At 45.1% G+C, this 127,406-nt stretch overlaps 3 protein-coding genes across 3 annotated transcripts; all 3 read right to left on the reverse strand.

The window, feature by feature from the left end:
- Window positions 1–12,124: 12,124 nt before the first annotated feature.
- adra2b (adrenoceptor alpha 2B) lies at window positions 12,125–13,765 on the reverse strand. The gene has a single exon (XM_072266397.1). The coding sequence runs from the start codon at window positions 13,409–13,411 to the stop codon at window positions 12,152–12,154; it is 1,260 nt and encodes a 419-aa protein (XP_072122498.1). The 5' UTR covers window positions 13,412–13,765; the 3' UTR covers window positions 12,125–12,151.
- Window positions 13,766–25,612: 11,847 nt separating this feature from the next.
- On the reverse strand, window positions 25,613–63,572 carry LOC140202327 (lysoplasmalogenase TMEM86A-like). Its single transcript, XM_072267234.1, has 3 exons — window positions 63,238–63,572; window positions 35,908–36,169; window positions 25,613–26,204 (listed from the first exon to the last, which is right to left on the reverse strand). The coding sequence occupies exons 1-3, from the start codon at window positions 63,238–63,240 to the stop codon at window positions 25,774–25,776; spliced, it is 696 nt and encodes a 231-aa protein (XP_072123335.1). The 5' UTR covers window positions 63,241–63,572; the 3' UTR covers window positions 25,613–25,773.
- An 11,180-nt stretch (window positions 63,573–74,752) lies between these two features.
- On the reverse strand, window positions 74,753–96,533 carry LOC140201777 (lysoplasmalogenase TMEM86A-like). Its single transcript, XM_072266424.1, has 3 exons — window positions 96,268–96,533; window positions 84,360–84,624; window positions 74,753–77,653 (listed from the first exon to the last, which is right to left on the reverse strand). The coding sequence occupies exons 1-3, from the start codon at window positions 96,280–96,282 to the stop codon at window positions 77,241–77,243; spliced, it is 693 nt and encodes a 230-aa protein (XP_072122525.1). The 5' UTR covers window positions 96,283–96,533; the 3' UTR covers window positions 74,753–77,240.
- Between the last annotated feature and the right edge of the window lie 30,873 nt (window positions 96,534–127,406).

The following is a 127,406-nucleotide window of genomic DNA, read 5'->3' on the forward strand; positions in this document are numbered from 1 at the left end:
GTACACAGTTGGGGCCTGACACCTTTGGCCTTTGAGACAGATATCACAGGATCAGCAGGTGCTGCAGGGATTGGCACAGGGATAATTTTATTCTTCCTTTCAAAGCGTGCATAAAAGGTGTTGAGCTCATCAGGGAGTAAAGCATCACAGCTATTCATGATGTTAGGTTTCACCTGGTAGGAAGTAATGGCCTGCAAACCCTATCAGAGCTGATATCTAATCTCAATCGGAATTGTTTTATCACTCTTAAAATAGCCGTCCATCGGCTTCTTGTATAGTTCTGGATCACTGGCCTTGAATGCCACAGATCTAACCCTCAGCAGACTACAAATCTCCTGGTTCATCCATGGCTTTTGATCTGGGTTTGTCCAGTTTGTTCTTGAAGGCACACACTCATCCACATGGGTCTTGATGAAGTCTGTAACTGTGGTGTATTCACTCAGACTCAAAAATAAATCCCTGGATATTGTCCAGTCCACCAGCTCAAAGCAGTCCTGTAAGTGTTTCTCCACCTCCCCTGACCTTCATGGTCCTCATCACTGGGCTGTGGTCTTGAATCTCTGCCAGGGCGCTGGGAGTAGAAATACAGCCAGATGATAGGACTTACCAAAGTGTTCTTGATGGTGATGTAACAGTGGTCAAGTGTGCTGGCTCTTCTGGTTCCACAGGTGATATGTTAGTGGTAGATGTCAGAGACTTCTTCAAGCTGGCCTGGTTGAAATCCCCCACAATGAAAAGGGGGGCATCAGGGAGCACTGTTTTGTGACTAGTGGTCACAGTGCCTGCCTGTTGTTGGCCAGAGGTGGAAGGTACATTGCTACCAGAAGGACAATGGAAAACTGCTTCAGCAGATGCAATAGATAACACTTGACCACAGGATGCTACAGGTCGGGTAAGCAGGATGAGACAACCACTAAGTCTCTGCACATAATTCATTAATCATAAAGCACACTACGCCTCCTCTACCTCTAAAGTACTCAGCTATCCTGTCTTTGCAGTGGATGGTGAAGCTTTCGGACTGCAGTGCTGTGTCCAAAATGGTAGGACTGAGCCATATTTCTGTGGAGCAAAGTACATGGCAGTCCTTGATGTCCTTCCGGTACTGTAATCTTGCTCTGACTTTATTTTCCAGAGGCTACACATTCCCTAGTAGGATAGTTGGGAGTGGAATTCTAAGGGCTCTGTGTTTCTATTGTACTTACAGCCAGCACACCATCCTCGCTCCCTTTATCTTAAAGAAAAATTGCACTGGCAACCCAAGTCTGCAGTCTGGCGTCCACCAATTTTGAGGAGCGGTAGATTTTTTAAACATCTTAGAACAATGTTGCTTACTTAAGTACTGTACCCATGTCTGCGACTGCAGATTTCAGCTGTAGTAGGAATATTGGACGATTCCCTTCGGAGCAGCAAGCGGAGTTGCCACTTATTGGTGCCATCTTTAACTTTAAGGGTGGTGGGTGTATGGAGTGAGCTGTCAAAGGGAATAATGGAATTGGATACAATTCCAACATTTAATTATTATTTGGATAGATAAATAAGTAGGAAAAATTTAGTGGGATATGGGACAACTGCAGGTAAATGTGAAGTTATCATACGAGGAATGTTTGATAGCTCTGGGTCTGTACTCGCTGGAATTTAGAAGGATGAGGAGGGATCTCATTGAAACCCCTCGAATGTTGAAAGGTCTAAATGGAGTAGATGTGGAAAGGATGCTCCCCATGGTCGGGGAGTCCAGGGCACGAGGGCACAGCCTCCGGATAGAGGGGCAGCCATTTAAAACAGAGATGTGGAGAAATTTCTTTAACCAGAGGGTGATGAATTTGTGGAATTTGTTACCATAGGCAGCTGTGGAGGCCAGGTCATTAGGTGTACTTAAGCCAGAGATTGATAGGTTCTCGATTGGACACAGCATCAAAGGTTACGGGGAGAAGGCCGGGGACTGAGGCTGAGAAGGGGAAAGAAAGGTCAGCCATGATTGAATGGCAGAGCAGACTCGATGGGCCAAATGGTCTAATTCTGCTCCCATGTCTTATGGTTTTATAGTCTAAATGGGTCTAGTTTGGGCAGACATGGTGGTTAGTATGGGCAAGCTGGGCTGAAGGGCCTGTTTCCATGCAGTAAAAAAACCCTCTGACTCTCTGACCCTATTTTGAAGGAATATGAGTCAGCTATGAGTCAGGAATATGAGTCAGTAAATGAGCAACAGGCAACAACACACTGGAGGAACTCAGCAGGTCGGACAGCATCCATCGAAACAATCAGTCAACGTTTCCGGCCGGAACCCTTCGTCAGGACTGAAGAGGGAAGGGGCAGAGGCCCTATAAAGAAGGTGGGGGGAAGGTGGGAAGGAGAAGGCTGGTAGGTTCCAAGTGAAAAACTAGTAAGGGGAAAGGTAAAAGGGTAGGGGAGGGGAAGCAGGGAGGGGATAGGCAGGAAAGGTGAAGAAGGAATAGGGGAAAGCACAATGGGTAGTAGAAGGAGACGGAACCATGAGGGAGGTGATAGGCAGCTGGGGGAGGGGGCAGAGTGAAACTGGGATAGGGGAAGGGAAGGGGAGGGAATTACCGGAAGTTGGAGAATTCAATGTTCATACCAAGCGGCTGGAGACTACCTAGACGGTATATGAGGTATTGCTCCTCCAACCTGAGTTTGGCCTCATCATGGCAGTAGAGGAGGCCACGTATGGACATATCCGCATGGGAATGTGAAGCAGAGTTGAAGTGGGTGGCAACCGGGAGATATCCGAATGGGAATGTGTAAATGAGACTAGTCCAGATAGCCATCTTGGTCAGATGGATGAGTTGGGGCAAATGATGTTGTTCCATTCTGTATGGCTCTATGACTCTACGTCAACACAATGGCAAAGATTCAGAGAGAGAGAGAGAGGGTTGAGTTTGTGGATACTTTATGGTGCAAACTGATGGATTGGCTTCAGTCATCTCACCATTTAAATGGAGGAAATTTCAATTCACTTGATAATGTTAGGTAAGTAATTAATTTATTCTGAGATTCAGTTGAGTTTATCAGCAGTCCTTTATTAGTGGGTGCAAGGTAACATGATCTGACCAAGTTGTGGTTCTGTGTTGAAGAGCATGCTCAAACTAGCTATCCAACCCTGAAGTGAAGAGTAGACCCTATGTGAATCGCAGTGGCCACCGCACGCACAGTGCTGGAGCAACTCTGCAAGCCGGGCAGTACCTATGGAGGGGAACAAGCAGTCAGTGTTTCAGGCCGAGACCCTTCATCAGGACTGGAAAGGAAGGGGGCAGAAGTCAGAATGAGAAGGTGGGGGAAGCCCTTCAGACCTTATCCTTTTCCACTTATCACCTTCCAGCTTCTTACTTCATCCTGTCACCCAGCCCACCCACCCACCCTCATCCAAACTGGGTCTCACCTCTCACCAGCCAGCTTGTGCTCCTTCCCTTCCCCACCTTCTTATTCTGGCTTCTGCCCCCTTCTTTTCCAGTCCTGATGAAGGGTCTCGGCACAAAACGTCGGCTGTTCATTCCCCTCTACGGGTGCTGAGTTCCTCCAGCATTTTTGCATTTTCCCTGTTTAGTGTAGTTCACTTTAATGTGATGTTTAGAATAAAAAGCAAGACTTCCATGCTGCGAGATTATCAGAGGTTCAGCCCTTCCAGGTAAGGGACAAGAATGCCTTCAAAGGATTCCCCTCCCCATTCTCATATCATAGTCATCATAGTTTCACTCAACAGTTGAGACGTTTCAGCTGTCCTCTCACCTGCTCAGCTGTGAAGCCCACCGTGGTGGTTTCATGTGGGGAAGGGGTATAGTCATGAGAGCAGGGTGGGGGATTGTGAGGAGGGGTAGGAGGGGAGAGTGGAATATGTGTTGGCTGGGGGCCGACAACAGATGAATCATGGGGGATGGGCAGGGGCCACAATGTCAAATCTGTTAAAGAACAGGTTAAGTTCGTTGGCCCTGTCCACACTGCCTTCAGCTCCTCTGCTAGTTTGCCAGAACCCAGTGATGGTCCTCATCCCACTCCAGACCTCTCTCATGTTGTTCTGCTGGAGTTTCCACTCAAGCTTCCTCCTGTACCTGTCTTTAGCCTCTCTGATCCTGGCTTTCAGGTCCCTCTGTATTGCCCTCAGCTCCTCCCTATTTTCATCTCTAAACACCCTCTTTTTAGCATTCAGGATGTCCTTTGTTACCCATGGCTTGTTATTTAAATAACAAAGGACAGTTCTTGCCAGAACATTGCAGTCCACACAGAAGTTGATGTAACCAGTGATGCACTCTGTGAGCCCATCAATATCCTCTCCATGTGGCTCCTATCGTGACAGTCCTAGCTCTAAGTCACATCATTGTAGATCAGACCCATGCAGACTTGAGTGAAGATATCCAGACTGACAGTCCAATGTAATACTGAGGGTCTGCTGCATTGCTGGCAACCCTGACTTTGTTGCAATATTAAATCACCCGCTCTCCTAGCTGGCCTGCAAAGATGTCATTATGTTATTTTGAAGAGGGTTGGGGAGTTACTCCTGGCAGTGTGGCCAGTCTTAATAGCCTTTACTCAACATTAGCAGGACAAATAACCTGGTGATATCACACTGCTCTTTGCGGGGAGATGCTGTGCAAGACTGGTCATTGAATCCTTACATAATCAGGAATGAAAAGTGTGTCATTAACTGTGAAGTGCTTTGCTACAATGGAAAGTCTTCCCTTAAACCACCCCTGCTGAAGTGAGTACTTGTGGATGTCTGGGGTAGTCTACAGCTTGGCCATGGTGCCCATTCACCATCAGATGGCCCGGTGATACGCACATATACAGTACCTAGCTTCTTTTGTGAGGAACTGAAGAATGGCCAATTAAATCATATCTCAGTGAAGAATGAACGTCTGCCGAAACAAGGAAATGACAAAGGGAACAAGGGGACAGAGGCATAAGATAGAAACAGATGAGCATTTGCTGGGGCTAGAGGCACAACGATTGGGTTATTTTCTCATTATATCCAACCAGGCTTTTAATGTGAACCTTCATGCTCAGTTAGCAATTTGTCAACTGTCACAATTTAACATAAATTACCCACGCATTCCACAAAGTATGTTCAGTTGTGTGTCTGCCAAATGTACTATGGTAATGTAGCAGAGAGCGAATAAGCACTGTGCAAAGTATTGCAGGAACAGGGCTGGCAATCCCTCCGGATGGTTGGAGTGGACTTCAGGCACGTTGTGGACACAGGAGATTTATAGATGCTGGAAATTGGGAGCGGCACGCACAAAATGCTGGAGGAACTTAGCAGGTCAGGCAGCATGCAAGGAGCTGAATAAATGGTCAGCTTTTGGGACTGGGAGGGAAGGCGTAAAAAGCCAGAATAAGAGGTTGGAATGAGGGAAAGGAGTACAAGCTAGAAGGAGATAGGTGAAGCCGGGGGAGTGGGGGAGTGCGGGGTGATGAAGTGAGAAGCTGGGAGGTGATAGGTGGAAGATGTAAAGGGCTGAATAAGAAGGAATTTGATAGGAGGGGAGAATGGGCCATGGGAGAAAAGGAAGGAGGAGGGGCACCATGGGAAGTGATGGGCAGGAGAGGAGAAGGGGTAAGAGGGGGTCCAAAGTGGGGAAATGAAGAAGGGGGGGAAAAAGAATGACTGGAAGTTGGAGAAATCAGAGTTCAAGCCATCAGATAGGAGGCTACCCAGATGGGAATAATGTTGCTGCAGTGTAATCAAGTCTGCATCCCTTTCAATGAGATGGTTGCTCTGTGAAAATATAGGTCTATGAATCAACAATCGGGGAGAGTGATCTGATATATGTCAGGCAATCGTATGATCTGCTTGTTCCAAAATGGCTAAATAATGGCAGAACACAGTACAGCCATGACCCCTATCTACCTTACCTGTCTTGGGGCTAACACCAGTACTACAGGATCATAGACTGTAGATGGACACATTGACACATCATCAGAAAAATATGAAATTAACTTTTAATCAGATTGCAGTTATTTACAGAGTTCCATGAGCTTCTCATTTCTACACAGCCCGTTGTCAAATGCCTTTTGGAAATCTAAATATACCACATGTACAGGCTCCCCTCTATCAAGGTTCCCTGTGACATCCTCAAAAAAAGTTTGAGAAAACTTGTCTCACATGATTTACATTTCATAAGGCAATGTTGCTAAGGATCACCTACATGAATGATTATCTGTTTCTGTGGCAGGAGAGAGGGATTCATGAACCAGCGGAATCTCCCCTGAGGAAGAGAAGACCTCTACAAGAATGAATACTTCTCAACTGCGGAGGAGGTCTTGGTAGCGAAGGAACTCACGGCAAAGAACAGTGATGCCCTGAAAAGTATCCACGTTATAAAAGAGCCGGTGCTTGTCACCTTAAAGCACATAAAGTGCGATCAATCCCTGAAGTCTGACCAAGTGCACCCTGGAACATTGTGGGAAGCAAGGGAAGAAGTAGCTGGGACCCAGGGAGAGACATTTCTTTATTTTTAGTCATGGGAAGGAACTGAAAGACTGAGGGGTGGAGGGTAGCTAATGTCATGCTTTATTTAAGAAAGCAGTAAGTACAAGCCAGGGAACAATAAACCCGTGAGCCTAACATCAGTGGTGGGGATATTGAGAGACAGGGTCCACCTGCATGTAAGAAGGCAAAAACCGATTATGAATACCCTGCGTAGCTTTTTGCAGGGTAAATTATGCTTCACAAAGTTGACTGAGTCTTTTCAGGAAGTGATCAAGTGGATTGTTGAGGAGAGGGCTATAGACATTCTGTACATGGACTTTAGCTAGATGCTTGACTACATCGCACATGACAGGCTGGTTTGGAAGGCTGGATCACACAAGACACCAGCACAGTTGTGTAGCAGTTGGCATAACAATATTACGGTGCCGAAGACCCAGGTTCAGTTCCACCGTTGTTTGTAAGCAGCTTTCTCTCCCCGTGACATTGTGGGTTTCCTGTAGATGCTCTGTTTTCTTCCCAAGTTCCAAACACGTACAGGTTATTAAGTTAATTGATTGCATGGTTGTAATTGGGCGCTGTAGGCTCAATGGGCCGAAAGGGCCTGTTACTGTACCTCTAAATATATATAAAAAGGATCCAGGGTGAGCTAGCCAGTTGGATCCAAAATTGGTTTGGTGGAGGGAGTCAGAAGGTGATAGTGGAGGGCGGCAGTCAACAGGTTAGAGGTATATAAGCAGAGGTGTGGCCAAGTGACAAGGTGATTGAAGGTGATAGTCAGAGGGTGGCACACTGGAGGCCTGTGACCAGTGGCATGCCCAGGGTCTGGTTTCTCTGTGGTTTGTCATGTGTCTCAGGTGACTTGGATGAGAATGCAATTGGCATGGTTTGTAACTTTGCAGATGAGACCAAAGTTGTGCAGTACAGTTAACTGTGAAAAGATATCTAATATTATAACAGGATCTAAATCAGCATGCAGAATGAACAAAGAAATGGCAGCCGGAACTTAACTTGAACAAAAGTGAGGCCTTACATTTTGGGAAGTTAAAATCTGACACAGTACTGTGCGAGGACTTAACGCAGTCAACAGCAGAGCCTTGGGGAGGGTTGTACAACAAAAAGACCTAGCAGTACAGGTACAATGTTCCCTTTAAGACAACAAGCATCTGCTCTTTTATAATGTGGATACATTTCAGTACATCACTGTTCTTTGCCCTGAGGTCCTTAGCAACCAAGACCTTCTCCGCAGGTGGAAAGACGGTGGTGGAGAAAGCATTGGGTACACTTGCTTCCGTTAGTGTTCAGTGCAAGAGTTGAAATGTCATGTTACAGCTGTACAAGACTGCACTTGGTGTATTTAGTGCAGTTCTGGCTACCCAGCTAGAGAAAAGATGTCCATGTGTTGGTTAAAATGCAGAAAAGATTCACAAGGTTGTTAGTAGGATGGGAGCACTTGCGTAATAAGGAAAGACGATTGTCTCTGGCTTTTTTCCCTGGAGCACAGGAGGCACAGGAGTAATTTTGTAGAGGATTTTAAATTCATGAAGGGCATAGATAAGGTGAATGGTTACAGTCATTTTTCTTCCAAGGTAGGGGAGTGTAGATGCCATGGGTGTACAATGAGAGGGGAAGAGTTAAAAGGAGCCTGAGGGGACAACATTTTCACACAGCAGGTGGTTGGTATATGGAACAAGCTTCCAGAGAAAGGAGTAGAGACAGATTCACTGACAATATTTGAGATAGTTATAAAGATACATGAATAGGAAAGGTTTAGAGCAAGGGTGCCAGCCATTTTTATACCGGACCCCTGGTTGGGAACCCATGGTTTAGAGGGATGTGGGGTAATTGCAGGGTGATGAGGCTAGCTGAGGTATCATTCTTGGCCAACATGGACAAGTTTGGCCAATCAGCCTAATTCCATGCTTTATGACTCCATGACTCTGTCTCCAACTTCTCTTTGATTATTGACTGCAGCATTTGCCAGCAATGGCTAATAAACTATATGGCCTGTAGTTTCCTGCCTTCTGACTTCCTTCGTTTTGAACAAGAGAGTCGCACTGGCTGTTTCACAATCTCACGCTCTCTTCCCAGAGTTTAATGAGATATGAAAACTTTCAGCCAATGGGTCCATTATCTCAGCCACTATTTTCTTTAAACACTCAATTCCTGGTGACTTCAGCCCTTGACTTTACTCCCTGCAATTGGGATGTTTTGTAAACCCTGCCATGTAACTTGAAATTCACCCACCTAGTATCCTAGGATATTAGCAATGTCTTTCATGGTGCAAAGTATTTATTTAACATATCTGCCATTTGTTTGCTTGCTGTTATTAATTCACTAGCCTCATTCACTAGTGGACTGACCCTTATCTTAGCTGCCCTCGTCCACAGGAACCTTCTCTGTTTATTTTTATACCACAGGCCAGTTTGCTCTCAAAATTCACTTTATCCTTTGTGAGATTTTTGTCTTCTGCTGCTGGATCCCAAAAACTTCCCACTCCTCTGGTTCACCACCAGCCTTGGCTAGTTTGTAGAAACTAGTTTTCAATTTAGTATTACCGTTTACATCCTTTATTAAGCACTGATTGTGTCTTTCTCATGGAATTCCTCTTTTTGATTGGAATAAACTCTTGCTTCATACTTGAAAACAGCTGTCTTCTATCCATCATTCTTCTACTGACTAGTATCTGAGATTTTTCATTCAGTCTACAGTAGACATTTCCACTCCCAGACCATTATAATTGTGCCTATATAAACCACTGATTATGGACCTATGGTATCATTCCTGAAACTACATTTGGAATTCTATCATACTGCGATCACGACTCCCAAGGGGATCTTTAACCACAAGATCACTTATCAATTCTTCCTCATTACGCAAGACCAGATCTAAAATAGCCTGATCTTGGGTAGATTCCACAATGTGCTGCTCCAAACATAAATGCCTGATGCACTCCACAAATTCTTTCTCTACAATACCCATTGTCAGTTTGGTTGCTCCAATCAACATGAGAGTCAAACTCTTCTGAGATCATTACAGTTGCCTTTAAACATGCCCTTGACATTCCCCCAAGTACGCTCTGACCTACTGGAATCTTGGCAGCAAAGTTTCAGATGAAAGTAAACATCATTCAGGAGAACTTTGTGACGCAGAAAATGTCGTAAGGTGATTATTTCTTATTCTAAAAGTAACTCTGTGATCTTCCTTTGACCAGGATAGTTTTTCGGTGTAACCCTCACTTGGTAACCCATAGAGTGATACAGCACTGGGCCTTCCAGACCTTCAAATCTACACTGACCCATTTTCACAAATCTCACTTTAACCCATTATTTTCTCTCCACATTCCTAGCTCCCTGACACCCTCCTCTCTCCCCCACCCCACCAGATCCTACCCCTCACTTGCAGATTAGGGACAAGTCATGGTGGCCTACTAACCAGCACCTCTTTTTGATATGGTTGTAAACCAGAGCTGGAAGAGGAAACCTGCAGCCAAAGGGAGAATGGATAAACCCCACACAGATTACACCCGGTCGGGATGAATCCTAGGTCACTGGTGCAGCTCATTGCAGCTACACCTCCCCAAGTCTCAGATTTGCTTTGTGGAGAAAGAGACCAAGTTTGTTCCTTCTATCAGCTTGAGAATAAACCATACCACATTCTCACCATGGTACCTTATCGAACTTACCTAATGATGACAGTAGACAGCAAAAATTATTTCCTTAGCTCTGCGGGACAGTTTATATCATGAACAAAAGCTCTAAATAGAAGATAATGAGAACATTTTCATTCAGGATTACGTAGATCTGAAAATTTGTGACTGACCAGGCATCAGGAACTACTTTTATCAATAACTATACAAAATAAGGTTACCAATAACCTTACCATCAATACCATGGACTAAATAACGTAGACCTGAGCCGTACTGCACACTGCCCTCCTTCCCTACTGTTTCAATTGTTTTACATTAAAGTCAGCGTCTCTCTCTCTGCTCCAGGATAAAATCAAAAGAAATGCAGACTTGTGGAAGGGGGACATTTAGTTCCAAGGCTGGGAATGAAGTGTGTGTGTGTGTGTGTGTGTGCGCCTATTGTCTCAAGTTTACTGCTTTCATCCCAGTCGCAGAAAAACAGTGCAACTTCAGATTTATAGTGTCGCAGGGCAATACAACTCGGACACAGGCCCTATTGTCCCATCAGTCCACGACATCACAGTGTCCACATGGTCTATTTTCCTGCGTTTGGTCCATATCCCCTAATCCCTCCCCTCCATGTTCAAGCGCTTCTTGAAGGATAATATTGTACCTGCCTCAGTCACTAGCGGCTCATTTCATATACTCCCGCCCCCGCCCCCCGTGTGTGGAGAAAGCTGCCCTTCAGCCTCCCTTAAAATCTTTCTGCTCTCGCCCCAAGCCTATGCCCCCTGGCCTTGGACACCCCACCCTGGTTCGGAGATTAAAATCTAGTAAACTGCACCATGTATCTGGTCCATTGCTTTTGAAGAATTGTGGCCCTGGGGCTGGCCTGACTGCTCCGCGCTGCTGAAACTTGCCGCTTTATGAACTGTTCAGAATTCCTCGAGATTTTATTTCAGCTTCACAGTCGCAGCTGCATCACAACCTTTAAATCTAGTTAATAGATTTAAACCTAGTTAATAGGTCTACCGGGGTTGCAAGGCTGGGGCTGAAACTAAATGGCAATTCCTATTTATTTTGCCTTTTGAACAGCTTCGGGCGCAATGGCAACCCTGCAGTAGCTAATCATGCTGCAAATTCTATAAGAGTGTGGCTTTAACGGCGGTGGGTGTGAGCCTTCCTCACTCCCTTCTCTACTCACCACCGTCAGGTTTCTGAATGGACAATGAGCCCATGTTCATTACCTCAGATTTTATCTCCCTTTTGCACTATTCATTTAACATTTTTTAAATATACTTCTTACTGTAATTTATAGATGATATTATTTATTCCAATGCACTACTGCCCTAAAATTAACAAATTTCACGACGTACGCCGGAGATATTAAACCTGATTCAGAATTCTAATATGGAATTTTATTCGTCTGTTTTTCCTAATATCTCTCCTGCACTGAAGGGGGTAAAGATAATACTCACAACACGCTGGAGACGTGACGAAGGGTTCCGGCCCGAAACGTTGACTGATCGTTTCCACGGATGCTGGCCGACCTGCTGAGTTCCTCCAGCGTGTTGCGAGTGTTGCTTTGACCCCAGCATCTGCAGAGTATTTTGCGGTAAAACAAATACGCTTGAGCCGATGGAGGTGTTGAAAAGTCAGGGTCAGTAATTTTACTACGAGGTCTCGGTCCACCTGCGAGAGGCCGGGCCACAACTCACTCCTCCTGCATCCTCGGAAGTCCTAGGCGTGTTTCGAGCTCGCGTCTCTCCGAGGACCGCGGGGTTTTGCTCTCCGGATTCACCATCGGGTCCGGCTCTTCAGCCAGAGCGGACGGTGCAATCCCGTTATCAACCAAATGGCGTTTTACTCGATGCCGCCTCTTTTCCTCAGAAGCCCGTTTATTTGAAAAGAACATCAGCTTACTAAGATATCAGTATAGTCACATGCCGTTCATTTATTTGGAAAACTTTGGTTTGTATTTGCGCTCTCGTTTGCCGTGCGGCTTTCCCCCCCCCACCCCACCACCCCCACTCTGACCCCAACCAACCCCACTCTGATCCCCTCACCCCCACTCTGACCCCTGCTGTCTAGACTCTGTAGGGAGACCTTTTCTGTTCTCGACAAAGGATCTTCCTGAACGCCCTCCTGAAGTCCTGGTTGAAGATAGTGTAGATGACGGGGTTAAGGGAACTATTGCAATATCCAATCCAGAAGAAGAACTTGAAGACGACGGGCGGAATGGAGCAGGTCTTCGGGCAGATGGCCGTCAGACTATAGGAGAAGAAGAAAGGGAACCAGCAGAAAACGAACGCGCCAATGACGACGGATAGGACAAAGGTAAATCTTTTCTCCCGGTTCTGGACTGCTTTCTTCCTGAGAGCGTTGGGCGTTAAGAGACTCTGCCGCTTTACGGAGTGACCCTGGCTTTGGAAATTCCAGTTCTCCGCACCCTGCCCGGGGTTATGACGCTCCTGCGGCTCAGTCCTTCTTCGCGGCTTCTCCTTGACTGAGCACTCCTCGGGCTCCGAGGATGAGGAATCTTCCTTGCCCTTGTTCTTGAGCTGAGCGCTCTTCTCCTGCCCATTGGACGCGGAAGGCGCGGTTGGCTCGGCGGGCTTCTTGGAGCTGTTAGGGTTGACTCCCTCGTCTTTCCTGCTGCCCGGCGACTGCCTCGCCCTCTGCTTGGCCACCTGGTAGATCCTCACGTACACCAGAATCATGATAACACACGGGGCAAAGAAAGAGCCAATGCAGGAGGATAAGATGTACCATTTCTCCTCGTTCAATCGGCACACGGGGATCTCCTCTTCACTCAGGTTCTTGTTCATGGAGAGGAGAGGTGGGAAGGAGATGACCGCAGCGATGAGCCAGACGGTCAGGATCACACAGCGGATTCTCCTCGGTGTCCTCTTGGAGTTGTACTGAATGGCCTGGGTCACTGACCAGTATCTGTCCAGACTTATAGCACAGAGGTGCACGATGGAGGAAGTGCAGAACAAAACGTCCAAGGCCAGGTAAATTTCGCACCAAACCCTCTTAAAGTACCAATAGCCCATCAGCTCGTTGGCCAGAGAGAAGGGCATCACCAAAGTAGCCACCAAGATGTCCGCGGCGGCGAGGGAGACGAGGAAGAGGTTCTGGGGAGCTTGCAGTGACCTGCTGGTCAGGACGGCAATGATGACCAGCACGTTCCCGATGATGGTGAAGACGATGATGAAGGTGATGACCGTGGCGATACCCGCGGTGCTTCTGGGCGTGTACGGCACCGCCAGTCGCTCCCCCCAAAGGACCTGCTGGCTGCCGTTGCACAGCGAGCTGGCGTTGCCGCGGAGCATCGGGCACTCCATCGCCGCCCGTCCAGCCGACTGGCTCAGTCAGTCAGAGAGTTCCAACGAAGCCGTTGACAGTTCCCCGGCAACACGGTTCGGAGCGGAGCTCATCGCCAAGTGCAGTCCTCCTTGTTCCGTTCCAACAGAGTGTCTACTCAGATCGACAGCTTACGGGAGCCAACTTTATTACAGAGCAGCTGGAGTTGGCTGCTGTGAGTAACAGCCTTTATCAGCTGAAGATAGTGTGGACTGACTGATGACAAACTCCATTTGCATTTAAATCTTTGCCTCCACTGCCCGGACACTCCGCATTTAAAGGGGAGCGTCGCCGCACGCACACACACACACACACACACACACACACACACACACACACACACAAACACACAGCCCCCCACACAGACGTAAGAGATCACGTTGCCTTCATCATCACCTCCCCACCGTTACCTAATTATTTTGTCCCCCCATGCAGTCCAGCGCGACCCTTTCAAAACTATCAGCGACTTGAAGAGAGATTTCAGATCTGCGCACACCGTTTGCCCTAACGCTCTTTGGCTGCGCAAAACGGTAACGGACCTGTATCAATGAGCCCGATTAATGTGAGGTTCCTGGAGGTGCGGAGGGAAGGGAGGGAGCCGGGACCACTTCCATGGCTTTTACACACATTAAAAGTTCCAAATGTAACATTTCAGGATGCGACATTATCCACAATGTTCGATATGAAAGGATAGTGGCTGTAGATTTTTTTTTAATTCACTAATTTTAAGAAGCAGAGCCGCATAATTAATGATTTATATCAGGAGTTTTATCAAAGAAGTAAGTAAAACATTTGATTGAATCTTTCACTGAAGTCTGATAGTCATTAATAAACGCAACAATATTATTTCAGTGTTTTGAGTCTAAATGTTCTGAAAATACTACCGGGAAACTTGGGATTAAGGAGCGGGTATAAGTGAGACTGGGTATGTGTACATATTGCCTATTGGACGTAACATTTAGCAGCGCGGATCCTCGAAATTGCAGCAGAGGTTCACATTATCGCTTTCTCGGTAGGGCAAGTAGCGGAGGCAATAGCGACATATGCAAAAGGAAATATAACCCTCTCTCTGTGGAGGCAGGCTTGCCTGTATACACGGGACCATTTCTTTGTAAATGCCGGACAAAGCACCCTCCATGCCACCGAACGTTTCCATCCGCTTTTCCTTGCTGTTTTTTTTTACATGGATTCACGTCTGCATTAATATCGTCCGCTGAGGAACATTCCAAAAAAAAAACCTTTTTATCAAACTTAACGGAATGAAGTTTGAAAAGTGGTGGCAGATGCTGCCATCAGTACCCTGGAGAGAGGCAGGGAAAACTGGGAACACAGTGACTCCTGTCGTTGGTTGCCAACTCAGCAAATAGATCTTTATTACACAACATGATTCCTTGAACCATTGTTACAGATTTCTGACTGCGGTGCTATGATGTTAAGCGACGGGATGTGTTGAAGTCCTGATGAGGGGTCGACTGCTTATTAATTTCCGCTGCCTGGCTTGCCGAGTTCCTCCAGCATTTTGTGTGTGTTGAAGTCTTATAAAACTCATTTGTGGGAGGTAGATGAAGATAGCCGATTGTTTCCCATTGCAATCATCCCTTGAAGACCCTGTTTTGCTAGGCTGCTCCACAGCCTAGATAGTTAAGAGATAACCCCATTGCTGTGGGTTTGCAATCGTCGATAAGGCTGTCTGGAGGAAATTGGTGAACTAGATTGTGACAATCACTGCAATTGTTATTTTTTTTAAATTTCAGATTTAAAGCAATTAACTAAATTTAAATTCTCCAGCTGGTGTGGTGGGACCTGAATTTGTCCCACTGTCTCATTAATTCTGACCTCAGGATTGCTGCTTCAGTAATTAAGCCATCATTTTGTTATTGCTACTATCTACATGAATAGTAACAAATTATTATCATGAATTGGTAAGGTATGGACCAAACTACCTTGGGTGAACATCCTGGTTGATACAGTATGTCTTGGTTGGTATCCAAGGACAATGGGTGACAATGATCACCATCGCAAGCCTGGGTGGAAGGTATGGAGATCCTGAGATGCCCAGTCATCAAGATCCTCTTCTCGGCCTCACCAGTGTAGTCCAAAGGAAACCTTATGAAGCAATATGTTTGACACCAGCTTGGCTGCAGGAGCTGCTGGAAGGACGTTCAATGACGTCCAGCCATCTTAGGGGCTCCACTCCTAAGGAACCTTCGTCTCTCCCAAGGCTGCCCACAAGGCGGTTGGGCTACTTACCCATAACTGGGGATCTGGTTCACAAGCACTAGGGCGTGTCCACACACTGGTGGGCCTGCGTGCTACGTGTGCAGGGGCCAGACCTCCTCCCCGTCCTCCATAGTTCAGCCCGAGTCCGAAAAGAGTTCAGTTTCCGTGTGTCACCAGTGAGGAGGCACCACATGAGGCTTGCTGTTGGAGAAGCTATGTACTGGCGGAGAGAGACTCACACATTCAGCTCTCCTTTTCACTAGACTGCTGGCCAATGGAAGTGTGAGTGCTTATCACACCACACACTACACGACCACACGAGACACGTCATAACAACCATATAACTGACCTTATAGATTGTAGGTATATTTTTCAAATCCCAATATGATATAAACCTAAAAATTAGAAATCAAAATTTCTGGAAATTCCTGATTATACACAAGCTGCAACTACTTGTTAATGTTTGCCTTATAGATTGACATACAGAACTTTGTATAACATTAATGTACAGAAGGATCTTAAGTTAGATGACATGCTTGCCTTCATCACTAAGGGAAGAGAGCATCAGGGTCAGGAAGTCATGATGCAATCGTACAAAACTTTAGGCTACAACTGAAGTATGGCATATAGTTTTAGTTGCTCCATTATTATTCAAGAATCAAGATTGTTTAATGTCATTTCTGGTATGCAAGTGTAAAGGAGAATGAAATAATTCTTGAATAAACTCTTCCCGGGCTTCCAACCAGGTACAGGTATCAATTATTAGATTAGATTATGAGGACACTCAGTCCTCGTTTATTGTCAGTTAGAAATGCATGCATTAAAAAATGATACGATGTTCCTCCAGAAAGATATCACAGAAACATGGGACAAACCAAGACTAACTGACAAAACACATAATTATAACATATAGTTACAACAGTGCAAAGCAAAACCGTAATTTGATAAAGAGCGGACCATGGGCACTGTAAAAAAAAATCTCAAGTCCCGATAGCCCCATCATCTCACACAGATGGTAGAAGGGAGAAACTCTCCCCACCATGAACCTCCAAGCACCGCAAACTTGCCGATGCATTGGAGCACCCGACCGCAGCAGACTCTGAGTCCGTCCGAAAACTTCGAGCCTCCGACCAGCCCTCTGACACCGAGCACCGAGCACCATCTCTGCCGAGCGCTTCGACCCCGCCCCGGCCGCCGAGCAACAAGCAAAGCCGAGGACTCAGGGCCTTTCCCTCCGGAGATTCTGGATCACACAGTAGCAGCAGCAGCGAAGCAGGAATTTCAGAAGTTTCACCAGATGTTCCTCCGTGCTCTCACGTCTGTCTCCATCAAATCAGGATTGTGCACGGTCCCCTACTTGACAAATAACAGACATCACCACAGGAGTGGCCGCTGCGAGCTGCGTCGCGCCGCCATCTTCTCCTCCCTTCTCATTGAAACATTATAACCAATGTTTCAATGACAAATTCTGCCATCTTCTTCAGGGATGATGCCTGGGCATGTCTAGTCCAGTGGTATTTTTACCCCTGTATTCTGACCCTCCCGATTGGTTAGTCCTCATCCAATCAGGTTTCTGCTCTCCCACCTTGTTTGCAATCGAATTCCAGTTCTTACTTGGAAAGGGCCCTTCGTCTTTGTTAAAATTCTACCGGACTAGACATGCTCTGGCAACATCCTTGAAAAAGATAGCAGAGTTCGCCATCGAAACAATCGGTAATCATTGATATCTGTACCCAGCTGGAAGCCCGAGAAGAGTTTATTCATCATATACACCGTGAAAGCACTAGAAGTAATTGTTACTTCAGATTCAATGCAGCACAAAAAAACATAATTAGACAAAGATCACAATAATATTTTAGAAAAGCACAATAAATATATACATAAGATAGCCTACATACATAGATTGATCCTACATCCATAAAGTGACACAAGGCACAGGAGTGTCTGTACTTAATGTGACTCTGACAAGAAATGACAAAGTGGTGGTATCCCCCACATGAAGGATGTGGAGGTTATGGGGAGAGTGCAGAAGAGGTTCACCAGGACTATGTCTCAATTAGAGGGTATGAGCTTTAAGGAGAAGTTGGACAAACTTGGATTGTTTTCTGTGGAGTGTCAAAGACTGACAAGGTTATAAAATTATGAGAGGCGTAGAGATGGGAGACAGTCAGAATCATTTTCCCAAGGTAGAAATGTTGCCAGCTAGAGAGCATAGATTTGTTTAAAAGGGATATTCAGGGCAAGTACTTTTTTTAACACAGATATAGCAGGTGCTTGGAAAGTGGGTTTATAGTGGAGTTCGATATGCTAATGGTGTTCAAGAGGATTTAAGAGAGCCACGTGGATATGTAGGGAGTGGAGGGATTTGGACCATGTGCAGCCAAAAGGGATTAGCTTACTTGGTGTCAAGGTCAGCACAGAGGTCATAGGCCAAAGGGCTTGTTCCTGTGCTTCACTATGTTCCATGTTCTGTGTTCTTTATTAATCTTGCTAAAATGCGTAGAATAACTTGTTCCTTCCTCATTTATTTCCTGAACATTCAACCATTTTGTTCTTTTTTAATTTACTAAGATTCTGTTTATCAGCAATGTGTCAGATACTGATTCACATAAACCTACAATGTCGATTCAGAAACAGCTTCTTCCTCTCTGCCATCCGATTCCTGAATGGACATGGGCGCTTTGGACACTACCTCACTTTTTTGAAATATACTCTATTTCTGTTTTTTGCACATCTTTTATTAATCTATTCAATATATGTAATTGATTTACTTGTTTATTTATTATTAGTTAACAAATTTCACGTCGCATGCCGGTGATAATAAAGATTCTGATTCTGATTCCTCAACATTAAATTCCCAAAAATAACTTCTATTGATACATGAATATCTTAATGCAGGGCGTAGTTTACTGTAATTCCTGCTGATTATGTACACAAAAAAAAATCTATATTAATTCATTGTGTTTAGATTATAGTATCTCTAAACTATTTAAACCCTGAGACCTGCTGGTACACCAGTAAAATAGGACGGCTCTGGCAACCTATTTTTCAATTCCTTGTTTATAACATAACTAACTCCCTGTGAGTTGACAGCAAACCACCTCGACATTTTGGTCTGGAGAATGGAAATATCATAAAGTACCCAGTCATATTCAGTTTCCAGTCATTTTTATTGACAAGTTCACATTAGTTATCAGTGGAGGGCGGAATCAGGCACAAATTCAACTGTTCCACCCCACTGTCAAATTTATCAAACAAAGTAAAAGTCTCAGATTATATTTGCGAATAGGCACTTTGTGCAGAGGCAATAACCTTTGCCCAGTGAGTCACAGTTGTTCTCATTATGTGATACAACACAGAAGCACACCCTTCAGCCCATCATGCCCCATACTAGCCATTAAATACCCATTCATATGCAGCCTACTAAGCTCTGCTGATCCAAGTGCTGCTAATCCTGAGGTTTCCTAAGTACTGTGAATTCTTCTGTCTCCACCACCTCCCCGGGCAGTGCATTCAGCCTCCATCCACTCTCTAGGCGGAAGAAAGATCCCTTCTAAATCTTTCACTCCTCCCCTTACAGCCGTGACCTCCAGACTTACACAGTTCAGCCATGGGAAGCAATTTTTTTGCTAACTATTCTATCTATGACTCTCATAAGTTTGTTTGCCACTATCAGGTGCAACTCCCCACCCCACCACATTTCCCCACCCCAGTCTCCTCAAACAAGGCCAGTTGATCCAGTCTCTCATCATTTTGATCCTGGCGGATCTCCTCTGCATCCACTCCACTGCCTCACAGCCCTCGTGTAGCAAGTCTTTCCCAATGTGTGGGGGCCAGAGCCACACATCATGTTCTAGAGTTTTATTGAGTCGATAAAATTGTTTCAGTAGACAGCATCCAAATGCTTTCTTTATCATAGCTTCATAGAAAAGTACAGCAAAGAACAAGCCCTTCGGCCCATCTAGTCCATGAAGAAAGAACCATTTAAACTGCCTATTCCCATCGACCTGCACCGGAACCATAGCCATCCACATCCTTACCATCCATGTACATATCCAATGTTGAAACCGGGCTTGTGTGTGCCACTTGTGTTGGCAGCTTGTCTCACAGTCACACAAATGTCTGAGTGAAGACGCTTCCTCTCATGTTCCTCTTAAACTTTTCACATTTCATCCTTAGCCCATCATCTCTAGTTGTACCCCCATCCAACCTCAGTGGAAAAAGCCTGCTTGCATTTACCCTGTCTATACCCCTCATAATATTGTACACCTCCATCAAATCTCCCCTCAATCTTCTACATTCCAAAGAGTAAAGTCTTAACTTATTCAATCTTTCTTGTGCTTTCTCCTGAATTTCTACAAAGAAGAAATGGACCTGAGTTACTTGCAGTCCTAAACTTTGTTTTGTGACTGTGGTTATCACCATGATAACCATAAGACCATAAGGCATAGGCCATTCGGCCCATTGAGTCTACTCTGCCACCTTATCATGGCCGATCCTTTTCCCTCTAAATTCCAGTCCTCTGCCTTCTCCCTGTAATCTTTCATGCCCTGACTAATCAAGAACCCCCTCCTCGCTGACAATTAACACAGGCACACCTCATGGATGCGTGCTTAGCCCTACTCTCTGCACACCCATGACTGTGTGGCCAAGTACAGCACAAACACCATCTATAAATTCGCCAGTGGCATAACCGTTCTTAGCAGAGCCTCAGATGTGACGAGTAGGTGTACAGGAGTGAGGCAAATCAGCTGGTTGAGTGCTGTTGCAACAACAACCTTGCACTGAACGTCAATTGTGGAGTACAGGAAGGGAAGGTCGAGGGAAAGCATATCAGTTCTCATGGAGGGATCTGCAGTGGAAAGGGTGAGCAGTTTCAAGTTCCTGGGTGTCAACATGTCTGAAGATCTATCCTGGGCCCAACATATTGACGCAATTACAAATAAAACATGTCAGTGGCTTTCTTTACGAATTTGAGGGGATTTTTAGCATATGTCACCAAAGACTCTTGCAGATTTCTACAGTTGTACCTTGGAGTTATACCTTGGTTCTCGTTTGTGATTCATACCACCAGCAGCTGACTCTAATCAAGCACTTGAGATACTGCATGATACCATCTCCAAACAAGAAACATGCATTTCAAATCATAGTCAAGGATCCCTGCCAAATGACTGTCAGAATATAACCTGTAGCACCAGAGGTCCTAAAACACAAGAGCACTGTTATACTAAGATAAGGAATGCCTACCATTCCTTGGCCAGACCACATTTTGGGAAATCTGATTACAGTACTTGTCTGTCCTCCTAACTGCATGCAGGTGGAGGCTAAAGAGCGAGGCTCCAGACATTAGGACAACACAGAGGTGGTTGCAGGAGGCAGAGGAGCAGCTACACAATTGCTTTGAGCTGGTGGACTGGGCCGTGTTCAAGGACTCATCAGTGGATCTGAATGAATACACCACAGTTGTCACAGACTTCATTAAAACAGTTGTAGACAAGAGTATCCCCACAAAATCATTCAGGCTCTCCCCCAACCAGAAGCCCTGGATGAACAATGAGATCTGCAATCTGCTGAGGGCCAGATCAGAGGCGTTCAGGTCTGGTGACCAAGGAAGTTACAGAGTGTCCAGGTATGATCTCCAGAAAGCCACTTCACAGACAAAGTGGCAATTCCATAAGACCATAAGATATGGTCACCACATTCTAGCTAACGAAATTCCTCCTCATCTCCGTTCTAAAAGGATGCCCCTCTATTCTGAGGTTGTGTCCTCCGGTCTTAGAATCTCCCACCATAGGAAATATCCTCTCCACATCCACTGTTTCACCATTCAATAGGTTTCAAAGAGGTCATCCCTTATTCTTCAGAATTCTAGTGAATACAGACCCAGAGCCATCAAACACTCTTCATATGACAAGCCACTCAATCCTGGGATCATTTTCGTGAACCTCTTTTGAAACCTCTCCAGTTTCAACACACCCTTTCTAAGATAAGGAGCCCAAAACAGCTCACAATATTCCATGTGAGATCTTACCAGTGCTTTATAAAGTCTCATTAGATCCTTGCTTTTCTATTCTAGTGCTCTTGAAATAAATGCTAACATTGCATTTGCCTTCCTCACCATAGACTCAACCTGCAAATTAACCTTTAACGAGTCCTGCACAAGTTCTTCTGTAGCCTCTCTACTTCTTCAAAACTATCTGCCCCTCCACCTTTCTTCACATTGTCCACAAACTTTGCAACAAATCTATCAATTCCATCATCTAAGTCATTGACATATAATGTAAAAAGAATCGATCCCAACACAGACCCCTGTGGAACACCACTAGTCGCCAGCAGCTGGTCAGAAAAGGCTCCTTTTATTCCCATTCTTTGCCTCCTGCCAATCAGCCACTGCTTTATCCATGCTACAATCTTTCTTGTAACACCATGGGCTTGTAGCTTGTTAAGCAATCTCATGTGTGGCACCTTGTCAAAGGCAATCTGAAAATCCAAGTACTCAATATCCATAGATTCTCCTTTATCTACCCTGCTTGTTATTTCTTCAAGGAATTCTAACAAGTTTGTCCGGCAAGAATTTCCCTTGAGGAAACCATGCTGACCACAGCCTATTTTATCATGTGCCTCCAAGTACCCTGAGACCTTATCCTTAATAATCAATTCCAACATCTTCCCAACCACTGAGGTCAGACTAACTGACCTATAGTTTCCTTTCTTCTATCTCTCTCCCTTCTTGAAGAGTGGAGTGATATTTGCAATTTTCCAATTTTCCAGAACCATTCCAGAATCCAATGATTCTTGAAAGATCATTACTAATGCTTCTATAATCTTTTCAGGCACTACTTTTAGAACCCAGGATGTATACCATCTGGTCAAGGTTAATTATCTACCTTCAGACCTTTCAATTTCCCAAGGACCTTCTCTCTAGTTATGGTAACTTCACACACTTCATGAGCCTTGACACCTGGAACCCCCAGCATACTGCTAGTGTCTTCCACAGTGAAGACTGATGCAAAATACTTGTTCAGTTCATCCATCATTTCCTTGTCTCCCCATTACTACCTCTCCAGCAGTCCAATATCCACTGTCGCCTCTCTGTTGCACTTCATATATCTGAAGAATCTTTTGGTATTCTTCGGACTAAACTTGAATCAACTTGACAGTTGTGAAAGGGCTTGAATGCTGTCACCTCTTAAATGTAAAATCAGCTGGCATAGGTGACCACAGGGCTTTGCTTCCAGATGAGCTCTCTGCTCGCTTTGGCCATCAAAACATGGAGGAACCATCACGAACTGTCACAACCCCCGACGGTCCTGTGGTATCAGTTTCCAAGGTTGACGTGTGAGCATCCTTCAGGAGGATGTACCCATGCGCCCAAGAAGAACGTGGTGACCTGCCTCAATGACTAGCATCCCGAAACACTTACATCCACAGTGATGAAGTGCTTTGAGAGGTTGGTGATGAAAGATACCAACTCCTGCCTGAGAAGCGACTTGGTTCCCCTCCAATTTACCCACTAGAGTAACAAGTCCACAGCAGATGCCATCCCATTGGCTCTTCACTCAACCCTGGAACATCTGGACACCAAAGATGCATACATCAGGATGCTCTTTATTGACTACAGCTCAGCATTCAATACCATCACCTCCTCAAAACTAATCAATAAGCTTCAAAAGCTTGGCCTCAGTACCTCCCTGTGCAATTGGATCATCAATTTCCTCAATTGCAGACCCACATCAGTCTGGAATGGCAAAAGACATCTCTTCCACCATCTCCATCAGCACAGGTGTACCACAAGACTGGGTGCTTCGCCCCCTGCTCTACTCGCTCTACACTTATGACTGTGTGGCTAAGCACAGCTCCAATGCCGTTTTCAAGTTTGCTGACAACACCACTGTCATAGGCCAGGTCAAAGGTGGTGACAAATCAGCATATAGGAGGGAGATTGAGAATCTGGCTGAGTTGTGCCACGACAGCAGCCTCTCACTCATTGTCAGCAAGACCAAAGAGCTGATTATTGACTTCAGGAGGAGGAAACCAGAGGTCCGTGAGCCAGTCCTCATTAGAGAATCAGAGGTGAAGAAGGTCAGCAACTTTAAATTCTACGGTGTTATCATTTCAGAGGACCTGTCCTGGGTCCAACAATAAAGTGTAATTGCAGAGAAAGCACAGCAATGCCTCTACTTCCTTAAGGGTTTGCAAATATTCAGCATGACTTCTAAAACTTTAACAAACTTCTATTGATGCGCAGTGGAGAGTAAATTGACTGGCTGCATCAAAGACTGGTCTGGAAACACCAATACCTTTGAACAGCTTATCCTACAAAAGAAGTAGATATGGCCCAGTCTATCACAGGTAAAGCCCTCCCAGCATTCTCACAGGAAAGCAGCATCCATCACCAGAGACCCCCACCACCCAGGTCATTCTCTCTTCTCGCTACTACCATCAGGGAGAAGGTACAGGAGCCTCAGGACTCGCACCACCAGGGGTTCGTGAACTGTTACTACCCCTCAGCCATCAGGCTCTTGAACCAAAGGGGATAATTTCACTCAACCTCATTTGCCCCGTTATTGAAACATTTCCACAACCCATGGACTCACTTTCAAGGACTCTTCATCTCACGTTCTCAATATTTTATTATTTACTTATTTACAATTATTATTTCTTTCTTTTTGTATTTGTACAGTTGTTGTCTTTTGCAAACTGGTTGGGCGCCCAGTTGGCGCGGTCTTCCATCGATTCTATTATGTTTCTTAGACTTACTGAGTGGGCCCGCAAGAAAATAAATCTTAGAATTGTATATGGTGGCATATGTGTACTGTGACAATAAATTTACTTTGAAAGTTGGAGAACATTCCAACTGGTTGTGTCACCATCTGGTGTGGAGGGTCCAATGCACAGGATGGGAAAACGCTGCAGAGGGCTGTAAGCTCAGCCAGCTCCATGGTGGGCATTATCCTCCCCGCCACTAAGGTCGCCTTCAAAAGAAGATTCCTGAAGAAGGGGGCTGCCACCCAGAATATGTTTTCTTCTGAATACTTCCGTAAGAGAGGAGGTCCAGGAGCCTGATGACCAGCACTCAATGATTTAAGAACAACTTCTTCCCCTCGGCCATCAGATTTTTGAATGGTCCATGAACCCATGAACACTACTTCACTATTTTTGCTCTCTTTTTGCACGACTCATATGTATTTGTTTTCTTATTCTAACAGTATTATTTATGTATTGCACAGCACTGCTGCCATAAAACAACAAATTTCATGGTATATGTCAGTAATTCTGAACTTGATTCTTGCATTACCTATTGAAATGAGATCCTACTGCAGATGTGGAGAGGATGTTTCCTTTGGTGGGGAACCCTAAGACCAGAGGACAAAGCCTCAGAATAGAGGGACGTCCATTTAGAACGGAGATGAGGAGGAATTTCTTGAGCCAGAGAGTGGTGAATCTGTGGAATTCGTTGCCACAGATGGCTGTGGAGACCAAGTCATTGGATATACTTAAGGCAGAGGTTGATAGATTCTTAATTGGTTAGGGCTTGAAGTGATATGGGGAGAATGCAGGAGATTGGGCCTGAGAGAGAAATGGATCAGCCATAGTGAAATGGTGGAGCAGACTCGATGGGCCAAATGGCCTAATTCTGCTCCTATATCTTATGGTCATATGGTTGTCATGGTGAGTCCAAAACAAAAGATCATGCATATGGTAGAGGAACAAATAGAAGAGGGCTAGTTAACAGAGAGATCTAAAATAAGGAGAAGACCCACACAAAGCAAACACTTGTATAGATTATTTGGGTCAAACAGCCCGATTCTATGTTATTAATACTCCATAATCCTGAAAGTCCAGTGCAAACTCCTCCTGTGCACACAGGAACTCCATTAAAAGATGATGAGATATAGACATGGAATGAATAAGTATAAACAACTTTTATTAGGAAAATATTTATTTGTTTTATAGATTTGATTCGAGGCAAGAGAAGACACAAGGAGAAGAGTGATTGTGTCTTTGCATCAATGAAAAAAAATAACAGGATTTGTTTCCATTCTACTGTTACCTCAATATAGCATCAGCTGCAGAGTGACATCCTCAGCTGCCTTACAGTGTGACACGACGGTAAGATGCTTTATTTTCTGTTTTTAACAACTGTATTCCCAGAGTTTACAGCTGAGACTGTGATGAGCATCTGGGCCACATAATAAGTGGCTACAATCATTTCCGAATTATACACAGGAAAGCAGAATGCACTGACAGCATAGGTGAAATCAGAAACGAGAAGAAGCATTCCTCCGATAGTGGCAAACAGCTTGACCCAGGACCAGTGCTGATTGAAGAGTGTCTCGGCACTGGCACGCCAGGCCACCGTGCTTATTAGACTGATGTGGATGTAGGCTGCCCACTGAAGGGGCTCGGGGTTTTCATCCCAGAGACACCTGCTAAGGAACAGCAAATACATGGTGCCTATAATCACCAGAAAATAGGCTGCCAGCAAGTTGAAAGGCTTCAAACCAAACATCCAGATGTAACAGACGTGTGCAAGGCCAAACAAGGAGTCACCTGAAACAACAGCAGAGTTAACAATCTTTTCAGTTTCTTCATTGTCAGTCTGATTTGTGCTTTTCACATGATACCTTAGCATATTACCTTTTCCTGATACTCCTACTGAACAACAGCTTTTAGATAAAATTATGATTAATATGCAGTACCGTGCAAAAGTCTTAGGCAGGGCTGGCTGGTGGCGTAATGACATCGGCGCCAGACCCGGGAGTGGGTGTTCCCAGGTTCGAAACCAGTCAGGTCCGCTCCCGCTTACGCTTTCCTTCCATGCTGGGTTGAGTGTCGAGATCGCAACTCAACCTCGTAAAATAAAGGGAAGATACTGCAAAAATGTCTGTGTGAGGAGAGGCGCGCCGCACAGTCTCTCTCTCTCTCGTTTCATGCCTTGTAAAAGCCGTGAAATCATCGCAGACTCACATGCACAGACGCACACGCACAGGCTCACATGCACGCAGGCACACGCCAAAAAAGAATCAAAAGTCTTAGGCACATATACATAGCTAGGGCGCCTAAAGCTATTGCACGGTACTGTATTTGTTGACGTGGAGCGGGGAGCGAGTTTGTAAATCTGGCAGGAGCAAAGGATTCTGGGAATGGAGAGGGCGGGGGGTGGCAGAGAAGGAGTGTCAGGGACAGGGTGGGGGTGGGGAAGGAGAGTCAGGGATGGGGTGGGGGGGTAGATGCATACTCTCCCATCCCTGAGGCATCATTTGATTCCAAGCAATTGGTTTATTGATCATTACAGAATGTCTCCCTGGTGCTTCCCGCTCCCTCCTTTCTCCCTTCCCTTTTTCCCACCATGATATTCCTCTCCCTGCCCCTTTCCCACTCTCAGTCCACAATAGAGACCCACATCAGAATCAGGTTTATCATCTCTCACATATGTTATGAAATTTGTTTTTATTTAAGTAGCAGCAGTACAGTGCAATACATAAATTTACTACAGTGCTGAGCAAGTCTCAGGCTTTCACGCTACATATATGTGCCTAAAACTTCTGTATAGTACTGTATCATTTTATACTGGAGACACAACAGGCTGCATGCTGGATTCTGGAGCAAAAACAAAAGGGCTGTTGCATCATGCAGCGTCTGTGGAGGGAAATGGACTCGACATTCATCTGGACTGAAAGAGTAGTGGGGAGACAGCCAGTGTAAAGAAGTAAGGGGAAGGGATGGGGTAGGACCTTTCCCTTTCATCCCTTTATACTGGCTATTCCTACTTTATTTTTTCAGTCCAGATGTAAAGTCTCGACCTAAAACATCAGCTGTCCATTTCCCTCTACAGATGCTGCCGGACCTGCAGAGTTTCGCTAGCAGCTGGCTTCTTTGCAATACAGTTTGATATTTTCTGCCATTTTCTATTTATTTTGCTTTTTCAGCTGAAGGTACTAGTGACTTTGAAACTTGATTTGTGGCTGTTCTTCAAGAGAAGTCACGTGGTGAATGCTATCACAGCAGAACCTAACACCTTTCTCTCTGAGCATACTCACTTCATGTTTAGTGATCAGAATTGGAAATTCTTGATATCTAGATCCGACATTTCTTACTTTGTGCAATTTGTTGCAGCCAATTAATCTCACGTTTAAGATCAGCACAGAGTGTCCACCAATCACCAGACGTACCAGCATAGGAAACAAGTCCTTACTCATTGGAGAAATCTTTTATTTGTAATATATTTTTGTGCTCCCAAAAGTTACCCGATTCAGGCTACTTCACAGAAATATTAAAGCATACAAAATTCAACACACGTTGGTCAGAACCGAGAAGCCCAATTGATTTTTCTGCCTGGGAAGATGCTGAGATCGTCCATATTATTGATGCTGCCTAATCTGCCGAATATTCTCAGTGGTTCTGCTATTATTAAGTATGACCTATAGTTTACTGAGAAAGGCTTAATGAACAACTTCAAGGAGATGTGGGGAGAAGGAAGTGATTCCGTCTGGTGGGCTGGAGGCACAACATCAATGGGTTATTTTTCATTTATTCTTTTTTCCAGCCGTGGACACTGCAAGGAAAATCACGATTAATATTCGATCCCGAATGGCTCCTATTGTGATGAATGGGGCTGTTCCAGGATTCAAACCCAGTGGCAGCAGAAGAATGCTGATATAATTCCAGTCCGAATGGTGTGTGAGCTGGAGGGAAGCTACACGTGGTGGTCTTCTTCTACACCTCTTCTCGGGGAAGAGCAGTGCCATGTTTGATAGATTGGACCAGTAACTGCCTTGAGTTTCGTGGTGGGTAAATTTAGCAGTGCCAATCAAATGGCTGCTTTATCCTGTTGAGTTTCTTTTAGTGTTTAGTTAGCCTGCTTTTGCAAAGCTCAGGTTTGAAGAAGATGTTTCTTACTCATTTAGAGATACAACCCAGTGACACTCCCTTCGGCCCAACGAGCTCACGGCGCCCAGTTACACCCATGTGACCAATTAACCATGTGACCCATGTGGGAGGAAACTGAAACACCCGGAGGAAACCCTTGTGGTCATGGGGAGAATGTACACACTCTTTACAGACAGTGACAGGACCTGAACCTGAGTCGTTGGCCCTGTAAAGCACTATGCTGACCGCTACACTACCATGGTGTCAAAATGGCTGTTGTGATGCATCTAGTGTGGTGGTGTAGTGGGTAGTGCTTGTCCCTCTCGCTTTCAGCTTCCGCCGCTGGCTAGCAGTCTGGCGGAAAGGAGAGCTCTCCCTGCCAGTACATAGCCTCTCCAACAGCAAGCCTCACGTAGTGACTCATTGCTGGCCACCCACGGAAGCTGAGCTCCTTTCAGACTCAGGATGCGACGGGGAGGAGGTCTGGCCCCTGCACGGCGTAGCACACAGGCCCACTGGCATCTGGACACGCCCTGGTGCTCATGAACCAGATCCCCGGCTATGGGTAAGTAGTCCCACTGCCTTGCAGGCAGCCTCAGGAGAGACAAATGCCTCAGGAGTAAACCCAGACGGCAAATCCAGAGTAGAGCCCCTCAGGCACCTGGGCGTCATTGAACGTCCTGGCAACTCCTGCAGCCAAGCTGGTGCCAAACATACTGCTTCATAAACTTTCCTTTGGACTACACTGGTGAGGCCGGAAGGGGAATCTTGATGACTGGGCATCTCAGGATCCCCTTACCTTCCACCCAGGCTTGTGTTAGTGATCATCATCACCCACTGTCCTGCAAGACAGACGGATGCCAACCAACCAATTACACTCATGAAGCCTGTGTCATTAAATGTTAATTATGTAGTTTATGTTTATACTGTGCTGCTTTAAGTATCAAATTTTCATGCCACTTGTGCCCTGGGTGTGTATGGCGATGACAGTAAACTTGAACTTGGTGCCGGAGCAGCGTTGAAGTAGGAATTATATATGTTTTTGGGTGGGTGAGGGGTGGAGGGGTGGAGGGGCCGGTCTGAGGGTGAAAGAAAAGAATTGTCAGAGGGGCTTGTCTGCCGAGATGAAACTTTCATCAGGGTATTACAGTCTGGGCAAAATCAGGGTCGGTCAGCAGAAAGCAGACGTGCAAGTTAGGATGTAGCCAGCGTGGTTTTGGATAAGTTCATGGAGTGCGTTATTTAGAAACAGGGTGCAGTAAAAGGCACTTCCGGTTCAACGAGCCCACGCAGCCTAAGTAGACCAGTGTGACCAATTAACTTGCATCTTTGGAATGTGGAAGAAACCCACGCAGTCACGGAGAAGATGTAGAAACTCCTCACGGGCATGGCAAGGGTTAGGTAGGAGGCTGGTTGACAACACAGTGGCTGGGAGAGCTCAGGGGTAATGTTGGCATGAAGGAGGATTCCGGTAAACGGCAGACGGAGGCTAACCTTATGCAAGAGGAAGTAAGAAATCGAGAGAAAATAATGACAGAATTGCAACTTGGGCAGCATGGTAGCTTAGAGGTTAGTGTAGTGCTTCACCGTGCCAGCGGGTTTCCTCCGGGCGCTCCGGTGTCCTCCCACATTCCAAAGACGTACTGTTAGGCCTCGTATCTGTGGGCATGCTAGGTTGGCACTGGAAGCATGGCAAAGCTTGTGGGCTGGCCCCCACAGAGTATTCTCAGTGGAAAAGAGGCCTGTCAGTGTACGTTTCAACGTTTTGATATACATGAGACAAATAAGACTCATCTTTCAGTCGTTCAGTCTGAGGTTTAAATAGAGTCCTAAGGTAGCAACTGATCTTTCCGTGGCCCAGGCCATTGGCAGGGCAGAGCAGTAGTGAATGGCTAGGGTGCAGAGGTGATGTGGTGGGGCCAGTGACATTGACTGCAGAAGCCTGAAGGCACACACTCAACGATTCAGCAACAGCTTCTTCCCCTCTCTCGTCCGATTTCTAAATGGACATTGAACCCTTGAATGCTGCCTCACTACTTTTTTATCTACTTCTGTTTCTGCACTGCTTACTTCAACTTAACTCTTTTAATATGCATATACATTTACTGTAATTCAGTTTTCTTTTCTATATTTATCCTGCATTCTACTGCTGCCGCAAAGACAACAAATTTCACACATATGCCAGTGATATTAAACCCAATTCTAATTCTACCGCCCTTGTGATCAATTAGTACGGTTTACCTTTTATAATAATAATCAATCCACTATTACAGATAGGATAATCCATAATAACTGTCCGGATATAATAATATAGGATAAACAAGCAAGAACAACTTATTTAATAGATATAGCCATTCCAAACACACATAACATACAGAAATCTATAAGTGAAAACACCAGAAGTATTCTGAATTAAAAGAGAAATCCAGGATGAGCTCCAACTTTATGTGCACATTTGGACTGGTTTAACAATAATGGGTCCTTTTAGTTCATTTTTTTTTCTTTTTCCTACTAACTGCTCAATAAAGCTGAAATTTGTAAATATACTTCCTTTATAATTCACGCAGTGTACAATCTGTAATTTCTTGCCAAAGGACAATTGTGTACGGGCGGTATTTACTTTGCATTCGCTCAAGTCGAAGTTCCTGTTTGGTTGAACCACAAATCATACTGACCCTAGATGTATATTGTTTATGAAAGGTGGCCTTCCCACTGCTAAGTCCCGTGGCTGTTAGCAGGGCTGGCTACCGGGGCCAAGTTTGCATGCAAGCTCAGTGAGGGGGTTACATTTGTGGGGGCCATTATCCGGGGATTCGCTGAATGCTGTGTAATTGCTGTTAAGAATTGATAAGCGGTTCGTACATTTAAACCTGTGTTTAATCACAGAACGTGACTAAGGTACTTTATTATGGATGCCATAGGGATTAAGGTTTGATGCGCATCAAAGTGATTATCCACAAATAATGCTTGTGTTTTGTGTAAGGTTTGATGTCCGAATTCCCGATGAACTGTTATTCAGAGTTCCAAGCTCTGTAAAAGTTTTGGGGAAAATCATACTGATTAAAGGGTGTTTTGACCAATTGGCTGGTAAATATGTTGTGTCAGTTGAGAAGGGGAGCACGTAGCTGAGGGTGAAGACTTCAAAGACGAGTTGATCTCGTCGCTGTGAAGTAAGGGAAAAGAGTTGTCTGGTGTGAAAGTTCTAATGGTTCCTTCAGCAGCTGATTTAAATTCCGAGCTGGTTTTGGCTGTTACATCACTGGTTGATAAATGCAGAAGTGTACCTGCGGAGAGCCAAAGTTATTGTAGGCTCGGAGTATTCTCTGGGGTCAAGTCCACACCCGATGATGAAGAAGAATACGAGGCTTGGACTGAGCAGACACCTCAGTTACTGGATGAACAGCAGTGCTCAGATAATAAGAAAAGACAGAGACTGATAGAGAGTTTAAAGGCTCTGGCAGCTGATATAGTGAGGTTCCTAAAGGCAGAAACTCTATTAGCCACATCTGCTATTTACCCGCAGGCTCTGGAAGATGCTTTTGGCGCTGTGAAACTGCAGTCGATCTGATGATGAAGTTTAAGCACACATTCCAGGAGGAAGGAGGGAAGCCGTCTGCCTGCTTTTTCAGGCTGGAGAAACTGCCGCACAGACGTGGGTGCTGATCGCCCCTCTTCTCGCTGTGACGGTAGTGTCTAGTTTTCTGGGGGAAACGGAAGAGGAACGGTCCCCCGGACCAAGGAAGTCAGTGTCGAGGTCCTGCAACTTTGGTGACTCACCGATGCTTGAGCAATGGAAAAGGGAATTAACTGGGAAGGTGATGGAACACGGAGATGCCATTTCCACTGAGTTGCTCCAAAAGTACTTGGTGTGCTATTAGAGTGACCGAGGACACCCCTTTCTGAGAGAGGTCTCGCCGGTTAGCTCCAGCAACGGTTGAAGATGTTCAGCACTACCTGCTTAATCTGAGGGAAACTAAGTTCGGTCATGGACCAGGGTGACCCGAGCTGCCGGAAAGTATGAGTGATAGACAGGGTTGGGGGGGGGGTGGGGAGGATCCTCTGCTAGACAGGAAGGTTCACATGGGGTAGTTGAAGCTGGAGAAGCTGAAGATGAGATAAGGAGGAATTAGAGAGCCAGGAAACCCCCTAGTCAGACTGGCAGAGGATGCACATGGGGATGGTTACATCCTGCCCCATGACTTCCGTTTACAAATGGATTGGAGGCCCTGAAATCATGAAATTCATTTGAATATGGTGTTGCATGGGTATGTGATTGTATGGGCAGCATTTACACAGCATTCGCTCAAATCAAGGTTTCTTTAATCGGAACGTCGCGACTTTTCTGTTTGGTTGAACGCCGAATCATATCAATCCTAGACGTATATTGCTTATGAAAGCTGGCCTTCTCACTGCAGAGTCCCGTGGCTGTTAGCAGAGACGGCTCACACAAACAATGTAGCTCTAACTGCTATTCAGTGGGATAAAGTGCAAAATGAAAATAAAACACAAAAGTATGTCAGTAGAGGCCAGGTTAAATAAATGGGCTTTGAGCTGGTGTTAACAATGGTCACCTGAGTCTGCATCCCTTACAGTTTTAGGTATTGAATTCCACAGTTTGGGAGCATAATTAAAAAAGAAAGGACCTGCCAATTATTTTTCTTATGTGAAGAATCCCATTATAAATCCTCCTTTGCAAAGTAAGTTTTAGATTTTTAAATTGTTTGAATTGCTATATTCATGTCCTACTGCTTCCATTTTGACCAACTCTCAGCTAACCCAGTCTTTCAGTCTTAAAGGCGGCACTCGCCAAGGTTGCCCTTTAAGTCCCTTTAAGAGTAACTTCGATTTGGCTGTAGAGCGACTTGCCGTTGCGTTTCATAGCTGTGCTGAATTAATGGGGATTTGAAGGGGAGGTGTTTCCCTTTATGCTGACAATCTTTTACTTTTTATATCAAACCCAACTACCTCTTTACCCTCAATGTTTTCACTTCTTAATATATTTAGTCAACTCTCTGGTTTAAACTTAATTTACATAAGAGTGAACTCTTTCCAATCAACAGAGAAGCACAAACTTTAGTATTTCAGGACCTTCCTTTTAAAGTTGTTAATAATCAATTCACTTATCTTGGCATTACAGTAACAAGGAACTTTAAGAACCTTTTTCAAGAAAATTTTACCAATCTCCTAAACTCTACAAAACAGAGTTTGACTTTTCTTGAAAAAGATTCAGGTTTGGTCACCCTTGTCTATGTCTCTTGTAGGTCGTATTAGTGTTATTAAAATGTATATCCTTCCTAAATGTTTGTATTTATTTCAGTCTCTACCAATTTTTATTTCTAAAGCTTTTTTCGATGGGTTAGATTCTATTATTTCCCCTTATCTATGGCAGGGGAAACGCCCTAGACTTAATAAAGCTCATCTTCAAAAATCGAAAAAGGAAGGTGGTACGGCCTTGCCTAATTTTCGTTTATATTATTGGGCAGCCAATATTCGTTGTCTTATTTTTTGGTCTTTCTTCCATAATAAGTCTGACTGCCTAAAATGGGTGGCAATGGAGTTGAACTCTACTAAGGATCTTCCAATTCCTGCACTCCTTGGTTCTGCACTTCCTTGTCATTTACCTAGACTTATTGTTAATCCTCTTATTAGACATACTTTAAGAATCTGGGCTCAGTTCAGAAAATTTGATGGTCTTCATCGTTTTTCTCTTTCTAGCCCTATTTTATCTTTTCCTACCTTCTATGCGGGATTCAACATTTTACGATTGGCATAGAAAGGGTATTAGGCACTTTGAAGATCTTTTTACAGATAACCGTTTTGCAACGTTTCAACAACTGTCTGTAAAGTTTAATCTACCTTATACCCATTTCTTTAGATATCTTCAAATTCGACATTTCATTAACCCTTTGATATCAAACTTTCCTGAGATGTCTGAGAGAAATGTTCTGGATTTGTTTCTTTGTACCAACTCATTGGGTAAAGGTTTAATATCGGCCATTCAGGATATGTTAGTGATTTTGAGGCGTGCCCCTTTTGATAAAATCAGAACTGCCTGGGAACAAGATCTAAATATCTCCTTATCCGTTGCGGTTTAGGATTTAATTCTTAAGTCAGTCAACTCAACCTCTCTATGTGCTTGCCACTGCCTTTTGCAGTTTAAGGTTGTACACAGGGCTCATATGTCTAAAACAAAATTATCGCGGTTTTATCCAGACATTAGTCCTGTTTGTGGTAAGTATAAAGGGGCTGAGGCTTCCCTTATTCATATGTATTGGACCTGTCCTAGTCTTGAGAAATTCTGGAGAAAGAAGTTTTTTTAACCCTATCTTATATTCTTAAGTGTCATTTAGAACCTAACCCTCTGGTTGCTCTTTTTGGCACCTTGGGTGAAGTAACTATGCAATTGAGTCTGACTAAATGACGAACATTATCTTTTGCTTCTCTTTTGGCTAGACGGTTGGTTCTTCTTAGATGGAAAGATGCTGCCCCACCCCCTCATGCTCAATGGCTTAGTGATATTATGGCCTGTTTAGACCTTGAAAAGATTAATTATTCACTTCTTAATTCAGACATAAAGTTTCATAAGGTGTGGGGATCTTTTCTTGAATAATTTCATAACTCTTCTTTAGGATAAGTTTATCCGTTTTTTTCAGTATGCTACAATCCCCTACTTTCAGCTTTTTTTTCTTGAAAGTTATATAGTTTTTTGTTATGAATTATATTATACTTTTGGTAGTCAGCATTATATTTTTTTTCCTACATATATTTACGGTTCTCTGGGGTTGAATGTTCTGATTGATTTTTTTTATATATGTAAAGTGGTTGGCCTGGTTTCCTTTTTCAGTGGGAGGTTGGGGTGGATATTAACTTTACATAATTCTCTTTTGGGTGCTTTTTTTTCTTACTGTTATGAATTATATTGGATTTGTTTGTTTTGCACTGTATAAATCTCCATTTTGTTGTTGGGTTCTTCTTTGTAGCTTCACTGTAGAATTCTTTTAAAAAAAGAAATTTTAAAAAATCAATAAAATAAAATCGTACAATTGCTGTCATTGTTTTCAGCACCTCATACCATCAGTTCACATTTGTAGATGAAGAGTTGTTTATGTGGGTTTCCTATGAGAATGATGTTATTTGCCTCTTGTCCTGCTGCAACTTTTCCATTGTGCCTGTGGGTACGTGTACTTAGGCATATGACAAATCCCTTGACCTTGGCTCTGACTATCAAAGCTGACTTCTTCCATCCCTGTTACTAGCAAGGCCAGCTGACACTTTACTTACCCTCTTTGGAGATCTGGTATCAAAAGCAACGGCGTTGCAAACGCTTAAATATCTATCAGTATTCTTTACATCCACAGGCCTTTCGGCAGCTTGCCACACTTACCGTGAACGTGGTACTGGTGTGCAGACAGTGTGCGGAAAATATCTCCAGCTGCTGAAAGCAGGAGGCCAGCAAGGAGCTTTGGAGCCTTGGAGTGTGTGGACACATGTTTTCCAAGGGTCAATATATACATGCACAGGAACAGGATTGGTAAGCATTTCAGAAAAGCTTTCAGCCATATCGGACAGGACGATTGTGGCACCAGCACGAAGTAAATGCAGACACTCAGCAAGAAGGGCACCAACTTGAATAACTCCTTTAGGACCTTCAGTGAGGAAAAGGAATTGTTAGATTTAGAGGTAATTATTTTGTCAGTTTCTGATATTTTGATACATGGGTCCAAATAGTCATAGAGTTACAGAGCCACCCAGCACTGAAACTGGGATCTTTGTCCATCTAGTCCATGTCAATCTATAGCTATTATTCTATACAATAGCTATTGCTTTGCCTAGTCCCATTGACCCACTCCAGGACTCTCCATATCCCTCTGTCCATGTACTTATCCAAACTTCTCTTCAATGTTATAATTGAGCGTGCATCCACCATTAGTGCTGGCAGCTCGCTCCACACTCTCATCACCCTCTGAGTGAAGAGATTCCCCCTCGGGTGCCCCTTAAATGTTTCACCTTTTACCCTTAACCTATGACCTCTAGTTGTAGTCTCACCCAACCTAAGTGGAAAAAGACTGCTTGCATTAGCCCTATCCACACCCCTCATAATTATGTAAACATCTATCAAAACTCCCCCTCATTCTCTTACACAACAGGGAATAAACAGATTAGGACCCATTCAAGCTTTCCCTATAACTCACGTCCTCAAGACCCGGCATATTGTATAAACAACATTCGCATTCTGAGATTTACTGAAGAATAGAACTGTTGGATGTTACAATCGTCCATTTGCTTTAATACCAATAATGCCAATGGTTCTTCATCTTTCCATTGTTCACCACTTTAGTTCATCTTGTTGTGACTAAGCTTCACTCCTACTCCTTTCCACTTTAGTGCTCAGTTCGTGATAGACAAGCTTAGCATAGCGCCATCTTGTTGATCCAGCTCAGGGGCCTGGCTGCCCATGATCCAGCCCACTCTCACATATTTGTTTCATTTAGAGAAACAGCGTGGAGCTGGCTCTTCACGAGCCTCGCCATGCAGCAGCCCACCTATTTAGCGCTAGCCTAATCACAAGCCAAATTACAACGACCAATTAACAGACAGCGCGTCTTTGGACTGTAGGAGGAAACCAGAGCTCCCAGAGGAAACCCACGCGGTCTCGGAGAGAATGGACAAGCTCCTTACAGAACGGTGCTGTAATCGAACCATGAATTCTGGACCACCCCAAGCTGTAATTGCATCACGATAACCGCTACACCTCCATGGCATTGTTTCATTACTAAGTTGGAGTTACTGAGATCAAACCAGGACCAATGATCTGTGTCTCACTAAGATACTTACTCCAGGATACTGGAATTTATTACATTTGAAACAGCGAGAGTGAGTTTAGCTGTTCAAAGCAACAAACTAGGACCTAATTTTGAGCTAAGGTACAAAATGGGATTTGTGATGGACCCCATATCACCATTTAAAGTGTACAGTGAGCATCCAGCTGGTGCAGAACAACTTAAAGGTCGCAGGGCCAACCAAGTGAATCTGTAGAGCTCCTTGGGAAACATCAGTGAACAGTTTGAGGCATTTCATAATCTCTCAGGGAACAACTCTGTCAAACCTCACAGTCGTTCTGCCAGTGATTCATCCAAATCATTGTTATCATCATCCGTGATTTTGTCACCGGCATCAAGCTGCTGCTCGACGCTCAGCTCTGATGCAATCAGACTGCCATCATACTCCCTGACTATGTTATGCCTGCAGTGAACATTGAATTGACTTTATTACTTATATCCTTCATATACATGACGAGTAAAAATCTTTCCGTTACGTCTCCGTCTAAATGTGCAATTATAGTAATTTATAATAAATAGTATGTACAACAGGACAGTCAATATAACATAGAAATACAGTTGTGTCAGCGTGAGTTAATCAGTCTGATGGCCTGGTGGAAGAAGCTGGTCCTGGCTTTTATGCTGTGGTACCATTTCCCAGATGATAGCAGCTGGAACAGTTTGCGGTTGGGGTGACTTGGGTCCCCAATGATCGTATGGGCCCTTTTTACACACCTGTCTCTGTAAATGTCCTGAATAGTGGGAAGTTCACATGTACAGATGCGCTGGGCTGTCCACACCACTCTCTGCAGAGTCCTGCGATTGAGGGAAGTACAGTTCCCATACCAGGCAGTGATGCAGCCAGTCAGGATGCTCTCAATTGTGCCCCTGTAGAAAGTTCTTAGGATTTGGGGGCCCCATACCAAACTTCCTCAACTGTCTGAGGTGAAAGAGGTGCTGTTGTGCCTTTTTCACCACACAGCTGGTATGTACAGACCACGTGAGGTCCTCGGTGATGTGTATGCAGAGGAACTTAAAGCCGTAACTACACAGTGCCAAATGCCAGGTAGAGTGTGGTACAGGTTTGATGCCTAGACTCCATCTCCAAGTTCAACTCAACCTGCCCTTAAGCTGCACATGACTGAGCACACATTTAGCGCAAAAGTGACCCCAGTCTGCCCTATTTGAAGGAATAAGAAGAAAGCACACAGCATCTCCTCCACCTCAGGTGACTGAAGAAGTTCGACATGGGCCCCCAAATCCTCAAGACCTTCTACAGGGGCACCATTGAGAGAATCCTGACTGTCTGTATCACCGCCTGGTACGGGAGCTGCACCAACCTTGATCACTGGGCACTGCAGAGAGTGGTACGGACAGCCCAGAGCATCCGTGGATGTGAACTTCCCTCCGCTGAGGACATTTACAGCAGCAGGTGCAGAAAGAAGGCCCGGAAGATCACCGGGGACACCAGTCACCCTAACCAGGAACTGTTTCAGCTGCTTCCGTCTGGCCAACACTACCGCAGCACTAAAGCCAGGACCAACAGGCTACAGACGGCTTCTTTCTACAAGCCATTAGACTTTTAAATTCACACGCCTGTACGTCGCAACAGTCATAACGCAAAGATTTTTACTCCCTCACGTTGTGGGACGGACAGATTCTCAACTCTAATTGTCAACTGAGGAGGGGAAGAGAAAAAGAAATGGTGCATATATGGACCCCTCAACTCAAGCACATGGGATTTCCCCATTCATCAGAATTACCACAGGTTCCCTCTTCCATCGACCTTCGCTCTGTCACTAATCATCACCGCATCGGCAAAATACATTAACCATCACAACCGTGTGATGGGAGTCCTGTAAACGGAGTGGTGTCTGTGGCTAGAGGTGCAGCCGGTAGAACATGAAAATTGAAGACCCCTCTCCTTGACCACCCACAGGTCAGCAAAAGGACCTCATGCAGATATGGGAGATCTCTCCCCCCTTTTCAGCTTTCCCATCAAAGCTTCAGTGTAGTTATTCAGCAGATACTGAGCCTACTTCCTGAAGGATCACTCGTTACAGATCCCCATGTGTGGTCCACTTCCTGCACAAATTCCCGGTAATTACTTCTGCTTCTTAATCAACTCCTTGGGCTGCTGGCTGCTGCTCACCCCTTTTGGAATATCTGAAACCAAGTGCTGCCCACGCGACCTGCCACGGGAGTTCGCTGGCACTATCCTGACAGCAGTTCACATCCCACCTCAAATGGACATGAAGCGGATTATATCCTGTGGTCACTGCCTTGAAGCAGGATAGCCAGAGGACATGATCATCAACCAGACCAACTTCAAGAGTGTGTTACCAAAACACCACCAGCGTGATCCCTGTCCCACCAGGGGCCTAAACACCCTCAATTGCTATAAAACCATCAAAGATGCCTACCGAGCCATCCTCCATCCACACTTTGGTAAATCAGACCACCATGTTGTGCTCCTTCTCCCTGCAAACAGAAACTGAAGTGGGAGAACCCAGTACTGAAGGTCATTACAGTGCTGGTCTGGGGACACGGGTGAACTTCTGCGTGACTGCTTAGAGCCAACAGACTAGTCATAGACTTGGCGGCCAGGCTAGATCACCGCCATCACAGACTTTATTAGCGAGTGCATCCCAAAGAAGGCCGGGTGTTCCCAAACCAAATATCATGGATGAATGGAGGGAATCCACCCCCAACTGCAGCACTCAAATCAGGTGTCCTTGACCTCTACACAAAATCAAGGTATGACGTGCATAAGGCTCTCAGAGATGCCAAGGGAGAGGACTGGTCATTGGCTGCTTGGCTGAACAGAGGAGCACTTTTAGTAACAGACGAGGTGGCATGCAGAGGGTGAGAAACATTGTCCAGAATTGCCAGTAGAGTCCTCTGTTCTGCCACAGTCTCCGGTGTGGCCAGTTTGACTCCTATAACAGACAACCTTTCTAATCAGTTTATTGAGCCTGTTGGCATTACCCATGTGGATGCCATTGCCCCAGCACACCACCACATAAAAGATTGTACTGGTAATAATAGACGGGTAAAACATGTGAAGGAGAGGCCTCTATACTCCAAATGGCCCTTCTTGTACACAGCCACTGTGTTGGTGCTCCACTCAAGTCTGTCATCCAGGTGTACCCTCACACTACATCTATGTCCTCACCATCAATAGTAACAGGGAACAGTGCAGGCTTCGTCTTCCTGAAGTCCATCACCGTCTCCTTTGTCTTACTGATGCTGAGCTGCAGATGATTCAGCTTGCACCATTTGACAAAGTCCTCCGCCAGGGCCCTGTATTCATCCTCCCGTCCTCCCTTTATACACCCAACTGTTGCTGAGTCATCAGAGAATGTCTGTAGATGACGTGACTCAGTGCTGTATTTAAAGTAAAGTCAACATTAAGAACCCTCACCATCTGGGACATGCCCTGTTCTCGTTACTACCATCAGGGAAGTACAGGACCCACACTCAGCATTTCAGGAACAGCTTCTTCCCCCTCCACTGTTAGATTTCTGAGCAGTCTCTGAACCCATAGAATCTCAGGTAGTGACGAGCGGGTGTACAGGAGTGAGATATGCCAACTAGCAGAATGGTGCCGCAGCAACAACCTGGCACTCAACATCAGTGAGACGAAAGAGCTGATTGTGGACTTCAGGAAGGGCAAGACGAGGGAACACATACCAATCCTCATAGAGGGATCAGAAGTGGAGAGAGTGAGCAGCTTCAAGTCCCTGGGTGTCAAAATCTCTGAAGATCTAACCTGGTCCCAACATATCAATGTAGTTATAAAGAAGGCAAGACAGCGGCTATTCTTCATTAGGAGTTTGAAGAGATCTGGCATGTCAACAAATACACTCAAAAATATCTATAGTTGTACTGTGGAGAGCATTCTGACAGGCTGCATCACTGTCTGGTATGGAGGGGCTACTGCACAGGACCGAATGAAGCTGCAGAGGGTTGTAAATCTAGTCAGCTCCATCTTGGGCACTAGCCTACAAAGTACCCAGGACATCTTCAGGGAGTGGTGTCTCAGAAAGACAGCATCCATTACTAAGGACCTCCAGCACCCAGGGCATGCCCTTTTCTCACTGTTACCATCAGGTAGGAGGTACAGAAGACTGAAGGCACACACTCAGTGATTCAGGAACAGCTTCTTCCCCTCTGCCATCCGATTCCTAAATGGACATTGAACCCATGAACACTACCTCACTTTTTTAATATACAGTATTTCTGTTTTTTGCATTTTTAAAAAATCTATTCAATATACATATACTGTAATTGACTTATTTATTAAATATTATTTTTATTTTGTTTATTATTTTTTTCTCATCTGTGTTACGTATTGTATTGAACTGCTGCTGCTAAGCTAACAAATTTCATGTCACATGCCGGTGATAATAAACCTGATTCTGAACTATCTCGTTATCCCCCTTTTAAAACATTTATTTATCTTGATTTTTGTTGCAACTTACAGTAATTGTTTTGGTGTTGCACAAACAAATTTCACAGCATATATCACTGATAAGAAGCCAGCACTTGGCTCTGGTGCGGAGCCTGACAGCGGGTGCCTCCAGGCTCTAGGAAGGACTGCTCTTCCTCATTGTTACAAGCCCCCAGTATGATAAGGGGGGCTCTTGACATCACAATTTATTGATTTGCTTAGTGATACAGCGCGGAGTCGGCCTTCCTAGTCCTGTGAGCTGCATCGCTCCAGCAACCCCGCAGCCCTGATTAACCCTAACCTACAATGACCAGTTAAGAACGTCTTTGGACTGCGGTAGGAAACTGGAGTGCCCGGGGAAAACTCACGCATCCCACGGGCAGGATGGACAAAGACTCCTTACGGACGGCGCTGGAGTTGAACTCTGAACTCCAGAACCACTACGCTACCCTGGCGCCCTATGTATCTCAACGTAACCTACCTCATTTGTGATCTTGCGCTTTCTTGTCTACCTGCACTGCACTTTCCCTGCAGCTGTTACACGTTTTTCTGCATTTTGTGGCGGTTTCACCTCCTTGTACATCAACTCATTGCGCATGATTTGATCTAAACGGTATGCAAGGCAAGCTTTTCACTGCGCCTTGGTACGTGACGATATTCAACCAATTCCGATTGCCATAGCATGGTGCACCTCCCCTTTAAGAGACGAGGCAAACTTCAAGCTGTGAAGTCGGCTGGTGGTCATTCATAATTTTTGACAATGCCGAAGTGCCGAGCCAATGAGCAGTCCGGTCGGTAATGACCTAACAGAGAAATCACTCAAATGCAAAGATGTCACCCTGCCTGCTTCACAGCCTGCTGTCACAATTCCTGTGCTCATTTCGATTCCCCCTCTCTGTTCTAGCCCTTATTGATCATGTGCCGTGCCCCGCAGTTATCAGACGTTGTCACCCTTCACTTGACAGGACTAAATTGAACAAGACAAAGCAGCTTCAGGGAGATCATCAGACAAGGGGACGAAAAGTATGTGTCAAGCTGTGTTGTTCAAGAATCTCATGAATAAAGGCTTGGAATGGTTCAGATAGAACATATAAAGAATAATGAACTGGGAAAATAATCCCATCTATCCAGTCCAATTTCTTCTTTTGTATTTTGGGTCTGTATTTTTAGGACACAGAGGTGGCTACAAAAGCTAAAAAACTAAAGGTGGGACACCACAGTAGCATAGTGGTTAGCACGTCATTATTACAGCTCGATGCATTGGAGTTCAGCCTTCAATCCTGATGTCATAAGAACATAAGAAATAGGAGCAGGAGTCGGCCATCTGGCCCGTCGAGCCTGCCCCACCATTCAATAAGATCATGGCTGATCTGACCATGGACTCATTTCCACCTACCTGCCTTTTCCCCATAACCCTTTAATTCCCTCACTATGCAAAAAATCTATCCAAACTTGCCCTAAGTATATTTACTGAGGTAGCCTCCACTGCTTCATTGAGCAGAGAATTCCACAAATTCACCACTCCCTGGGAAAAGCAGTTCCTCCTCATCTCCATCCCAAATCTACTCCCCGGAAGCCTGAGGCTATGTCCTTTAGTTCTAGTCTCACCTACTTTCCTGCCTCTGTAAGGAGTTTTTTTTTAAGCATGTTGTACCAGACATTCAGCCATTCTTGTCTGGCACGTGGTGTCAGGATTAACCGGGTCACGATCTGAACGTTCCTGACTCGACCCTTGTACTTTTTACGAGGCTGAGCGGCTAGTTCGACACTCTACCCGGCACGGATGGAAAGCGTGCTCGGGGGTGGCCCAACCTGGATTCGAACTCGGGAACCTTCACTCCGGAGTCCGGCGCTGATCTCACTGCGCCACCAGCCAGCGGTGTTACTCTTCGTCTTCCCCGTGGGTTTCTTCCAGGTGCTCCGCTATCCCCCCCCCACAGTCCAAAGGCATACCGGGCAAGTTAAATGGTCATCGTAAAATTGTCCCGTGATTGGGTTAGGATTAAATCAGGGTTGTCAAGGGTTGCTGGACGGCATAGCCCAAAGGGCCAGAAGGGCCTGTTCCTTGCTGTATCTCTAAATAAATAAAATGCAAAAGATCTGAAATAAAAGCAAAAATAAAAATCCAGAATGTACCCAGTAGGTCCGCTAGCCTCTGTGGGGAGAGAGAGTTAACAATGCCCTGCCATCAGAACTCAGCTGCAAAGAGGAGGGAAAGGTGAAGAGAACAGAATGCAAGGTGTGGAGACCATGATTACCCAGGTGAAACTACTGCCACCTGGTTCATCCGAGCTCACCTGCCGGGACAGGTGTGAACTGAGGGCGTTCGGAAGGGAATCAAATTGGGCCGGAACGTTAGCGTAGCGGTTAGTGTAACGCTGTAGAGCGCCAGCGACCCGGGTTCAATTCCCACCATTGTCTGTAAAGGGCTTGTACGTCTCCCCAGTTTACTCCAGGTTCTCCAGTTTCCTCAGTTTCCTGCCATGTCACAAGGATTTACGGGTCAGTAACTTAATTGGTCGGGGTGTAACTGGGTGGCACCAATTCGTTGGACCAGAAGGTCCTGTTGTTGTGCTGTATCAACAAAATAAGTACAAAATAAACAAAGGACGTGTGTAACCATGAGAGAGAGCTGCTGGAAACCTAGGTAAAAAGGGGATGCTGGAATGATTTAGCAGATCACACAACATCTGTGGAGAGAGAAAGAGTGGGTTACGTTTACAGGATGATGACCCCCACATCAGATCCAGCCACTTCTGACACACAGAGTCAAGGCTGGAACTTTCCAATTCAGCATTGAGTCTCCGGAGCTATAACACATCTAAACAGAAATCGACATGCCTCACTGCTTCAAGCAAAACTCAAACTACTGGAGGAACAGTGGGCTAGGCAGCATCTGGAGATGGAAACGAACAGTCAGGATTTCCAGTCAGGACCCTCCATCTGGTTCATTTCAAACTCAATGCCATTCAGCCACACACTGTTAACTGAAACTTTGTTCCTCTGGGGCCAGGATGAAAAACACAATACACAGAGTCACACGCAGCACAAAGAGTTACGATCACAGAATAATATCGGCACGAGTCCCCAAATGGCACAGCCTGGAGATCGACAGGTTGATGTAAAGAGCGAGGTGCATGTTTGTGAGAGACAGTATAATGTTACTGGCACTATTATAATAAGAGCAGGAATCATATTATGTGTGAGACAGCAGCAATAAAAGATGAAAAAGTGACAGAGTGTGTCTGTGATTTGGGAAGTGGAGTTGGGGGTGGTGGTGGCAGCAGGTTGCTAAGAAATCTAACGGCCTGAGGGAAGGAGCTGCTACCCAGCCTGCAAGTTCTGGTTCATGTGCAATGGTGTCTCCTGCCCGGTGGCAGGAGGCCAAAGAGCTCGTGGGAAGGATGGAGGCACTGCGTATGAAGTGCTTCTGATATACGTCCTGAACAGTGGGGAGGGGAAGGGAGACCCCAGTGATGTTTTCAGCGGTCCTCACTATCTTGCGATCTGATGCGCTGCAATTCCCGTACCAGGCAGTGACGCTCTTGATGATGCATCAGTAGAATGTGGCGAGAGAGGGGGGATGCTCACCTGCCACAGTTTCCTCTGGAAGTGGACATGCTGCTGTTCTCTCCGGGCTAAAGAGGTTGTGTAGAGAGACCAGGTAAGACTGTCAGTACTGTGCATGCCTGACTCACTGATTCCCTCCATGGAGAAGCCATTGATATGCAGTAGGGAGTGGTCAGCCTGTGCGTCTTCCTGAAGTCCGCAGCCATCTCTTTCGTCCTGACCACATTAAGACTCGTGTCGTTGTGCTTACACCAGTCCACAAGCTGCTCTACCTCCTCCCTGGAAGCTGTTTCGTCATTGCTGCTGATGAGGCCAACCACTGTTCTGTTGTCTGCAAACTTAATGATGTGGTTAGGATTGTACAGTTCTGCACTAGTAATGTCAAAAGCAGGGGGCTGAACATCCAGCCCTAGGGGGCACCAGTGCTTAGCGTGATCTGCCTGCTGGGCTGCACAGTCTCTGAGCTCACGCCAGGTCCTGCAGCTTTGCGTGGGTTAACCCTGGCTTCCGCCTTCCTCACCTCAGCAGTTCACAGTGCCTGCTCCTCGGGGGAGGAGGGGCCTTTCTCTCCAGCGCATCATTTAGTGCATCAAAACGTGCACAGAAGACATTCAGCCCGTCAGGAAGAAAGGCATCACTGTCATTGACTTTCAGGGTAATCTAGCAGTCCGTCATGGCCTGAATTCCCTACCACATGCACCATATGTCCCTGGGGTCACAGAAGTAGCTATAGATTTTCTGGGTGTGGTCCCGTTTTGTCAGAGTGGCTTCTGATTGGCCTGAATAGTAATGGATTTAATGACATTGATGTCATCAATGTCTTTCACCATGCAACAGATCACAGATCCTGTGTGTTCTTCAATGGCGATATGATGACCATAGGTAGCTGCTTCCACGAGTCAGTGTGTTCAAAACAGCCCTGTAATGCCAAGGTGGCTCCTTCTGGCCGAAGGGGTCAGATCTCATTGCAAACTGGTGTGGCACGTTTTAGCAGAGATGAGCATAACAGATATGTGTTGCCATTTATTTCAAGGGGAATAGAATACAAAAACAAGGAGATAATGCTGAGGCTTTATAAGACACTATCAGACTGCACCTGGCGTATTGTGGGCCCTTTATCTCTGAAAGGATGTGTTGTCATTGGAGAGGGTCCAGAGGAGTTTCATGAGGATGATTCTGGGAATGAAGGGGTTAACATACAAGGAGCATTTGGCAGTTTTGAGCCTGTACTCATAGGAACTTAGAAGAATGTGTGCGGCTCTCATTGAAACCTACCGAATGTTGAAAGGACTAGATAAGGTGAATGTGGAGAGGATAGGGGTATCCAAAACTAGAGGGCACAGCCTCAAAAATTGAGGGATGACCTTTTAGAACAGAGGTAAGGAGGATTTTTTTTTTTAGCCAGAGAGTAGTGAATTTATGGAATACTCTGCCACTGACTGCTCCGGAGGCCAAGACTGCGGGTATATTTAAAGCAAAAATTGATACTTTCCTGATTGGTCAGGGCACCGAAGGTTATGGAGAGAAGGCAGGTGTATGGGGTTGAGTGGGATCTGGGATTAGCCATGACAGAATGGCAGAGCAAACTCGATGGGCTGAATGGCCTAATTCTGCTCCAATGTATTATGGACTTATGGTGATCGGCGTATCCAGGCTGGGGGAGGGGTCTAGTCTTGTATGCCTCATGGATGTTGGTATATGCTAAGTCCAATGTGTTTTCTCCTCTAGTACCAAAGTCAACACATTGATAGAATTTGCTGTAAGTCCAATGTGTTTTCTCCTCTGGTACCAAAGTCAACGCATTGATAGGGTTTACTGTAAGTGGAACTGTTTTTAGGTTTGTGTGGTTAAAATCCTCGGTAACAACTGAAAAAAGCTTGTTAGGCTGTGAAGTTTGAAGGCCGATGATGGCGGCAGGCATTTGAGCTTACTTTGGGTTCAGAAAGCTGCAGGTGGTTGTAGACTCAACCAGCTCCATCACCAGTATTAACCCCCACCACTGAGGACATCTTCAAAAGGCAATGTCCATCAATGAGGACCCCCACCACCCAGGACATACCCTCTTCCTATGACTATCATCAGGGAAGAGGTACAGGAGCCTGAAGAAGCACACTCAGTGCTTCAGGAACAATTTGACATCAGATTTATGAATGGTCCGTGAACATTACCTCATTATTTAGCTCTCTTTTTGCATAATTAATTTCTAACATATTTCTTAATGTAACAGGGTAATTTTCTATATACTGCACTACACAGCTGCCATGAAACAACAAATTTCATAACGTATCTCGGTGATCATAAACCTGATTCTGGATCTGATTTCAATTCATTGGGAAAGTGCAGGAGGTCAAAGGTCGAGAAGTCAACGTGTTGAGTGAACTGGAGAACTAAAGTGACAAGAAGCCCCAGATTAACCTTGATGGAATGGGGGTGATCTGCAGGTACCGGACCTACTCAATATAATTTGTAAAGAAGATCACATTGTGACCAGCAGGTGCAGGTCCACTCATTTGAAAGAGGATGCCTGGGTGGAGGGAAAGGAAGAGTTGAAAAGATGGTATTGAATCTCCTGTAGTTTTGGGGAAACTACATAGTTAGGTGAGATAGAAGAAGGAATGATCACCAAGCAAAGCACTGGAGGAACTCAGCGGATCAGGCAGAACTTTGGAGGGAAATGGGATGTCAACATTTTGGGTCGAGACCCTTCATCTGGAAAAATAGACAATAAGACCAAAAGACATAGGAACAGAAGGAGGCTATTCAGCCCATCTAATCTGCTCCACCATTCCCTCATGGCTAATTTATTATCACTCTCAACCCCATTCTCCTGACTTCTCGCCATAACCTTAGATGCCCTGACTACTCAAGAACATATCAACCTCCGCTTTAAATATACTCAATGACTTAGCCTCCACAGCTATCTGTAACATTGAATTCCACAGATTCACCACCCTCTGCTTAAGGAAATTCCTCCTCAGCTACGTTCTAAAGTGACATCCTTGACAGAGGCTTCTGGTCATAGACTCTCCCACAATAGGAAGCATCGTCTCCATGTCCATGAGGTGCTTATGGAGTTTAAAAAATGCAAGAGAATACTAAGAAGGAAACCAGGAAGGCTAAAAGAAGGCATGAGGTTGCCCTAGCGGACAAGGTGAGGGAGAATCCTAAGGGATTCTACAGATATGTTAAGACTAAGATTATTGCAAGGAACAAAATTGGTCCTCTGGAAGATCAGAATTGTTAACTATGGTGGAGCCAAAAGAGGTTAGGGAGATTTTAAATGGATTTTTTTGCATCTGTATTCACTCAGGAGATGGACATGGAATGGAGGCAAAGCAGCAGTAAGGTCACGGGCCTTATATAGATTACAGAGAAGGAGGAATTTTCAGTCTTGAAGCAAATTAGAGTGGATAAACCCCAGCGCCTGTCAAAATGTCCCTTGGACCCTGTGGGAGGCAAGTGCTGAATGTGCAGGGACTCTAGCAGAGATTTCATAGAGTTTTGCAAGGAAGTTAACTAGAAGGCAAGGCAGTGGATGTTGCCTACGTGGACTTCAGCAAGGCATTTGACAAGGTCCTTGTGGGAAGTTAGTCAAGAAGGTTTAGTCACTTGGCATTCAAGATAAGGTAGTAATTTGGATTGGACGTTGTTTTTGTGGGAGAAGTCAGAGAGTGGTGGTAGGTGGTTGTCCCTCTGATTTGAGGTCTGTGATTAGAGGGGTGCTGCAGGGATCGCTGCTGGGTCCATTTATGTTTGTCATCCATATCAATGATCTGAATGATAATGTGGTAAGAAGTTTGAGAATTCAATGCTCATGCCATCAGATTGGAGACTGCCCATGTGGAATATAAGGCGCTGTTTCTGTAATTTTCATTTAATCTCGACTTGACAGTGGAGGAGTTTGAGGACAGTCATGTGACAGTGGGAATGGGAAGTTGAATTAAAATGCCTGGAAACTGGGAAGTCCTGGTGGGGCACAGCATATGGAGCTTGGCAAAGTGGTTCCCTTTGCAGAGCCATTTGGAATGTCGAAAGGAGAGGTGAGGATATGTCTGGCAGAGAAATCTCCTCAAGGGTGGCAAAAAGGGCAGAGGATAACCTATCAAATGTAGAGACTGGGGGAAGAGCAGAAGATGAGGACAAGAAAATCCATCCTTGATCTGGGTGGGAGCAGAAATGAAAGAATCAGAGAAGACATTGTTAGAGACAATGGTGATGGAATGGGTCAGCACATGCAAGCTGCTGGAAGAACTCAGAGTGTCAGGCAACATCTATAGAGGAGAATAAACAGTCCCTACTTTGGGCTGAGACCTTTCATCGTGACTCCAATAGAAAGGAAGCAGGAAGATACGGCAGAAGTGCTGGTGTGGAAAATCTTATCATCAGAATGAATATAATGGAGACCGAGAAACTGGGAAAACTGAGGGGAAATGAGTCCTTAGCTGAAGTTGGGTGGGAGGACTCTCGATGAGACAGCTGTGGGATGGCGTTCACTGATAAGGGACATAGGTCTCTGATGGAAGTCAGGAAAGAGAAGAGGCTGGTACAGATCACATGACAGTGAGTTCAGGGTGGACGCAGGTAGCAAAGGTCATGAAAAGTTCAAATTTCAAATTATGTACCAGTGCAGAAACCAGCAACAGTAAATTGGAATGAGTAAGGGTGTTGACATAGAGCTGAAACAAAGATGCTTTCCTTGTTTTACAAGAATGTTGCCTGGTTTGGGGAGCATGCCTTATGAGAATAGGTTGAGTGAACTTGGCCTTTTCTCCTTGGAGTGACGGAGGATGAGAGGCGACCTGATAGAGGTGTACAAGATGATGAGAGGCATTGATCGTGTGGATAGTCAGAGGCTTTTTCCCAGGGCTGAAATGGCTAACATGAGGGGACATAGTTTTAAGGTGCTTGGAAGTAGGTACAGATGGGATGTCAGGGCTAAGTCTTTCACACAGAGAGTGGTGGCTGCGTGGAATGCACTGCCAGCAACTGTGGTTGAAGTGGATATGATAGGGTCTTTTAAGAGACTTTTAGATAGGTACATGGAGCTTAGAAAAATAGAGGGCTGTGCGGTAGGGTAATTCTAGACAGTTTCTAGAGTAGGTTACATGGTCAGCACAACATTGTGGGCCAAAGGGCCTGTAGTGTGCTGTAGATTTCTACGGTCTATGTTCTTTCATTTACCCCACAAAAAGGCAGTCATAGTCTGGGCTCCTTTAGATACACCCTTGACTTGGAGAGTCATAGAGCAATACAATGTAACTACAGGCCCTTCGGCCCAACCAGACCATGCCAACCACTGTGTCCGCTCAGCTCATCTCCAATCCCTTCCGCTCCATGCTTCTATTTAATCTGCCTCAACCACTTCCTCTCCTCCTTACCCTCCAAGGGAAAATCTTGTCCCTCAAGTCCCCTTTAAATCATTCCATTCTCACCATAACCCTATGACCCCTAGTTTTTGACTTCCCTACCCTCGGGAGAAGACTATTACTTTCCACCTTATCTATGTCTCTTGTGGTTTTAAACACCTCTCTAACTCTGAACTGGCAACTGAAGCTGCCTAGAACGGCTGGAAGACCAAGATTTTCCATGTAGAAGTGGGATTCAGGGGATTCGTTGTTACATCTACGACCAGTCTATTGAAGAAGATGGGGGTGAGGGGTCACTCCCTTCAACAAGCAATCAAGTCCTTGTCAAATGCAGTAGAAGAAAGCAGCAATTGGACTTGAATTAAAAGGAAAGACAACAACTGGGCTGCAAGATGAAGACAGGAGGGTATGGAACTGAGGGGGGTGTATCTGGGACACCAGGTAGCACCATTGAACCCTCTGGAGATGTCGTGGGCTTATCAACGAAGCGTCAAAGAAGGAGGGTGCCCACCTGATGACCCCGATGACATACCTACCCTCCCTCCTTGTCACCACTCCAAACCTGCTGCCAACATTGAGAGTGCCGACTTACCATAGGGATCGAAACATCAAGTCCTAGTAGCTCTACTGATCCACTAAGGTCAGCCCTCAGTCTCCTCTGTTCCAAGGAATAAAAAAAACTAGCCTGGCCAAGCTCTCCCTATAACTCATGCCCTCTAGACCTGGCAACATTCTCATAAATCTTTTCTGCACTCTTTCCAGTTTAACCATGTCTTTCCTGTAACAAAGTAATCAAAACCCTGCATGGTTCTGCAAGTGTGACCTCAGCAACATCATATAAACCTGCCCTAGCTCCTCTGCTCAGTTTGCTGATGGATGAAGGCCAGCTGGAGGAACTCAGCAGGTAAGGTATCATCTCTGGGGAGGAATAAACAATTGGCAGTTCAGGCGGTGACCCCTCACCAGGACTGGAAAGGAAGGGGGAAGAAGCTGGAATAAGAAGGAGGGGGAAAGTGTGAAGTGAGAAGCTGGGAGTGATAGGTGGAAAAGATAAAGGCTCAGGAAGAAGGAATATTTTAGAAGAGAGTGGACCGTAGGAGAAAGGGAAGGAGGACGGGCACCAGTGGGAGGTGATAGGCAGGTGAGAAAAAGAGAAGGGCCAAGAGGGGAGCCAAAATGAGGAATGGGAAATGAGAGAAGGGCTGGGGGGGAATAAATTGATGTTCATGCCATCATGTTGGAGACTACCCAGGCAGAATATGAGGTGTCGCTCCTCCAACCTGAGAGTGGCCTCATCGTGGCGGACGAGGAGGCCATGGGCTAACATGTTGGAATGGGAATGGGGAGTAGAATTAAATTGCTGGGCAATGGGAAATCCTCCCTGTTACAGATGGGGTGAAGGTCCCCTACAATCCGGACCCCCAATCTATGTTGGGTTTCACCTGTGTACAGGAGGCCCCACTAGTAGATGAATTCGAAATATTGCCTCACCTGGAGGAACTGTTTGGGGCGCTGAATGGTGGTCAGGGGAGGAAGTGAACGGGCAGGTGTAGCATTTGTGTCGCTTGCAGAGATCACTGGGAGGTCAGTGGGGAGGGACAAAGGGAAAAGGGAATCGTGGAGAGAGCAATCCCGACAGAAAACAGGCAGTGGTGGGGAGGGAGGGAAAGGTGTGTTTAGTGGTGAGATCTGATTAAGGATGGTGGAGCTTGCGGAGAATGATGTGCCAGATGCGGAGGCTCAAGTGGTAGACGGTAAGGTCAAGGGGAGCTGGATCCCTGTTACAGCGCAAGAAGACATGGTAAGCGCAGATGTCTGGGGAATGGAGGGGATGCAGGCGAGGTCAGCACCCTGTTCTCTGAGAAAGGAGGGCATCTCAGATATTCTGGAAAGGGAAGATTCATCACCAGAACAGATACAGGTGGAGGAGGTGGAGGAACTGAGAAGGGGGAATAGCATTTTTACAAGAGACTATGTGTGAAAAGGTATTGTCAAGATCGTTGTGGGAGTTTATAAAAGATATCAGTAAACAGTCCCTCTCCAAAGATGGAGACCAAGATCAAGAAAGGGGAGAGAGACGTCAGAAATGGACCGAGTGAATTTAAGGACAGGTTGGAAACCGGATATCCCCTTTATTATTTACACTATCCTCCCTCTCTGTAACTGAAAGCACACTTGTGTTGTCACTTTTCCAGTTCCAATGAAAGACTATTGATCTGGAAAGTTAACTTTGTTTCTCATTCCACAGGTGCTGACTTACCTACGAAGCAGCCCCAGCAAGCTCTTCTGTACAAACTCTGTGCCTCACATGGAAGCTGTTATTGCACAAAGGGCCACAAATCCAAGAATATCGGGTGACAGAAACGCTCTCTGACCTGTAAACTTGTCCAGGACACCAGAAAAATTCCATGTAATGTTATACAGTATCTGCCTTGTGTATTGGATGATTTGTACCCAGCCAGTGAGTGCCTGAAGGAACCTGGTAAATCAACATTCCCCGTGCCAGCATCCTGGGATGAAAAATTACTTCCATTCAGCCTTATATAGATGGAGATTGTGACCTGCTGGTACTTCCTACTGCACTCTGATCAGGTAAAGATGTGAACAGCCTGCCTCAGGTTGTACTCTGTAGACTTCTCATTTCCAACCGTTAGCTAAATATAGAAAATAAGTCACAGATGTTGCAATTCTAAAACATAAACAGGAAATGCACAGCAGGTCAGGCAGCTTCTGTGAAAAGAGAAACAGAATTAATGAGTCCGGTTTCGGGTTGAAGACTGTCAGAGATGAGGAAGAGAGTCAAAAGATCAGTTTTAAACTGTGGACTGGGAGAGAGGGGGTACAGATAGGACAAAAGGAATTGCTTTGGTAGGGTCAGATGATAAGACCATAAGACGTTAAGGTATAGAAACAGAAATAAACCATTAGGTCTGCTACGCCATTTCATCATGGTTGATCCATTTTCCTCCCAGCCCTAATCTCCTGCACCCCCCATCCCTTCATGCTCTGACAAATCAAGAAACTATCAACCTCTGCCTTAAATATACATAAACTCTTGGCTTCCACAGCTGCCTGTGACAACGAATTCCACAGATTCACCACTCTCTGGCTAAAGAAATCCCTTCTCATCTCCATTCTAAAAGGACGCCCCTCTATCCTGAGGCTGTGTCCCCTGGTCTTAGACTCTCCCATCATAGGAAACATCCTCTCCACATCCACTCCATCAAGGCCTTTGATCGTTCGATAGATTTCAATTAGGTCACCCCTCATTCTTCTGAATCGTAGTGAAGACAGCCCCAGAGCCATCAAATGCTCTGCATATGACAAGCCATTTAATCCCGGAATCATTTTTGTGAACCTCCTCCAAACCCTTTCCAGTTTCAGTTCATCCTTTCTACGATAACGGACCCAAAACTGCTCACAATACTCCAAGTGAGGCTTCACCAGTGCTTTATAAAGTCTCAACATTACATCCTTGTTTTTATATTCTAGTCCTCTGGAAATGAATGCTAACATTGCATTTGCCTTCCTCACCACAGACTCAATCTACAAATTAACATTTAGGGATTCCTGCACAAGGACTCCCAAGTTCCTTTGTACCTCAGATTTTAGTACTTTCTCTTCATTTAGAAAATAACCTTTCCATTTCTTCTACTAAAGTGCATGACTATGGACTTCCCAACACTGTATTCCATCTGCCACTTATTTGTCTATTTTGCTAATCTGTCTAATTCCTTCTGTACTCTCTACTTCCTCAAAACTACCTATCCACCTATCCCCTCCACCTATCGTTGAATCGCCTGCAAACTTTGCAACAAAGCCATCAATTCCGTCATTCAGTCATTGACATACAGTATAATGTAAAAAGAATCAGACCCAACACAGACCCCCAATGAACACCATTAGTTACCGGCAGCCAACCAGAAAAGGCTCTCTTTATTCCCACTCTTTGCCTCCTGCCAATCAGCCATTGCTTTATCCATGCTAGAATCTTTCCTGTAATACCATGGGTTCATAGCTTGTTAAGCAGCCTCATGTGTGGCACCTTGTCAAAGGCCTTTTGAAAATTCAAGAACACATCAACCAATTATCTTTTATCTATCCTGCTTGTTATTTCTTCAAAGAATTCTAACAGATTTGTCAGGCAAGATTTTCCCTTGAGGAAACCATGCTGACAATGGCTTATTTTATCATGTGCCTCCAAGTACCCCAAAACAACATCCTTAACAATCGACTCCAACATCTTCCCGATCACTGAGGTCAGACTAAGAGGCCTTTAATTTCCTTTCTTCTGCCTTTCTCCCTTCTTGAATAGTGGAGAGACATTTACAGTTTTCCAGTCTTCTGGAACCATTCCAGAATCCAGTGATTCTTGAAAGATAATTACTAATGCCTCCACAATCTCTTCAGCCGCCTCTTTTAGAACCCTTGGGTGTAGTCCATCTGGTCTAGGTGACTTATCTAACTTTAGACATTTCAGTTTCCCAAGAACCTTCTCCCTAGTAATGGTAGCTTCATATACTTCATGACCACTGACATCTGGAACTTCCACCATACTGCTAGTGTCTTCCACAGCGAAGACTGATGCAAAGTACTTACCAGTTTATCTTCCATTTCCTTGTCCCCCATTACTACCTCTCCAGTATTGTTTTCCTGTGGTCTAATATCCACTCTTGCCTTTCTTTTACACTTTATGTATCTGAAGAAACTTTTGGTATCCTCTTTAATATTATTGGCTAGCTTACTTTTGTATTCCATCTTTACCTTAATTATTTTTTTTATTTGGTATTTAAAAGTTTTCCAATCCACTAACTTTCCACTAATTTTTGCTCTATTGTATGCCCTCTCTTTGATTTCTCTTGTTACCCGCGGTTGTGTCATCTTGTCTTTAGAATACTCCTTCCTCTTTGGGATTATATATATCCTGTGCCTCCCAAATTGCTTACAGAAATTCCAGCCATTGCTGCTCTGCCATCATCCTTGCCAGTGTCCTTTTCCAATCAATTCGGACCAACTCTTTTCTCATGCCTCTGTAATTCCCTGTACTCTACTGTAATACTGATACATCTGACTTTAGCTTCTCCTTCTCAAACTTCAGGGTAAATTCAATCCTGTTATGATCTCTTTCCCCTAAGGGTTCTTTTACCTTAAGCTCTCTAACCAATTCCAGTTTATTGTACAACTCCCAATTCAGAATAGCTGATCCCTTAGTGGACTCAACCACAAGCTGTTCTAAAAAGCCATCTTGTAGGCATTCTAGAAATTCCCCCTCAAGGAATCCTGCACCAGCCTGATTTTCCACATCTACCTGCATATTGAAATCCCCTATGGCTATTTTAACATTGCCATTTTGGCATGCATTTTCTATCTCCCAATGTAATTTGTAGGCCACATCCTTACTACTGCTTGGCAGTCTGTATACAACTCCCATTAGGGTCTTTTTACAATTGCAGTTCCTTAGCTCTATCCACAATGATTCAACATCTTTTGACCCTATGTCACCTCTTCCTAATGATTTGATTTCATTTTTTTACTAACAGAGCCACGCCACCCCATCTGCCTTCCTGCCTGTCCTTTCAATACAAGTGTATCATTGGATGTTAAGCTCCCAGCACAATCTTCTTTCGGCCATGATTCAGTGATGCCTACAACACCATGCATGCCAATTTGTAACTGTGCTTCAAGTTCATCGACCTATTTCCGTATTGGGTGCACATTCAAATATAACACCTTCAGTCCTGTATTCAGCTTCTTTGATTTTGTCCATCTTTTACATTGCAACTCATCCTGTTGACTGCAATTTTGCCCTATCATCAGCCTCTCCTTGCTAAGAGTCTCACCACACATTGCCTCTGTTTGTAAACCAACTACCTCATCTTCCGCACTATCACTCTGGTTCCCATCATCCTGCAAAATTAGTTTAAACCCACCCGAACAACTCTAGCCAACCTGCCCTCAAGGATATTGGACGCCCTTGGGCTCAGGTGTAACCTGTCCCTTTTGTACAGGTCATACCTTCCCCAGAAGAGATCCCAATGATCCATAAATCTGAACCCCTTCCCCCTGCACCAATCCCTCAGCCATACATTCACCTGCCAAAAACAAAAAAAAAAGGCATCCTTTAGTCTTGCGAGACCATGGATCTGCACCTGGAAAGTCTTCACTCTCCAGGGCGCAGGCCTAGGCAAGGTTGTATGGAAGACAGGCAGTTGCCCATGCTGCAAGTCTCCCCTCTCCACGACACCGATGTTGTCCAAGGGAAGGGCAAGGGCTGATATAGCTTGGCACCGGTGTCGTCGCAGAGCACTGTGTGGTTAAGTGCCTTGCTCAAGGACACAACACACTGCCTTGTCTGGGGCTTGAACACACAACCTTCAGGTCGCTAGTCCAGTGCCTTAACCACTTGGCCACGTACCCACATCACATGCCAAATCATCCTATTCTTACCCTCACTGGCACATGGCACAGGCATCAATGCAGAGATTACTACCCTGAGGTCCTGTTTCTCAGCTTTCTACCCAGCTCCCTAAAATCTCTCTTCAGGACCTCCTCACCTTGTCTACCTATGTCATTGGTGCCAATATGCCAAGACTTCTGGCTGCTCACCCTCCCCATTGAAAATGCCATGGACACAATCCGAGATATCCCTGATCCTGGCATCAGGGAGGCAAGATACCATCCAGGTGTCTCTATTGCACCCACAGAACCTCGTCTCTGTTCCTCTGACTAAGGAGTCTCCTATCAACACTGCAGTCCTCTTCACCTCTCTGGTCTTCTGAGCCACAGCACCAGGCTCAGTGCCAGAGATCCGGTCGCTGTGTTGCTCTCCCATGGTCGGTCACCCCCTCAATAGTATCTAAAGTTGTGTACTTATGATTGAGGGAAATGGCCACAGTTGCATTCTGCACTGGCTGTGCATTTTCCTTTCTTCTCCTGACAGTCACCCAGTTACCTGTCTCCTGCAACCTAGGGGCGACTACTCCCCTGTAGCTCCAGTCTATCCCATACGAGTCGAGGGCCATCGAGCCACAGCTCCAGTTCCTTAAGCGCGCTCTCAGGAGCTGCAACTCAGTGCACCGGGTGCTGATGTGTTTATCTGGGAGTCTGGAAGTCTCCCAGGCTTCCCACATCCCACATACAGTACACAACACTGCTCCAAGAGCCACTCTCACTAATCTACTTTCCCCTATAGATGAGGAGCGAACAAAAAGAGCAGAGAAGGAGAGAGTAACTTACAAGAGAATTTACCTCACCCAAGCTTGATGAGCCATATCCACTCTAAGAGCTAGCATACTCCCAACAGAATGGCCGCCTGCTTGCCTTTGAATTATTGGTCCTTTCTAATGAATCCCTCTTGCTGATTGGTCGCTCCTTAACTCAGAGAAATTGCCACAAACTTGTGCCTGTAAAATCTCGACTGCCATCCCGATGATGAGGCCTGTACTTGGGCTGGATAGCCAAATGAATCTCAGTGGCTTTCAGACACATGCAGCCACAACGACCCAGGATTCTTGTTCCTGATCGGCCGGCAGCACGCACATCAGCTGGGAGCAAGACTGGGTTTGGGTTTCAGGGCCTAGGCGAGGATTGCAACTAAGCTCATTCGGCAAAGATTTCCCGGCACTGTACCTAGCAAGGACTTGATGCCGTGAGGACAAAGAATAGGAATAAAAGTCAAGGTGAAAGCTCAGCTGGGAATCGTTCAAAGAGAAAACAGCTCTCCTCATCCTGGCAGTAACATGGTACGGACGGATGTTTTAAACAAATTCCTTACCCGGAGCCAGACTCTATTTCTAACCTTGCATTGTTTGATCATCTCCCTGAATTGGAAAGAATACTGGAAGGATAGGGAGAACCTGCTGATGCCCATCGATCGAACAGTCCCGTCTTCAGCAACTTCAGACGAACAATGCAGAATAACCAGAGTTCCTCTCGACTGAGTTAGAAGCAGAATTGAATTCATATTGACAATATCATCCTAGCTTCAGGCAGGCTTGTACTTGTACAGCGACTGCTTTCAGTGGGTGGACACTACTGAAGCAAGGGGAATGATTCCTACCGAGGTTGCACCTCCACGAGGCTGGGCTTGTTAGAACAGCTTGGACTGGCGGCAAATGTTTGATATGGATGTGAGAGAAGTCAGAGATCAGACGTAGTGGTTTAAAATCACAAATGTAGCAAATCAGTCTTGGGAATGCATTCCACACCATCTGATGAATAACGTTTTTAGCAGGACTCTGGATTCAGCAGGTTGCCCCATGTCTGTGTGTGCGTGTCTGTGTGTTTGTGCCTGTGTGTGTGTGTCTGTGTCTGTGTGTCTGTCTGTGTGTCTGTGTCTGTATGCGTGTGTGTGTGTCTGTGTGTTTGTGTGCGTGTGTGTCTGTGTCTGTGTGCACATGTCTGTGTGTGCATGTCTGTGTGTTTGTGCCTGTGTGTGTGTGCCTGTGTGTGTGTGTCTGTACGCGTGTGTGTCTGTGTGCGTGTGTGTCTGTGTGCGTGTGTGTGTGTGTGTGTGTGTGTGTGTGTGTCTCTGTGTGTGTGTGTGTATGTGTGTGTGTGTGTGTGTGTGTAGCTTAAGATATTTAAGCATCTGCTGAATCACCTGTGTCTTTAATTTGCTGGTTCTTTTGCTCTCATCTTAGCTTAACCAGAAGCGGGCATTTTACTTGCTGCCAATGTAATCAGGGGAACACATATTTTCCTCATTTTAATCAGTTTTCTATTGAGGATTTTAAAATTCATTCTTGAGATCTCAGAAACATTAGCGAGCATTTATTCCCCATCCCGGTCTTATATAAACAAAATGATCCTATTCATAAAATATACACCCTGTGGCCACTTTATTAAGTAGAGGAATAAAAGTGTAGACTGATTTCTAAACAGGGAAAAAATTCAAAAATCCAAGGTGCAAAGGGACTTGGGAGTTCTCGCGCAGGATTCCCTAACGTGCAGGTTGTGAGGAAGGCAAATGCAATGTTAGCGTTCATTTTGAGAGGACTAAAATATGCTGAAGGATGTAATGCTGAGGCTTTATGAAGCACTGGTGAGGCCTCAGAGTATTGTGAGCAGTTTTGGGCCATTAACTAAGGAAGGATGTGCTGACATTAGAGACAGTTCAAAGGAGGTTCACGAAAAAGGGGAGGGAGGAGAAGATGGTGGCGCGACGCAGTGTGCGCGGCCTCTCCAGTGAAATGATATCATATTGGTTAAATAGGGGCCATGCACAATCCTGATTTGATGGAGACGGACGTGAGAGTACGGAGGAACATCTGGAGAAACTTCTGAAATGCCCGGTTCACTGCCGCTGCTACTGTGGGATCGAGGATCTCCGGAGGGAAGGCTCCAAATCCTCGGCTTTGCCTGTTGCTGGCAGCTGGGGTTGGGGTCGAAGCACTTGGCAGAGATGGTGCTCGGTGTTCAGTGTCGGAGGGCTGGTCGGAGGCTCGACGTTTTTGGACAGACTCAGAGTCGGGCTGTGGTCAGGTGCTTCCAGGATGCTGCATCGGCAAGTTTGCAGCACTGGAAGCTCATGGCAGGGAGAGTTTTCTTCCTTCTACCATCTGCGTGAGATGTTGGAACTTTCGAGAGACTTTGAGACTTTTTTTTTACCGTGCCCATGGTCTGTTCTTTATCAAATTACGGTATTGCTTTGCACTGTTGTAACTATATGTTATAATTATGTGGTTTTTGTCAGTTTTTCAGTCTTGGTCTGTCCTGTGTTTCTGATGTCACACCGGAGGAACATTGTATCATTTCTTAATGCATGCATTACTAAATGACAATAAAAGAGGACTACGTGTCCTCATAATCCAATCTAAAATGATTCTGGGAATGAAAGGATTATCATATGAGGAGCGTTTGATGGCCCTGGGCCTGTACTCACTGGAATTTAGAAGAATGAGGAGGAATCTCATTGAAACCAATCGAATGTTCAAAGGCCTAGATAGACTGGATTTGGAAAGGATGTTTCCTACAGTGGAGAAATCTAGGACAAGAGGGCACAACCTCAGATAGAGGGATGTACATTTAGAACAGAGATGATGAGGGATTTCTTCAACCAGAGGGTAGAGAATCTGTTACCACAGGTGGCTGAGAAGGCCAGGTCATTAGGTGTATTTAAGCAGAGATTGATAGGATCTTGATTAGTCAGGCATGAGAGGTTACCGGGAGGAGGCAAGCGAATGGGGTTGAAAGGAAAATAGATCAGTGATGATCAAATGGAGGAGCAGACCCGATGGGCCAAATGGCCTAATTCTGCACCTATGTCTTAAGGTCTTAGGCATGGAACCCAATGAAACAGCCTGGCTATTCTCCTTTGATCTCTCTCATTAACAATATATTTTCACCCAAAGAACTGCCACTCACTGGATGTTTTTTGTTTTTTTGCCCAATTCTCTGTAAACTCTAGAGATCTTTGTGCATGAAAATCCCAGCAGATCAGCAGTTTCTGAGATACTCCAATCCCCCAGTACGGCACCAACAATCATTCCCCATTCAGAGCCACTTACATCACATTTCTTCCCCATTCTGATGTTTGGTCTGAACAACAACTGAACCTCTTGACCATATCTGCATGCTCCTGTGCATTGAGTTGCTGCCACATGATTGGCTGATTAGATATTATACATGTACCTAATAAAGTGGCCACTGGGTGTATGGTTAGCTTAGGACACTGCATTCATTGTGCTTACTCATTGTGGTCAATTATGCCTTAATACTTGTTTAGAATATTTACACTATTCCAACATAGCATTCAATTCTGAATCACAACCATTCAATCAGCGATTAGCTTGAGAGCACACAGGGCCACAGCCCTTCAGTGTACGTTATTAGGAAAGCTCTGTACTGTCACGTTTCCCCACACACCCTGTGTGCCAGTATGCTCCTCAGCACAAGCTTCTCTGCTGGTCTCCAGCCCTTGGTTGCAAACAATGGCTTGCACAGGAAGACCAGCAAGTTTTGTGCAGACAGAAGTCTGTCCTTCCCCAAGCTGATCTCACTCAGAAAATGTTGGTGGAACACAGCAGGCCAGGCAGCATCTATAGGAAGAAGTGCAGTCATCGTTTCGGGCTGAGACCCTTCGTCAGGACTAACTGAAAGAAGAGATAGTAAGAGATTTGAAAGTGGGAGGGGGAGGGGGAGACCTGAAATGATAGGAGAAGACAGGAGGGGGAGGGATGGAGCCAAGAGCTGGACAGTTGATTTGCAAAAGGGATACGAGAGGATCATGGGGCGGAAGGCCTTGGAAGAAAGAGAGGGGGAGAGGAGGACCAGAGGAAGGTGGAGAACAGCCAAAGAGTTATTGTGAGAGGGAAAGAGAGAAGAGAAATAAATAAAAAAGTAAATAAAAATTAGGGATGGGGTAAGGAGGGGAGGAGGGGCATTAACAGAAGTTAGAGAAATCAATGTTCATGCCATCAGGTTGGAGGCTACCCAGACGGAATATAAGGTGTTGTTCCTCCAACCTGTGTGTGGCTTCATCTCGCCATGGATTGACCTTATTCCCCATCCTCTCACCCCATGCGAGGCCATTTCCAAGGACTGTTAAGAGTCACCGACGTTGCTGTGGGTCTGGAGTCACAAACCAGTTGAATTTTCAGTATAATCCAGTGATTTCACTACTGACATTAATGTTTGATTGAAACACCAATGGTTTAATTAATCGAAATTAAAACTCCCCAGTTGTTATAGTGGGATTTAGCACTTTGCATTATTAGTCCAAATTTCTAAATTGCTCCTCTAGTAATATAACCACCAGCTGGTTTCCTGTCACCAGATTTCATCCTGCTAACAGAATGAACTGGTTCGCATATATATTGAAGTTATTTTTTCACATTACAAGCCTGCCTCACGTTTATTTTGTCACCCGGTCTACTCTTAGCCTTATCTTTTGACACTATTTCAAAGGAAGCATCTATAACATGTTTAGTACAACTCCCACACATCTTTAACAGAGTGTCATTAAAAAGAATGAAACCAAAAGACTAATATAAACTGGTGAAAGCAGAAAACACCAAGTGCTTAGATTCAGGATAACGTTTAGCGTCTGAATTCACATTGCCTTTGATCTTTGTGGATATGATCTAGTGTTTTGCCGCTCCCTAATATTGCCAATTAAAAGGAGAACGCAGAAGTGAAAGTAAAAAGACCTTGTAACAATTCTGTTTCTTGCAAGCCAGCGTTTAGACTTTCTCTCCCGAAGTTGCTGTTGTATACCAGGCGTGACTCCACAGACAGGAAGTACTTCATCTCAGGGGCCATCTTCACTTGCAACACCGCATATATTTATCAGGCTGCTACTTGGTCAAGAGGGCTGCATACGCAGGCCCAAGTCAATTCCATGGCCCTGCTCATTCCTGATTACAAACCTACGTGTGTTATAATCCAGCGATCCATTTGCTTGAAAGATTTTCCTGATCATTAAAAGTGTCCCTTCCAGCACTTCCTCGGCTCGTGAAATTGAAAGGATGGGTAAGACAATTATTTTTAAGTTTGAAAGGACTTACCATGAGAGTGGCTGAATTCAATGCCGATCCACTTTTTCCTTTTGCTTATAATTGGACGGACTTAATTAGTCGAATTTAAACAAGTCGGACTGGTCTCTCTTCCACAGAATGGAATGTGGATGCACCCAACAAGTTAACACTAATTCTCCCTCAGGTTGCTTAGTTCAAACTTGTCAGAGACTTTCCAGTTCCAGAGAAGGTTTAACAGAAAGTGTTTGAATTGCTGCCTGTAATGGTGCTGGTCTAGTTTTCTCTGAAAGCCTCTGACTAACTCTGAGTTGGAGGTGTGACCTCGCCTCTAGGTTCCTGAGTGGTTAAAGAGTATTGGATACAAATACAACAGCATGCATTTGTTCAGTTGAGGTTGTTTCATATGTTTATATAAAAAAAGATAAGACTTCAGTCACATGATGCTGTGTTGGATAAGAAAATCTCACAAGCCCAGAAGCGGTAATCTGCCTTTGTGGTTTTATCTTTCTGGATGCTTTCAGTATCAAGGCTGACGTGTTACCAGTCCGCCTCTGCAGGCCCTGGGCTGACCAGCGAAGACAATATGGGCATTTCAGGCTCTCCCACAGACTGGACATGAGGTGCCCAAGGGATCAGCTGGGTGGGTAGTTTGTGAATTGGTGCACTCGTACAGACGGCGCCGAGCTTCCTTGTCCTCCCAACTCACTGACTGCATGTTCCCAATGCCACTCCAAAGATTGCTTCTGTACCTCGAGTGATCATGAACCAGAGATGCCCTTAGGGAATTGATGGGGATATTTCCTTTTCCTGCTAAACAAGGTGGTGGACAAAATGTCGATCAACTTCACTGTCTGCTGTAGCAGCCAGGATCTCCTGGTGGCAGCCCATTTCAAATCCCATTTCCCATTCCCACAGTGACATGTCTGTCCAAGGTCTCCTCTACTGCCCCAACAGGTTGGAGGAGCAGCACCTCATATTCTGGCTTGGTAGTCTCCAGTATGACAGCAACAACATTGAGTTCTCTAACTTCCAATAACCACTCCCTCTATTTATTTTGCTCTTATGCCTACTTTTGTCTTCATTCCATTCCAGTGACCCTCTCACCCCTTGTCTTCCCCTCCCCTGCCTTCATAACCTCCTCACCATCGCCCTCTGGTTCTCTACCTCCTTCCCATTATTCCCAGTACACTGTACTCCACCTTTGTAGATCTAACTAAGGCATTTGATATGGTAAACAGAAAGCACTCTGGACAATTCTCTCAGAATTGGGATGCCCACGCAAATTCATCTACCTCATCTGCCTTTTTCATGACAATAATACTGGACATGCTCTTCTCCAGTGGCGACACCTCAGAATACTGGGGAGTATTCTGGGGAACAAATGGGGAGTTTTAATTCGATACTTCAAACAGGGAGAAGCAAGAGTACGTTCTGGCCCCTGTGCTCTTCAGCCTGTTCTTCACATATGTACTGAACCTCGAATGAGGTGTCTACCTGAAGTACTGACTTGATGGATCACTCTTCAGCCTACGTGCCAGAACAAAGGTAGTCAAGAAACTCATCCTTGAAACCCTCTACACTGATGTCTGTGTTCTGATGGCTCACGCTGAGTCTGACCTTCAGCTAATTGTCAACAAACTTGCTGAAGCCTCACGTCTCTTTGGTCTTACCGTCAGCCTAAGCAAGACCAAAGCCCTACCTCAACCGGGATCAGCTGCTACCACCCCCTCTGTCACTATCGAGGGAACAGGACTGAGAACAGAGGAAGAATTCAAGCATCTCAGCAGTGTCATTTGTAATGATAGCTGACTAGACAGAGAAATCAGCACAAGGATATGCAAGACCAGTCAATCCTTGGTCAACCAGCCTTAGTGGACTGGGACTTGGTGGACCAGCACAACTTCTGCCTGTCCACAAAACTAAAAGTGTATGAAACTGCAGTCTCCTGAATGGACGTTAAACTTGGACACCCCAAAATGCTAGAGGGATTCTGAATGCCTACTCTGAGGCCGATCCTTGGCATCCATTGGCAGGATCAAGTCGCAGACCTAAAGACCCTCGACAGGGCAGGGGCCCCGAATACTGAGGCCATGATGGTAAAAGCACAGCTTCGGTGGACAGGACATGTCAAACACATGCAGGATTCCCGAATCCCCAAGCAGCTACTGCATGGTGAGCTTTCGCTGGGCAAGAGGAATCGTGGCAGAGGTTCAGAGACTGCGTGAAAGCTAACATTGCGCACTCTGGAACAGAGAGCACAAACCCGCAGTGGCTGGCGAGCCTTGGTCAGAGCCGTTCACGACAACCTGGAGGAGAGGCACCGAGCAGGACTAATCGCTGCCTGACGAAGAAGGAAAACAATAGCAGTGGCTCCACTTCCAGATCCGGCAAAGTTTTCAAGCCCTTACTGTGGACATCTATGTCACCCACAACTTGGACTCAGCTGCCACCTCTGAACACACAACAGAACTGCACAAATCTAACCGTCGTCGTTGGAAACGACGGACAGCCAATCGCTGTTTCCTCCTTCTAGGCTCCTTTTTCCTTCAGCCCTTAACCTCTTCCACCTATCATCTTCTAACTTCTCACACCATTCCCTTTCAGAATCAGGTTCATTACCGCGGACATGCGCCGTGAAATTTGTTTGGTGGTAGTAGCACAGTGCAGTGCAAGACACTATAAGTTAGAACGAGACTAAAGAAGTACAAGATGCATAGGATGAATAGTGAGGCCATGCTCGTGGGTTCATGGCCCATTCGGAACCCTGAATGGCTGAGAGGAAGAAACTATTCCTAAAATATTGAGTGTGGGTCCTTGGGCTCCTCTACTTCCTCCCTGATGGTATTAATGAGAAGAGCACATGTCCGGGAAGGTGAGGGTCTCGATAATGAATTTCACCTTCTTGAGGGACTGCCTTATGAAGATGTCCTCAATGGCGGAATGAACATCCCTCTTCCTAACCCTCTCTCACCTATCACCTGTCAACTTGTGCTCCTCTCATTCCCCCCCCCCCACACCTTTTATTCTGGCTTCTGTCCCCTTCCTCTCCAGTCCGTGGAGGGTCACAGCTCAAAATATTGGTTGTTCATTTCTCTCCATAAGGCTGCTTGACCTGCTGTGTTCCTCCAGCATTGTGTGTGTGTGTGTGTGTGTGTGTGTGTGTTCTCAAGATTCACAGCATTGGCAATATCTTTTCTGTTTATAAGTGGCTAATTACAAGCACTTGTCTAAGAAGGGCTTTAGGGATGATCTTGGGAACCTCGTGTCAGTTGTCTGAAAATCAGTGGTGGGGAAGTTACTGCAAGGGAATCTGCGAGATAGGCCCCCTATACTTATCATATATATTAACGACTTGGATGATAATATCAGTACTATAATTAATTAGTTTATGGATGACACCAAAATTGGAGGTGTGGGCAACAGTAGAAAGGGTTGACTAAGGTTACAACAGGATCTGGGTCAACTGGGAATGTGGCCAAAGGAGACAAGTACAAAATAGTGCATTTTGCAAGGTTAAACTAGGGCAGGACATACACAGTAAGTGATTGGGCTTTGGGGCATGTTGTGGAATGGAGAGGTGTGAGGCTACAAGTACATAAAGTTACTATAGTACTGTGCAAAAGTCTTAGGGACATGCAGTATATATAGCTAGGGTGCCCAAGACTTTTGCACAGTACTGTAGTAATTTTATGTATTGCAATGTGCTGCTGCCGCAAAAAAATTTCATGACATATGTGAGTGATGATAAACCTGATTCTGATATGGGTCTCTTTTTGTGAACTGAGAGTGAGAAGGAGGCAGGGAGAGGAGAATCATGGTTGGGAAAAGGGAAAAGGAGAGGGGAGGGATTGGGAAGCACCGGAGAGACATTCTATAATGATCAATAAACCAATTGTTTGGAATCAAATGACCTTGACTGGTGTCTCACCCCACCCTGGCACTCCTCTGCCACCTGTCCCACATGCCTCCCACGGCACTCCACCCTCCGCTGGGTTTTCAAACTCTCTGTCTGCTCCACGTTGACAAATACAGTACCTTGCAAGAGCCCTAGGCACCCTAGCTATTTATGTGTACACAAGACTTGCACAAGACAGTACATAGCTCCCTGAAAGAGGCAACACATGTGGACAGGGTGGTGAAAAAGGTCTATGGATCCCTTGCTGTCATCAGGTGTAACAGTGAGTACAAGAGTTGCTACAGGTGTACAAGATGTTGGTGAGAAAACATCTGAAATATTATGTGTGGTTCCAGACGACATACCTTAGGAAGGATGTGATTAAACTAGGGAATGCGCAGCAAAGATCCACAGGGATTTTGCCAAGACTGGAGGACTCGAGCCATGATGAGAGCAACAACGTGTCAGAAGCACCAACTCCGCCGCAGAGTCTCGGCGCCCTCCCAGGCGGGCAGTCATTAGGGGTCAGCAATCACGCTCATGAGAATGCACATTCCAGCCAATTAGGGCTTCCTTGTGGTTGTATTTAACTCTCTTCCTTGCATTTCAGTGACAAGGCACAGTGGCGTCAACGCTCCCTGCTTATTCCGGGAAAGAAGACTACAATTTAGATTGTCCTGCTGAAGAGTCTCGGCCCGAAACGTTGACTGTTTACTCCTTTCCATAGCTGCTGCCTGGCCTGCTGAGCTCCTCCAGCATTTTGTGTGTGTGGCTTGGATTTCCAGCACCTGCACATTTTCTCTTGTTTACAATTTAGAATAATGCTGTAATGAGCAGTTTTAATTTAGTATTAAGTTGCTGCCTCTGAACTGTAGGGTCGGTGCTAGATTTTTAGTTTGAGAGTTTTAGTTACCTCAAGGTCGCTAGTTCGAGCCTCAGCTGTGGCAGCGTGAATCACACATTGCTCTAGTCTGTGCGAGGAGTGGCGCCCCACACAGCCTTCCAATCTGCGCCTTGTAAGGCATGAAAATGCCCGACACAGGCCTCTCACGGTCTGAGTCGACGTTCCCCCCTTTAGTTAGAGGCACTGTTGGCCTAGCGTTTATATTTTCCTTTAGTTCTATACAGTTCTTATTAAAATTCGGTGAGAAGTTCATTCCACTTCAGTGTGTCTCCCTCTGCACTTGGGTTATCACCGAACGTGGTGCCACATAGGTCAAGTGCAGGCAACAGGAACCAGCTCAGGTAAGCACCTTGGTCGGCTGAAAAAAAAGACGCGAAACTTAATTGGATCTGGAGAATGTGATATCGTGAAAAAAAAGGGCTTGATTCTTTTTAATTGAGGGGATTGAGCTGCACCTTAATCCAGCTACACCAACACCCTAGAGCTATCACTGCAACCAGATATCTTACTACTCTCTTTATATCTCCTGCCTTCTTGAAGGTGCAGAATTACAGTGAGGTCCACTTTCACAAATGCCCCTGGATACCTTGCCATTCTTCAAATACGTAGAGTACTGTGCAAACGTCTTAGACACATGCAGTATATAGTCAGGGTGCCCAAGCCCTTTGCACAGTCTTGTATCTAGAATCACCAGGCTTGGGACCCACCACTGCATTTGTCATACAGCCGTACAGCACAAAAAGAAAACAGGCCCTTCAGCCCATTTAGGAACACTGACCATCCTGACTGCAATAGATGAAATGCCCAATGGGTTAGGCAGTATCTGTGAAGGGAAGTGCACAGTCGACAGCTCCAGTCGAGACCCTTCACCTGGTCTACACGACCAGTTTGACTGAGTGTTCTTCCATATCACCACTCAATCATTTTTCAAAAGGACACAGGCCCAGCCTGAGCCCAGAATCACTGGTACAAAACCAGGCTAATAAATCACATGTACTGTTCCCCTCCACTCAACCCTCTTGTCACTCATTTATAGTTTTTACCCGTCCACTCTTTCATCTATAACGTAACCCATAGCTCATTGATAAGGAAACTGTGCCATTGCAATGGCCATAGGATTGACTTTGATGGCACAAAACTACTGTGCTGCACCAATGGCTCTTGGGACTGCCTGGTGAAGTAAATCAATCGGACCCTTAAAAGGGCCGATGGAAAAACCAGGAAACCTAACAACGAGGAGGAGCCCGTCACTACCGCCTGATTTCCCTATATTTCCACGGTTTCTGGGAAGATTGTCAGGATCCTGAAAAAATACCAGATTAATACCATCCACAAACCTGTAAGGAAGCTCAAGTCACAGCTTATGCAGCTCAAAGATGACCTGGGACAGGCCGGCTGGCGTTTACAGGATTCCCTGTAAATGCGGAGCAGCATATATCGGCCAGACTGGACGTACTGTGGAAACCCACATTAAGGAGCACAGCAGGTGTATCCTTACCTTACTTTATACTTTATTGTCGCCAAACAATTGATACTAGAACGTACAATCATCACAGCGATATTTGATTCTGCGCTTCATGTTCCCTGGATTACAAATCGATAGTAAATAGTAAAAATTTAAATTATAAATCATAAATAGAAGATAGAAAAGGGAAAGTAAGGTAGTGCAAAACAAAACCAAGAGGCAGGTCCGGATATTTGGAGGGTACGGCCCAGATCCGGGTCAGGATCTGTTCAGCAGTCTTATCACAGTTGGAAAGAAACTGTTCCTAAATCTGGCCGTACAAGTCTTCAAGCTCCTGAGCCTTCTCCCGGAGGGAAGAGGGACAAAAAATGTGTTGGCTGGGTGGGTCGTGTCCTTGATTATCCCGGCAGCACTGCTCCGACAGCGTGCGGTGTAAAGTGAGTCCAAGGACGGAAGATTGGTTTGTGTGATGTGCTGGGCTGTGTTCACGATCTTCTGCAGCTTCTTCCGGTCTTGGACAGGACAACTTCCATACCAGGTTGTGATGCACCCTAGAAGAATGCTTTCTACAGTGCATCTATAAAAATTATTGAGGGTTTTAGGGGACAGACCAGTATCCGTTTTGGGTTACCTATAGAAATTGGTGGTAGCAGAACATTGCATTCGCAATGGCCATAGGATTGACTTCGACAGCATAAAACTACTGTGCCGCACCAATGGCTTTTGGGACCACCTGATGGAAGTCATTGAAATAAAACTAGAGGAAAAGAATTTTAACAAAGACGAAGGACTCGCTCTAAGTAAGGACTGGAATTCGATTGTAAACAAGGTGGGACAGTGGAAACCTGATTGGATGAAGACTAACCAATCAGGAAGGATGCACGTTGGGGGTATAAATACCACCAGACTAGACATGCCCATGCATCACCCCTGATGAAGATGGCAGAGTTTGTCATCGAAACGTTAGTTAAAATTGATACCTGTACCTGGCTGGAAACCCAAGAAGAGTTTATTCATCATATACGGCAAGAAAGCACTAGATCCTTTTTCCTTATCTTGTTTTTTTAGCCATGTATCAGAATGTGAGATTTTTTACCTCACCTGGTTCTTTCTCAGTGGAATTTTTCTGGTGGTAGTCTGAAGATGGAAGTATTCAGTATTCATTGCAATGGAAGTTCTTCCTGCTGTGTCTTTCAAACAATCAAATTTTCCTCCTGGTGACTCTTGCTATCTTTATTTAATAGAAATCTATCCAGTGCAAAGCACAGCTAATAGGGGTAGCAACATAATGATCCCTACAACCATTTATGCTTCTGAAACTTGGAGTGTTCTGCACAGTTATGGTCCTTCATATAGGCAAGCATTTACTGAGACAGGAAGAGGTTCACTAGACTAATTTCTGGTTGTTGTTGTTGAGTGCCGTCAAGTCATGGCGAGCCTATGTCCGTATGGTTTTTGTGGCAAGATACAGAAGTAAATTGCCAGGCCTTTCTTCTGCTTAGATTCTGCTGCTGCCCAAGTTGGGACCCAGCCGGATTCGAGCTCAGGACCATCCACCTCGAAGTGCAGTGCTGACGTCACTACACCACCAGCCAGCCAGAATAACTTCTGGTTATTCCACCACAAATGGATAAAGATATTACAGTGATATTGTTCAGAGTTCAAGGGAATGAAAGGGATCAAAATATATAAGACGTTGGGAAGACAAGACAGGGCACCATGGAAAAATTTCCAACAAGAAGATGTAATTATAAGATTAGGGGTGTTCATTTAAATATGATGTACATAGGAATATCTTCTCACAGAGACTGGTGAATCCCTGGACTGCTCTATCCCAGAATGTTGTGGGGATGGAATTGTTGGGGTACTTAAAGAAGTAGAAAAGCTCTTTGGAAGATCGGGGAGTTGAAGGTGGTGGGGAAATTGGACAGAGAGACGAGGCCTGGGTCAGGGCAGTAATGATCGCAGTGGGGGAGGCTTGAAGGACCTAGTGGTCCACGCCTTCCTCTATTTTCTTCCATTCTCATGTACTTATGCTCAAACTTGAATTTGTTAGCTTCAAGTAACTATTAGCTTCAGCGTCTTATCAGCCTGTGCTAGCACCTTCAGGGCTCCTTGGATATATATGTCAGGTTCCTCTGTTGATCAACACTTCCAGTGGGTCTATCATTCACTGTGCACACCCCACTCTTATTGATTACCACCAAGTGCATCACTTCAGTTGTTATGTCCATCTGACCCATCTTACAAAATAATCTAGAGCGTCATGCAGCCTAGAACGATCTTCCTCAATACCAACTTCCAGATCTTTGGCAAACTTGTTACTCATACCTTTATTTATATATATATATATATCTCCAAATCATTAATACATACATACAGCATACAGTAGAGACCCTGTGGTACACAAATAGCCACAAAAACTACCTTCCACCATCACCCTTTGCTTTCTGTTACCTTGATTATTTTGGATCCAGTTTACCAACTTATCCAGGTCGGTTCCACCAGTTTCCCATGTGGAATCTTGTCAAAGGCCTTACTGAAGCTGCAGTATGTAGACTATGTCAAATGTATTCCCTTATTCAATACATTTTTGGTATTAAACCCACGCAACATCAACCTCAAAACAAGTGGCATGATGTTATGAGTTGAGAGTTAAAGGGCAAAAGTTTAGGGGTAACATGAGGGGGATCTTCTTTACTAGCTGTGTGGGACGAGCTTCCAGCAGAAGTGGTTGAGGCAGGTTCGATATTGTCATTTAAAGTTAAATTGGATAGCTATATGGACAGGAAAGGAATGGAGGGTTATGGGCTGAGTGCAGGTCGGTGGGACTAGGTGAGAGTAAGTGTTCCGCACGGGCTAGAAGGGCCGAGATGGCCTGTTTCCGTGCTGTAATTGTTATATGGTTATATGGCAAATCCTGTTTGACAAATTTGCTGCAGTTCTTAACCCTGATGTGCAAATCCTCCAATCTCTCATCCTAGCCCAATCCTCACCAAGGTGCAACGCTCATGCCTGATTTCCATTCCTCCAGTTCTTTTTTACTCCTGCAATTCCCCCATTTACAGTCTACTGTTTTTCTCCCTCCACCAGAGTTGCCTGCATATCCACCTCCCCTTTCTCCTATTCTACATGGCCCCTAATGGCTCAGTATAATGGATTCTCTGTTTGTGTATCTACCACACGACTTCCACCTACAACCAGTTATTCAACGGAATATATTTTTCATCTTATTCTGCTTCAAATCCCTGATGTGTATTTAAAACTAAATATCCATTATTTTAGGTAAAATGCTGTGATAAACAAGAGAGCTATAAACGGATTTGTAATGACTAGCTACATGTAAGATTTCTCTGAGATTGCTTTTCACTGATCCCTGTCACATGCTATATAAATTAGTATTTTCTGGCATTGTTTCTGTCTAGCACCATGAAATCTGCGGGATATCAGTATATAGTTGCTAAACTCCCACTGTTACATGTCAGTAATTTACATTTTAAGTGATTCAGTCAGATCGATTTAGGACGTAAGCACCCATATATCGTAGCTGCTTAAATGAATCAGTGTAAGTTCCTAATATGGAGAAAGTTTCCACTTCTGTCTCCCTCCCTTCAGGGTAATTATCCTAACTCTTCTTGCCTGTGATCCACCCAATCTCCTTGCAGTCATGTTTAAAATAACAAGCTCTTCTTTTTACAAGTGCTACACATGCCCTTACACGTCCTCCCTTATCACCATACAGGGCCCCAAACAGTCCTTCCAGGTGAGGCAACACTTCACCTGTGAGTCGGCTGGGGTGATATACTGCGTCCGGTGCTCCCGATGTGGGCTTTTATATATTGGCGAGACCCAACGCAGACTGGGAGACCGCTCTGCTGAACATCTACGCTCTGTCCGCCAGAGAAAGCAGGATCTCCCAGTAGCTACACATTTTAATTCCACATCCCATTCCCATTCTGACATGCCTATCCACGGCCTCCTCTACTGTAAAGATGAAGCCCCACTCAGGTTGGAGGAACAACACCTTATATTCCGTCTGGGTAGCCTCCAACCTGATGGCATGAACATCGACTTCTCTAACTTCCACTAATGACCCACCTCCCCCTCGTACCCCATCTGTTACTTATTTTTATACACACATTCTTTCTCTCACTCTCCTTTTTCTCCCTCTGTCCCTCTGAATATACCCCTTGCCCATCCTCTGGGTCCCCCCGCCCTTGTCCTTCTTCCCGGACCTCCTGTCCCATAATCCTCTCGTATCCCTTTTGCCAATCACCTGTCCAGCTCTTGGCTCCATCCCTCCCCCTCCTGTCTTCTCCTATCATTTTGGATCTCCCCCTCCCCCTCCCACTTTCAAATCTCTTACTCACTCTTCCTTCAGTTAGTCCTGACGAAGGGTCTTGGCCTGAAACGTCGACTGCACCTCTTCCTAGAGATGCTGCCTGGCCTGCTGCGTTCACCAGCAACTTTTATGTGTGTTGCTTGAATTTCCAGCATCTGCAGAATTCCTGTTGTTTGAGCTCTTCTTTTTAATGTATTGACTTTTGAATTGATTCAAAAGATCCATGTTCTTGTTTGTCGTCTCATTACACGACTAGAGATCCCCACTTGACTGTCCTCATGGATACAGGCCAGGTTTGAAAGCTGGACCTTTCTTTTATCTCTGCTGTGCCCCGTGTCTTACCTTTCTGCATTATTGCTCAGGAGGGACAAACTCAGACACAGTGGAAATGAAGGATCATAGCTGCTGAGGGGAGGAATGGATCAGATAGGGAGACTGATTGCAAAGAGGGTTCTTGACAGGAGACAGACCAGATATCTGAGTGGGGTTTAAAAGCAGGCAGCACTCTTGGGTGGCAGGGTAGCATAGTGGTTAGCGTAGCAGTATTACATTGCCAGTGATACGGGTTCAATTCTGCGACTGTTCTGGAAGGTGTTCATGCGTTCTTTCTGTAACCGTGTGGACTTCCTCCTGGTGCTCTGGTTTCCTCCCACATTTCAAAGAATTATGAGTTCGTAGGTTAATCACACACATAGGTGTAATTGGTTCATTGGGCTGTTAGCACCTGCTACCTCTATATAAAAAGCTATCTACTGAATAGTAACATCGAACATAGAACAGTACTGGTCCTTCAGCCCACAATGTTGTGTCAACCCATTAATCTGATGACTGGAGATAGAATGAGGAAAGACCATATGATCACCTAGGACCAATCATATTGTTAATTATAGATTGAACGGACCAATCAAATGCCCAGAGAAGAAACCACAAAGTTCAATATATTCACCAAAGTTGATATTTTATTTAGCAAAATTCATTTGCAAAGCATTTTTGCAATCTATCTTCACTGGGTATGAAACACGGTCTTCAGACAACTTAATATGTCGGAATAAAAATAAGATAATACAAAGTAATATTTTAGATATACTAGGAAAAGAGAAATACAACCCATAACAAGTTTATGCCTGAGCATCTACCAGATTATTACTCAGGGCAATGAAGATAAAGTAAGCACACCCAAGTTATATTGTCCTGAACCATGAGTGCCTCTAAAACCACTCACAAAATTAGTTTATATATTTCATTATGTATTCTGCACCTTATGTTGCTGGTACTATCATGGGGTTCTGATAACAGTGGTAAAAAAAAGTCTCTTTTAATTATATAGGGCAACAAAATTCAAAGAGAGCAAATTATAGAGTAGGAAATATACTTGTACAAATTGGCTAAGACCTTGTATTTGAAATCCAGCTTGTTAGATGAAGGCAGTTGTTGCACAGCAAGGAGCAAGTTGGGTAAAGAATAAAACAAGACCAAACATGCCAAAGTTGCACATCTTTAATCTTGAGTATTTCCACTTTTCCAGCCTTACAAAGGAAGAAGATTGATGGATGAGCATGATCTTGCGCACATTGGATGCACAATTCCCCATTTATCAAACTGAGTTTCCATGGACATAGGAGTTAAGAAAACAGGCGAGGTGCCAGAAGACTGGAGTATAGCTGATGCGTGTCTTTATTTAAGGAGGGCACCAGGGAACCTTTCTTCAGAAAGCTATTGGAAGGGATTCTGAGAGACAGAATTTATTTGAATTCGGGAAGACCAGGACTGATCAGGAACAATCAGTTGGGCTTTGTGTGTGAGAAATTTTTCCTTATGAATCTGACTGAGCTGTTTGAAGAGGTGGCCAAGTGGAATAACATGAGCAGGGTGATAGACATTGGCTACGTGGACTTCAGCAAGGCCTCTGATGAGGTCGTGTACACGTAAGCTGGTCTGGATGGATCCCAGGTGAGCTAGCCTACTAAGATACTAAATAGGTTTGGTGCAAAGAGTCAAGGGGTGGTGGTGGAGAGGGGTTTCTCCGATTGGAGGCTTGTGACCACTGGTGTGCTGCAGGAATTGCCGCTGGGTCCACTGTTGCCATATCTATTAAGTTGGTGGCTTACTGGACAACGAAGAAAGTTGTCAAAGGATGCAACAATGTAGAAAGTAGCAGATGGAATTTAACTCAGACAAGTGCAAAGCAATGCATTTCCGGAAGGTTACCCAGGCTAGGATCTGCACAGTGAATGGCAGGGCCCTGCAGAGCACAGTTGAACAGAGGCTGAGGGGTACACACAATGACAATGATGTCTGGCATGCTTGCCTTCATTGATTGAGGCATTAAATACGAGAGCTGGTACATGGTGTTATGGCTAAACAAAACGTTGAAGAAGAAAGGAGAAGAAAGCCCTTAATTCCGAGTGGAGTCATTGGGACGCCGTCATGACGGTGTTTTTTTAGCAGGCTTTCTTATTTTTACAGCCGAGTTGCTAGCTCGACGCTCAACTCAGCGTGGATGGAAAGCGTGCAAGGGAGCCGGCTGGATTCGAACTCGGGAGCCTTCGCTTCAAAGTCCGGCGCTGATGCCGCTACGCCACCAGCCGGCTAAACAAAACGTTGGCTAAGCCATATTGTGTGCACTTCCGGTTGCCGCATTATAAGTGCGGACAAGCTAGAGAGGACGCAGAAAATATTCACAAGAGTGTTGCTTGGATTGAAGGACCTGAGTTATACTGAGAGCTTGGGTAGTATGTGATTGGACTACTACAATGCAAAGTCTCTTCCAAGGATGCCTACCCTGAAGAATTTAAATCAGCCTGATGAAGGGTCACGGCCCAAAATATCTTTCCATTGATGCTACCTGGCCCACTGAGTTCCTCCAGCATGTGTTGCTTGGGCAGCTTTTCCTGGAGCAAAGAAGGCTGAGAGGTAGCATGAAAGAGAGGCATATAAAATTGTGAGACACAAGTAGGGTAGGGCTGACTAAAAGTAGAGGGCATAGGTTTAGAGTGAGAGGGAAGAGGTTTAATAGGGATCTGAGGGGAACTATTTCACACAAAGAACAGTTGGTCTCTGGAATGAGCTGCCAGAGGAGGTGGTGCAGGCAGGGAACAGTCAGAAAATTTAAAGTCATCTGGGCAGATTCTTGAAAGAGCAGAACTCAGAGGGATACGGAATTAAAGCAGGCAAATAGGATTAGTATAGATAGGCACAACACGGTGGGCCAAAGTATCCGTATCTATGCTGTAGAACCCTATAGATCTATGACTCTATTACAATGAAGTACAAGCAAAACTAGAGGTTGGTTATGTATACAGGTATCAAGTGGGAGATCTGTATTAAAGATAATATTTATAATCCATTGGTGTTTGCTGAAAATATCAAATGCACTGTCGATTGTAATATTAAAAAAATCTCTATTGCATAACTAAACAGAGGCAACCTAGTCACTCTTGCTGTTGCTATCTTTTACAATAGCTATGGTAATAAGCATTTGTGCTGTATAGTAAGTGGCCATGACAATTGTGTTCTGACATGGCACGGGAAAACACAGCAGGTTTATAGCCAATGTCAGGTCTGATACCATAAAGAACCAGGCTCCTATTGCACCAGCCAGCTTCGCCAGGGACAGCTGGTGATGGAACAAGACCTCCGCATTGGCTCGCCAAGTCATGACTCCAATCAGACTGCAGTAGAGGCTGAGCAGCAGCAGGTCAAGTGCGGTGGAGCACCTGCTGAGAATGACCAAGGCCACAGCGACCGCAGCAGCAACTAAACCTCCTGCTCGAAGATTCAGGGTCTCGAATCCAAAGGCCCACGTGTAGGTACAGTGGGCTAAAGCAAACATTGCCGCACCTGTAGATAAAAAGAGACCAAGTTAGTAACGGTGGCTCTCTTCTTGCTGATAACCAACTTAACTTAGTTGATCTTGAAGCATCCAGCCCATTTCCATGACAGACGCAGTTTTCATTGACTTACTTGCTGACTTAAACAGAAAAGAATAAAGCAAGGCAAAATGTAAGTTAATGTGGCCTGAAGGAAGGAAAAGGGAAGAGGCCCCAGTTCGCAATCAGTGTAATGTTTGGCTTGTTTCACTGCGTTGTCATAGATAGGGGGAGGAGTGGATGATACCCCAGAAGTATTCAGACTGCCTATTGCCTTTCACTGTGGGGACACATGTGGAAACGGTTGTTTGTATGAGGTACTGGATCTTCAAAGGACCTTTCTCTGGGCAGCCTGAGCAATGCTCTAGCCTGTGGGAAAAGTTACCCATGGGGAGCCAATCCAGATTTGTCACTATTCACACTTCCTTGTGATATGAATGAAGGGATTTTGGGTTAGTGCCATCTCTTAGCAATACTCCAGCAACCAGTCTCCTGCCCATGTCCCCTGTAACCTGATCTCTCTTGCAGAATCACACTCTAAGCTGGTTCTTCCCGCACGCACGTACACCGGTACCAAAATCCAGTTTCCATGAACCTATCAGCCAGCACATAGAGTCAAAGAAAAGTACAGCACAGAAAAAGGCACTTCAGCCCGTCTAGTCCATGCCGAACCATTTAAACTGCCTACTCCCGTCGATCTGCACCGGGACCGTAGCCCTCCATACCCCTACTATCTACGTACCTATCCAAACTTTTCTTAAAGGTTGGAATCGAGCTCTCGTGCTGGCAGCTCATTCCACATGCTCATGACCCTCTGAGTGAAGAAGTTTCCCCTCACGTTCCCCTTAAGCTTTTCACCTTTCACCCTTAACCCATGACCTCTGGTTGTAGTGCCACCCAACCTCAGTGGAAAAAGCCTGCTTTCATTTACCCTGTCAATACCGCTCATCATTTTGTATACCTCCATCAAATCTCCTCCCAATCTTCCATATTCAAAGGAATGAAGATTCAAAGATACAAAGAACATTTGTTGCATATACAACCTTGAGATTTGCTTGCTTACAGGCAGTTGCAAAGCAAGAAACCCAAAAAAACCCACTTAAAAAAAATAAAGACCAACCCCCAACGCACACAGAGAAAGAGAAAAAAAAACAAATCAAGCAAAGAATAGAAGCAAGCAACAACATTCCAAATGAAACGAGCCCTTATACAAATCCCCAGAGCAGCCTGGAGTAGGCCCAAAGATTCAGTATTCAGTCTGCCATATTAGCGGGGCAAATCGCTGCAAAGTTCGCAGACAGGGAGCACAGCAGCCGGAGGCAGTATCATAGACTTAGCGTCGTGGAGAGAGAAGCTCCCAGACTATCTGTGCCAGCGTTTAAATTGTCCGAACGGAGGATCATACTCACATTAGGATCCAAGCCCCACTGCACCGAATCGCTAGATTCCACTGCCAAAGAAGCCATTCTTGACCTCTCCAAGTTGGCCCAGTGCCCAGAGTGATCCAACCTCACCTGACTCTCAACACCATGCCTTTCCAGTCTACCTGAGCCGGCGTTTAGATTGTCTAAACAGCAAATTGTACCTTGCATTCAGATCCAGGCCTAGAGCATGCTGCCCAACGATTCGCTTCAGGCCTAGATTTCACCGCCGAAGAAGCCATTCTCGACCTCTCCAAATTGGCTTGGCATTTAGAGCAATCCACCCTCTCACCTGGGTTAGCTGCATGGGCATTGGAATTCCTGTCTTGTCTTCTCCTCTCCAGATCGTTCACTCCAACCAGCATGGATCCAGCTCCAAGCGCGCCAGTTTTGCAGTGTACCAGCAGGGTACCTGCAAATTCATTGTGCCTTCGCTCGCCTCTTCATTGTTTGTGGTGATAGGTTACCACAATTTACTTCAAAAAAATTTGTTATTAGTAATGTTTTTAATCAAATTCCTTTGCTTTCGAATGACCAGTAAGCTGTCACACGCCTTCTGTAGTAACATCTTAAACCAGAACCTGCTCAACCTTTCCTAATAACTCAGGTCCTCCAGCCCCGACAACATCCTTGTAATTTTCCTCTGTACTCTTTCAATCTTATTTACATCTTTCCTGAAGGTAGGTGACCAAAACTGCACACAGTACATCAAATTAGGCCTCATCAACACCTTATACAACTTCAACATAACTTCCTATCTCCTGTACTCAATACATTGATTTATGAAGGCCAGTGTGCCAAAAGCCTTCTTTACAACTATCTCTACCTGTGATGCCACTTTCAACAAATTATAGACCTGCATTGACAGATCCCTTTGTTCTACCGCACTCCTCAGTAACCTGCCATTCACTGAGTATGACCTAACCTGGTTGGTCCTAATGAAGTGCAACGCCTCACACTTGTCTGCATTGCATTCCATCTGCCATTTTTCAGGCCATTTTTCCAGCTGATGCAGAGCTCGCTGCAAGATATGATAGCCCTTCTCGATGACCACTACACCCCCAATCTTGGTGTCATCTGCAAATCTGCTGACACACATTATCATCCAGATCATTGATATAGATGACAAACAACAATAGACCGGAACCGACCCCTGCGACACTCCACTAGTCACAGGCCTCCAGTCAGACAGGCAACCATCTATTACCTCTCTCTGGCTTCTCCCACAAAGCCGATTTCTAATCCAAATTACAACCTCATCTTGAACACCCAGTGACTGAACCTTCGGGGCACTGATCATGAGGATAGCCAGAGGCTTTTCCCCGGGGCTGAAACGGCTAACACAAGGGGGCATAGTTTTAAGGTGCTTGGAAGTAGGTACCGAGGGGATGTCAGGGGTGAATTTCTCATCCAGAGAGTGGTGGGTGCGTGGAATGCACTGCTGGAAGTGGTAGTGGAAGTGGACACAATATGGTCTTTTAAGAGCCTCTTAGAAAGGTACATGGAGCTTAGAAAAATAGAGGGCTCTACAGTAAGTTACATGGTCAGCAAAATATTGTGGGCTGAAGGCCCTGTAATGTGCTGTAAATTTCTATGTTCTATGTTCTTGACCAACCTCCCATGCAGGACCTCATCAAATAACTGGAGCGTCCATATAGACAACATCCACTGCCTTGTCTTCATCCACTCTGCTGGTAACTTCCTGAAAAAAACTCTGTAAGATTGTTAGACATGACTGACCACACTATCCTTAATCAGTCCATAGCTATCCATAATACATAATACATACACAAACCCTTATGTATCCGGTCCCTTCCAATAACTTTCCCATAACTGATGTCGGACTCACCAGCCTATAGTTTCCTGGATTATGGTTAGAGCCTTTCTTAAACAGCGGAATAACATTGGGTATCCTCCAATACTCTGGTACCTCTCCTACCCTCGGGATGATTTAAATAACTCCTCTACGACCCTGGCAATTTCTGCACTTGCCTCCCACAGGGTTTGAGGGAACACCTTGTCGGGCCCTGGGGATTTATCCACCCTGATTTGCCTCTGGACAGCAAAAAACCTCCTCCTCTGTAATCTGTGCAGGGTCCATGAACTTGATGCCGCTTTGCCTCACTTCTATAGAGTCTGTGTCCGTCACCTGGGTGTATACTGATGCAAAAAAGTTATTTAAGATCTCCCCCATCTATTTTGACTCCACACAAAGATTACCATTCTGATCTTCCAGAAGACCAATTTTGTCCCTTGCAATCCTTTTGCTCTTAACGTGTCTGTATAATCCCTTAGAATTTTCCTTCAGCTTGTCTGCTAGAGCAACTTTATGCCTTCTTTTATCCCTCCTGATTTCCTTAAGTGTTCTCTTGCATTTTTTACACTCCATAAGGAGCCTATTTGTTCCTATCTGCCTATAACTGCTATGCATCTCATTTTTCCCTTAACCAGGTCCTCAATATCAATTGAAACGAAGGTTCCCTACATTTGTTATCTTTACCCTTTATTCTGACAGGCACATACAAGCTTTGTACTCTCAAAATTTCACTTTTGAAGGCCCCTCCCACGCCGACTTGTCAGGTATACCTTTGCCAGAAAACAGCCTGTCCCAATCCACATTTGCCAGATCATTTCTGATACCATCAAAATTGGCCTTTCTCCAATTTAGAATCTCAACCTGCAGACCAGACCTATCTTTTTACATATTTACTTTAAAGCTAATGACGTTGTAGCCACTAATAACAGGGAGCTCCCCTACACAAATTTCTGTCACCTGCCCTGCCTCACCTGCCCTGCCTCACCTGCCCTGCCTTATTCCTTAATAGCAAAACAAGTATCGCACACTCTCTCGTTGGGACTTCTACGTACTGGTTAAGGAAACTTTTGGAACACATTTGACAAACTCTAACCCATCTAGTCCTTTGACAGTATGTCAATATGTGGAAAGTTAAAATCACCTCATGTTTCTTGCAACAGTCTGCGATCTCTCTACAAATTTGTTCCTCTGAATCCCTCACACTGTTGGGTGGTCTCTAATATAGCCCCATTAACATGGTCATGCTTTTCTTATTTTTCAGTTCCAGCCATAATGCATCACTAGATGAGTTCTCCGGTGTGTCCTGATGGAGCGCTGCTATGACATTTTCCCTGAGTAGCGACATCACCCCTCCTCCTGCCCTGTCACGTCTAAAACCATGGAACCCCGGAATACTGAGCTACCAGTCCTGACCCTCCTGAAACCAAGTCTCACTAATGGCTACAATATCACAATTCCAGGTGTTGATCCATGCCTTGAGCTCAAATGCCTTTCCAACAATACTTCTTGCATTGAAATATACGCAGCTCAGGACCCTGGTTGCACCATGCTCAACCTTTTGATTCCCGACTTTGTCTGAGGTCTTACCAACACCTGTCTCCACAACCTCTCCCAGTAACTGTTCTGGCACTCTGGTTCCCCCAACCCACAACTCTAGTTTAAACCCCAGTATGCATCTTAGGGAAGTAGGAAGAAACCACAGCGTTTGAGGGAATCCCAGGCAGTCACAGGGAGAACGTGCAATCTCCACACTGTCAGAACTGGAGGTCATGACTGAATCTGGTGCCATAAATATTTGATGGGACACAACTCAAATAGAGCGGCATTGGTTCCAAGACAGAACATTATTCTATATTCTTCAGAGCTTTATTTTCAAATTGATTCCTGCTCCATGACAGATGGAGTTCATCCCGGAAAAGTGTGAAGCAATACACTTTGGAAGATCAAACTTAAAAGGCAGAGTACAGAGTCAATGGCAGGATTCTTAGAAGAGTGGTGGAACAGAGTAATCTTGGTGTCTATGACCATAGATCTCCCAAAGTTGCTGCACAACCTGATAGTGTGTTGGCCTTCATAAGTCAGGGAGAGTGAGTTCAAAATCCATGAGGTAATATTGCAACTTTATAAAACTCCAGTTAGACCACAATTGGATTATTGTGTTCAATTCTGGTGGGCTCAATAGAGGAAGGATATGGAAGCTTTAGAAAGGGTGATTTGCCTGGATTAGAGAACATGTATATTGAGGGACGGCTGAGCAAGCTGGTGCTTTTCCTTCTGGAGCGAAGGACAATGAGAGGAACTCGAGATCTATAAAACGATAAGAGGCATCAATAGAGTAGACTGCCGGTACCTTTTTTCCCCAGGGCAGAAATCGTGATAACAAAAGGGAATAATTTTAATGTGATTGAAGGGGATGTCAGAGGAAGTTTTTTTTTTACATAGAGTACATGCATGGAACGCACTGCCTGGGATGGCAGAAACATTGGGATCATTTAAGACATAAGAAAAATGAAGGGCTGTCTGGGAGGGGGGCATTAGATTGAACTTGGAGTAGGTTAAAAGGTCAGCACAACATCATAGCCGTGTTGTTTGTGTTCTGTGTTTATATCCTACTTTCAAGTGTAGCTGGAAGGATGGAGCAATCCCTCGACATGCAGCAAAATTTCCTGGTTAGCAGGGGTAGACACAAGCAGTTCATCACAAGCAAAGCCCACCCCACCGTTGAATACACTTACACGGAGCAATGCCACAAGAAAGTAACATCGGACCCCCCCACCATCCAGGTCATTCCCTCTTCTGACTGCTACCATCCGGCAGGTTGAAGAACAGTTATCATCCTACAAGCATCAGGCTCCTGAACTGGTGTGCATAACTTCACTTGCTTCGACTCTGAACTGACTGCATGACCTACACACTCACTTTCAAGGACTCGTGTTCTCAGTATTATTTTTTATTTGCATAACTTGTCTTCCTTTGCATTTTGCTTTTTGTTTATGTTTTTTTTTTGAAAATTCTGTTGTATTTTTTCTTGTGAATGCCTGCAAGTAAATGAATCTCGTGTTAATAAATGGTAACAAATACAGTACTGTGCAAAAGTTTTAGGCACACATATGTAGCTACGGGTGCCTAAGACCTTTGCACAGTGCTGTATATGTTACAAAGGGTCTCGGCCTGAAACGTCGACTGCACCTCTTCCTAGAGATGCTGCCTGGCCTGCTGCGTTCACCAGCAACTTTAATGTGTGTCACCATTTATTACCATGAGATTCAGTACTGTATGTACTTTGATAATAAATTTACTTTCAACTTTTGCTCCCGATGTGAAGGCAAGTTGCCCGGGGTCCCAGGTCAAGTGTTGCCAATTAAGGACACACAGGTATATACAACCACAATGTTACAATATTCACATTCTGTCCCCGAATTTCAGAATATTACACTTACCTCCGATGAAAATCCAACGATTCTGCTCGACCAGAAGCAAGTCGCCCATTGTTGAAAAGAAGAGGCCCGCAAGTACCTTCTGAACTCTGTGGTGATGATATATGAATTCTTTTCCGTAATTCAGAATAAGAACGCACAAACAGGTGACTGGCAAGACTTTGCTCAGTCCTTTCACCCAGAGAGGAATCGAAGAGTCCTGGCTGATGACTATGTAGATGCAGGCAGTTATGAAGAAAGGGACCAACATTCGCATCTCGTTGTTAATCTGCCAGCCAAGAAATCAGCAAATGACTAACTGCAATATAATGCATTCTTCTCATAACACCACACAACCCCTAGAACCATTAACACTCATTTTAGTGCCTATTTGAAATCCTTGATGTTTCAAAATCAAGTACAGGCTTCCCCCGCTATCCAAAGGTAGAGCGTTCCTATGAAACCATTCGTAAGACGAAATGGTGGAAAGCGAAGAAGCAATTACCATTAATTTATATGGGAAAAAATTTTGAGCATTCCCAGACCCAAAAAATAACCTACCAAATAGCACGTAAAACCTCAAATAACACTAACATATAGTAAAAGCAGGAATGATATGATAACTACACAGCCTATATAAAGTAGAAATAATGTATGTACAGTGTATATCAGAATCAGGAAGATTGGGCCAAAACCGATCTGTAGAAAAAAATCAGCACGTACACGCATGCTCACACACCTGCCCGCGCAAGGCTTCATGGTCATGGTAGTCTTTCTCAGGGTAAACACAAGTTTAAAGCGAGCGTCTTTTTTCGTAAAAGCGAAAATCCTCTTTCGGTTAGCGAAAACAGGTACTAATGTAAGTCTTTCGTAAGAGCGAAGTTGTATAAAGCGAACGTTCAGAAAGCAGGGGACACCTGTATATTTAGATAACATTGTTGCCCCTGAAGCTGCCAAAAGCTTAATTTTCTGGGAAACCTGACGCTTATTCTTGCTTTTCACTTCTTTATTCTCTGAAATGTTTGTTCACCCATCTCATTCCTTGTTATCAATAACACATAATATGCTAAAAAAAAAACTGATAAAACCACAGGTCTTTTGTCCCTAATTTACTACCTCTTACCCTAAATCTATAACCCCTAGTTTTGGATTCCACGAACCTGGAGAAAAGACTGTTACCATCTTAACTATGCTTCTCAGAACTTTAAACCATTCTGTAAAACCACCCCTCATTCTCCTTTGTTCAGAGAATAAAGATCTAGCCTGGCTAACCTCTCCCTGTAACCCAGACCCTCTAATAATAACAATAACATTATCTATAGAACACTTATGATGTAGTTTAAAGAGCTTTACAACAGGATAAATGCACAAATATCAAAACATAAACATGAATATAAAAGACTTAAAGATGTTAGTTAAAAAGCAAGGTTAAATAAATAATTTTTGAGTTGGCCTAGAAGTGTCAACTGAGTCTGCATGCTTTATAGTTTTTCGGTGTTGAATTCCAGTTTAGGAGAATAGTTCAAAAAAAGGTGAATTGCCAATTATCTATTTAAATTTAGGAGACCTAAGAGCTTGAGCAGGAAAAAGATTCTGTTATGTACTCCGGTCCCAGACCACTGAGAGCTTGAAAGGCAAGTAAGAGAACTTTAAAATCAGTTCTAAAAGATACAGGAAGCCACTGCAAAGTAGCTACCACAGGAATGATAAATTCCCTCATCCTGGTTTTGGTTAAAAGTCTATTAGCATTCTGAGTGAGTTGAAGTTTGTCAATAGGTTGCTTTGCAAGGCCAGTAAAAAGTGCATTGCAGTAATCTAGTCCATTTTATATAAAGGCGTGATTTAGTTTTTCAGCATCATTACGTGACCGAAATGAATGTCCCTTTGCAATATTTCTCAAGTGTAGAAATGCTGCTCCAGTCACTTTCTTTATGAGGGATTTAAAAAGTCAAATCACCCAGACTAGTTACTTCTGATTTTATGAAGGGAGCCAAGCTCCTCAAGTTTATCAAGTTGACTCTAGATCTGACAGCATCCTTACAATTTTTTTCTGCACTCTTACCAGTTTAACCATGTCTTACCTATAACAAGTAACCAAAACCGTACACAGTACTCCATCGTTTGCGGAGAGGGAGATCACGCATTGAGTTAGGGGCAGTTCCCTGCATGCCACTTTTAAAAAGCGAGCGAGCCCATCACGACTTATTGAGCAAGTAGGAAATCATGCAATTCCTTGTGGGTCTTACACGCCAGTTTTAAAAAGCGAGCAGGACTGGTCGCTACTTGGAGACAGTTCCTCGTGAATTTTACGCACCAGTTTTAAAAAAGCCAGCGAGCCCATTACGACTTGTCTACAGAGCGGGAGATTACATGGGTCAGTAGTAAATTAGCAAGGACCAGTAAAAAGATGGGAGGTGTAAGCCAAGCAGCCATTGTGCGAGCAGACAGTGTTAGAGAGCTCAGGCTTTGGCTCGACAGACTTGGACCAGAACAGTCATAGGCTAGACTTAAAGTTTGAGAATTAATGGTACAACAAGGGTGGACAGGATGGTAGTTCAGACTGGAGAATGCTCCTCCTATGAGATACGAGATTTCAGGCTACCTAAATGTAGTCAACAGGGAGATGACCTATCAGCACACAGCAACAACAGCCAGGCCAGTAGCACTGTGGGCAGGCCTTAGAACCAGCAGGGAAGGGTAAAGTCAGGCAGGACGACAGTGAGAGGAGATTTGATAGTTAGGGGTCGGACAGCAGATGATCTTGCAGTTAGATATTGGCAGGTATGACATTGTGGGCATCACTGAGTTGTGGCTGAAGGAAGATTATAGCTGGGAGCTTACTATCCTTGTATCAAAAGGACAGACAGGTAGGCAGAGAGAGCGGGGTGGCTCTGTTGGTAAAAAATGAAATCAAATCATTAGAAAAAGGTGACATAGGATCGGAAGATGGAGAACCCTTGTGGGTAGAGCTAAGAAACTGTAAGGGTAAAAAGACCCTGGTGGGAGCTATATACAGGCCTCCAAATAGTAGCCAGGATGAGGAATATAAATTACAACAGGAGGTAGAAAAGGCATGTAAAAAGGGCTAATGTTGTGATAGTCAAGGGGGATTTCAATATGCAGGTAGATTGGGAAAATCAAGGAAAGATATAGAAGCTTCAGAGAGGGTGAAGAGGAGATTTACCAGAATGCTGCCTGGATTAGAGAACATGTCTTTTGCAGAAAGGTGAGTGAGCTAGGGTTTTTCTCTTTGGAGCGAAGGAGGGTGAGAAGTGACTTGATAGAGGTGTATATGATGACAAAACGCATAGACAGAGTGAACAGCCAATGTTTTTCCCAGGGCGGAAATGCTTAATATGAGAAGGAATAACTTTAAGGTGACTGGGTAAGATGCATAGGGGAGATGTCAGAAGTAGTGTTTTTATACAGAGAGTGTGACACCCGCCAGATGTGGTAGTAGAGGCAGATACATTAAAAAGATTTAAGAGACTCTTAGACTCTAGGAGACACAAGAATGAAAGAAAAATGGAGGGTTACATGGGAGGCAAGTGTTAGATTGATCTTGGAATAGGTTAAAAGGCTGGCAGAACATTGTGGGCAGAAGGGCCTGTGTTGTATTGTTCTATGTTCTACTTTAAGGTAGCTGACCACCACCTTCTCAAGGGTAAACAAGGACATTCAGATCCTTAAAGTTAACATTAATGGTGGAAGTTCTCAATAAATATCAAGGTTTGTCATGCGCAAACCCTCAACTTGTGACCCATTGCTGCTGTGGAGCTCAGGTTTGTGGGTACACACAGCCCAGGGCAGATCCTGGGAACACGGAGCCCCAGAAGATGGGCTCCCTTGGAGCCATCTCCCAAGAACTTGCTGTGGATCAGGGCGCAGGTCACATAGTACTTACAATCTAGCATTAGAAGACACTAGACACTAGAATACTACAGCACAGTACAGGCCCTTTGGCCCTCGATGTTGTGCCAACTCATATATTCCTTAAAAAAAGTACTAAACCCACACTACCCTGTAACCCTCTATTTTTCTTTCATCCATGTGCCTATCCAAGAGGCTGTTAAATACCCCTAATGTTTTAGCCTCCACCACCATCCCTGGCAAGGCATTCCAGGCACCCACAACCCTCTGTGTAAAAAACTTACCCCTGATGTCTCCCCTAAACTTTCCTCCCTTAACTTTGTACATATGCTCTCTGGTGTTTGCTATTCGTGCCCTGGGAAACAGGTACTGGCTATCCACCCTATCTATGCCTCTCAAAATCTTGCAGACCTCTATCAAGACCCCTCTCATACTTCTACGTGCCAAAGAGAAAAGTCCCAGCTCTGCTAGCCTTGCCTCATAAGAGTTGTTTTCCAATCCAGGCAACATCCTGGTAAATCTCCTCTGCACCCTCTCCATAGCTTCCACATCCTTCTTATAATGAGGAGACCAGAACTGAACACAATACCCTAAGTGTGGTCTCCCAGAGATTTGTAGAGTTGCAACATGACCCCTCTACTCTTGAACTCAATCCCCCCAATTAATGAAGCCTAGCATCCCACAGGTCTTCTTAACTATCCTATCAAGCTGTGCAGCGACCTTGCGGGATGTATGGATTTTGAACCTCAAGGTCCCTCTGTTCATCCACACTCGACCATTAACCCTGTACTCAGCCTTCTGGTTTGTCCTTCCAAAATGCATCACCTCATACTTATCCCGATGTGAAGAGTACAGGAGGAGATTTAATGCTTTTACAATGCAGCAAACAGCACCCCCCCACAATGATCTCTTAAAGCAAGGGGATCACAATTTTGTGATTTTGATTGACTTCCAATCAGGAATTAGCGCAATGCACAGCAGATGAACATGTCACAAGTCCAATTATTAAGCACTTGGCCTCACTGCCAATAATTCTGTGGCCAAGGGGAATGTCTGAACTCAAAAATACCATTCTAAATATTATATATATATACACACTCACCTTGGCTTATACGTATATAGATCACCTACATAGGCACAACATGAAACAGAATGTGTTAGGTGCATGCCATGCCAACACTCTGCACCAAATTACTAACGCATATAAATATATTTGATGAATAAAGTTGATCCTTGATCCTTGATCTGATGGATTACAGTGCACAAATGCTATGCTCACTATGTAACGCAAGAGATTTTAAAATCCTTGCTCACCGCAGGTGAGGTGTCAGATGACTGGAAGACAGCAGGGCTAAGGGAGGAAAATACAGGCCAGTGAGTCCGACAGCAGTGGCTGGGAATTTCATGGAAAAAGTGCCGAGCAACAGGATTAATGTGTGTTGTTTTGTGACTAGAAGCCTGGGCCCAGAGAGAGACCGTGGGGTTCAGTGCCAGGATCCTTACTCCTCATTACATACACCGGTGATTTGAATATGATTTGATATTCTCCAGTGCGTTCAACACCATCCGCCCTGCTCTGCTGGGGGAGAAGCTGACAGCGATGCAGGTGGATGCTTCCTTGGTATCATGGATTCTTGATTACCTAACTGGCAGACCACAGTACATGTGCTTGCAACAGTGTGTGTCCGACAGCGTGATCAGCAGCACTGGGGCTCCACAGGGGACTGTCTTGTCTCCCTTTCTCTTCACCATTTACACCTCAGACTTCAACTACTGCACAGAGTCTTGTCATCTTCAGAAGTTTTCGGATGACTCTACCATAGTTGGATGCATCAGCAAGGGAGATAAGGCTGAGTACAGGGCTACGGTAGGAAACTTTGTCACATGATGTGAGCAGAATTATCTGCAGCTTAATGTGAAAAAGACTAAGGAGCTGGTGGTAGACCTGAGGAGAGCTAAGGTACCGGTGACCCCTATTTCCATCCAGGGGGTCAGAGTGGACAAGGTGGAGGATTACAAATACCTGGGGATACAAATTGACAATAAACTGGACTGGTCAAAGAACACTGAGGCTGTCTACAAGAAGGGTCAGAGCCGTCTCTATTTCCTGAGGAGACTGAGGTCCTTTAACATCTGCCGGATGATGCTGAGGATGTTCTATGAGCCTGTGGTGGCCAGTGCTATCATGTTTGCTGTTGTGTGCTGGGGCAGCAGGCTGAGGGTAGCAGACACCAACAGAATCAACAAACTCATTCGTAAGGCCAGTGATGTTGTGGGGATGGAACTGGACTCTCTCACGGCGGTGTCTGAAAAGAGGATGCTGTCTAAGTTGCATGCCATCTTGGTCAATGTCTCCCATCCACTACATAATGTACTGGGTGGGCTCAGGAGAGTACATTCAGCCAGAGACTCATTCCACCGAGATGCAGCACTGAGCGTCATAGGAAGTCATTCCTGCCTGTGGCCATCAAACTTTACAACTCCTCCCTTGGAGGGTCAGACACCCTGAGCCAATAGGCTGGTCCTGGACTTATTTCATAATTTACTGGCATAATTTACATATTACTATTTAACTATTTATGGTTCTATTTGTTCAAGAGTCTGATGGATGAGGTGTAGTAACTGTTCCTGAACCTGTTGGTGCAAGTCCTGAGGCTCCTGTAGCTTCTACCTGATGGCAGCAGCGAGAAAAGAGCATGCTTCAGGTGGTGAGGATCTTTGATGATGGATGCTGCTTTCTCTACGGTAAAGTTTCATGTAGATGTGCTCAATGGTTGGGAGAGCTTTACCCTTGATGTACTGGCCTGGATCCACTACCTTTTGTAGGATTTTCCACCCAAAGGTATTGGTGTTCCCATACCAGGCCATAATGCAGTCAGTCAGCACACTGTCCACCATATATCTATCGAAGTTTGCCATTGTTTTTGATGACATGCTGAATCTCCACAGACTCCTGAGGCACTGACGTGCTTTCTTTGCAATTATATTTATATGATGGGCCCAGGACAGATCCTCCGAGATGGTAACACCCATGAATTTGAAGGTACCGACCTTCTCCACCTCTGTTCCTCCAATGATTAATTATTGACATTGAGTGAGATGTTGTTGTTGTTACACCACTCAGCCAAATTTTCAACCTCCCTCCTGCATCATCCTCCTCCCTGATGTTAGTAACGAGAAGACGGCATGTCCCGATAGTGGACATCATTCTTAATGACGGATCCTGCCTTCTTGGGGCACCACCTTTTGAAGATATGCCAGATGGCGGAGAGGCTTGTGCTCATGATGGAATGGCTGAGTATACAACCCTCTGCAGCCTCTTTTGATCAGTTGTTCAGATTAACAGAGGAATGGCAGATGAAAAGTGCAAAGTAATGCACCTTCAGCGTGACTAGTAAGGGTATTGCTTGCACAACGGATGGGAGGACCCGTGAGAGTATTGAGGAACAAAAGGACCTTGTTATACAAGTCGCAAACACGAGGAAATCTGCATAGAGATGCTGCCTGGCCTGCTGCATTCACCAGCAACTTTTATGTGTGTTGCTTGAATTTCCAGCATCTGCAGAATTCCTGTTGTTTACACATAAAAGTTGCTGGTGAACGCAGCAGGCCAGGCAACACCTATAGGAAGAGGTAAAGTCTATTGTTCTCAAAAAGTGGCAGCATAGTTAGACAAGTTGGTGAAGACAATATTAGGGATACTTGTCACTATTACCTGGACCTTAGAATAAGTGAGCGAGAAGATTTACATAGAACACAGAACAGTATGGCAGGGTACCTGCCCTTCAGCCCGTGCTGGTGTGCTGAACTTTAACCTATTCCAAGATCAATCTAATGCTTCCTTCCAAGATTTTTCTTTCATTTTTCTTTCATCCATGTGCCTATCTGAGTCTCTTATTGTATCCGTCTCTACCACCACCCCTGCTAGTACATTCCATGCACCCATCACTCTGTGTAAAAATCCAACTCTGATATTCACCCTAAAATTTTCTCCAGTCCCATTAAAATTATGTCCCCTCATATTAGGTACTTTCATTCTGGGGAAAAAGATGCTGGCTGTCCACTCTATCTATGCCCCTTATCATCTTATACCCCTCTCATCCTCCTTCGCTCCAAAGAGAAAAGCCTTCCTTCACTCAACCTATCCTCATAAGACATGCTCTGTAGTCTAGGCAGCATCCTGGTAAACCTCCTCTGCACCCTCTCTAAAGCTTCCTCATCCTTCCTATAATAAGGCAACCAGAATTCAACACAATACTCCAAGTGGACTAACCAGGTTTATAGAGCTGCAACACTACCTCATAGCTTTTGAACACAGCCTCCAGACTAATGAAGGCTAACACACTACATGCCTTCCTTAGCACCCTATCAACTTGCATGACAACTTTGACAGATCTATGGACATGCACCACAGATTTCTCTGTTCATCCGCACTGTGGAGAATCCTGCCATTAACCCTGTACTTTGCCTTCAAGTTTGATCTTCAAGAGTGTGTGATTTCACCACACTTATCTGGAGATGGAAGTCTATCTGCCACTTCTCAGCCTAGCTCTGCATCCTATCAATATCCCGTCATAACCTGTGGCTAACTTGTACTCTATCCACAACACCACCAACCTTAGTGTCATCTGCAAACCTACTAAGCCACCTTCCCACTTCCTGAACCAAGGCATTTATTTAAAAAAAAGTCACACAGTAAGGGGTCCCAGAATCGATCCCTGCACAACTCCAGTGGACTCTGATGTCCAGGCAGAATATATTCCATCTACTACCACCCCTTGCCTTCTGTGGACTTTATGCATCCAAATTTCCCTGGATCTCATGCCTTCTGACTTTCTGATTGAGCCTCCCGTGTCAAACACCTTACTAAAATCTATATACACTACACCCACTGCTCTATCTATCAATTTCTTTTATCACTTCCTCAAAGAATCCTGACCCGGATCTGGGCCGTACCCTCCAAATATCTGGACCTGCCTCTTGAGTTTTTTGCCCTACCTTACTTTCCATTTTTTATTTTCTATTTATGATTTATAATTTAAATTTTTAATATTTACTATCGATTTGTACTCCAGGGAGCAGGAAGCGCAGAATCAAATATCGCTGTGATGATTGTACGTTCTAGTATCAATCGTTTGGCAACAATAAAGTATATGTAGAGTATATATGTAAGAATTCAGTCATTGTAAGGCACGGTCTGGCCCTCACAAATCCATGCTGACCATCACTAATCAGACTATGCTTCTCCAAATGCTTGTAAATCCTGTCTCGAAGAATCCTCTCCAATAGTTCGTCTACCGCTGATGTCAGACTAACTGGTCAATAATTCCCAGGATTGTGCCTATTACCCTTCTTGAATAAAGGAATAACATTTGTTACCCTTCATTAATCTGGTAATACTCCTGTGGCCAGTGAGGTCACAAGGGTCATCGCCAAAGGTGCAGCAATCTCTTCCCTCACTTCCCACAGTAACCTGGGGTATATCCCCTCGGGCCCCACTGATTTATCTTTCCTAATGTTCCATCTTTCTCTTTCTAAATGTCAACATGTTCCAGCACATTAGCCCATTCTGTGTCGAAGTCCCTCTCACTGGCAAATACTGAAGCAAAGTATTCATTACGGACCCCACCTACTGTACCTCCTCTGGCCCCAGGCACTTTCCCTCATTCATCCCTGACTGATCCTACCGTCACTCCAGTCACCCTCACGTCTTCACGTACAAGACTAACGTAAAACTTTGTTAACCATCGGTTAGACCACAAATGGAGTACCAGGCACAGCTCTGAACACTGGGAGATCGGAAGGACATTAATTGTATTGGAGAGGCTGCAGAGTACACGAACCAGAACATTAGCAGGGATGGAGTGTTTCAGTTATGAGCAGAGACTGCAGAGGCTGGATTTGGAGTGGAGGAGGTCGGGGGAAGACCTGATAGAGGTATACAGCATTATGAGAGACATTGGTAGTGCAGACATTATCCAGAGCTAGAGAACACAGGTTTAGAAAAAGAGAAAAGGGTTCGATAGGGTTTCTGAGGAATGTATTGAACTTGGGAACTTGGGAAGGTAGGGAAAGGTCTTCTCACTACATTTAAGAGAAATCTAGATGAACATTTGAATCGACAAGGCATTGAAACTACTGATCTAGAGCTGGTGACTGAAATTAATATAGACAGGTACCTCACTATCTGAAGTCTGAAGAGCCTGCTTCTGTGCTATTTGTCTCTATGACCCTACAATTCCGGTCACTGCGTTACAGGAAGGACATCGAGGCTTTGGAGAGGGTGCAGAAGAGCTTGTCAGGCTCCTGCCTGGATTAGAGGGTGTGTGCTAAAACGAGAGGGCGGACAAACTTGGGTTACTTTCTCTGGAGTGGTGGAGGCTGAGAGGGAGATCTGACAGAAGGTTATAAAATTCAGAATCAGAATCAGGTCTAATATCACCGGTATATGCTGTGAAATTTGTTCACTTTGCAGTAGCTTTACAATGCAATACATGATAATATAGAAAAAAAAGGCAATTACAGTAAGTTTATATGTATATCAAATAGTTAAGTGAGTAGTGCAAAAACAGAGGTAGTGTTCAAGGGTTCAATGTCCATTTAGGAATTGGATGGCAGAGGGGAAGAAGCTGTTCCTGAATCACTGAGTGTGTGTCTTCAGGCTTCTGTACCTCCTTCCTGATGGTAACAGTGAGAAGAGGGCACCACTCCTTGTACACGTCTTCGATACTATGGAGGCTAGTGCCTGTGATGGAACAGACTAATTTTACAACTCTCTGCAGCAGCCCCCCCCACCCGCCACAGCGGACAGTGATGCACTCAGTCAGAACTTTCTCCACGTACATCTGTGGAGATTTTCGAGTGTTTTAGGTGAAGTACCAAATCTCCTCAAACTCCTAATGAAATATAGCCGCTGTCTATGCCTTCTTTATAGCAGCATCGATAGTGCCTGGAGTGGTGCTAGAGAGACAGATACATTAGGGACTTCTAAATAGGCACATGGACGTGAGGGAAATGGAGGGATATGGACATGGTGTAGGCATAAGGGATTAGTTTAGCTGGCTCTTTGATTACCAGTTTATTTGGTTCGGCACAACACTGTGGGCTGAACAGCTTGTTCCTGTGCTGAACCATTCTATGTTCTAAAAATTATTTTGAATTTTGATATGTTCCACTCCCACCTCAATCACTGCACAGCACTTCATTCATGTGGCTTGCTAATGAGAAATGAAAACAAAATGTAACTCCAGATCAGGGGTTCTTGATCTTTTTTCTGTCATGGACCCCTTTGTCAGTCTGGTCAAGTCTTTGGACTCTTTCTCAGAATAATCTATTTAAATATATAAAATAAAATCCATAGGATTACAAAGGAAACCAGTTATATTGAAATAGAGTTAACAAAATCTATTTTTAAAACCTAATTTGTGCTATATGTGTTTTATTAATGCTTTAAATAACAGGACTACACATTTCAAATACAGACAAATTAAAATTAAATTTTTATTTTTAAGAGTCATTTCAGCGTGAAGGCTGTTGTCGCTTAGCTTGAATAAGAACTTTAAACTGCGAGGTGGTCTTTGACAAAGCAACACGCAGGTCATGTTGGGCATCCAACTGCGGGGCTGTCTGCCCAGTAAATCACCAACTTAGTCGCACAAGCATCTGCAGACAGAAAGACTGCGATCACGTTTGATCTAGCACCTGGTTCTGTAACAATCGTAATTTCGAAGTCGTGGTGATATTTTGAGATATTTGTAACAACTGTAATGCGATAATGAAAACACTGCTAATACTACTGTGGTCTGTTGCCAACATTCATAAATGAAGGAAATGCTAAATTTCATTTAAAGCTTGGTGAAAATAAAGATGTACATTTTTTTCCTCATCCACGTTCCCAAAGCCCCTGGAATCCGTGGACCCCAGGTTAAGAACCCCTGCTCCAAAAGGGCAGAACTCACGATACATTTTTGCAAATACACAGGCGAACAGAAATAATGAATTCGCTAGCGTTCGTAATCAGTGAACTGAAAGAAAATTAATTCACAACTTGGCATCTGCCTACCAACAGTGATCCCATTCTGAGGGTGGATGATTATGCTGCTCGCTGCTGTTAGATTCCAATTTCTTTAGAAGCTGCACTGTCCAGGTCGCTTTTCCTCTCTCTGCTCTGCTTACCCAGAACATGGTGTGGTTGATATATATTTCGAGGAAAACAGTTTTAACATGCTTACTCAAATTAACCAATCCAATCACAAAAGAAACACCGAAACTAACAAAACTTGTTCCACCAGCTGACATTGAAAAGGGAGATCGATCTCCTCATGCGAATGAACGAATAGGGGGAGCAACGAATCACATGACCGAGTCTAGTCAGCTGCGATCGGGATCCCGCAGAGAGTGACGGTGGCCTGTAGAGGACACACGCCATAACCTGCTCTCAGGTACTGTGCATTGCATATTCGGGAAAGTTTCCAATACAAACAAAAACTCTGGCTGTTTCCTGAATACTTTAAGAAGATAAGCTGTGGTTTGAATTCAGCATGACTAGTTTACTGTTCCAACTCCAGTAAGAGGTGTTTATAGCACACATAATCTCATGTCCACCGTCCATGTGACATCTGTTAATGCTTATTATTCAGTCAAACACTTGACCTTTACTGCCAAGAAGAACAAGACCATTCGGTGCCCGGGAACACCACTACACGGCATAAGGCATAGGAGGAGAGTTAGGCCACTCAACCCATCGAGTCTGGCTTATTTTCCTTCTCAATCCAATTCCCCCCCCCCCTTTCCCCATAACGTTTGATGCCCTGAGTAATTCAGTACTTATCAACCTCTGCTTTGCGGATGAGACAAGGATAGGCGGAGGGGCAAGTAGTGCTGAGGAAACAGGGAATCTGCAGAAACGCTAAGACCGGTTAGGAGAATGAGCAACGAAAAGTGGCAGATGGAATACAGCGTCGGGATACAGTGTGTGGGGTTGTATCTGTGACCGTTTCACCAGTCCGTTCTGTGCTTTGCAGAGACTCTAGATAAGTTCTTCCTACCCCCCCCCCCCGATAGAACACGAAAACACGAAGCAAAACATGTTTCCCGGCACAGCATGTTACTTGTCAACTTCGGTGGGGAACGAGACATCCGTCTCTGAGAGTGTCCCTGACGAGGGAAAACACGCACAGTGTCGTTAGGCAAACATTGGGGTGGGGTGGTAGTGTATCATTACCACAGGACCAACAATCCAGGATCAACTCCTCTGCAAGGATTTCATCCGTGCTCCCCGTGACCGTGTGGATTCTTCCGGGTGTTCCGGTCTCCTCCCGCATTCCAAAGGCGCACGGGTTAGGGTTTGTGAGTTGTGGGGCTGCTGCGTTGGTGCAGGAAGCGCGGCTGCCCCCCGCCCTTCAGTCTTCACCCTGCTGAGGATCGGCACTGGCGCACCTCACGGGTGTGCGCTTCACCCACTGCCCTACTCTCCCTATACCCATGACCGTGTGGCTGGGCACGGCTCAAATGCCAGCTGTAAATGTGCCGACATTGTTGGCAGAATCTCAGATGGTAGCGGGAGCGCGTACAGGAGCGAGATATACCACAAGGTCGGCATTGATTTGCCACCTCATCAATCGTAGTACAACATAGAAACTGGGCCCTTCAGCCCATCAAGTCCTCCTTGCCCTTTTACACTCGTCCAAGTTTATGCTCCCACATTCGCTTCAACTTCCCCCAAATTCTGCCAATCGGCACAGATGCTGGACTTCTGGTTAGGAAGTCGAGGATGTAACAATGATAAACAGTTCACGTATTTCCGCTGCAGATAGACAATGCAGGGTAACGTTCACCCTTGATTAAGCCTCGATCAGATGCACGCACATGAGACTGAGTGCACTGTGCTGCCAGTGTGGGGCACTCTCAGGAAAGTGCCAGCTGCGGAGCCCAGTCCGTCCTGTTTAAGGACAGACTGAGCAGTGAGCACCACGGTGTGCTGGGACGTTGTCCACCCATCCCATTTCAAAATGTCCAATCCCTCCCCTTGGCGTTCTAATATTTTGCTCCTGACCCGCCCACTGGTTGCTCCGCCCCTCCCCTTAGAGAAAGCAGCCGGGGTGGGGGTGGGGTGGGGGTAGGGCTGAGGGTTGGGGTGGGGGGGGGGAATTGGAGGGGGTGACCTCTGGATTCACACAGCCAGAGATCAGGGCATTCTACTCAGACGGACTGGGAGAAGGAGTCTGAAGGCAGTGAGAGGACTTGAGCACTGCCATTACTTCCCACGCTGGATGCGCATTGTCCTGGCATAAGCGGGCACCATGCTCCTACCAGAGTGAGAGAGGGCAGTCAAGGCGAGAAGGAATCAATCGTTCTCAGTCAGGGTCAGTGTTAGACGATCCATAGTGAACAGCACAAACAAGATGCTGAAGGAACTCTGCAGGCCAGGCAGCATCTACGGAGAGGAATAAACAGTCGACGTTTTGGGCAAAGACCCTTCTGAAGGACTGATGAAGGATTTCCAGCATGTGAAGAATCTCTTGCGTTCATGAGGAGTCCTGATGAGTTAAGCAATTAAGCAGAGTTCCTTCATGATCGGAGGCCCCCTCTTTGAAAGGAGACGTGTCGAACATTACAGTGGACTTAAGTCACTTATATTGACCTACGTCGACCGCACTTTTTTCCATAGATGCTGCCTGGCCTGCTGAATTCCTCCAGCATTTTGTGTGTGTTGCTCAGATTTTCACTTGTTTGTATATTGACCGTGCGTTAACCTGCATTGGCAGTAGGAAAGTGGTGGGAGTTCAAGTAAATCAGAAACTGATCGATGGTCTGAATTAGTTCACAGTGATATTAGATTAGATTATGAGGACACTCAGTCCTCTTTTATTGTCATTTAGAAATGCATGCATTAAGAAATGATACAATGTTCCTCCAGAAAGATATCACAGAAACACAGGATAAACCAAGACTAAAACTGACAAAACACATAATCATAACATATAGTTACAACAGTGCAAAGCAATACCGTAATTTGATAAAGAGCAGACCATGGGCACGGTAAAAAAAAAGTCTCAAGTCCCGATAGCCCCATCATCTCACGCAGATGGTGGAAGGGAGAAACTCTCCCTGCCATGAACGCCCAGCGCCGCAAACTTGCCGATGCATTGGAAGCACCCGAGCGCAGCTGACTCTGAGTCCGTCTGAAAACTTGCAGCCTCCAATCAGCCCTCCGACACCGAGCACCATCTCTGCCGAGCGCTTCAACCCCGCCCCGGCCGTCGAGCAACAAGCAAAGCCGAGGACTCGGGGCCTTCCCCTCCGGAGATTCTGGATCACACAGTAGCAGCGGCAGCGAAACAGGCATTTCAGAAGTTTCTCCAGATGTTCCTCCGTACTCTCACGTCTGTCTCTATCAAATCAGGATTGTGCATGGCACCCTACTTGACAGATTACAGATATCATTCACCGGAGCGGCCACTGTGAGCTGTGTCGCGCCGCCATCTTCTCTGACTTACAAACTGAACTACATGTGGAACAGTACATAGTTAATAACAGGACCATCTGCTACCTCGCCTTCAAGGAAATGAATCTCAAGGTAGTAAATGGTGAAATATGCATATTTTGATAATACATTTACTTTGAACTTTGATTAACAGTGGTTAAAACAGCAGAAGGGATCGAAACACGAGGAAGCCTGCAGATACTGGAATTTCAAGCAACACACATCAAAGTTGCTGGTGAACGCAGCAGGCCAGGCAGCATCTCTAGGAAGAGGTACAGTTGATGTTTCAGGCTGAGACCCTTCGTCAGGACTAACTGAAAGAAGAGATAGTAAGAGATTTGAAAGTGGGAGGGGGAGGGGGAGATCCGAAATGATAGGAGAAGACAGGAGGGGGAGGGATGGAACCAAGAGCTGGAAAGTTGATTGACAAAAGGGATATGAGAGGATCAAGGGACAGGAGGCCTAGGGAGAAAGAAAAGGGGGGGGGGGAAACCCAGAGGATGGGCAAGGAGTTATAGTGAGAGGGACAGAGGGAAAAAAAAGAGACGAAAAAAATGGGAAAAGATAGATAGATAGATAAATAAATAAAGGCTGGGGTACAAAGGGGAGGTGGGGCATTAGTGGAAGTTAGAGAAGTCAATGTTCATGCCATCAGGTTGGAGGCTACCCAGACGGAATATAAGGTGTTGTTCCTCCAACCTGAGTGTGGCTTCATCTTGACAGTAGAGGAGGCCGTGGATAGACATATCAGAATGGGAATGGGACGTGGAATTAAAATGTGTGGCCACTGGGAGATCTTGCTTTCTCTGGCGGACAGAGCGTAAGTGTTCAGCAAAACGATCTCCCAGTCTGCGTCGGGTCTCGCCAATATATAGGAGGACGCATCGGGAGCACCGGACGCAGTATATCACCCCAGCCGACTCACAGGTGAAGTGTCGCCTCATCTGGAAGGACTGTCTGGGGACCTGGATGGTGGTAAGGGAGGAAGTGTAAGGGCATGTGTAGCACTTGTTCTGCTTACAAGGATAAATGCTGGGAGGGAGATCGGTGGGAAGAGATGGGGCGGATGAATGGACAAGGGAGTCACGTAGGGAGCGATCCCTGCAGAAAGCAGAAAGGAGGGGGAGGGAAAGATGTGCTTAGTGGCTTCCCGTGGTAGTAAATGGTGAAATATGCATATTTTGATAATATATTTACGGGATCCTACCAGAAGTTGGTGAAAGTGCACTTGGGCCATTGTGCACAGTTTTAGTTGCCCTGTTATAGGAAAAAATGTTATTAAACTGGAAAGATGGTGGAGAAGATTAATCATGTTGTTGCCAGAACTTGAGGGTCTGAGTTTCATGTTCCCCGTAAATATTTCACCTTTCACCCTTAACCTGTGACTTCCAGTTCTAGTCTCATCCAACCCCAAATTTTCTCCATAGGTGTATTCTGTAGATTAACAGAACTGAACACAATATTCCAAATCAGGCCTCACCAACGCCTTATGCAACTTCAATGTAACATCTTAACTCCTGTACTCAATACTTCGATTTACTTATTTCCTGTTTATTAGTACTACTTACTTATGAAGGCCAATGAACCAAAAGCACCCCTGAAGCTCTCAAAATGTCAGAAGCAGATATCTCTGTGCCCAAATCATCAGAGAAAACTCCTTTGTGATGTAGGCATTTCCCACGAGGTCAGAATTGATTTACCACCTCATCAGCTGTAATATAGCTTGGGAACGGGCCCTTCAGCCCGTCAAGTCCACCTTGCCCTTTTTACGCTAGTCCAATTTTATTCTCCCCACATTCGCTTCAACATCCCCCAGATTCTACCACCCACCTTCTACCAAAGTGCATGGCCGTACACTACGGCTATATTTCATTAGGAGCTGGAGGAGATTTGGTATGTCACCATAAACACTCACAAGTTTCTACAGATATTTCTACATTCTGACTGGCTGTTTCACCATCTGTTATTCTAGTATGGCGGTGCTTCTGTAAGGATCGAAAGAAGCTGCAGAAAGTTGTAAAATTAGTCAGCTCAAACATGGGCACTAACCTCTGTAGTATCCAAGACATCTTCAAGGAGCAGTGTCTCAGAAAGGCGATATTCATCATTAAGGACCCCCATCACCCAGGACATGCCCCTCTTCTTGTTGCTACCATCAGCTAGGAGGTACAGAAGCCTGAAGGCAGACACTCAGCGATTCAGGAACAGCTTCTTCCCCTCTGCCATCCGATTCCTAAATGGACATTGAACCCATGAACTTTACCTCACGATTTTTTTATTCCCTGCTTTTTGGCACTACTTATTTAATTTAACTATTTTAAATTATATATATATTTACTGTAATTCAGTCTTTTTTCTCTCTCTATATTATCATGTATTGCATTGAACTGCCGCTGTAAAGTTAACAAATCTCACGACATATGCCGGTGATGTTAAACCCGATTCTGATTCGGATGTACCGAGGTACAGTGAAAAAAGGTGTTTTTCATGCCTTCCATACAGATTATTTCATCGCACCAGTACACTGAGGTACTACAAGGGGGAAACAGCAAAGGAATGAAGAATGAAGTGTTGTAGTTACAGAGAAGTTCAGTGAAGGCCTTGACTAAGTGGATTGTAAGATCAAGAGTCCATTCTAACATGTAAGAAGCCCTTTAATGGGGCACCAAGAATTGAATGCAATATTCCCATTGCGACCTAACTAGAGTTTTATAAAGCAGCAAAATAACTCTTTGTAACACCAGAGTATTTATTTATTTTATTTTTTAATTTGAGATACAGCGTGGAACGTCCCTTCCAGCCCTTCAACCAGCAACCCACCTATTTAACCCGAGCCTAATCACAGGACAATTTTACAACAACCAATTAGCCTACTAACCCGTACGTCTTTGCACTGCGGGAGGAAACTGGAAAAAGCCCACGGACGCAGGAATGAATTCCGAACTGCAAAGCTGTGCTAGCGTATTGCCAATTGCTCCACTACTGTGGCGCCCCGGAGGAAGCTGTCCCTGAGCCTGGTGTTGTGGGCTCCCAGGATTTTGTACCTCCTGCCTGATGGGGAGGGGGGTGCGAGAGAGGTGAGACCGTTCAGGTTGATTATGATGGTTGCTTTGAGGAGGCAGCAAGAACTACAGACAGAGTCCGTGGCTAGGAGGCTGGTTTCCGCGATGGGTCGAGCTGGAGCCGTGGTTTCTTGTTGTCGTGCTCAGAGCAGCGGCCACGCCGAGCCGCGATGCATCCAGATAAGGACGCTCTCTATGTTGCGTCTGTTTGGGTGGATATGCCCGCTTCGCTGCCACTGTTACTGTGTGGTAACCGGAATCTCTGGAGCAGAAGGCCCTGAAATCCTCGGCTTTGCGTGTTTCAGCGGCCAGGGCGAGGTCGAAGGCGCTCGGCAGAGGATGGCGCTCGGGAGGCTGTATCGGAGAGGCTGGTCGGAAGCTCGAAGTTTTCGGACGGCTGAACTCAGGGTCGGCTGTGGTCGGCTGCTTCCAAGACATCGGCAAGTTGATGGTGCCTGGAGGTTTATGGCAGGGAATTTCTCCCTTTGCCGCCTGCTATCGGGGACTCAGGAGTCGATCGACTCAGGGACTTTTGAGACTTTATTTACCGTGCCCATGGTTTGTTCTTCATCAAATTATGGTATTGCTTTGCACTGCTGTAACTATATGTTATAATTATGTGGTTCTGTCAGTGTTAGTCTTTGGTTTGTCCTGTTTTCTGTGATATCACTCCAGAGAAACATTGGATCATTTCTTAATGCATGTATGCATTTCTAAATGACGATAAAAAGAGGACTGAGTGTTCTCATAATCTAATATGTGGGTGTGAATACAAGTACACAAGGGCAGCATGGTGGCACAGCGGATAGCGTTGCTACCCTAATCCGCCAAGAGTTCCAGGTTTAATCCAGATCTCTATCTGCGTGGAGTTTGCATGTTCTCCCTGTGGCTACATGGCATTCCCAAAGATCTCCTGTTTCCTCCTGTCATGTATTTAATAGAAACATAAAAAACCTACAGCACAATACAGGCCCTTTGGCTCACAAAGGTGTGCCGAACATGTCAGTAACATTTGAGTAATCTTGTATGTGTTTGTGTGTGTATGTGTGTATATTTGTATACAGGGAGGGGAAATGCTGATGAGAATGTGGGGAGAATAAAATGGGATTGGTGTAGGAATAGTGTAAATGGATGGTTCATGGTCAGCACAGAGTCAGCGGGCCAAAGGGCCTGTTTCTGTGATGTATCCCTATGACTCTCAGTTCACCTTTTCTTTACCGATTAACGCCCTCCCAGAAGGCGCCAACAGGAATTGTCAGACTAAGGAAGAGGAAAGAAAGATTAGCTTCCCTTGTCGGGTGCACATCGAAACATACGGTGAAATGCATCGTTTGGGTCAACGGCCAACGCAGTCCGAATACGTACTGGGGGCAGCCTGCAAGTGTCGCCGCGCTTCCTGCACCAACGTAGCAGCCCCACAACTCACAAACTCTAACCCGTGCGCCTTTGGAATGTGGGAGGAAACTGGAGCACCCGGAAGAATCCACGCGGTCACGAGGAGAAGGAACAAGCTCCTTGCAGACAGTGGTGGGAGCTGATCTTGGGTTGTTGGTCCTGTGGTAATGATACACGACCACCCCACCCCAGTGTTTGACTAACTGACACTGTGTGTGTTTTCCCCCGTCAGGGACACTCTCAGAGAGACCCCCACCCCGGCTGCTTTCTCTAAGGGGAGGGGCGGAGCAACCAGTGGGCGGGTCAAGAGCAAAATATTGGAACGCCAAGGGAGGGATTGGACATTTTGAAATGGGATGGGTGGACAACGTCCCAGCGCACTGTGGTGCTCACTGCTCACTGCTCAGTCTGTCCTTCAACAGGACGGACTGGGCTCCGCAGCTGGCACTTTTCTGAGAGTGCCCCACACTGGCAGCACAGTGCACTCAGTCTCATGTGCGTGCATCTGATCGAGGCTTAATCAAGGGTGAACGTTACCCTGCATTGTCTATCTGCAGCGGAAATACGTGAACTGTTTATCATTGTTACATCCTCGACTTCCTAACCAGAAGTCCAGCATCTGTGCCGATTGGCAGAATTTGGGGGAAGTTGAAGCGAACGTGGGAGCATAAACTTGGACGGGTGTAAAAGGGCAAGGAGGACTTGATGGGCTGAAGGGCCCAGTTTCTATGTTGTACTACGATTGATGAGGTGGCAAATCAATGCCGACCTTGTGGTATATCTCGCTCCTGTACGCGCTCCCGCTACCATCTGAGATTCTACCAACAATGTCGGCACATTTACAGCTGGCATTTGAGCCGTGCCCAGCCACACGGTCATGGGTATAGCGAGAGTAGGGCAGTGGGCGAAGCGCACACCCGTGAGGTGCGCCAGTGCCGATCCTCAGCGGGGTGAAGACTGAAGGGCGGGGGGCAGCCGCGCTTCCTGCACCAACGCAGCAGCCCCACAACTCACAAACCCTAACCCGTGCGCCTTTGGAATGCGGGAGGAGACCGGAACACCCGGAAGAATCCACACGGTCACGGGGAGCACGGATGAAATCCTTGCAGAGGGTGGCGGGAGTTGATCCTGTGGTAATGATACACTACCACCCCACCCCAGTGTTTGACTAACGACACTGTGCGTGTTTTCCCTCGTCAGGGACACTCTCAGAGACGGATGTCTCGTTCCCCACCGAAGTTGACAAGTAACATGCTGTGCCGGGAATTGTTTTGCTCCTTGATCTGTCAGGGAGTAGGAGAAATGATTCCAGTGCCTCTGCAGAGCAGGGAATGGACTGGAAAACTGCTACAAGATCCAGCCCATTAGGACTGTGCTGTACTTCAAGGGGTATTGTTAAAACCTCCAGGTTGCCTTTTCCTTAAGTTCAATGAGGAATGGCGGTTGTCCATCGCAGCCGTGGAAAAGCCATTGCACTCGACCTTGGAAGTCCAGGTCCAGTGGAGCGTGTAGTCGTCACAGACTGGGGTCTTCCTTGTTAGCATGGCTTCTGCGCCTTGTCATGCCCCTCGTTCTCCACGAGGTGTTGCAGTTCCATCTTCCTGGGCGTTGGATCTCACTGTAGATCTCATCCACGCAATCAGCTGGTTTTACACGCTAGGTCAGGGATCTCCCTGTCTCACCGGGGTGTGCAGAGACCAGCTACCCTCACCTGGTTTAGCCCACCTGTCGAAACGATGCGTCAAGTTGTGTGAAGGTACCGCATGCAAGCAGCCACTGATAGACGCAGGTGAGTTGTGAGTGTCCAGTGGGAACCAAAGGCGAGTGAGCTGCCCCAGATTGGATGTGACAAGTCCCTTCACCAGAGGTGCTACCCCTCCCTGGACAACCCATCCACCCCTCAATCAGGAATACAGAGAGAAAGACACACACACACCACGCACCACACACACACACACACACACACACACACACACACACACACACACACATGCACGCACGCACGCACACATACGTGCACGCACGCACACATACGTACACACACCGCGCGCGCGCGCACACACACACACACCACGCACCACACACACACACACACACATACACACACACGCATACGTACACACACCGCGCGCACACACACACACACACACACACACCACGCACCACACACACACACACACACACACACACACACACACACACACACGCATACGTACACACACATATGCATACACATACACACATGCACGCACACACACGCACACATTCTTGTGCTAGACTCTACCAGTTCAACGCACTAGTTCCACCTATCGCCACTAATCGTTTGGATAGTCAGAGGCTTTTTCCCAGGGCTGAAATGGCTAGCACAAGAGGACACAGTTTTAAGGTGCTTGGAAGTAGGTACAGAGGAGATATCAGGGGTAAGTTTTTTACGCAGAGAGTGGTGAGTGGTGAGTGCGTGGAATGGGCTGCTGGCGACGGTGGTGGAGGCAGATACAATAGGGTCTTTTAAGAGACTCTTGGATAGGTACATGGAACTTAGAAAAATGGAGGGCTATGGGTAACCCTGGGTAATTTCATAGTCATAGTCATAGTCATACTTTATTGATCCCGGGGGAAATTTCTAAAGTAAGTACATGTTCGGCACGGTATTGTGAGCCAAAGGGCCTGTATTGTGCTGTAGGGTTTCTATGTTTCTAATCCCAGGCCTATTAGAGTCATAACTCCATTGTCACGTATATATTGAAACATACAGTGAAGTGCTTGTGTTAATGACCAACACAGTCGGAGCATGTGCTGGGGTCAGCCTACAAATGTCTCCAAGTTTCTGCCACCAACATAACAGGCCCACAACTCACCAACCTTAACCCGAGCACCCGTGGAATGCAGTAGGAAACTGGAGCACCCAGACAGTTTCACACAGTCACAGGGAAAAGGTGCAAACTCCCTTCAAGCAACAGTGGGTATTGAACTCCAGTCAGTGATCACTAGCGTGCTTCCTCATCTATGCCGCCATGGTCCTATATACCTCTGTCAGGTCACCCCCCCCCCCCCACCCCCTGTTCACCTGTGCTCCAGGGAATAAATTCCTATTGTATGCAACCTCTCCTTGTAACTCAGGCCTCTGAATCCACGCAACATCCTGGTAAATCTTTTCTGCGCTCTTTCTAGTTTAATAGTTTTCTTTAATGTGTTCGTCCATCGTCAACGTCGATGAGGACCTCGACGCCATTATGAAGGTGTTGAGACGCGCGTGATTTGGATTTAAGTGAGGGAGAGTTGCGCAGCGTCAGCCTCACTCTCTCTTCCCAATTCCCATCTGGGTCCAGTGGCAAGACAGAGTCTAGACGGCTGGAGATGGGACTAGGCGCAGTGGATGACCAGGACGTCTTCTGTGTCTTGTCCTGCTCTACACGTTCCATGACACTTGCAGAGACCGCCTTCTTGACCGTTGGACCTTCCATTGGTCTCATCCGCTCAATCTGCCGGAGTCTGTCTTCACATGCTGGGATAGACAACTCCCTATCTCACCGAGGGTTTGAGACCTGTCGGCTACCCTCACCTGGTTTAGCCGGCTTGTCGAGGCCGTTGCCCGGGGTGTGGCCGCTGTCGCATGCAAACAGCTACGGGGAGCCACAGGTGAGAGCTGAGTGCCAGGTGGGGACCAAAGGTGGACTAACTGCCTTGAAAAGGACGTGACATGTTCCCCCACCAGAGCTTCTACCCCTCCCTGACACCCCATACACCCCTTCTTTAATGTAACGGGGTGACCAAAACGGTACACGATACTCAAAGTGCGGCCTCACCAACATCCTATATAACGGTGATGTAACTTCCCAACTCACGTTCTCAGTGCCCCAGCGGAAGACCAACATGCCAAACACTTGCTTCACAGACAGAAACTCCACTGCGGCAAACAGGAAGGCTCTACAGCGGGTAGTCAAACCTGCCCAGTGCATCACCAACACCAGCCTACCTGCCGTCACGGACATTTATTCAGAAAGGTGATGGTAAAGGGCCCGTAATAGCACGAAGGATCCCACCAACCCCATTCATGGATTGCTTGACCCACTGCCGTCAGGGAGGAGGCTACATAGCATCCACACCAGGATCACCAGACTCAAAAACAGTTACTTTCCCCAAGCAGTAAGACTGATCAACGTGGCCACCCGCTAACTCACCCCTCCGCACGTCAGCTGTGGTGGTAGTTAATAGTGTTATTCCTAGGCACTTAGTTAGCCACTCCCACATGGGAGGAGTTCACATACTGTACAGAGTTATCAGTAAAGTTCAGTTTAATATCCTGCATGCTGGTGCGTTAGTGTGCTCTACACCATCCCTCAAAGTAAAGGCATCCGTTAGTCTTGCGAGACCATGGATCTGTGCCTGGAAAGTCTTCACTCTCCAGGGCGCAGGCCTGGACAAGGTTGTATGGAAGACCGGCAGTTACCCATGCTGCAAGTCTCCCCTCTCCACGCCACCAATGTTGTCCAAGGGAAGGGCATTAGGACCCATACGGCTTGGCACCAGTGTCATTGCAGAGCACTGTATGGTTAAGTGCCTTGCTCAAGAACACAACACGCTGCCTCGGCTGGAGCTCGAACTCACGACCTTCAGATCGCTAGTCGAATGCCTTAACCACTTGGCCACGTGCCCACAATCCTCAATAACGAACACAACATGGTGTCAAAAGTGGTTGATTGTTGATTTACTTGGGCTAAAGACCCAGTGAGATCCCAACAAAAAAGAAATTCCCCCCCCCCCCAAAACTGTTCTTGTTCACATATATCTATGAAAAATATCCAGAGATTTAACAACTTAAACTGCCTATGCTAGTTGTATGGACCATGAGCTGAGAACTGGCAGGTTACAATAATCTGTGGACGACTAGCCTGGGGAACTGTACAGAGACACAGACGCAGCAGAGAAGTCAGTCAAACGCTCAGGGAGAGGAAAGAAGACTTTTGTATTCTGAACAAATAAAATAATAAATGTACAAATAAGCAAATGGGAAAATGGAGCAAATACTTGCAGTCCCTACAACTACTTACCCAAGACATTTAATTTCTTTAAACTGGAGGACCTTGGGAGATGGCTCTGACACTTTGAGAGATTTAGAGTTACAAGCAATCTCACTCAGGCTTCAGAAGAGCACACTGATATACTGCATGGGTGACAAAGCAGATGACATCATGGGTGGATTAGAACTGACAGATGCTCAGGAAAAGTAGTACAAAACTCTGCAGGACAAATTCAAAGACTATTTCACAGGAAAGCAAACTGTCACATATGAGAGGACAAAGTTTGGCATCAGAAAACAGGAGACAGATAAAAGTGTAAATTACTTTATCACAGCATTGAATGCTCAGCCAGACAACTGTGCATATGGAAGTCTGAGAACTGAGCTCATTAGAGGCAGGATTGTTGTCGGGCTACTAAGCATCAAACTGTCAGAGAGGCTTCAGTTGCAGGCAAATCTCAGAAAGGCAGCGTCCATTATTAAGGACCTCCAGCACCCAGGGCATGCTCTTTTCTCACTGTTACCATCAGGTAGGAGATACAGAAGCCTGAAGGCACACACTCAGCAATTCAGGAACAGCTTCTTCCCCTCTGCCATCCGATTCCTAAATGGACATTGAATCTTTGGACACGACCTCACTTTTTTTTACTATACACTGTTTCTGTTTTTGCAGGATTTTAAATCTATTCAATATACGTAATTGATTTACTTGTTTATTTTTTTTTCCTCTCTTCTAAATCATGTATTGCATTGAACTGCTGCTGCTAAGTTGACAAATTTCACATCACATGCTGGTGATAATAAACCTGATTCTGATTGTGATTCCGAAATCTCGCATTAGAGAAAGCTATCACTGTGGTCAGGCAGAGTGAGAATGTTTGTCAGCAACAGGCAGAACTCAGGCATGAAAACGATGCTGAGGTAAACCAAGAAGTTGTGCAAAAAGAAGGATACAAACAAAGTGCTGGAAGAAAGACTACAGAAAGAGTTGACAGTAGAGCTCAGCTCAAACAAAACAGGTAAGTGAAACAAAGGGAAGGCAAAATGTCCAACTGCAGGAGATACGGCAAGATTCCATTCCACATCAAAGAGATCTGTTCAGCAAAAGAGTGAAATGCTACCAATGCAATAGAGTTGGCCATGATAAAACCTGTATCATTCAAAAACAGTTCTTCTGGAGGTCAAAGAAGACCATGATTCAGACCCCGAAGAGAGAGCTTTCCTTGGGGCTCTAGATTCAAATAGACAAGGCTGGTGTACCACAGTTCAGTTGCAAAATGAGGCAGTGACGTTCAAAATGGGCACTGGGCCAGATGTCACAGCCATCCTTGAATGTTCTGAAAACGGGCGAAGAAAACAGGCATTACGCTAAAGCCAACAAATAAAGTGCTCATGGGCACAAGGGAGCATAAGCTCAGTGTGGAAGGAATGTTTACTCCTTCCACTTGTAAAAATGAGAAGCAGTTAAAAGAGGTTGTCAGAATCTCTTCTCACCACTATTGGGACGACATGCCATCGGGAAGCTGAAGCTCATTGCAAGAATGGATTCACTAAACAATGTTCAGGGGCAGGAGAAGTACCTGGAGTCATTCACAGACCTGGGGGCACTGAAAGAAGAGTACTTATCCAACTGAAGCCAGGAGTGACGCCCTACTGTCTGACCACAGTGAGGCATATACCAATCCCATTGATGGACAAAGTCAAAGCTGATCTTAAGAGAATGCTGGCACCTTTCTGGCATTTCAGGGATGGGTATGTTTGCCCCCTTGTCACCTCCCACTCCTGGCACTCATTCTCTGCCACCTGTCCCACACCCCACTCACTGCGTTCCATCCTCGCCATTCCCATCATTTTTTGTATGACTCTGAACAACTTCATTCCTTCTGTTTGAGGCAGTGCCATTGGACAGGGAATTCCAGGATTTCGACCCAGCAACATATTTCCAAGTCAGGATAGTGTGCAACATCCTGCAGGTGATGGTGCCCCACTGTCCTTTCCCTTCTTAGTGGTAGAGGTCACAGGTTTGAGAGTTTCCCTTGGAATAATCCAGCAAGTAATGACAGTGCATCTTGTAACACATCACAGCCTCTGAGTACCAAATGGAGAATGAATGAATGTCGAAGGTGGATAATGGGCACCAATCAAACAGGCTTCTTTGTTCTAGGCAGCATCGAGCTTCACAAGAGTTGCAGGAGCTGCACTTGCTGCTGACAAGTAGAGTTCTGTCTTGTAGACGGGGGAAGGCTTTGGGGTCGTAGTCATAGTCATACTTTATTGATCCCGGGGGAAATTGGTTCTCACTACAGTTGCACCATAAATAATTAAATAGTAATAAAACCATAAATAATTAAATAGTAATAAAACCATAAATAATTAAATAGTAATATGTAAATTATGCCAGTAAATTATGAAATAAGTCCAGGACCAGTCTATTGGCTCAGGGTGTCTGACCCTCCAAGGGAGGAGTTGTAAAGTTTGATGGCCACAGGCAGGAATGGCTTCCTATGACGCTCAATGCTGCAGCTCGGTGGAATGAGTCTCTGGCTGAATGTACTCCTGTGCCCACCCAGTACATTATGTAGCGGATGGGAGACATTGTCCAAGATGGCATGTAACTTAGACAGCATCCTCTTTTCAGACACCACCGTCAGAGAGTCCAGTTCCATCCCCACAACTCCACTGGCCTTACGAATGAGTTTGTTGATTCTGTTGGTGTCTGCTACTCTCAGCCTTCTGCCCCAGCGCACAACAGCAAACATGATCGCACTGGCCACCACAGACTCATAGAACATCCTCAGCATCATCCGGCAGATGTTAAAGGACCTCAGTCTCCTCAGGAAATAGAGACGGCTCTGACCCTTCTTGTAGACAGCCTCAGTGTTCTTTGACCAGTCCAGTTTATTGTCAATTTGTATCCCCAAGTATTTGTAATCCCCCACCATGTCCACACTGACCCCCTGGATGGAAACCGGGGTCACTGGTACCTTAGCTCTCCTCAGGTCTACCACCAGCTCCTTAGTCTTTTTCACATTAAGCTGCAGGTAATTCTGCTCACACCATGTGACAAAGTTTCCTACCGTAGCCCTGTACTCAGCCTCATCTCCCTTGCTGATGCATCCAACTATGGCAGAGTCATCAGAAAACTTCTGAAGATGACAAGACTCTGTGCAGTAGTTGAAGTCCAAGGTGTTAATGGTGAAGCGAAAGGGAGACAAGACAGTCCCCTGTGGAGCCCCAGTGCTGCTGATCACTCTGTCGGACACACAGTGTTGCAAGCACATGTACTGTGGTCTGCCAGTCAGGTAATCAAGAATCCATGATACCAGGAAAGCATCCACCTGCATCGCTGTCAGCTTCTCCCCCAGCAGAGCAGGGCGGATGGTGTTGAACGCATTGGAGAAGTCAAAAAACATGACCTTGGGCTGGGTGGTGTGGCGATATTGAGTGGGCTCATTATAGAATACTAAACTTAAGTCAAAACCTTAAGCCTTATCAGTGATAAGTGCCTTCTAATACTCTCACTTTAAAGAGATTAAACAGTATCAATGTATTTCAAAGATTAAATTACTTAACTGTTTTATTCTCTTTCCTGAGCTATCAATTGTCACTATTCCAAGGAGGTGATTAGAGAGATTGAGGTGAAGGAACCCTTAGGAGGCAGTGATCATAACATGATTGAGTTCACTGTGAAATTTGAAAAAGAGAAGCCGAAATCTGACGTGTCGGTATTTCAGTGGAGTAAAGGAAATTACAGTGGCATGAGAGAGGAAGTGGCCAAAGTTGACTGGAAAGGGACACTGGCAGGAAAGACGGCAGAGCAGCAGTGGCTGGAGTTTATGCGAGAAGTGAGAAAGGTGCAAGACAGGTATATTCCAAAAAAGAAGAAATTTTCGAATGGAAAAAGGATGCAGCTGTGGCTGACAAGAGAAGTCAAAGCCAAAGTTAAAGCAAAGGAGAGGGCATACAAGGAAGCAAAAATTAGTGGGAAGACAGAGGATTGGGAAGTTTTTAAAAGCTTACAAAAGGAAACCAAGAAGGTCACTAAGAGGGAAAAGATGAGCTATGAAAGGAAGCTAGCAAATAATATCAATGAGGATACTAAAAACTTTTTCAAGTATATAAAGAGTAAAAGACAGGTGAGAGTAGGACCAATAGAAAATGATGCTGGAGAAATTGTAATGGGAGATAAGGAGATGGCGGAGGAACTGAACGAGTATTTTGCATCAGTCTTCACTGAGGAAGACATCAGCAGTATACCGGACACTCAAGGGTGGCAGGGAAGAGAAGTGTGCGCAGTCACAATTACGACAGAGAAAGTACTCAGGAAGCTGAATAGCCTAAAGGTAGATAAATCTCCCGGACCAGATGGAATGCACCCTCGTGTTCTGAAGGAAGCAGCTGTGGAGATTGCGGAGGCATTAGCAATGATCTTTCAAAAGTCAATAGATTCTGGCATGGTTCCGGAGGACTGGAAGATTGCAAATGTCACTCCGCTACTTAAGAAGGGGGCAAGGAAGCAAAAAGGAAATTATAGACCTGTTAGCTTGACATCGGTGGTTGGGAAGTTGTTGGAGTCGATTGTCAAGGATGAAGTTACTTTACTTTATACTTTATCGTCGCCAAACAATTGGTACTAGAACGTATTTGATTCTGCGCTTCCCACTCCCTGGATTACAAATATTAAATATTAAAAAAGTAAAATTAGTAAATATTAAAAATTTAAATTATAAATCATAAATAGAAAATAGAAAAGTGGGAAGTAAGGTAGTGCAAAAAATCAAAGAGGCAGGTCCGGATATTTGGAGGGTACAGCCCAGATCCGGGTCAGGATCCATCCAGCAGCCTTATCACAGTTGGAAAGAAGCTGTTCCCAAATCTGGCCGTACGAGTCTTCAAGCTCCTGAGCCTTCTCCCAGAGGGAAGAGGGACAAAAAGTGTGTTGGCTGGGTGGGTTGTGTCCTTGATTATCCTGGCAGCACTGCTCCAACAGTGTGCGGTGTAAAGTGAGTCCACGGACGGAAGATTGGTTTGTATGATGTGCTGCGGCATGTTCATGGGTTACAGAGTACCTGGAGGTATGTGACAAGATAGGCAGAACTCAGCATGGTTTCCTTAAAGGAAAATCCTGCCTGACAAACCTATTACAATTTTTTGAGGAAATTACAAGTAGGCTAGACAAGGGAGATGCAGTGGATGTTGTATATTTGGATTTTCAGAAGGCCTTTGACAAGGTGCCACACATGAGGCTACTTAACAAGATAAGAGCCCGTGGAATTACAGGAAAGTTACATACGTGGATAGAGCATTGGCTGATTGGCAGGAAGCAGAGAGTGGGAATAAAGGGATCCTATTCTGGTTGGCTGCCGGTTACCAGTAGTGTTCCACAGGGGTCTGTGTTGGGGCCGCTTCTTTTTACGTTGTATATCAACGATTTGGATTATGGAATAGATGGCTTTGTGGCTAAGTTTGCTGATGATACAAAGATAGGTGGAGGGGCCAGTAGTGCTGAGGAAACAGAGAGCTTGCAGAGAGTCTTGGATAGATTGGAAGAATGGGCAAAGAAGTGGCAAATGAAATACAATGTTAGAAAGTGTATGGTTCTGCACTTTGGCAGAAGAAATAAACAGGCAGACTATTATTTAAAAGGGGAGAGAATTCAAAGTTTTGAGATGCAACGGGACTTGGAAGTCCTTGTGCAGAATACCCATAAGGTTAACCTCCAGGTTGAGTCAGTAGTGAAGAAGGCGAATGCAATGTTGTCATTCATTTCTAGAGGAATAGAGTATAGGAGCAGGGATGTGATGTCGAGGCTCTATAAGGCGCTGGTAAGACCTCACTTGGAGTACTGTGGGCAGTTTTGGTATCCTTATTTAAGAAAGGATGTGCTGACGTTGGAGAGGGTACAGAGAAGATTCACTAGAATGATTCCAGGAATGAGAGGGTTAACATACAAGGAACGTTTGTCCACTCTTGGACTGTATTCCTTGGAGTTTAGAAGAATGAGGGGGGACCTCCTAGAAACATTTCGAATGTTGAAAGGCATGGACAGAGTGGATGTGACAAAGTTGTTTCCTGTGATGGGGGAGTCTAGTACGAGAGGGAAGGACCTAAGGATTGAAGGGCGCCCTTTCAGAACAGAAATGCGAAGAAGCTTTTTTAGCCAGAGGGTGGTGAATCTATGGAATTTGTTGCCACGGGCGGCAGTGGAGGCCAAGTCATTGGGTGTATTTAAGGCAAAGATTGATAGGTATCTGAGTAGCCAGGGCATCAAAGGTTATGGTGAGACGGCGGGGGAGTGGGACTAAATAGGAGAATGGATCAGCTCATGATAAAGTGGCGGAGCAGACTCGATGGGCCAAATGGCCGACTTCTGCTCCTTCGTCTTATGGTCTTATGGTCTTATGGTCAGTGGGATCCCAGGAGCAGATACTTCCAGCTAACAAAGCAGATTGAACACAGTAACTTTATTTTAAATGGATCATACTTACCTAGAGAGAAATCCTTCTGTGTGTCCTCATTTTTATAACATCTAACTTCCCCTCTTGCCTTCTGATAATTAGTTTGTTTTTTTTCCTTCTGATTATTCACGTAGTAAGATCTCCTCTGCTGATTAGATAAACAGGATAAGCACCTTATTTAATGACAAACGTCCCAATCCTTGGGCCATTTTCTTTTGCTGATGGTAATTGCTTTGTTTTGAGGGCAAGCACTCTAATCCTTGGTGTCTGCTTCTACTGATAAGAACCTTCATCCCTGGGTAGTGAGTTGCTAAAAAGATGAGCTTAGCTGTAAGTGTCCTGGGCCAGGGCAGTGAGTATCCATCACAGGATTCCCATCCTCTGATCTGCTCCTAGATAGAGTCTCGGCCCGAAATGTCGACTGTACGGTCCTGCCTGGCCCGCTGAGCTCCCCCAGAGTTTTGTGTGCATTGCTTGGATTTCCAGCATCTGCAGATTTCCTCTTGTACGTGGTTAGTCCACTTGTACTTCTGGTCAATGTCAAGCCCTCAGGATTTTGATGGTCAGGGAGCTGGCAATGGTCATGCCATTGAATGCCAGGAGTATGTAAAGCAAAGTGAAGTGGTAAGCCCCTGTCTTGTTGGTGATACCCATTGCCTGACACTTCCGTGGCATGAATAATAATTGCCAGATATCAGCTCTGACTACAGGAACCATAAACTGTATTCTGTGCTGAACAGTTCAACTGGGACCGAACATTGTGCAGTGATCAGGAAACATCCCCACTTCCACATTATTACCAATTGAAGATCACCAATGAAGCATCTGAAGATAATTAGGCACAGGGCTCTGCCCTGAGGGACTCCTTCAGTGATATACAGATGAGTGCATAATTTTTTTAAAAATTTCTTTAGTAATACAGCATGGAACAGGCCCTTGTGTCCAATGAGCCATGCCCGCCCAGTGACCCAGCCTGATCACCGGACAATTTACAATGAGAAATTAACCTACTAACCAGTACAACTTTTTTCACTGTGGGGTGAAACCAGAGCACCAGAGGAAGCCCACACGGTCACAGGGAGAACGTAGAAACTCCTTACCAGCAACAACAGGGATTCAACCTGGGTTGCTGTCTCTGAAACAGCATTACCCCACCACGCCGTAACTGAGAGATCTTAGGCATACTGGTGCACGGATGGGTCTTATTGCCAGAAGGTGAGAGTTAAGAAATATGGAAGTATTGTTATAATTGTACAAGGTTCTGGTGAGACCCCACACTGTGCAGAGCTTTGGTTTCCTTAGGTAAGAAAGGATATTCTAACATTGAAAACGGTCCAAAAGAGATTAACAAGGGTGATTCCTGCGATGAGGTTAACACGCAGCTAAAGAAAGTAATCTAAACTCTTTGGAGTTCAGAAGAATAACAATGATCTTATTCAAACATACAAGATCCTAAAGAGGCTTGTCAAGAAGGATATTAAGATGCTTCTACGAGTGGGGGAACCTGGATAAGAGGAGAGGTCCTCATGTAGGGAAATATCATTACTAGATAATGGTGTGGTTGGTTAAACTGGGCTGCAGAAGAATTTGTTTTCATAGAGGATAGTGAATCTCTCTGGAATTCTATATCCCAGAGGGGTGTGGGGGAGTAATTAAAGAGGAAGCAGATAAAACTTTTGAGAGATGAGGGATTTTAAGGCCCTGTGGCAGAGCAGGTGGGAAGGCAGAGTGGCCTACTCCTGCTCCTATTATGTTCTTATTTTGACCTTGTATAGGCTTTCACCTCAGTGTTGCAAAGGTTTACAGAAGTCAAGCACTTTTAAACTATAGTCATTGATGTAAAGTAGGAAACACAATACCAGCGTCTATACAGCAAGTTCCACAAATATCAATGGGATAAACGAGCGGATAAACTTTATTTTCAATTATGTTGACAGAAAGGTAAATCTGGTCACTAGGGGAAGCTCCCTGCTCCCACATAGTATAATGGGATCTTTTGATTCAAATGTTATATCTCATCAGAAAGCCAGCATTTCCAACAGTACTGTACAAATGTGCCAGTGTTGATTTTTTCACTCAGTTCACTGGAATGACATTTGATGACACATGAAATGAATAAAGGATTATCGCTGAAGCAATACTCGCTCCTTACTGAGTGAACAACATTGCCACAGGACACCCTAAATTCTATTCCTAAAGTGAACCATTCATCAGTCTGGATGGAATGTATCCTCAGTGCTCCGGGAAGAAAGATGGAGAGATATTTCTGTAATCTTCTAGTCCTCCCTCTGTACGGGGGAAGTACCAGAAAACTGGAAAATGCAGAAAGTGTGGGCAGTTTTGTTCAATCTCTATGGTAGGACAGCTTTTAGAAACTGTAGCTCACTAAACCGCACTTGGACAAGTTTGTGTTACTAGAAAGGGAGCCAGCGCAGATTGCGATTGGTTTCATTAGTTAATAGAAAAGGATTAAAGATTAACTTTACTTGTGAAATGTGTTGTTTGCATCAGTGACCAATGCAGTCCGAGGATTGTCCTGGGGGGTTAGCCCACAAGTGTCAACACTGCATGCCCGCGATTTACTAACCTACATGGTCACAGAGAGAATGTACGAACTCCTTACAGGCAGTGTCAGGAATTGAACCCTGATCGTGATCATTTGCAATGTAAAGCATTACGTAAGACCATAAGACCATAAGACAAAGGAGCAGAAGTCGGCCATTCGGCCCATCGAGTCTGCTCCGCCATTTTATCATGAGCTGATCCATTCTCCCATTTAGTCCCACTCCCCCGCCATCTCACCATAACCTTTGATGCCCTGGCTACTCAGATACCTATCAATCTCTGCCTTAAATACACCCAATGACTTGGCCTCCACTGCTGCCCGTGGCAACAAATTCCATAGATTCACCACCCTCTGACTAAAAAAATTTCTTTGCATTTCTGTTCTGAATGGGCGCCCTTCAATCCTTAAATCATGCCCTCTCGTACTAGACTCCCCCATCGTGGGAAACAACTTTGCCACATCCACTCTGTCCATGCCTTTCAACATTCGAAACGTTTCTAGGAGATCCCCCCTCATTCTTCTAAACTCCAAGGAATACAGTCCAAGAGCGGACAAACGTTCCTCATATGTTAACCCTCTCATTCCCGGAATCATTCTAGTGAATCTTCTCTGTACCCTCTCCAACGTCAGCACATCCTTTCTTAAATAAGGAGACCAAAACTGCCCACAGTACTCCAAGTGAGGTCTCACCAGCGCCTTATACAGCCTCAACATCACATCCCTGCTCCTATACTCTATCCCTCAAGAAATGAATGCCAACATTGCATTCGCTTTCTTCACTACCGACTCAACCTGGAGGTTAACTTTAAGGGTATCCTGTATGAGGACTCCCAAGTCCCGTTGCATCTCAGAACTTTGAATTCTTTCCCCATTTAAATAATAGTCTGCCCGTTTATTACTTTTACCAAAGTGCATAACCATACACTTTCCAACATTGTATTTCATTTGCCACTTCTCTGCCCATTCTTCCATTCTGTCCAAGTCTCTCTGCAGACTCTCCGTTTCCTCAGCACTACCGGTCCCTTCACCTATCTTCGTATCGTCAGCAAATTTAGCCACAAAGCTATCTATTCCATAATCCAAATCGTTGATGTACAATGTAAGAAGAAGCGGCCCCAACACGGACCCCTGTGGAACACCACTGGTAACCGGCAGCCAACCAGAATAGGATCCCTTTATTCCCACTCTCTGTTTCCTGCCAATCAGCCAATGCTCTATCCACGTATGTAACTTTCCCGTAATTCCATGGGCTCTTATCTTGTTAAGTAGCCTCATGTGTGGCACTAACTGTTCCCACACCACCAGGTCAAAGGACAGCTACTTCCCTTCAACCATTGTGTTCTTGAACCATCGGCATAACCCTAATCACTGCAATTTAATGAGACCATGACCACTTTGATCACTCAGGTGGACTTTGCTTTTTGCTCTAATTATGTTCTGTCATGTGAAAATTGTGTTTAATTTAATGTTTATCCTGTGACTGCTGCTCATATGATGCAACATGCTTGTGACACTGCTGCAAGTTTTTCATTGCATCAATGCATACAAGCTTCACTTTGACTTTGACCTTGAAGGCTGCTAAAGAGAATGCAGTAGATATCATCTAAATGATCCTCAAGGGGGATATTGGGACAACTCTTTTATTATATATTAAGTTAACTTATATGATGTGTACTTCACACAGATGTGCAGGATAAAATTTCCAAATTTTTCATTAACACAAGGCTTGGCAATGTGTGAAACAGTGAAGAGGTGAGTAGAACAGCAACCATTGGGACCCAATGGTAGCACAGCATTAGAGCTTTCATAACACTGGCTACAAAATCTGTAATGCTCTGCGGTCATCACAGCTGGAAATTCCATTTCTCGGAGTTCAATTCTGGCACTGTGTGCAGGGTGTTTGTACGTGTTGTGTATTTAATATTACAGTATTATTGGAGTAATATTGTAAATATATTGTTTGATTGAGGATTCTTTGTTGTTTACATAATGCATTTTAGGTTATTTGTAAAAGTAGGTAAATGGCATATGTCATCATGCCACCAGGTGATATGCGCTCATCTCGCTAAAAGTAAAAGAGAAGTACACACGTTTGTCTCCTGCACTCCCTCATTTTCTTGCAGACATTTGATTTTTTTTTAAAGTGCAGCATAAATGGCTGAGTAATAAAAATCAGTACAGCACATGCAACTTCGGAAGGGACAGGTACAGTTAAGTTTTTAAAAAAGGCAGAAAACAGGCAAATTCACAGGTTCATAAAAATGAGTACAGCGTGATAATAATCATAAAATAAGAGCAGAAATGGCTGGCTACATCAGAAAGATTGGCATGTTTGATTGCCCAAAAGGTAACTGACTGCTGTATATGGAACGGATTGAGCAGCATATTAAAGCAAATGGAATAGCCAATGAGAAACAAGTACCAGTTTTGCTGAGTGTAATTGGGTCGAAAAACATGCGTGACTGCTCCAACTAAACCAGCTGAAATAAGCTTTGATGATATCATGAAAGTAACGCAGGAGCATTTAGAACCGAAGTATTTGTTGATTGCAGAGCGTTCTAGGTAGCGTATGAAGCTGGACTGAACAGATTATTTGAGCATTGTCAGTACAGTGATGGGTTGAGAGATCAATTAGTTTGTGGAATCTTACAAGAAAACATTCAAAAATGGCTTCTAACTGAAGCACAACTCACATTTATAGGAGCAGTTGAAATAGCTGTTTCAATGGAAAAAGCAGACAGAGATTCAATTGAGCTGCAGTCAGAAATGAAAGTGAGTGTGAACAAAATTACATCTAAACAGAAACTGCCCTGGCCAAACAAATTGTGTTACTATGTGGCCGGAGCTCATTACCAATGCAGATTCAAAGGTGAAACTTACGGAAAATGCAACAAAGTAGGACCCATACAAAGAGCATGTTGGGCAGGCAAAAAACAATGGATTGCACACACAGCAAAGAGAAGAAGATAACGAGTTAAGTTGCAGTTTCAAAAAGAGCACTAATCTGTATGCTGTTGATGAAAAATCTGATAATGATGAGAGTGATACAGGACTGAATATCCTTGAGATTTACAATGTGAAAACTAACAATAGACAAGCGATGTGGCTTACACCAGAAGTGAATGGCAAATTAACTAAAATGGAATTGGATACTGGCTCAGCTGTTTCAGTCATTCCACAAAATGAGTTTGAACGGCATTTCAAAGATACTGAACTGAAGCCTGCAGATATCCAACTAAGAATTTATACTGGAGAAAAGATGTAATTGCTGTGGGAATGGCATTTGGAACAGTACAACAACCAACTTGCCACATTGGGAAAAACAGGAGGGCCAGTCTACAAATGGAGATGAAGGAAGCGTCCAAAATGTTTCTTACCACAAACATTCACAAAGGGCTTTATCACTACAATAGGCTTATTTTTGGAGTAGCAGAAATCTATGGGCCAGGTGCTGCAAGGCTACCTAGGCACTCAGTGTTACCTGGATGACGTCATTGTTACAAGGAACATCTCCAAACTCTCAAATCAGTGTTAAAAACATCAGAAGATTATGGACTCAGAGCACGACACAAGTGTGAATTCTTTAAAGTAAGCATAATTTATGACCTGAGGCCAAAGGACACGTCACAATTGGCATTCTTTTTAGGATTTGGCCATTATTATAACCGGTTCCTGCCAAACCTGGCTGCTGTGCTCCACCACTTGAATTCATTACTGTAGATCGAGATCGGCAGTGTGGGATGGATTTCAAAACGGTAAAGGAAATGGTGATGCCAGACACTGTACTCACACATTATGATCCACACAGCCCAGTGAAGCTTGCCTGTGATGCCTCGCCTTATGGTCTAGGTGCAGTTATGTTGTGTGCTGTGAGTGATGAAAGTGAAAGCCTTGTAGCCTTTGCGTCATGTTCCCTTACCGCTGCAAATAAAGATTGACCTTGAGTCTGGTTAAGACATTTCAACCAGTGCTTGTATGGGAGAGAGTTTATCCTCATTACTGATCATCGATCACTAGTGTCCATTTTCAATCCACAGAAGGGTGCTCCACGAACAGCAACAGCACAAATCCAGAGATGGGCTCTGTTTCTTGGAGGACACAATTACAAGATTAAATTCAAGACTATGACTAATCATGGAAATGCTGATGGAGTGTTCCATTTACCCTTGGAAAAGGAAATATTGGAATAATTTACAAAAAAGGGCACTCCTCTTGACATACAGCATTCTCCCTAATGCAAATCGAAAGCCTCCATATTACGGCAGAGATGACCCAAAGGGAAACTAGAAAAGCCCCCACACTGCCTCAGATCTACGTGGCCAACCAAAATGGCAGGAATATGCAGCAGAAACCCCAGTTCCCCCATTTTCTTTTACCAGTACCAGTATGAACTTTTTGACAGAGCCTTCTTTTTGTGGGGATAGGGAGTTGTTGTACCATCCAAGCTGAGAACTAAAGTGTTGGAGGAGCAACATGCTGATCATCCAGACCTGGTTAAAATGAAAGTATTGGTTCGAAGTTTTATCTGACTCGGGATGCTAACATGTCCGGAAGCTGCCAAGGGCAGTGCCTCTCCATCCCTGGCAGATGATTCACGTAGATTTTGCCAGACCATTCACGGGCACAGATTTCTTGGTAATAGTGGATACAGTTACAAAGTGGGCAGAAGTCTTCCCAATAGCCCCTATAACAGCCTCGCACACTGTGGATGTGTTGTGAAGCCTCTTCTCAAGGACTGGAGTTCCAGAACATTTAATCAGTGACAACGGACCACAGTTTGTTGCAGGGCAGTTTCAGTCATTCCTAAAAATGAAAGGAATAAGACATATTACATGCGCTCTATGTCATCCAGTTACAAATGGCTTGGTGGAAAGGTTTATCCAGAGTCCAAAAAAACACACTGCAAGCAATGTCAGCAAAACACACTACACTGACTCTGAATCAGAAGTTCACTAATCTCCTCTTTGCATATTGCAATGCCGTACACTCCACGACCAACAACTCGCCAGCTATGCTGGTCCTGGGTTATCCCTTGCATTCACGCTTGGATCTCCGCAAACCCAATTTTGGAAGGAATGTGTAGAATAAACAGCTGAGGCACATTGAGAGCACCTCAGACAACGTTCCACTCCTGGACAAGCAGTCCCGGCGAGATGATCAAAAGTGGGTTCTCGGAAAGATTGAGGACAGAACTGGACACTGCCTGCTGGTGGTGTAGTGGCATCAGCGCCGGACTTCAGAGCGAAGGCTCCCGAGTTCGAATCCAGCCGGCTCCCTTGCACGCTTTCCATCCGTGCTGGGTTGAGCATTGAGCTAGCAATTGGGCCTCATAAAAATAAGGCAGCCTGCTAAAAAAATACCATCATGACGGCGTCCCGATGACTCCACTCGGAGTTAAGGGTTTTCTTCTTCTTACTGGACACTCTCTTACACAGTGGAGATTGTGTCTGATATCATCTGAAGATGGCACATCAATTGGTTGGCAAGAGCAGAGGCAATCGTTCGAGAAGAAAGGTGGCCACAGCTATCAGAACCACTTCCTGCAGTCCCAGAGCCAACTCCTACAAACACCATGGAGCAGGCCCCTGAACCTGAGATTGTTTCACGGCCACAAGTCTCACCCATCAAGCAGAGTGATCCCCCTTGTCAGGAGAAACATTATCCCACAAGAATAAGAAAGCTTCCACAGCGATTAAACCTTTAGACTTGAATGGGACAATTTAAATATTACTATGCTGTAGATGTCTGCATATAGTAGTTGTATTATATAGTACACTGTACATATAGCTGAGATGCATTCTCTACTGAGTTGGAGTTTGTAGCTAAGCAGGGAGGAGTGCTGTGTATTTAATATTTGATTAGTATTGTAAATATATAGTTTGATAAGCATTCTTTATTGTTTACATGATGCATTGTCGGTTATCTGTAAAAGTACGGAAGTGACATATTTTATCATGTGTTACATGCATGCCTCGCTTAAAGTAAAAGCTAAATTAGACTTCTATTCCCAGCTCCATCTTTTTCTTGCAATTAGATTTGTTTTTGAGTTACAAAACGTAACAGTACACTCTCCGCGTAACCAGGTGCTTCGGTTTTCTCTCACAGTGCAAAGATGTACCGATTAGTAGGTTAGTCGGTCGTTGTCAATTGCCCTGTGATTAGGTTAGCGTTAAGTAGGTGGGCTGCTGGGTGGCATGGCTCATCAGGCCAGAACGGTCTGTTCAACACTGTAGCTCTATATAAAATAAAAAAACACACCAATAAACTCTGAATGGACAGAGGGCCCAGACAGAGTTCAGTACTGAGAAATGGGAAGTGAAACCTTTGGCGGTGGGTGAAAATAAGGAAGGACAATATGAACCAAATAACAGATTTCTAACGGAAGTGGGAGGGCTTTTGGTCTGCATAACATCTTGAAATTAGAAAAGCACATTACAGGCTGGTTAATAAAACAAATATAACTCAGAGATTTATAAAGAGAGGTGTTGGGTACAAGGCCAGGAAGTTATGTTGAAGACACAAGAGACCGTAGTGTACTGGTTAGCACAATGGTTTACAGTACAGACGACGGGGCTCAATTCCCACCACCGCCTGTAAGGAGTTTGTACGTTCTCCCCATGATTGTGTGACTTTCCGATTTCCAGTTTCCTCCCAAAGACTACTACCCGTTAGTAGGTTAAGTGATCATTGTCCCAGATTAGGCTCAGATTAAATCAGGAGAATGCTGAGCAGCATGTCTCAAAGGGCCGATAGGGCCTATCCTACTCTGTATCTCAATAAGTAGATAAAGAAATTTGCTGGAAAGACTCAGTGGGTCGAGCAGCATCCGTTGGGGGAGGAGGAACTGTCGATGTCAGGACTGAGAGCGGAGAGAGGTGGTGGTAAAGTGAATAGTGCGTGTGGTGAGACGGGGCCAGAGTGGGGGTGAGGGCTTGCTGAAGGATGGCAGACAGACGGAGCCGGATAGGGAAGGGAGAGGTGAAGTTGGGAGACAGAATCCAGTGGATGATAGAAGGAGGAAAACAAAAGGGAAGATGGATCCAGACAGGGACTGAAGAAGACAAAGGATGTTGGATCTGCTTAGACCGCAAGCAGAATCAGGTTTATTATCATTAGCGTGTGTCGTGAAATTTGTTAACTTAACAGCAGCAGCAGTTCAATGAAATACATCAGATAGAAGAAGAAAAAATAATTAATAAATAAATAAATTACAGTATACATATATTGAATAGATTTAAAATTGTTCAAAAAACATAAATTATATATATTTAAAAGTGAGGTGGTGTTCACAGGTTCAATGTCCATTCAGAAATCAGATGGCAGAGGGGAAGAAGCTGTTCCTGAATCGCTGAGTGTGTGCCTTCAGGCTTCTGTACCTCCTACCTGATGGTAACAATGAGAAAAGGACATGCTCTGTGTGCTGGAGGTCCTTAATAGTGGACACTGCCTTTCTGAGACACCGCTCCCCAAAGATGTCCTGGGTACTTTGTAAGCTAGTACCCAAGGTGGAGCTGACTAGATTTACAACCTTCTGGAGCTTCTTTTGGTCCCCACCCCACCCCACCCCCCATACCAGACAGTGATGCAGTCTGTAGGAATGCTCTCCACAGTACAACTATAGAAGTTTTTGAGTATATTTGTTGACATATCAAATCTCTTCAAACCCCTAATGAAGTATAGTCACTGTCTTGCCTTCTTTATAACTGCATCGATATGTTGGGACCAGGTTAGATCCTCAGAGACCTTGACACCCAGGAACTTGAAACTGCTCACTCTCTCCACTTCTGATCCCTCTCTGAGGATTGGTATGTGATCCCTCGTCTTACCCTTCTTGAAGTCCACAATCAGTTCTTTCATCCTACTGACGTTGAGTGCCAGGTTGTTGCTGTGACACCACTCCACTAGTTGGCATATCTCACTCCTGTACGCCTTTTCATCTCCATCTGAGATTCTACCAACAATGGTTGTATCATCAGCAAATTTATAGATGGTATTTGAGCAATGCCTAGCCACACAGTCATGTGTATACAGAGAGTAGAGCAGTGGGCTAAGCACACACCCCTGAGGTGTGCCAGTGTTGATTGTCAGTAAGGAGGAAATGTTATCACCAATCTGCACAGACTGTGGTCTCCCGGTTAGGAAGTCGAGGATCCAATTGCAGAGGGAGATACAAAGGCCCAGGTTCTGCAACTTCTCAATCAGGATTGTGGGAATGATGGTATTAAATGCTGAGCTATAGTCAATGAACAGCATCCTGACATAGGTGTTTGCGTTGTCCAGGTGGTCTAAAGCTGTGTGAAGTGCCATTGAGATTGCATCTGCCGTTGACCTATTGTGGCGACAGGCAAATTGCAATGGGTCCAGGTCCTTGCTGAGGCAGGAGTTCAGTCTAGTCATGACCAACCTCTCAAAGCATTTCATCACGGTAGATGTGAGTGCTACCGGGTGATAGTCATTAAGGCAAATCACATTATTCTTCTTAGGCACTGGTATAATTGTTGCCTTTTTGAAGCAAGTGGGAACTTTTGCCCGTAGCAGTGAGAGGTTGAAAATGTCCTTGAACACTCCCGTCAGTTGGTTGGCACAGGTTTTCAGAACCTTACCAGGTACTCCATCGGGATCTTCTGCCTTACGAGGGTTCACTATCTTTAAAGACAGCCTAAAATCGGCCTCTGGGACAGAGATCACAGGGTCATCAGGTGCAGCATGGATCTTCAGAGCTGTAGTTGTGTTCTCCCTTTCAAAGCCAGCATAGAAGGTGTTGAGTTCATCTGGTAGTGAAGCATTGCTGCCATTCATGCTATTGGGTTTCGCTTTGTAGGAAGTAATGTCTTGCAGACCCTGCCAGAGTTAGCGGTGCATCCGATGTCGCCTCCAACCTCGTTCAAAATTAAGTGGGACATTATTTTCAATCATGGTCTCCAGGCAGTGGAAAAATGTGAAATTCTGGAAGAGGTGGAGAAATGGATTACAGTGATGATTTGAGGGATTTCACAGCGACAGATTGACAGAATTCACAGACCAGAAGGGAGAAGGTCACAGTGAGAATTAGGATTGTGGGGAGATTTGAAAGAAAACTACAAGATCACAGGTGGTTTGAGCAAAGTAAATGGAAGTTCAAGGACTAAACGGTCTCAGGTTTAACGTTTTGAGCAAAAGGTACAAAGAATGTGAGGGTTTTTTTTACAGAGAGTACTCAGGAGCAGGAATTTATT

The sequence above is a fragment of the Mobula birostris genome, chromosome 8 (genome assembly GCF_030028105.1).
Source record: "Mobula birostris isolate sMobBir1 chromosome 8, sMobBir1.hap1, whole genome shotgun sequence".
NCBI classification, from domain to species: domain Eukaryota; kingdom Metazoa; phylum Chordata; class Chondrichthyes; order Myliobatiformes; family Myliobatidae; genus Mobula; species Mobula birostris.

Coding starts and splice junctions, on each gene's coding strand:
- adra2b (XM_072266397.1), bottom strand. CDS start 13,411: ATGGAGTGCCCGATGCTCCGCGGCAACGCCAGCTCGCTGTGCAACGGC.
- LOC140202327 (XM_072267234.1), bottom strand. Junction 26,205..35,907: donor ACACCAGTACCACGTTCACG/GTAAGTGTGGCA, acceptor CTGTTGTTTCAG/GTGACTCCTTGTTTGGCCTT.
- LOC140201777 (XM_072266424.1), bottom strand. Junction 77,654..84,359: donor TCGTTGGATTTTCATCGGAG/GTAAGTGTAATA, acceptor TTTTATCTACAG/GTGCGGCAATGTTTGCTTTA.